At 53.5% G+C, this 138,748-nt stretch overlaps 4 protein-coding genes and 2 long non-coding RNA genes across 8 annotated transcripts; 2 read left to right on the forward strand and 4 right to left on the reverse strand.

Annotated features, from left to right (window-relative positions):
• Positions 1 to 5,249: 5,249 nt before the first annotated feature.
• Positions 5,250 to 6,944, reverse strand: LOC137452380 (uncharacterized). 2 transcript variants are annotated; one of them, XR_010990063.1, is made up of 3 exons: positions 6,614 to 6,882; positions 5,880 to 5,968; positions 5,250 to 5,790 (listed from the first exon to the last, which is right to left on the reverse strand). It is a non-coding gene; the product is annotated as an uncharacterized lncRNA (long non-coding RNA). The 2 variants fall into 2 exon arrangements; XR_010990062.1 differs by having other exon boundaries at positions 5,880 to 6,944.
• Positions 6,945 to 13,836: 6,892 nt separating this feature from the next.
• On the reverse strand, positions 13,837 to 16,088 carry LOC137452381 (uncharacterized). Its single transcript, XR_010990064.1, has 3 exons — positions 15,693 to 16,088; positions 14,562 to 14,670; positions 13,837 to 13,932 (listed from the first exon to the last, which is right to left on the reverse strand). It is a non-coding gene; the product is annotated as an uncharacterized lncRNA (long non-coding RNA).
• A 6,497-nt stretch (positions 16,089 to 22,585) lies between these two features.
• Positions 22,586 to 49,815, reverse strand: LOC137452374 (protein phosphatase 1 regulatory subunit 7-like). The gene is made up of 6 exons (XM_068160741.1): positions 49,660 to 49,815; positions 28,455 to 28,523; positions 27,304 to 27,420; positions 26,741 to 26,845; positions 24,285 to 24,371; positions 22,586 to 22,960 (listed from the first exon to the last, which is right to left on the reverse strand). The coding sequence occupies exons 1-6, from the start codon at positions 49,813 to 49,815 to the stop codon at positions 22,784 to 22,786; spliced, it is 711 nt and encodes a 236-aa protein (XP_068016842.1). The 3' UTR covers positions 22,586 to 22,783.
• Positions 49,746 to 60,668, forward strand: DUSP19 (dual specificity phosphatase 19). The gene is made up of 4 exons (XM_068160750.1): positions 49,746 to 50,033; positions 50,236 to 50,282; positions 51,740 to 51,892; positions 58,894 to 60,668. The coding sequence occupies exons 1-4, from the start codon at positions 49,814 to 49,816 to the stop codon at positions 59,113 to 59,115; spliced, it is 642 nt and encodes a 213-aa protein (XP_068016851.1). The 5' UTR covers positions 49,746 to 49,813; the 3' UTR covers positions 59,116 to 60,668.
• A 6,991-nt stretch (positions 60,669 to 67,659) lies between these two features.
• NUP35 (nucleoporin 35) lies at positions 67,660 to 83,253 on the forward strand. Its single transcript, XM_068160751.1, has 9 exons — positions 67,660 to 67,757; positions 69,201 to 69,371; positions 71,583 to 71,707; positions 74,044 to 74,104; positions 74,696 to 74,837; positions 76,513 to 76,582; positions 76,662 to 76,790; positions 81,516 to 81,683; positions 82,588 to 83,253. The coding sequence occupies exons 1-9, from the start codon at positions 67,739 to 67,741 to the stop codon at positions 82,663 to 82,665; spliced, it is 963 nt and encodes a 320-aa protein (XP_068016852.1). The 5' UTR covers positions 67,660 to 67,738; the 3' UTR covers positions 82,666 to 83,253.
• A 2,586-nt stretch (positions 83,254 to 85,839) lies between these two features.
• Positions 85,840 to 115,796, reverse strand: LANCL1 (LanC like glutathione S-transferase 1). Of its 2 annotated transcripts, XM_068160752.1 has the most exons (9): positions 115,638 to 115,796; positions 115,094 to 115,211; positions 105,492 to 105,699; positions 99,382 to 99,517; positions 98,291 to 98,437; positions 96,274 to 96,456; positions 95,349 to 95,525; positions 93,854 to 93,926; positions 90,730 to 93,024 (listed from the first exon to the last, which is right to left on the reverse strand). In XM_068160752.1, the coding sequence occupies exons 1-9, from the start codon at positions 115,719 to 115,721 to the stop codon at positions 92,948 to 92,950; spliced, it is 1,203 nt and encodes a 400-aa protein (XP_068016853.1). In that variant the 5' UTR covers positions 115,722 to 115,796; the 3' UTR covers positions 90,730 to 92,947. The 2 variants fall into 2 exon arrangements, with proteins under 2 accessions (XP_068016854.1, XP_068016853.1); XM_068160753.1 differs by lacking the exons at positions 90,730 to 93,024; positions 93,854 to 93,926 and adding an exon at positions 85,840 to 86,313.
• Between the last annotated feature and the right edge of the window lie 22,952 nt (positions 115,797 to 138,748).

Raw genomic sequence — 138,748 nt, forward strand, 5'->3', positions numbered from 1 at the left:
CAGCTTGGAAAAGAACTTTGATCATCACCGGGCCCAGCAAGAGGACACAGTCTCAGGCTGCACCAGGGGAGGTTTAGGCTAGAGGTTAGGAAGAGGTTCTGCACAGAGAGAGTGATTGCTTTGTATAGATAGGCAGCATCTGGACCTCTGTCATTATAGACAGATAACTTTTTGTATAAAAGTTTGCCCAAACCTCTCTGAAGACACACAGCTCTTTTGAAATGATCCTACCTGTGTCAGGCGCCAGAATAGAAGCACGATACAAGAGACTTACTGAGTCTCTTGTGTGTCTTTCTCTAAGTCATTATCAACGCTGTTTGCAGCACAAACCCAAACCCAAACCCATCCCGAGACACCCCCAGCTCCAACGGGAGCCTGCAGAGACCTCCCAAAGGGTCCGTCGGAGGTGCCCAGCTGCCTCCCCACGACCCTTGATCCTTTCAGATGACCCCACGAGAACTTTACGTATCCCCAGACCCTTTTAGGTGTCCCCAGACCTCCTCCGTCACCCCCAAAAGCCCTGCCGATGGCCCCAGACCACCTTCAGACGCCGGAAGGAACACACCTGGGAGTCCCGGGCCGGCAGCGACACCGGGACCGGACCCGCTGCGGCGCAGGCGCCGTATCCATAGCGACCACCGGGACGCTGCCCCCCTGGCGCGAGCAGAGCCGGGCTAGGGCGCAGGCGCCGGATCCATAGCGACGCTCGAGTCAAGCTCTCCGCTCTTCTCCTAAGAATTTTCGAGCATTCAGCGCAGTTAGGCTGCAGAAATTAGCTCCCCCGGGGCGGCACACGCCGCGGCACGGCTGCACTGCCGGCCATTACACACAGGGTGGCAGCATTGAGCTCCCACGGGGCGGTATACGCCGCGGCACGGCTGCACTGCCGGCCATTACACACCGGGTGGCAGCATTGAGCTCCCCCGGGGCGGCACACGCCGCGGCACGGCTGCACTGCCGGCCATTACACACCGGGTGGCAGCATTGAGCTCCCACGGGGCCTCTGGGTACGGTTGAGGCAGCAGCCGCCACCCCCGCGGAGCCCCACCGGCCAAGACCGGACACGCCCCTCTCCCCCCAAAAGCCCCGCGCTGCCCCGCCGGTGGCCACCCCCCCCAAGCCCCGCGCAGCTGCAGCGGCTGCTATAGAGAAACCCCCCAAAGCAGCAGAGACTGGCACTGACCTGGGACACAGCAGAAGAGCTCCAACCTCTACCAGCCACAACCCTGCACTGAGCCATTTTAAAGCATCTGGCGCCATGTTGTTGAGGGCGGTGCCATGCTGGGGGGTGGGGTTCAGGCTGGGGGGCGGTGCCACGCTGGGGGGCGGTGCCACGCTGGAGGGGGCGGTGCCACGCTGGAGGGGCGGTGCCACGCTGGGGGGCGGTGCCACGCTGGAGGGGGAGGTGCCACGCTGGATGGGGGCGGTGCCACGCTGGAGCGGGGCGGTGCCACGCTGGAGGGGGGCGGTGCCACGCTGGAGCGGGGCGGTGCCACGCTGGGGGGGCGGTGCCACGCTGGAGCGGGGCGGTGCCACGCTGGGGGGGGCGGTGCCACGCTGGAGCGGGGCGGTGCCACGCTGGGGGGGCGGTGCCACGCTGGAGCGGGGCGGTGCCACGCTGGGGGGGCGGTGCCACGCTGGAGCGGGGCGGTGCCACGCTGGGGGCGCGGTGCCACGCTGGGGGGGGCGGTGCCACGCTGGGGGGCGCGGTGCCTGCGTTGTCACTTCACGCTCAGCTTTCCATGGGTTTTATTCCCCTCCAAGACAACACGTTGAGTTCTGAGCAGCTGAGGAGCCCTGGGGAACACCTGTACAGAAACGTTCCTCCAAGAGCTGTCAGAAAAACGTTCGTTCCCCCAGCAGGCAGCTCTGGCTTCAGAGCAAAAGCCTTCTGTGATCATTCTGTTTAGCTCAGCACCAGCTGCAGCCATCAGTATTACCAAACTACACAGTAATGGCCTCCTCCCGGTGCCCTCCCGGTCCCAACAGTTTCCTCCCACCAAAGGACTGGCAGAGAACTGGAAGCGACTGGGAAGAAACTGGGAGTGACTGGGAGGGCACGAGGTGGAATCTGGGAGGGAAGGAGGAGGAAACTGTCAGAGACTGAAAGAAAACTGGGAGGAAACTGGTAGAGACTGAGAGGTAGTGGAGGCTCAAGTGGGAGGCACTGGGGAGAACTGTGAGAGAGCTCCGAAGGAACTGGAAGGCACTGGGAACAACTGGGAAAAAAGTCCCAAAGAGGATCCTAAATGGGCCCAAATGGCCCCAAAGTAAACAGAGCCCAAACTGGGGTGATCTGGACCAATGGAGCCAGTGGAAGCACTTCCCACCTAAACTGCACTGACCAAAGAGAGCGCAGCTCTGCTTTCCCACTCCGGGAAATCTGCCACGCTGCAAGATGAGAAGGAGACTGGGAGGGATTGAGCTTCTCCAGCACGGAGGCGAGCGTCCTTCTGTCTCGCACTTCAGGCTGTTTACTGCAGTCAGCTCTTCTTTATCATCAGACCGTTCTTCCGTCGTCAGCAGCCTGTTGTTCTTTCCTGTCCTGAAACCTTCCATAGATACTTTCTGCTTTCCTCCAGGCAGAGTCCAAGGGCATGATATTGAACACATCCAAGTGCCAGGTTCTACACATTACCACAACAACCCCAGGCATTGCTACAGGCTGGGGTCAGACTAGCTGGAGAGGAACCAGGCAGAAAGGGACCTGAGGGTGCTGGTTGACACCAGCTGAACATGAGCCAGCAGTGTGCCCAGGTGGCCAAGAAGGCTAAATACATCCTGGCCTGCATCAGGAACAGTGTGGCCAGCAGGAGCAGGGAGGTCATTCTGCCCTGTGCTCAGCACTGGACAGGCCACACCTTGAGTTCTGTGTCCAGTTCCTGGGCCACTCAGTTTAGGAAAGATGTTGAGATGCTGGAAGGTGTCCAGAGAAGGGCAACAAAGCTGGGGAGGGGTCTGGAGCACAGCCCTGTGAGGCAAGGCTGAGGGAGCTGGGGTTGCTTAGCCTGGAGAAGAGGAGGCTCAGGGGAGACCTTCTTGCTCTCTACAACTACCTGAGGGCAGGTTGTAGCCAGGTGGGGTTTGGTCTGTTCACCCAGGCACCCAGTACCAGAACAAGAGGACACAGTCTCAAGCTGTGCCAGGGGAGGTTTAGGCTGGAGGTGAGGACAAAGTTCATCCCAGAAAGAGGAATTGGCCATTGGAATGTGCTGCCCAGGGAGGTGGTGGAGTCCCCATCCCTGGAGGTGTTCCAAAAAAGAACTGGATGTGGCACCTGGAGCCATGGTTTAATTGTGAGGAGGGGATAGGGATGCAGACATAGGAGGGAACTGATGAGATCTGAGGTCTCTTCAAACCTGGTTGATTATGTGAGACTGGGAGGTACTAGGAGGAACTGGGGGTTACTGGGAAGTACTAGAAGGTACTGGGAGGCTGTGGAAGGACTCTGGGGGGGGAGGGTTACTGGGGGGGAGTGAGGGGCACTGGAGAACTATAAGGGTTAACTGGGAGGTACTGGGAAGGGCTCTACATGGCACTGGGAAGAACTCAGAGACTGTGGAAAGACTTTGGGGCGGTCTGGAGGGGCTCAGGGGGGCACTGGGGGTCATGGGGAGATACTCCCAGTGCTCCCCCAGTTCCTCCCAGGGACCCCTAGTGCTCCCAGTTGGGTTCCCACTGCTTCCACTTGTGTCCCAGGGCTCCAGCAATGCCTCCACCTGGCCCAGGTATGTCTCCCAGTGCCTCCTGGTCCCTACTGGTCTCCTCTACTGGGACAGGAGTAGAAGGGATTGGGAGGTACTGGGAGGGACAGGAATAAACAGGGAGGGACTGGGAGGGGACTGGGGAGGGAGTGGGACAGTGTCGGAGGGGACATGGAGGGACAGGGAGGGGACATAGTGGGAATGGACTGGGAGGGACTGGCAGGGACTGGGAGGGCACTTTCACAGCTGGCTCCCAGTTTTGTCCCAGTTGGGTTCCTGCTGCTTCCAGTTGTCTCCCAGGGCTCCAGGTCTGACTCCAGGTGCTGCAGGTATGGCTCCCAGACTCTCCCAGAAACTTCCAGCCCCTACCAGTCTCCTCCCAGACTGGGAAAGGTGTAGGAGAAAATGGGATGGACTGGGAGGCTGTAAAGGGCTGTGGCGAGGAGGGCGCGTGCGCGGGACCGGACCCGCTGCGGCGCAGGCGCCGTATCCATAGCGACCACCGGGACGCTGCCCCCCTGGCGCGAGCAGAGCCGGGCTAGGGCGCAGGCGCTGTGCCCACTGCAGCAGTGTCATTACACAGGCGGGGCGGGATTGAGCACTTCCCTGGGCGCGGGCAGCAGCTCGGCTCGGCCCTGCTCAGAATCTTTTCTATTTACATTACAAACCACAACGCGCACACCCCACTGTTTTGAATTTGCATGACACAGGCTCTGCTTATAGCTCAAGCCCCTCTGTGGCTTCTGTTTTTCAATTCTCTAAGCCTTTAAAAAGGGCAGACAGGGGTCGTTTCCAAAGCTTTCTTACGCACCATCACTCCAACCCCTGCCTCTCCAGCTGCAAACCAGAGGTTTGGCTCCGCCTCGCCTCACCCCAGTGCTTACAGTTTTGAAGATTTCGTGGTCCTCTCTGAGAGTTTTCAGCACTTTAGGGGGGTGCCCCCAGCCCTCGCTCACCTGCTCCTCTGCTGCAGCAGCCCCCTGCCCCACGTGGCAAAACCAGCCCACCCACAATCCCCCCACTCCCTTTGATTCACCCCCAAAAATGTCACAAAATAAAGCAAACTGCCCAGCCAGCACCTTGGTGAGGTCAGAACCGCCTTGGTACCCCCAGTCCCGTTCACATGTCCCCAGACCCCTTTTGTCACAATCTGAAGCCCTGGAGGTGCACCGAGCTTACCTTTAGGTGCAGGGGGAGTCGAAGCTGGGGCCTCCCAGGGCTGCAGGTACACTAAAACCCAGAGTGAGACCTCCCCAGCTCCTGCAAGACCCCAAAACCTGGAACCCCACAGAGATGCCTGACCCTAAACCCCACCACCTCCCCCCAGTCTCCATCAGGACCCTGCAGAGGCCCTCAGAACCATTCAGATACCCCCAAATTCCCTTTTCATACCCCCCAAGGCCCACTTTAGATAACAGCAGACCCCTGTAACAGACTCCCAACACAGCAGGTCTGGGGCAGGTCCTCCACCTCTGCCTGGGGAGCAGCTTTGCTGAGCTCCCTTCCAGGCTTTTTCCATTCCAAGAAAAAACAACACACCACAAGCACACACAAAGTTTTAATTGAGAGAGACACAGTTGATATTTCTATTTCCAGTTCAAACCCTCTGTGGCCTGCTCAGGCTGTGCTTTTCTATTCTGGAAGCATTTCAAGATAACAGAGATCCAGGGGGAGTCAGGTCAAAGCCTTGCTGCATACAAATCACTGTCCTGCAATCTCCTGCTAAACAGCACCGCTTTTCCTCTGCTGGAACACCTCACACTCACACTTTCCCAGGGCTTTCCCTCCCCTCCAAGAACGTTCTGGCATTTCAAACATTCAGGTCTGCAAGCAGCCTTTGTGGGAGACTGCCCCCACCCCTCCCTCACTGCTCCTCTGCTGCACCCTTACCACCCCCACGTGGCATCACAGAAGGAAAGACAGCTGAGCGGCTACGCTCCTCTTCTTTTTATCACCCCGAGCTGGGGACAGCCTTCTGGGTAAGGTTTCCACCTTCAGCAACTGGCTGAGCTTTGCTCTCATCCACTAAACCCTTCGGTGGTTTCAGCTTTCTGAGCCTGTGTTGGCACAAGTCCTCATCAGGGCACTGCAAACAGAGAGAGACAAACCTTTCTTCTGTCCAAGAGATCCAGGAAGAGGATGGCTGAGCAGACACTTCTAAAGAGAGTAACTCACCTAAATCTCACATTTGTCCCAAGTTTGCAACAAAAAAACACTCTGTGAACAACAGAGCGGTGCTCCCACGGTGGTCACCAGCTTGCAAGCTACAGCAGAAATAAAAACCTTTTTATTACAGAAGCACTGGCAAAATTTTACAGACAAATAAGTGCTGTGATTGAGCTAAACTGTTCCCTGAAGAATCCCCCCGGTGTTTAGGAGGGTTAAAAAGTGCAAAGAACGTCCACAACAGATGCTTAAGCCTAGAAACAAGCCAGGATGCCTGCAAGGGAAGGAGCAGTTGCTCCATGTGAAGACATGATGAGAAGCTTTGGAGAGTTTGATTTGAGTCTGCCCTCTCACCTGATTGCCTGGCACGTGGACTAACTGAAAACTGGTCCTTAGTGTCCCTGCTGAATACTGCTTCCATACCACTTAAAATTTCCTTCCAACTCATTAAAAGCACGGAGGCATCACATAAGAGCAACAGAACAAAAATTATTCTCTCCCAAAGAAGAGGATCACTGGGAACACAAATTCACCCTTACACCTGTGGCATGTTCACCCTGAGCACAGAAAAGCTGTCCAGAATCGAAGCAAAATGGACTTCAAACGGACACAGTAAGAGCTGCGTGGTACCTCAACCATTTTGCACTAGTGCAAGTGACAATCCACATGGAAGAAGGATGGGATTCTTGCACAACAGGACTGCAGCTCATTATGCCAGGAGACATAAACAGGCAAAAAATCACCTGAGGCAGGCCTTTGATACAGCTTGTGGCAGCTGAAGGCTAGTCTGAGTGTGCTTTCCACATGAAGAATATCTGAAGGAGCAGGACAAGAAGTGATGATACACAGCAGTGCTACGTTCTGTCTGCCTTGACAAAGATTGCCAAAAGGACAAAAGAAGGCCTCGGTAGTGCCAATTCCTCCCTGCCCGAGGGAAAGAGGGATGCCCCCAGCCGGCCCTCCTGGCTGCAGCACAACACCACCTCTTCAGGAGCCCAGGGACTGACCTCAACCCTCTAAGGGTTTGTTCCTGTTAGCTGCCAAAAGCAGCCTCCCCAGCCCTGCTTACAGGGACCTTGGGCTGCTGCTGGGGACAGAAGGGGACAGAACGGCACAGAAGGCTCCATAACTCGTCACACAGGCCCCGAGTGCGGGGCTGTTAATCTGACAGGGTGCCAAGGGAACAGGCTGCCATGAAGGCAGAGACCCAGGCCCTGAACTACAGGGGGGTCACCTTGCCGCAAGACGACTTAAGCGGCTTCGCTGCGTCCATCCAATCAAAGGAGGGGCAAGCCGAGCTCCCACCCCACTCGAGGCCTCCAAGGAGACTGCCGTGGAACCGCCCAGAGCCCCTCTTTCCCTCCTGGGAAGCCTAAGCTAAGCTACAGCCTTTTCTAAGGGACCTAAAGGACAAGCAGACTCAGGCACACAGAGGCAAGAGGGGCCACACACACAGCCCTTCCCAAGAGAGGGAGCAAGCTCTGGGCAGCCACTGGTGGGGCAGGCATCCTTAACCCCGAGCAGGAGAGCAGAGGGTCAGACCTGGCCCCCCCGGGGATGCATGCAGGTAGAGGGGCCTCAGGATGCCAATCGTTGTGACATGCCCCAAGTACAGGGCGTCACGCTGGCCAGGCCGCCAGCAGCCGAGAAACTGTTTAAAGGGCCCTCCCCTGCTTACAGGGGGGGCTGGGGTCCAGGCAGCTACACTTCCCCCCATACGGGCCGAGACGCCGGCTCGGACCCTCCTTACAGGGTTGCCAGTCTCCGTGCAGCCAAGGAGCTAGGTGGCAAAACGCCTACAAGAGCAAAAGCAAAGACCGAGCCCTGCTTACAGGGAGGTCGCCCAGCACAAAGCCAACCAGGGCACCCTAACGGTGCTGGCAAAGATCTTGTGTTACCACAGCCAAATTGAGAGGGAGGTCTCATTGCCCAGGGCGCCTTTCTCCTGTCCTGCTCTTCAGCCGGACGCCGCTCCTCTTGCCTCGCCGCCTCTTGCCTCCGCCGTATGTTGCCTCGCCGCCTCTTGCCTCCGCCGTATGTTGCCTCGCCGCCTCTTGCCTCCGCCGTATGTTGCCTCGCCGCTCCGCAGCGGGCCTCTTCTTCCTTCTGTGCCAGCCACTGCCAAGGAAGGAGGACAGAGTTAGGCCTCAGTAGTGCCAGTTGCTCCCCGCCCGAGGGAAAGAGGGAAGCCTCCAGCCCCGCAGGCAGCTCCCCATGGGCACCCCCCGGCCAGCTACCCGCCCGCAGACACCCCCAGCTCTGCAAAGTCTTCCCGCTTTCGCTCGACTCACCCAAGCGGCGCACGGCACACTTCCGGTCGGGACCGCAGACGGGCGCCGCAGCAGACGCCCTGGGCAATGGAGCTGGGCATGCAACGCAGCGGCCAGAGCGGCTGCACGACCCTGCTTACAGGGGGCTGGAGCCGCCGCTGGCATTTCAAAGCGCCCGGGATGCCAGGGCACTGACCGGGCCCTGACTTACAGGGCGGCCCTGGTCCCAAAAGGCCCACGGAGGCTCCTTCTCTCCGCTTCAGGGGCATCTTGACCCACACCCCGCTAGCCGGGGGGGGTGCCCCACACAGGCTGCCAGCTGAGCGCAAAGGCACTCGGACCCCGACCCCTCTTACGGGCGGGTCGAAACCCAGGGAGCTGAGAGCTTGGCCTGGCCCCGCAGCTACAGGAAGACAGCAGCCAGGCAGTGGGGCATCACGGCCAAAGGCCGGGGGGCTGTGGCCCCAGCCCCGAAGACGGGGTGGGGCGGGGGGGAACAACACGCTAAGATAAGCCCCACACACTCCCTGGCCCCATGCCTCTGAAAGGCCGGGACCAGATCTACCCGCCCTGATTACAGGGGGGGTCCCTCCTTGAACCTCCCGCCGGACACCGGCAACACACTTCCCTGCCTACAGGGCGGTCGCTCTCGGCCCGGCACTCCCAAAAAGCCCCACGGAGAGCCACGGGCTCTGGCCTGCGCCCACTTACGGGCCGGCCCTCCTGGCTGCAGCACAACACCACCTCTTCAGGAGCCCAGGGACTGACCTCAACCCTCTAAGGGTTTGTTCCTGTTAGCTGCCAAAAGCAGCCTCCCCAGCCCTGCTTACAGGGACCTTGGGCTGCTGCTGGGGACAGAAGGGGACAGAACGGCACAGAAGGCTCCATAACTCGTCACACAGGCCCCGAGTGCGGGGCTGTTAAGCTGACAGGGTGCCAAGGGAACAGGCTGCCATGAAGGCAGAGACCCAGGCCCTGAACTACAGGGGGGTCACCTTGCCGCAAGACGACTTAAGCGGCTTCGCTGTGTCCATCCAATCAAAGGAGGGGCAAGCCGAGCTCCCACCCCACTCGAGGCCTCCAAGGAGACTGCCGTGGAACCGCCCAGAGCCCCTCTTTCCCTCCTGGGAAGCCTAAGCTAAGCTACAGCCTTTTCTAAGGGACCTAAAGGACAAGCAGACTCAGGCACAGAGAGGCAAGAGGGGCCACGCACACAGCCCTTCCCAAGAGAGGGAGCAAGCTCTGGGCAGCCACTGGTGGGGCAGGCATCCTTAACCCCGAGCAGGAGAGCAGAGGGTCAGACCTGGCCCCCCCGGGGATGCATGCAGGTAGAGGGGCCTCAGGATGCCAATCGTTGTGACATGCCCCAAGTACAGGGCGTCACGCTGGCCAGGCCGCCAGCAGCCGAGAAACTGTTTAAAGGGCCCTCCCCTGCTTACAGGGGGGGCTGGGGTCCAGGCAGCTACACTTCCCCCCATACGGGCCGAGACGCCGGCTCGGACCCTCCTTACAGGGTTGCCAGTCTCCGTGCAGCCAAGGAGCTAGGTGGCAAAACGCCTACAAGAGCAAAAGCAAAGACCGAGCCCTGCTTACAGGGAGGTCGCCCAGCACAAAGCCAACCAGGGCACCCTAACGGTGCTGGCAAAGATCTTGTGTTACCACAGCCAAATTGAGAGGGAGGTCTCATTGCCCAGGGCGCCTTTCTCCTGTCCTGCTCTTCAGCCGGACGCCGCTCCTCTTGCCTCGCCGCCTCTTGCCTCCGCCGTATGTTGCCTCGCCGCCTCTTGCCTCCGCCGTATGTTGCCTCCGCCGTATGTTGCCTCGCCGCTCCGCAGCGGGCCTCTTCTTCCTTCTGTGCCAGCCACTGCCAAGGAAGGAGGACAGAGTTAGGCCTCAGTAGTGCCAGTTGCTCCCCGCCCGAGGGAAAGAGGGAAGCCTCCAGCCCCGCAGGCAGCTCCCCATGGGCACCCCCCGGCCAGCTACCCGCCCGCAGACACCCCCAGCTCTGCAAAGTCTTCCCGCTTTCGCTCGACTCACCCAAGCGGCGCACGGCACACTTCCGGTCGGGACCGCAGACGGGCGCCGCAGCAGACGCCCTGGGCAATGGAGCTGGGCATGCAACGCAGCGGCCAGAGCGGCTGCACGACCCTGCTTACAGGGGGCTGGAGCCGCCGCTGGCATTTCAAAGCGCCCGGGATGCCAGGGCACTGACCGGGCCCTGACTTACAGGGCGGCCCTGGTCCCAAAAGGCCCACGGAGGCTCCTTCTCTCCGCTTCAGGGGCATCTTGACCCACACCCCGCTAGCCGGGGGGGGTGCCCCACACAGGCTGCCAGCTGAGCGCAAAGGCACTCGGACCCCGACCCCTCTTACGGGCGGGTCGAAACCCAGGGAGCTGAGAGCTTGGCCTGGCCCCGCAGCTACAGGAAGACAGCAGCCAGGCAGTGGGGCATCACGGCCAAAGGCCGGGGGGCTGTGGCCCCAGCCCCGAAGACGGGGTGGGGCGGGGGGGAACAACACGCTAAGATAAGCCCCACACACTCCCTGGCCCCATGCCTCTGAAAGGCCGGGACCAGATCTACCCGCCCTGATTACAGGGGGGGTCCCTCCTTGAACCTCCCGCCGGACACCGGCAACACACTTCCCTGCCTACAGGGCGGTCGCTCTCGGCCCGGCACTCCCAAAAAGCCCCACGGAGAGCCACGGGCTCTGGCCTGCGCCCACTTACGGGCCGGCCCTCCTGGCTGCAGCACAACACCACCTCTTCAGGAGCCCAGGGACTGACCTCAACCCTCTAAGGGTTTGTTCCTGTTAGCTGCCAAAAGCAGCCTCCCCAGCCCTGCTTACAGGGACCTTGGGCTGCTGCTGGGGACAGAAGGGGACAGAACGGCACAGAAGGCTCCATAACTCGTCACACAGGCCCCGAGTGCGGGGCTGTTAAGCTGACAGGGTGCCAAGGGAACAGGCTGCCATGAAGGCAGAGACCCAGGCCCTGAACTACAGGGGGGTCACCTTGCCGCAAGACGACTTAAGCGGCTTCGCTGTGTCCATCCAATCAAAGGAGGGGCAAGCCGAGCTCCCACCCCACTCGAGGCCTCCAAGGAGACTGCCGTGGAACCGCCCAGAGCCCCTCTTTCCCTCCTGGGAAGCCTAAGCTAAGCTACAGCCTTTTCTAAGGGACCTAAAGGACAAGCAGACTCAGGCACAGAGAGGCAAGAGGGGCCACGCACACAGCCCTTCCCAAGAGAGGGAGCAAGCTCTGGGCAGCCACTGGTGGGGCAGGCATCCTTAACCCCGAGCAGGAGAGCAGAGGGTCAGACCTGGCCCCCCCGGGGATGCATGCAGGTAGAGGGGCCTCAGGATGCCAATCGTTGTGACATGCCCCAAGTACAGGGCATCACGCTGGCCAGGCCGCCAGCAGCCGAGAAACTGTTTAAAGGGCCCTCCCCTGCTTACAGGGGGGGCTGGGGTCCAGGCAGCTACACTTCCCCCCATACGGGCCGAGACGCCGGCTCGGACCCTCCTTACAGGGTTGCCAGTCTCCGTGCAGCCAAGGAGCTAGGTGGCAAAACGCCTACAAGAGCAAAAGCAAAGACCGAGCCCTGCTTACAGGGAGGTCGCCCAGCACAAAGCCAACCAGGGCACCCTAACGGTGCTGGCAAAGATCTTGTGTTACCACAGCCAAATTGAGAGGGAGGTCTCATTGCCCAGGGCGCCTTTCTCCTGTCCTGCTCTTCAGCCGGACGCCGCTCCTCTTGCCTCGCCGCCTCTTGCCTCCGCCGTATGTTGCCTCGCCGCTCCGCAGCGGGCCTCTTCTTCCTTCTGTGCCAGCCACTGCCAAGGAAGGAGGACAGAGTTAGGCCTCAGTAGTGCCAGTTGCTCCCCGCCCGAGGGAAAGAGGGAAGCCTCCAGCCCCGCAGGCAGCTCCCCATGGGCACCCCCCGGCCAGCTACCCGCCCGCAGACACCCCCAGCTCTGCAAAGTCTTCCCGCTTTCGCTCGACTCACCCAAGCGGCGCACGGCACACTTCCGGTCGGGACCGCAGACGGGCGCCGCAGCAGACGCCCTGGGCAATGGAGCTGGGCATGCAACGCAGCGGCCAGAGCGGCTGCACGACCCTGCTTACAGGGGGCTGGAGCCGCCGCTGGCATTTCAAAGCGCCCGGGATGCCAGGGCACTGACCGGGCCCTGACTTACAGGGCGGCCCTGGTCCCAAAAGGCCCACGGAGGCTCCTTCTCTCCGCTTCAGGGGCATCTTGACCCACACCCCGCTAGCCGGGGGGGGTGCCCCACACAGGCTGCCAGCTGAGCGCAAAGGCACTCGGACCCCGACCCCTCTTACGGGCGGGTCGAAACCCAGGGAGCTGAGAGCTTGGCCTGGCCCCGCAGCTACAGGAAGACAGCAGCCAGGCAGTGGGGCATCACGGCCAAAGGCCGGGGGGCTGTGGCCCCAGCCCCGAAGACGGGGTGGGGCGGGGGGGAACAACACGCTAAGATAAGCCCCACACACTCCCTGGCCCCATGCCTCTGAAAGGCCGGGACCAGATCTACCCGCCCTGATTACAGGGGGGGTCCCTCCTTGAACCTCCCGCCGGACACCGGCAACACACTTCCCTGCCTACAGGGCGGTCGCTCTCGGCCCGGCACTCCCAAAAAGCCCCACGGAGAGCCACGGGCTCTGGCCTGCGCCCACTTACGGGCCGGCCCTCCTGGCTGCAGCACAACACCACCTCTTCAGGAGCCCAGGGACTGACCTCAACCCTCTAAGGGTTTGTTCCTGTTAGCTGCCAAAAGCAGCCTCCCCAGCCCTGCTTACAGGGACCTTGGGCTGCTGCTGGGGACAGAAGGGGACAGAACGGCACAGAAGGCTCCATAACTCGTCACACAGGCCCCGAGTGCGGGGCTGTTAAGGCGTCAGGGTGCCAAGGGAACAGGCTGCCATGAAGGGAGAGACCCAGGCCCTGAACTACAGGGGGGTCACCTTGCCGCAAGACGACTTAAGCGGCTTCGCTGCGTCCATCCAATCAAAGGAGGGGCAAGCCGAGCTCCCACCCCACTCGAGGCCTCCAAGGAGACTGCCGTGGAACCGCCCAGAGCCCCTCTTTCCCTCCTGGGAAGCCTAAGCTAAGCTACAGCCTTTTCTAAGGGACCTAAAGGACAAGCAGACTCAGGCACACAGAGGCAAGAGGGGCCACACACACAGCCCTTCCCAAGAGAGGGAGCAAGCTCTGGGCAGCCACTGGTGGGGCAGGCATCCTTAACCCCGAGCAGGAGAGCAGAGGGTCAGACCTGGCCCCCCCGGGGATGCATGCAGGTAGAGGGGCCTCAGGATGCCAATCGTTGTGACATGCCCCAAGTACAGGGCGTCACGCTGGCCAGGCCGCCAGCAGCCGAGAAACTGTTTAAAGGGCCCTCCCCTGCTTACAGGGGGGGCTGGGGTCCAGGCAGCTACACTTCCCCCCATACGGGCCGAGACGCCGGCTCGGACCCTCCTTACAGGGTTGCCAGTCTCCGTGCAGCCAAGGAGCTAGGTGGCAAAACGCCTACAACAGCAAAAGCAAAGACCGAGCCCTGCTTACAGGGAGGTCGCCCAGCACAAAGCCAACCAGGGCACCCTAACGGTGCTGGCAAAGATCTTGTGTTACCACAGCCAAATTGAGAGGGAGGTCTCATTGCCCAGGGCGCCTTGCCCATGTCCAGCTGTTCAGCCCGGTGCTCCTCCTCTTCTCAGCTCCTCTTGCCGCCCCGCACCTTGCCTTGCCGCTCCATAGTGGGGCTCTGTGCCAGCTGCCTCTGAGGAAGGAGGACAGAGTTAGGCCTCAGCAGTGCCAATTCCTCCCCGCCCAAGGGGAAAAGGTATCACTGCTCCTCAATCGCTACAGGCTTTTTCTGTTCAAAATGTCCTTTCTCTCCTTGCATTATCTTAGCTTCTATTTTCAACATTTTCATTCTCTGCCCTACAGATTTCCTTCTCAATTCCAGGCATAATTTCCCTTCCTCCCGTCCAAAATGGCCTCTGTTTCCCTCCCAAACATCCCCTTTCCTCCTTCCACCTTTCCTCAGCTCTTCCCTCCCATGCCTTTCCTCCCCCTCACTCTCCCTCCTAAATAAGCTGTGATTTTCCCTCTCAAATCCTCGTTTTTGTCTCCCATAGGTTAACTTTCCTGTTCATTTCTGTGTCTTGTCTCACAGATATTTGCCTTAAGTCTTCCCTCCAAGCTGCTTCCTGTGTCCCCTCTTCTTTGCTCAGGTTTTCTCAGGACAATTTTCACCTTCTCCCTGTGGGTTGCCTCAGGTTCCCTCCATGCCCGCTCTGCCCCCAGCACATTGCCTCAGCTTTTCCCTCCGAAAGCTTTGGCTTTTATCCTGTATAAACTGCCTCCATGTTTTCCCTCCAGGATGTCACCTCTGCTCTTGCTTACCTCAGGGCTTTCTCTGTTTGCATTTTCTGCCCCACAGATCCTCTCAGTCTCTGTGCCCAAACGTCACTTCTCTGTCCCCGAGTCTGCTCCCTGCAGAGCTTCGTTCTGCCTGAAGGAGCAAACAGCAGAGGCACACTCAGGAGGTGCTGAGCTACAGAGGGAAGTGCCTCAGGTTTTAACGAAACAGAAATTGTCCCCGAGCTGATTCCCCTGCCCCCGGCCGGTCTCACCCTGCGCCCTCACGAACCTGCCCAAGCCCCTGCGCTGCCTGCCCTGCCCTCCGGCATCCGCAGCTCTGCCCCAGGAGCGGATCCTCCCAGACCCCAACCCCAGCGCAGCTGCGGGCTGCGGCCCGGCCCGGCCCTGCCCCGGGCCGCGCCGGCCGCTTCCCGTTCCCGCCCCGGCAGCCCCTGAGGCGCGCGGCGCGCGCCGGCCCCTCTGGCGGGAAGGGCGCACAGGTGAGGCCGGGACCCTCCGGGCGCTCACAGTCCCCACAGCCAGGCGCCTCCCCTTGCCTCAGGCGGCGGCCGCGCGGGAACAGCGCGCGCTGGTGCCTGTGGCGCGGGCAGGGCGGGAAAGCCGCCGCGCGGGAACCCTCAGGGCGCTCACAGCCCCCAACACCCCACAGCCCCCCCCCCGCCGCGGCGCCTTCTGTGGCGCTCACAGACACAGCCCCCCCCAGCCCGGCCACCCTTAATGTCCTTTTATTAAAACCAATACAAACACGTGTATGTTCCGGGCTGGAGATGACAGCACCTCAGACACTGCCTACACAAACTCCTCCCTTCAGCTGCTGCAGCTCTGCCCCAGCCCAGCCCCGTTCCCTCTCACGCACCTCAGCGCTGCCTTCAGCGCTCCGCCACCCCCCGCGCTGCCCCAGCGCTGCCCCTGCGCTTCGGGAGCCGTCCTCGCACCCAGCCCGTCTACCGGCGCCTCGGCTCAGCCTTCCCCGCAGAGCCGGAACTCCCCCAGCCGCTGGAATGCCCTCCGGGCCGCCCTGGCAGCCCCCCCTCGTGTTCATTGCACTGAGGACATCTGCACCGACGGGCGGTTGAAGCTGCACGGCGAGCGCCTCAGGCTCTAAGCTCCCGCAGGTCTCCCCGGGCCAGCCCTCCCTGTCCCCGCTCGCACCTGGGCTCCTGTCCCTCGCGGATCCGCCAAAGCCCCCCTGAGGCGCCTGCCAGGTCTCCATCCGCCGGAGCGCTGCCACAGCTGCCCTCTGAGCGCAACTCCCAAGTCCAGCGGCGCCTCTGGCCGGGGCCGGTCCCGCCCGGGCCGGGCGCCTCTGGCCGCTCGAATTCTCGCGCTGAAGCCCTGGGAGGAGCCCAGGCCCCGCCCCCGGCCCCGCCCCGCGCCTCAGGGCGCTCAGTCTCCTCCGCCGGCGCTGGCGCGCCCCCCAGAGAGCCTTCGGGCACCCCTGCTGCTCCCTCTATGAACTGTATCTCCATCTGTAGTGTTCTGAGCGGCCCAGGAGAGACCTCACAGTTACAGAAGGGAATTTAAAACGTCCCTCTCGGCCGCCCCAGGCCCCCCCTGCTCGAGCCCCCCCCGCTCCCTCTCCCGCACCTGCCCGGGCCCTGCCTCAGGGCGCTCCGCGGTGCTTGCCAGAGCTCAGCGCCGGAGCTCTGCCCCAGCGCCGCCTCCGCACTCCGCGGCCGCAGGCTGGGGTTGAGCTCTGGCGGCAGAGCCGAGCGCCTCTGCCCCTTGCAGGTCTCGCACCGAGCCCGGGCCGGAGGGGCAGCGGCCGGCGCCGAGCGCTGCGGTGCGGCAGAGCGCTGGGGCGGGGAGCCCCGGGGCGCACAGACCCCGGCCCCGGCCCCGCCGCGGTGCTCACAGCGGCCCCGGCTCCGAGCCGCCCCCCCAGCGCTCTTCCCCGTCCCTCAGAGCTCTCGCAGCCGCTCGGCACACCGCAGGGCCGCCCCTGCCTCCCCCGCCCGGCTGTGCCCCCGGCCCCCTGCCGCGCCTGGGGCTGTCCTGCCTTGGAGCTGTCCTGTCCCAGCAGCACCCTGGCCCCCTGCGGCCAAAGGAGGAGGCGGGGAGGCAATAACAATATTAATGATGTATTGATCCAAACGCCGCCGCGCAGGAGACACAGAGCTCCGCATCGCCGAGCAGGGCTCCCAGGGCTGACAGCCCCGAGACCACTTTGCAGTCAGCGCATTTAGCACTGGCAATCACCCATCTCTTCTGTCTGTTGCTCTCCTCACTTAAACCCTTTGATGGTCCCCCCTTCATCTGGTGTCTTCAGTGGAATTGCAGGATCTTAGATTTTGGGGTCTCCCAGCATCGGGGGGGCTCACTCTGGTGTTCATTGTCCCCCCCCCCCCATGTGAGGAAATGGCCTCAAGTTGTATCAGAGGATGTTTAGGTTGCCTGTTAAAGAAGCTTCTTCACTGAAAGCTTCTCAAAAGACTGGAATAGTTTCCCCAGGGAAGTGGTTGAATCCCCATCCCTGCAGATGCTTAAGAGACAAAGAGATTGGGATGAGACTTGGCAGTTTGTGAGCTGTTGGGACTGCGGAATCTGAAAGGCCTTTTCCAACCCAAACGATTCTATTATTCTATAAAACACTCACCTGCAGACAAGCTGATGAGCAACTTCCCTCTGATGAAAAGCTTCTGGAGACCGTGAGAAACGAACTCACTGCTGAAAACTTATAACCAGTTTATTATAAAATAAAGGCAACACAGCACTGGGCGCAGAGCGAGCTTGCTAGAGCCGCACCCCCACAACACGAGGTGAGCTGATAGAGACGGCAAACAGACATATTCATATATTAAAGCGTACATATTCATATATTCCCCAGCACGCTCCCACCCCTCTCCATCAGGACAGACCAAACCTGCACTTTTGACCTGGCCAGTCTTTAGACCTGTTGGCACCTCCCCTTTCTCTCCCAATACCCCACACAATACAGACCATCAGCCCAACGATCCAGCCCCACGCTCCCCAGTAATCCCCCTTGCGAAAGCCAAATATTATAACCAGTTTCTCACAATCCCTCCCCTTCTTTCTACTACATTTGGCTTGAGCCATAATAACCTAACTTGGCAACAATTCTACAACAAGCAAAAGGATTCCCAATTTCAACTTCCTGGTAAAGGGAATGGGATAACAACTGATGTTCCTTGCCTGAAAGTATTTCCTCTTTTACTTTAATAGGTGCCATACACAGTGAGTGGCTATGCTATATATACCAATACCTGGGTGACACCTTTCTCCCTCTGAGTGGTTAATCCTGGGAATTAGGAGTCCGGTTTGACTTGCAAGTCCACTCACGTGGCCTATGGGGTTGCTGCCCACAGCCATGGTTCTAGATCTTCTTTGTGGCAATTACAGAGGTCTACCCGGCCTTGCCTCCTTCAATCCCACCAATGCTCTGCTCGGACCGCGTCTCCTTCCCTTGTCCAGGGAGGTTGTACCAATTTCGAACCCCGACCTGTTTCTAGTTTGTGATATTTTCAGGCAAGGACCATTACCGCTCCTATTCTGATACTGGAACTCATCTTTATGTCCTCCATTTGGGGTACCTCAGTCCATTCAGTGGATGGATCCAGCAGTCCTTTCTGTATTGCAGTCTCTGTGGTCCCACTAGCCGAACACAGTTTTTGGTACTTTAACACAAAGAAGACAGATGAATCCTCTGTCCTAATCACTTCAAATTATAACTACAACAGCATACATTTATAACCACACACACTCTCAGCACATCATTGTAGTGCAGCAGAAAAATTTACCATCACTTTTCTAAATAGCCAGTTTACCATTACACTTTACCCATCCCCAATGACATCAAGTCCCAGGATCTTTTATACACCGAATGAAATCCTTGGTATTTTCTTGCAATGCAGATTCGATGTCACACAATGTCAGATGTTTCAAAAGGTGGGTTTGTCTCGCTAGTTCCAGAGCCTTCAGACCAGAGGTGTTACAGGTGCAAGTCAGCCAGGTTCAGAGGCACATTCCTGAAGTGCTCCTTTTACTCAGGAAGCACGTGTCCACCCTTGTTCTGCAGTACGGACAGCTGGATCTGTTGTTAACAAAACCAAGAAAAGATCCTTCCCAGGGGGAAATTAGTGACTCTCCTTTCCAAGTTGTTATTAACACTTTACCCCCAGCTTCAGTCCCATATACATCAGGAATCCCAAAGGTGGGATCTGAGACCAGAACAAAACAAAAAGCCGCTTTCTGGGCCTCCTCTACTAGTAAAGGTCACTGATAAGCAAATTGGCCCTCACCTACTTACAGAATCTAATAACTTGGAACAATGCCCTACAGGATTTTTAATTCCAGTCCAGTCCTGGGTCAACACCCCATATAGATGTACAAAAAGATCAAATTATTTGTCCATGTCAGGCAAATTTAAAACAGAGCATCAATCAACATTCTTTTATTTATCCAATCACTCATCGTCTTCTGGACTCCATTAATATTACTATTGAGGGCTAATTTATCATATAAGACTTCTACCTTTTTTTCCCTCTCTATCCATAATCCCTTACAGTAGTTACCAACATTCTAGCTTTTGCCTTCTGTTTCTCTACATCCCTCCTTACAAACACCTTCCGAGCTTCACGTAGTAATTCCTCTAAACCTCTGTCGTGCCAATCCTCAATCTTTTCCAATTTCTAATATCTGCCCATGGTTTTGCCACAAACTGCATCCTGAGAAGTATCACCCCAGCTGCAGAGCCGGGATCTATTCCAGAATAGAGCTGCAAACTTCTCTTTAATCCTAGCATCCACCCCATAGGAGGCTTCCTCTGATGCTCACTATAGGCTTTATCAAAATTTCTGGGCACAGCTTCAATTCCTTGTCCCATGTTCTGTCTCCCCTGAAGCTGTTGATGGTCCCACTGAGGATCTTGATTAGGCCACTTCTGATTTCTTGGTGGCCCCCCCACTCTGATTTTACCTCTCCCATATTCTCACACCAGCCTGTCTGCCTTTTCCTTGTCTTTGTCCTTAAATATGGGACCAGGGGTAGGGCGTGAAGCCCTGATCCAAACAGCAGCATATGCAGCTTAAACCATTTTTTTCTTTGATTTTCCTTCTCTCAACTCATCATCCCAATACTATAATATGATCCCCAAGGCGCTCTCTGAGATGGGGATGGGAGGCAGTTCTGATGACTTGCTTTTGTCCCGTTCTCCCGATCACTAATCACTGCCCGGGGGTCAAAACCGAGCGGCGGCAGTTGAAGCGCCGGCTCCGAGCCGCTAGCCGGCTCCCTGCGAACGACCGACCCCCCTCGCTGTGCCGATCCCCTGCAAAGTCCAACCGCAAAGAAACCTCACCCGCCGCAGCCCAGGTCCCTGCCCTCCCTCCTGCGGAGGCCTGAAACCACGGAAAAAAACCTTCCCGAAGCAGGGCCCTCAAACCGAGGTCCCCCCCTAGAAACCGGGACGTCAGACCCGCGAGCGTGACCGCGCCACGGGCCCCCACGGCCCCGGCCCCTCCAGAAACCGGACCGCAGGATACCAGAACCCTGAGACCGGGCTCCTCACCGCCGGGACACCGGGACGCAGCGCCGGTCGCCCAATCCCTGCCCCACGTGGCAGATCCAGCCCACCCACAATCCCCCCACTCCCTTTGAGTCACCCCCAAAAAGGCACAAAATAAAGCAAACTGCCCAGCCAGCACCTCCTGCCTTTCACAGCAAGGACTGAACATTGCAGCTTTGGCCAAGACTATCAGCCCAAAGGAAGGTCTGGCCCCTGAGGAGCTAAATGCAAGTGAACCGTCTGACACCACCACAGTCCTGTGAATGTTGCAAAGCAGTAGTGCATGCAGTATAATAATTCGAAAGTTAAGGGCTGCTCAAGCTTTACACAAAAGTATAAAAGTTCAGAGGGAAAGCCAACTCTTGCATGAGAATAAAAGTAAAAAAAAGAATAGGTTGGAAAAGACCTTTGAGATCAGCAAGTCCAATCTATCACCCAACACCATCTAATCAACTAAACCTGCTGCTGCATATTTTAACAGCAATGAAATTCAGTTACTTGTCATTTAAGAGCCTTTACCTTTTTTGCTACCCACTTAATGACAACTGCTACCCACAATATTTTCCCTGCAGTAAAAAATTCCACCATGGAGATCTTAGCTGAAGCAACACTGCTGATTAGTCTCACTAGGCCAGAGGCTACTCCCCATCTCTGCAAACTTCGTGTAAGAGACTGGTTGCTTGTTTTGGTTCAGTGTTGCTAGAACACAAAGCCAACAACTGACATCACTGCCACAGCCATGCAGCATCAATTGGACCGCAAGACTAGACAGAGGTTTCCTGCTTTCTTCCACACCTGAGTGTGGAGCTGATTCCAATAAATTTGGCCTAACCTCTGCACGTGTGCTCAAACCCATGGCCTGGGAGACAGAACAGTTCAGACAGCCCGAAGACCACCAGAACCCTTCCAGTGACAGTACTGGGCATGCACACCACTGCTGGGTGGAAGCTGTGGGTAAGCAAAACTAATCACAGAACATGCTAAGTGATTCTCAGAAGAGAAATGAATATATAATGTGACCAAATGCAAGAGGAAAGACTGCCAACGTTGGACCCACTGAGGTGGAAGATGAGTTGGCCTTCAGGACGCTGCAGGTCTGTGGTGGTGGCAGCTATCTCAACTGACCCTTTCTTCTTTCTTTCCTTTCTTTTTCTCTCTCCCCCCTTTGCATTTGCAAATTTGCTGTCAGGCAAATAAAAGTTACTTGGTGCTTGACTCCATCTTGAGTCTTAATTCTGTTCTCTGGTCTCTGACTGTGCAGAGAGAGACAGTGTGACATGAAAAGCAGGGGGAGAGGGACTGGAAAAGGAGGGATGCAGGGTGGTGAGAAAGACTCAGCACAGGGGGATGGGGAAAGGAGGAACAGAAGGGGACCTAAAAAGGAGGGGGGAAAAGGGGGCTACAAAAGGTGTGACACAAGGGGAGAGTGGGACAGGAAAAGGTAGGACACAGGAGCAAACCATGCAGTTTTGAACCAGAGCACTTACTCATCTGAATAGCACACAAAGCAAAACACTCCAGGTTATAAGATGAAGAGCCTAGCCCAAATTTCCTTTGTTTTGTGAGGGACTTGCAGAGAGTCGTTGAGGGGGCAGTAGGTATCCCCCTACACCCTGGAGGGTGCCTGCTACAAGAATTTTGGGGTGCCATGTAAGTGTAAAGCACCATGCTTACCTCATACCTGCAGAAGCTTCTGCTGTTTTTTGCAGCCTTGTTTGAAGTCCAGCTCCACCTCCAAGGTGCTGCCCACCAATGGGCAGGCCACCAGGCAGCAGGCCAGAGGACAACATGGGGGTGTGCAGCAGGGATGGCCACTGGAGCAGCCAAGAAGCTGCTACTCTTATAGACCCCAAGGAGTGATCTTGACGCTATGAGGGGGCTCCAAGACCTCCAAAAACACGTACCTGCAGCAGGCTGAGGTGAATCAATCACCCCAGTTCAGGAGCACGGTGGGGTGCAGCTCCCACCATGAAGCCCAGTGTCACCTGACCACCTCCAGCAACTTCTGTGGTATCTTAATTCACAGCAGAGCTGGGCTGGGCATGTAAAAGGAAAACAGCCCACAAATGGAACCTGCAAAATTTTCCACAGGGTCACATTGTCCTGTTTAATGCTACTGATCTCCTGCTGAAGGCAAAGGGATTCATTCCAGGCTTCCAAAGATTCAAATCCACCACAGATCAGAATGAATCAAAGCACCACCAATCAATCACCCTTCCCATTTATTTCTTCTTGTAGTTTTCTATCGTTTGACAGAGGAGAAGGAGCGGATGCAGCTCTGAGGGTGACTTGGATGGGTGTCTCTCTCTGACTCTGCCCCACATGAACGGTGTTCCCCATCTTTTCATCCTTTGACAGACCACCACTGTGACTGGATCTGGCAGTGATGTTTGCAAGGATGTCACTAACCCAAAGCTGTGTCACAGAGCCAAGAGAAGTCAGCAAGTGGCTCCAGGTGACTTCAGTCTGCGGCAATGATGCTGGCCAAACCTCCCCCACCAGCAAGAGGCAGAAACGGAGAGAAGTCTCCATATTAAGATTTAATAATAATAACAACAACATCTCAAAAACAATGAGTGCATCGTACACAGGATCTGGTACTCAGTGCTTTTTCTTGACCATCTGCTCTGTGACAGTGTACTGAAGACTTGGGCTGTGTGGTTAAGTGGATAGAAAACCCAGCTGGGACATTTCTCCAAGGAGGGCAGCAGGAGGAGGTTTAGAATCGAACAAAGGTGGCGTCAATCTGCCGGACAGTGGGGAGGGCCAGCATGATTTTGCGCCGGTGCTGGGGGTCCTTCTGCAAGGGATTTCGCTCCAGGTAGACGGTTTCCAAGTTTTTGGCTCCTTTCAGTTCATCCAGGTCACTCCAGCTCTCCACCAGGTTGTCATTCATCTGCACGGCACATACAGGGGAGGCTCACACCAACAGATACTTGCAAGCTAAGCCTGGTTAGCAGCAGCCTCGCCACAGAGCCACCGCACAGGAGGATTTCTACAAGCCCAAGGCAGTGGCACTGTACAGTCTTCATGCACATGTGAGATGGCCCTGGCTATGTGACCCTTTTCCCCCTGGAGCCTCCCAGCTGTGCTTTCCTGTCAGACATTCCAGGCAGGCCCTCGCTAACCATCCCTACACTGTCCTGGGGTAGTGATCAAAGGCTCCACCCCTCTGAGAGCATATCCAGGCCTCGAGTAACTTGGTCTAGTGGGAGGTGTCCCTGCCCAAGGCAGAGGCCTGGAACTGGATGATCTTTAAGGTCCCTTCCAACCCAACCATTCTGTGATCTATGAATTAGGATAAAACACCCTGCAAGACATTGAGACAGTCTCTTTACAACAGTGTCCCAGTTGATCCACTGCACATTTAAGGGCTAGAAATGTTTACTGCCAAGATCTTCTTACACTGAAATCTTTACTTTCATGATTTCCCAGGAAACATTAAAATTGGTCCCAAACTGATGTGAAAAGTGGCATTTTCCTCCCCCCTCTACATCACTTTCCCACCAAAACTGTTCCTCCACTCCAGAAAGTGCCAAGCTCCCTGATCCAGGGACCAAGCCTAGGAGGTGCCTCATTGCTGGCACTGCAGAGGAATTACAAGGGGATGATGCTCCAACTGCCGGCAACCTGGAGACTTCAGCCATCCTTTGCTTTTGGATGCAGAAGCAGTGACTAAAGCAGTATCACCTTTAAACACTAACAGCAATAACAAAAAATAATCATTAAAAAACCCCAGCAATGGATCAGCTGTGCCCCCATTCAAGAACAACTTCCTCACCTCGGCCAGCCACAGTGAAGTGGAAACTTTGTGCACTGTTTGCTGCCTGGCAGATAATCATAGAGTGGGTTGGTAGGGACCTTAACGACCATCCAGCTCCAAACCCTGCCTTGGGCAGGGACACCTCCCACCAGCCCAGGCTGCTCAAGGCCTCATCCAGCCTGGCCTTGAACACCTCCATCGAGGGGGCATCCCCAGAGACATTCAAGATCAAATTCCTTTTGGGCCTGGGCAGCCTGATCTAGTTGAAGGTGTCCCTGCTGAGTGCAAGGGGGTTGAACAAGATGACCTTTGAGGGTCCCTCCCAACCCAGTGCAATCTGTGAATCTGAGCTTACTCAGAGATATAGATGTACACCACCCTCCCATTGCTCCTCACCAGAAGGTTTTTGTTCACTTGCTGTAGGGACATTCCAGGGACAGTTCCATCCTATGCTTACCCAGAACTCCTGCAGCTCTGTTAAGTGACTGATGTTCTCAATCCTCTTGATTCTGTTGGATGCTATGTCCAGCATTGTGAGTTTGTTCTAGACAAGCAAACACAAAAACATTAGACCAAAATTTCTTCCCATCTTCTCTCTCCCGCTTTTTCAAGCCCAGAGCTGGAAACTGTGGGAAGCAAAGAAAAACTATTGCCAGCTGTTTACATGCAGCACAAGAACTCTCCCTGCTTATGTATGTAGCAAGGACAATTACTTTTAATGAAGCTGGGTTACTGACAGCCCAGAAGCCTTATGACAAAAATTAAAGCAATCACTAGTCTGACAGCAATTCACAGCCAAGGGCTCCTAAAGAGTGAGCCTTTCCTCAGAACACATGAAGCAGAGTGCTCCATTAAAAATCAGATCACAAATGCCCTCTTCAGCAGCAGACCTGAACAAACTTGTTGCAGCAGGGAATTCAAGAGCTCCAGAAAAAGGATTTTTTCTGCCTTACAGAGTCAGCTAAGTTCCAGATTGTCTCTGCTCTCTGACAATATCATCTACTGTTGGGTGAGAATGAAAATGCTACAGGCTTCTTCAAATGGATACTAACACAAAGGAAAGCCACATGCCACAGTTCGTCCCCTCCTACTTCCAGCTCCAGTTGATGTCCTATCAAAAGGAACCGAGAGTTACCTACAAACTGCTGTGTAAAAGGCTGCAGCAGCATTTCCATGGCTGAAGATCACAGAATCATGGAATGGTTTGGGATGGAAGGGACCTTAAATATCATCCAGTTCCAACCCCCGTCAACACCTTCCACCAGCCCAGGTTGCTCAAGGTCTCATCCAACCTGACTATGAACACCGCCAGGGAAGGGGCATCCACAGCCTCCCTGGGCAGCTTGTACCAGTGCCTCCCCACCCACACTGGAAAGAATTTCTTCCTAATCTCCAATCTAAGTCTCCCTTCCTCCAGCTCACAGCCATTCCACTTCCTTTTGTCACTACGAGCCCTTGCCAAAAGTCCCTCACCCCAGAAACCTGCAGGGGAGCAGGAAACCAGGCAGGGGGGCACAGAGGGACTGAGCTGGGGGGGTCTCAGGTGGGCAACCCACATCCTGCTACTTGTTCTTCCCCCATACCAGCCACGGGCTAGGGGTTTCCTATGGCTGGTGCCAAGATCCTTTGTTCAAGCAAACCCCTTAGGTGTTTATTAGCCTTCGTTACAGGGTGCTAGAAGGATTATTAGGGTTACGCTGTTCCTGGAGGAGGGGGCGAGATCAGCAGCAGCTGAATATCCAGGGCAGGCATCACTTAGCCTGCTTTCCTTCTTTCTTTTTCCTCCCCTCTATCTCTTCTCTAGGCAAATTGGGAATGTCATTATCTCCTCTGCAAACTGCTCAGTGCAAGACCTTGTGCGTGGGGGAAAGCAGGCTTGGGGTGCTCGGCTCCTCTGCAGGCAGTGGTTAGGGCATAGGGACACAGAGAATCCTAGAGTGGCTCAGGTTGGAAGGGACCTCAGACATGATCTACTCCAACCTCCCTGCCATGCCCAGGGACACCTCTCAATTAGACTTGGCTGCTCAAGGCCTCATCCAATTTGGCCTTGAACTCCCCCAGGCAGGAGGCATCCACAGTCTCCTGGGCAGCCTGTGCCAGAGTCTCACCACCCTCATACCGAAGAACTTCTTCCTCAGCTCCTCTCTAACCCTGCTCTGCCTCAGCCTCAAACCATTCCCCCATAGCCTGTCTCAGACACCCTCAGCAAAAGTCTCTCTGCAGCCTTCCTGCAGGATCCCTTCAGGTCCTGGCAGGCAGCTCTTTATTAGAATAAACTTTTATTAGAATAAACCAAACCAGGTTGGAAGAGACCTTCAAGATCATCGTGTCCAACCCATCAACCAATCCAACCCACCCAAACAGCTAACCCATGGCACCAAGCACCCCATCAAGTCTCCTTCTGAACACCTTCAATGACGGCGACTCCACCACCTCCCCGGGCAGCACATTCCAATGGGCAATCACTCTTTCTGTATAGAACTTCTTCCTAACATCCAACCTGAACCTCCCCTGAGGCTCTAAGGCCCCCCTGGAGCCTTCTCCAGGCTGCTCAGCCCCAGCTCCCTCAGCCTGTGCTCACAGCAGACCTGCTCCAGCCCTTGGATCACCCTTGTAGCCCTCCTCCGGACTTGCCCAAACACCTCTGTGTCCTGGCATGAGCCAGGCTCCTGCATTAATTGCATCTTGTGCTTCACCTCGCCACAAAACCAATTTACAACACAAGGAGGAGCTCCACTTACACAAGGTACTTTAACACAACAAATACTTGGATCTTTGAGGTCTTTCCAAGGGACTCAGAACCCTACATGTAAGTGGAGAAAGCTGAGGAACAAAACCTTCCTGAAAAGCACAGCTACTGATAAGAGCAGCTCAGGGCAAGAGGTCAGGCACAGCTAGCAAGAGCCTGCTCACATTGTTCTCCAGCCCCTCGATGACTTCGATGCCGTTGTGGCTGAGGTACAGCTCGCGCAGGTTCACCAGGCTCTGCAGCCCCTCGATCTTGGTCAGGCGGTTATTCTGAAAGGGAAGCAGTGCTGTAAGGGCATCCAAACAAACCAAACCCCAAGAGACTCCCTGAAGAAAAGGCTTTTCTCTGAAGTATGGCTGGGAAGGGGAAAGGGTCTGCTCGGGTGCACACTGATCTCATGAGCTCAGTTCCTTTGAGCTTTGTACCACCGATGCGCAACGGAAGGTCCAGGGGTCTAGGGGCCCTAAGTGTGCAAGAATCAGATTCTGACCCTCCCATCGAAAGCTGTAGCCTGAAAGTTGTCTTCTTGGGGTCCTTACAAACAACAGGCTTACATGTTACTGTAACTCATTTCATAGATTCATAGAGTGGTTTGGGTTGGAAGGGACCTTGAAGATCATCCAGGTCCAGCCCCAACTTTCCACCGGAGCAGGTTGCTGAAGGCCTGGAACACCTCCAGGGAGGGGGTGAGGAAGGCTGCTGCAAACAGGACAAAGCAGAGCCCTACCTGCACGCTGAGCACAGTCAGGTTTGTCAGTGCATCCAGGTTCTGCAGTTTGGTGATTTTGTTCTTCCCAAGGAACAGGCTGTCAAGAGTGGCCAAGGTGTCGATGTTCTCAACTGCCTGCAACGTGACAACAGGAGACATTCACTGCTGTGATATACAACTCCAGCTTCTCCCTCTGCCTGGCATTTTGTAGCCTTGGCCCCTGGAGCTGCACTCCTGAGAAACAAGCCTGGGAATCCAACACAAGGTGTGCACGAGGCAGGGCCCCCACCATGACCCAAGAGCGCAGTTAAGTGCAGTGACAGCAAACCTCACCCGTGTGACAGGTGGCTGGTGGCACTTTTTACTGGTGGGTTTAGTGAGGGCGGTATTGCTTTGTCCCAGCTGCTGCCTTCACTGGCCAGGTAGCAAGAGCTGAGAATGAGCAGGCTCAGAGAACAGTGACAGTGACATTCCCTGAGCCATGAGGTGTATCCAGAGCAGCAATTACCAACTTGGCAAGCATGAATCTGTCACTGCTCAGCAGTGATGGCATAGCACAGGCAGAGACAAACTGTTCAGCTTCTCTGCACAACGCTTCTGCATATCCAGTTCTGGTGCCCCCGGCAAAAGAAGGGCACGAGGCTGCAAAGGAGGGTCCAGGAGGGCACCAAGATAATCACAGAGGGCAGGAGAACCTCCCCTGTGGGACCAGGCTGGGAGAGTTGAGGCTGTTCAGCCTGCAGAAGAGAAGGCTCCAGGGAGACTTCAAAGCAGCTTTCCTAGCACATGAGAACAGCCTATCCCACAGAGGGAAAAGGGTTCTAAGAAGGGAGTTGGCAGGTCTCATTGGCAGGGCTCTAAACTAGATTTGAAGGGGGAAGGGGCTGAAATCAGTGCATGTACACTAATGCACACAGCACGGGTAACAAGAGGAGCTGGAAGCCTTTTTCCAGCAGGAAGGTTATGATGTAGCTGCCATCACAGAAATGTGGTGGGATGGCTCACATGACTGGAGTACTGTAATTGATGGCCACAGGCTCTTCAGGAGAGACAGGCCAGGGAGAAAAGGTAGAGGGGTGGCCCTGTACATCAGGAGGGCTCTAGATGCCATGGATGATCAGGTTGAGTGCCTGTGGGTGAGAATTAGAGGGAAGGCCAACAAGGCTGACATCCTGGTTGAAGTCTGTTACAGACCACCCAACCAGGATGGAGAGGTTGATGAGTGACTCTATGGGCAGCTAGAGGGAGACAGTCTAAGAGGTTCTTAGAGTGCATGGAGGACAGCTTCTTATCCCAGGTGCTGTGAGAGCCTACCAGGGGTAAGGCCTTGCTTGACCTTCCTTTGACAAGCAGAGAAGGGCTGGTGGGAGATGTGGTTGGAGGCTGTCTGGGGTGCAGTGACCAGGAGATAATTGAGTGTTCAATATCCAGTCAAGCTAAGAGGGGCAGCAACAAAACCTCCACTCTGGACTGCTGGAGGGCAGACTTCAGATTACTTAAGGAACTAACTCAGAAGGTTCCTTGAGAAACAGCCCTTAAAAATAAAGGGGTCCAGGAGAGCAGGACCTGCTTCAAGACAGAACCCTTGAAGGCTCAGACCAGGCTGCGCCAATGTGCTGGAGATGAGCCCCAGAAGAGAGAGCCTGGATGGGCAACGAGCTTCTGAGTGAATTATGGGAAAAACATCAGGGAAGGAAGGAGAGTTGACCCATGGAATGTTTAAGGATGTTGCTAGGTCAAGTAGGAAAAAAATTAAGAGGCACAAAAGCCCATTTAGATCTTAGCCTCTGCTGTGAAGGACAACAAAAAAGGGCCGGCCCTCCTGGCAGCAGCGCAACACCACCTCTTCAGGAGCCCAGGGACTGACCTCAGCCCCCTAAGGGCCAGGCAAGGTTGGTTCCTGTTAGCTGCCTAAAGCAGCCTCCCCAGCCCTGCTTACAGGGACCTTGGGCTGCTGCTGGGGACAGAAGGGGGATGGAGGGCTCCACAACTCGTCACACAGACCCCGAGCACAGGGCTGTTAAGCTGACAGGGTGCCAAGGGAACAGGCTGCCATGAAGGCACAGACCCAGGCCCTGAACTACAGGGTGGGTCACCTTGCCGCAGCAACACGACCCAGCGGCTTCGCTGCGTCCGACGAATAAAAGGAGGAAGTTCCACAGGAACAGAAGGGAAAACCTTTTCACTGTGTGTGCCAGAGCCCTGGAGCAGGCTGCCCAGAGAGTTAGTGGAGTCTCTGGAGACATTCAAAACCCGCCCCAGGTGATCCTGCACTGGCACAGGGGTTGGACCGGATGCTATTTTGGGGTCCCTTCCAACCCCTAACACTCAGTGATTCTGTGATTAGCTATGCTGGTGACAGAGTCTCACTGAGTGCTCTTTAAAATGTTTTTCTTTTCTTTCAGCCTAGGAGTTTCATATTTAAATAGACCTTCTGCTCTGTCTTCCCCCTTCCTTCTTCCATCTTGCGTCTAAACACTAGGAGAGCTTGATGAGCTGTATCCTGGGCGTCCCAACGTAACACATCTCAACTGCATACATGGATTTTGTAATCTTTTGCCCCATTGCTCGCACAGGGTGGATTAAGTTCATTACTTAGAGCTTGTCAGGACAGCTGTTGAAGTGTCCTGTGCAATGCAGGAGGAGTTGAATCCCATAGGAAACCACATTACTGTGCTTTGTCAGCCTGGTTATGGTCAGAAACCTCCTTCATTTTTTTTTCTCTTGAACAGATATATCACATGAGTCCCCAGAATTAATTTGCCTCTTCTCATAATTATTTCTTTAAAACTGTCTTAGAAGTGTCTCTGTCCTTCCCTCTCCCTCTCTCTAGATACTGGCCTCCTGAGCCCATGGCAGACTTGCACAGAGCTACTGCGAGCACCACTCTGCACGGCCTCTGGGGGGGCTTTCAAGCACAGGCACCCCTGGAGAATCCAAACCTAACCTTGCAGCTGGCCTTAGAGCTCCTCTTTGGAAAACTGTCGCTGCCAGGGCCCACAAACCAACGTCCTCTGTCAGCAACCTGGATGTAAGAGCTGAAAAGTGTCAACAGAAATTGTACTTGGACACCTCAGGAAGATCCTTCAATGAAAGAGCTGGCTCCTCCTGAAGGGCAAGTATGAATGGAGCTCTCAAAGTACCACACTTCAGAGCCTCCTGCTTGCTAGCACTAAGACAATTGTTCATGTAGAACGACTGGCCACTCACTTCAACAAACCCCACAGAACTGGCTCCTATCAACTCTCCAGAAGACACTGCTGCACTAGCTTGGCTGCCTGACCGGCTCAGTTCAGGTGGCTTAGGATCTCACAGAGGGTACCACAAGAACTGAGGGGACTGCAGTCTTTGCAGCTTCAGCTTTCCTTCTCTGCTACTTCTTTTTTCAGATGGATTGTTTTTCAAAGGGACTGCTGGACAGCAGAACAGGATGGATGGCTGGGCCCCAAGAGCGGTGGGGAACAGAGTTAAACCCAGCCGGTGGCCGGCCGGGCACAAGTGGTGTTCCCCAGCACACAGAGGTGAGAGAGTGAGTCCAGAGAAGGGCCACAAAGCTGGTGAGGGGTCTGGATAACAAGCCTTATGAGGAGTGGCTGAAGGAACTGGGACTGTTTAATCTGCAGAAGAGGAAGCTGAGGGAATTATGGCGTGGTCTGGCTTCAGCTCTCAACTACCTCCATGCTGGACAAGGACAGCTTGTACTCACAGAAGGCACTTGGGGGTTTGTGTGTGAGGTTCCTGTAGAGCTCAGGTCTCTGAGACTTCTGAACAGCTGTGCTTAGCCCAAAATCAGACAGTTTCACATCACCCTGGGAAAAAAAAAAATCCAAGAAAAGAATTCAGAAAGATTGTGCTTGAGCAAAAGAAAAGGTTTAACAGCTGCACAGCCTCCTGAGCCCATGGCAGACTTGCAGAGCTACTGTGAGCACCACTCTGCCCGGCCTCTGGGGGGGTTTCAAGCACAGGCACTCCAGGAGACTCCAGGCACTCCATAGAGACTCCAAAACCTCACTGAGAACCCCCCAACTCCTTCAGGACCCCCCCAGATTCCCCAATTAGATGCCCACAAAACCCCTTTGGAGGCACCCAAACCCCCCATCTGATACGCCCAGCTCCGTTTTAGGTACCCCCAGATGCTTCTAATGTCCCCAGACCCGCTGGTGGACCAGCCCAGAACCCCCTGACACTATCCCAGACCCTTTCAGGGGGCTCCACACCCCTTCTAGATGCCCACAAAACCCCTTCACATGCCAAAAGAAACCTTTACCTGCCTCCAAACCCCATTTGGGGGCCACTCAGACCCCGTAGCAGCGGGTGGCAGCAACCAAGTCTGTTGCTCTCACCAATTAAACCTGGATGTTAGGAAGAAGGTCTTCACAGAATAGAATAGAGCAGGATGAAAGAGAGATTGGCCTTTGGAATGTGCTGCCCAGGGAGGTGGTGGAGTCACCATCACTGGAAGTGTTTAGAAAGAGACTGGATGAGGCACTCAGTGCCATGGTTTAGTTGATTAGATGGTGATGGAATGGAATGGAATGGACCAGGTTGGAAGAGACCTTCAAGATCATCGTGTCCAACCTATCATCCAACACCACCTAATCAACTAAACCATGCAACCAAGCACCCTATCCAGTCTCCTCCTGAACACCTCCAAAGATGGTGACTCCACCACCTCCCTGGGCAGCCCATTCCAATGGGCAATCACTCTCTCTGTGCAGAACCTCTTCCTAACCTCTAGCCTAAACCTCCCCTGGCACAGCTTGAGACTGTGTCCTCTTGTTCTGGTGCTGCTTGCCTGGAAGAAGAGACCAACCCCCACCTGGCTACAACCTCCCTTCAGGGAGTCGTAGAAAGCAAGAAGGTCTCCCCTGAGCCTCCTCTTCTCCAGGCTGAGCAACCCCAGCTCCCTCAGCCGCTCCTCACAGGCCTGTGCTCCAAACCCCTCCCCAGCTTTGTTGCCCTTCTCCGGACTCCTTCCAGCAACTCAACGTCTTGCTTAAACGGAGGGGCCCAGAACTGGACACGGGACTCAAGGTGTGCCCTAACCAGTGCCAAGTGCAGGGGCAGAATGACCTCCCTGCTCCTGCTGGCCACACTGTTCCTGATATTGGCCAGGTTGCCAGTGGCCTTCTTGGCCACCCGTGCACGCTGCTGGTCACGACCAGAAGACAGGGATCAGAAGAGTCTTTGGCCAAGCTGTAAACCACTTCCTAACATTCAGCCTAAACCTCCCCTGGCACAGCTTGAGACTGTGTCCTCTTGTTCTGGTGCTGCTTGCCTGGGAGAAGAGACCAACCCCCACCTGGCTACAAGCAGTTGAATTTAACATCCTCAGGGCAGTCAGGAGGAAGTATTCCAAGCTCACGACCCCAGACTTTAGGCGTGCAGATTTTGATGGCTTCAGGGATCTGCTAGCCAAAGTGTCGTGGGACAAAGCCCTGGAGGGAAGAGGGACCCAGGACAGCTGGGCAGTATTCAAGGACCACCTCCTCTGTGTCCAGGAGCTCTGTGTACCAACAAAGAGAAAAGCAGGTAAGAACGCTAGGAGGCCTGCCTGGATGGGCAAGGAGCTACTGGACACACTATTACTTAAAAGGAAACTCTACAGGAAGTGGAGGGAAGGACAGGTAGAACAGGGGGAATACAAGGAAGCTGCCCGAGCAGCAAGAGTCCTGGTTAGGAAAGCCAAAGCAGAGTTTGAGTTGAATCTAGCCAGGGAGATTAAAGGGAACACTAAGAACTTTTACAGGTATATTAATGGGAAGAAGAAGACTAGGGAAGGTGTGGGCCCCCTCAGAAAGGAAACTGGTGACATGGTCACATGTGATGAGGAAAAGGCTGAGGTGCTTAATAACTTCTTTACCTCAGTCTTCACTGCAAGGGCCTCTAGCCACACTCCTGATGTTATGGAAGTCAAAGCCAGGGACGGGGAGGAAGAACTGCCCATTGTAAGTGCAGATCAGGTTCGTGATCACCTGAAGAACCTGAAAGTGTTCAAGTCCATGGGACCCGACGGGTTACACCCACGGGTGCTGAGAGAACTGGCAGAGGAGGTTGCTAAACCCCTCTCTATTATATTTCAAAAGTCATGGCAGTCTGGGGCAGTCCCCACAGACTGGAAAAGGGGAAACATTGCCCCCATCTTCAAAAAGGGCAAGAAGGAGGAACCAGGGAACTACAGGCCAGTCAGTCTCACCTCTGTGCCCGGAAAGATCATGGAGCAGATCCTCCTGGAGTCACTACTCGCTCAAAAGAATAGTGAAGAGGTGATTGGGAACAGTCAGCATGGCTTTGCCAAGGGCAAATCCTGCCTGACCAACCTGGTGGCCTTCTATGAGCAGGTGACAAAATTAATAGATGAGGGGCGAGCAACTGATGTCGTTTACCTGGGCCTGAGCAAAGCCTTCGACACTGTCCCGCACCACAGCCTGGTCTCCAAACTGGTGACACATGGGTGTGATGGGTGACCACTGGATGGATAAGGAACTGGCTTGATGGCCGCAGCCAAAGAGTGGCTGTCAATGGCTCCATGTCCCAGTGGAGGCCAGGGACAAGCGGAGTCCCTCAGGGATCAGTCCTGGGACCTGTCTTGTTCAACATCTTTGTGGGTGCCATGGACAGTGGCATTGAGTGCACCCTCAGCAAGTTTGCTGATGACACCAAGCTGTGTGGTGCAGCAGACACGCTGGAGGGAAGGGAGGCCATCCAGAGGGACCTGGACAGGCTGGAGAGGTGGGCACAAGCCAACCTCATGAAGTTCAATAAGAGCAAGTGCAGGGTCCTGCATCTGGGTCGAGGCAATCCCAGGCACAAATACAGGCTGGGCAGTGACTGGCTGGAGGGTAGCCCTGAAGAGAGAGACTTGGGGGTGCTGGTGGACAAAAAGCTCAACAGGAGCTCTCAGTGTGCACTTGCAGCCCGCAAGGCCAATCAGATCCTGGGCTGCATCAAGAGAAGTGTGGCTAGCAGGTCGAGGGAGGTGATCCTCCCCCTCTACTCAGCCCTGGTGAGACCCCACCTGGAGTACTGTGTCCAGTTCTGGAGCCCCTATGACAAGAGGGATGTGGAGGTGCTGGAACGTGTCCAGAGAAGGGCCACAAAGCTGGTGAGGGGTCTGGATAACAAGCCTTATGAGGAGTGGCTGAAGGAACTGGGACTGTTTAATCTGCAGAAGAGGAAGCTGAGGGAATTATGGTGTGGTCTGGCTTCAGCTCTCAACTAGTTCCACGTTGAACAAGGACAGCTTGTACTCACAGAAGGCACTGGCTGCTTGGGTTCAAGGTTCCTGCAGAGCTCAGGCTATCTCTCTTCATTAGTGAGGTCGTCCTGTCACCTAGGCAGAGAGAAGAAAATGCAGCTATGAAATTAGACCACTGGAATCGTGAGACTCGTTCTGTGTGAGACTCCAGGAGAATCCAAACCTAACCTTGGAGCTGCCCTGAAGAGCTCCTCATAGCTTGAGGAGTACCGGAGCAGGAACAATTCCCCAAAGGTTTTCACTGCATTCCTAGGGCACTTGAAGGATTGCCCTGGCTGTAGTTAATACCTAGAAATTCCTATCAAAATCTTTGCAGCACAGCAAGGAAATTGAGGGATGGGAAGGCAATATGTACTTACACGTTAGGCAAGAATTGGCTTTGCAAACTAATCTCTCTAACTGTTGGATATGCACTGAACTTCCTCGAGGCCAAATGAGGACCCCTTTATTTGGGGAAGCCTCAATGAATTGGACTTGGGGGGCATCAGACTGGGTGACTACATCTGAGAGTAACTTCCACAAGTGTCAGCATGGGAAAGATAGCTCAGAAAGCCTGGGTCCAAAGTTTGCCTTAAGAAAATATAGTATAGGAATATACTGTTGGCTGTGAGAAAGGGGGGAACTGATGAACAGAAAAGTCTCATTAACAGAACCACAGAGTTGATAAGAATTTTCCGCTTGTTAGCTGAAATGCTGGGACGCAGGGAGGGGGAGAGGGGCTGGCAGACAGCCTTTGGATAGAGAAGGAATAACAGGATTTGTCAGTGATTCACTTCTGTTAGTCTTGGACAAGATGCTCTTTTGGATAAGATAAAGGACACCTGCATGATATGTGTACTTCTGCTCTTTTAGATAGATAAGCTTTGTATAGATAGGCAGCATCTGGACCTCTGTCATTATAGACAGATAACTTTTTGTATAAAAGTTTGCCCAAACCTCTCTGAAGACACACAGCTCTTTTGAAATGATCCTACCTGTGTCAGGCGCCAGAATAGAAGCACGATACAAGAGACTTACTGAGTCTCTTGTGTGTCTTTCTCTAAGTCATTATCAACGCTGTTTGCAGCACAAACCCAAACCCAAACCCACCCCGAGACACCCCCAGCTCCCACGGTAGCCTGCAGAGACCTCCCAAAGGGTCCGTCGGAGGTGCCCAGCTGCCTCTCCACGACCCTTGACCCTTTCCGATGGCCCCACGAGAACTTTACGTATCCCCAGACCCTTTTAGGTGTCCCCAAGACCTCCTCCGTCACCCCCAAAAGCCCTGCCGATGGCCCCAGACCACCTTCAGACGCCGGAAGGAACACACCTGGGAGTCCCCGGCCGGCAGCGACACCGGGACCGGACCCGCTGCGGCGCAGGCGCCGTGTCCATAGCGACCACCGGGACGCTGCCCCCCTGGCGCGAGCAGAGCCGGGCTAGGGCGCAGGCGCCGGATCCATAGCGACGCTCGAGTCAAGCTCTCCGCCCTCCGCTCTTCCCCTAAGAATTTTCGAGCATTCAGCGCAGTTAGGCTGCAGAAATTAGCTCACCCAGGGCGGCACACGCCGCGGCACGGCTGCACTGCCGGCCGTTACACACAGGGTGGCAGCATTGAGCTCCCACGGGGCAGCACACGCCGCGGCACGGCTGCACTGCCGGCCGTTACACACCGGGTGGCAGCACTGAGCACCTCCCTGGGCGTGGGCAGCAGCCGGGCCCCCACGTGGCTTTTATTTTCCAATGCTAAAAGCCTTTTAGAAGCAGAGAGGGCAGACAGGGGTCGTTTCCAAAGCTTTCTTACGCACCAGTCACTCCAAGCCCTCCCTCTCCAGCTGCAAACCAGAGGTTTGCCTCCGCCTCGCCTCACCCCAGTACTTACACTTTTAAAGATAGTGTGGTCCCCTCGGAGAATTTTCAGCACTTTAGGGGGGGGCCCCCAGCCCTCGCTCACCTGCTCCTCTGCTGCAGCAGCCCCCTGCCCCACGTGGCAGAACCAGCCCACCCACAATCCCCCCACTCCCTTTGATTCACCCCCAAAAAGGCACAAAATAAAGCAAACTTCCCCAGCCTTCCTGTAGGCCCCATTCAGATACTGGAAGGCCACAATGAGGTCACCTGGGAGCCTTCTCTTCTGCAGACTGAACAGCCCCAACTCCTTCAGTCTGTCCTCATAGGAGAGGTGCTCCAGCCCTCTGAGCATCCTTGTGGCCCTTCTCTGGACACGTTCCAGCACCTCCACATCCCTCTTGTAATAGGGGCTCCAGAACTGGACACAGTACTCCAGGTGGGGTCTCACCAGGGCTGAGCAGAGGGGGAGGATCACCTCCCTCGACCTGCTGGCCACACTTCTCCTGATGCAGCCCAGGATCTGATTGGCCTTGCGGGCTGCAAGTGCACACTGAGAGCTCATGTTGAGCTTTTTGTCCACCAGCACCCCCAAGTCTCTCTCCTCAGGGCTGCTTTCCAGCCAGTCACTGCCCAGCCTGGATTTGTGCCTGGGATTGCCTCCATCCAGCTGCAGGACCCTGCACTTGCCCTTACTGAACTTCATGAGGTTGGCTTGTGCCCACCTCTCCAGCCTGTCCAGGTCCCTCTGGATGGCCTCCCTCAGACTCAGAACTCACTGGAATTTTCCTGTTCACAATTAGTACCACAGAATGGCTTAGGTTGGAAGAGACCTTAGAGTTGTTTGCCTGGAGCTGAGCAAAGCCTTCGACAGTGTCCCGCACCACATCCTGGTCTCCAGGCTGGTGACACATGGGTGTGATGGGTGACCACTAGATGGATAAGGAACTGGCTTGATGGCCGCACCCAAAGGGTGGCTGTCAATGGCTCCATGTCCCAATGGAGGCCAGGGACAAGCAGAGTCCCTCAGGGATCAGTCCTGGGACCAGGCTTGTTCAACATCTTTGTGGGTGACATGGACAGTGGCATTGAGTGCACCCTCAGCAAGTTTGCTGATGACACCAAGCTGTGTGGTGCAGCAGACACGCTGGAGGGAAGGGAGGCCATCCAGAGGGACCTGGACAGGCTGGAGAGGTGGGCACAAGCCAGCCTCAGGAGGTTCAATAAGACCAAGGGCAGGGTCCTGCAGCTGGGTGGAGGCAATCCCAGGCACATATCCAGGCTGGGCAGGGACTGGCTGGAAAGCAGCCCTGAGGAGAGAGACTTGGGGGTGCTGGGGGAGGAGAAGCTCAACAGGAGCTCTCAGTGTGCACTTGCAGCCCACAAAGCCAATCAGATCCTGGGCTGCATCAGGAGAAGTGTGGCCAGCAGGGCAAGGGAGGTGATCCTCCCCCTCTGCTCAGCTCTGCTGAGACCCCACCTGGAGTCCTGCCTCCAGCTCTGGAGCCCCTATTCCAATAGGGATCTGGAGGTGCTGGAAGGTGTCCAGAGAAGGGCCACAAGGATGATCCGAGGGCTGGAGCACCTCTCCTGTGAGGACAGACTGAAGGAGTTGGGGCTGTTCAGTCTGCAGAAGAGAAGGCTCCCAGGTGACCTCATTGTGGCCTTCCAGTATCTGAAGGGGGCTACAGGAAGGCTGGGGAGGGACTGCTCAGGATCTCAGGTAGTGCTAGGACTAGGGGGAATGGAATGAGGCTGGAGGTGGGGAGATTCAGGCTGGAGGTGAGGAGGAAGTTCTTCCCCATGAGAGTGGTGAAGCCCTGGAATGGGTTGTCCAGGGAGGTGGTTGAGGCCCTGTCCCTGGAGGTGTTTAAGCCCAGGCTGGATGAGGCTCTGGCCAGGCTGATCTAGTGTGGGGTGTCCCTGCCCATGGCAGAGGGGTTGGAACTGGATGATCCTTGTGGTCCCTTCCAACCATGACTGATAGTATGATACTATGATCATTTGCTCCTAAGCTAGGGACTAGCTCGAACCACTACAGGGGGGCAGTTTGGGACTCCTCTTAGGCATGCTGAAACTGAGAGGGTGGAGATTTCTGGAAAGCTCTGGAGGGTTTTGGCCTGGTAGGCCCAGAGGAGTGTATTCATTCTATTTGAATACCTTGGGTACATATTTGCAAACAGAATTCCCATTTAAACCTCCAATCCAGTTGTGCAGCCTTTTCTTTTCATTTGTTTTACTCTCCAAAAAGAAGTGAAATGTCTTTTCTGTCCTTTGGTCCTGAGTAGCTCGTGGCTCAAAACCAGGAAAGGTGTGAATGATCCCAAGCCCATGCCCCCAAACTGCTTGCTGCTTCAGAAACAGGGGAGACAGCAGGAGCAGGCATCACAGGATCACAGGATGCTAGGGGTTGGAAGGGACCTCCAGAGATCATCAAGTCCAATGCCCCTGCCAGAGCAGGATCATAGAATCCAGCACAGGTCACACAGGAACACATCCAGACAGGGATGGAAAGGCTCCAGAGAAGGAGACTCCACAACCTCTCTGGGCAGCCTGCTCCAGTGCTCTGTGACCCTCACAGTCAAGAAGTTCTTCCTCATGGTGAGGTGGAACCTCCTGTGCTGCAGTTTATATCCATTGTCCCTTGTCCGATCACAGGGTGCAACTGAGCAGAGCCTGTCCCCTCCCTCTTGACCCCCAGCCCTCAGATATTGATAGACATTGGTCAGATTCCCTCTCAGTCTTCTCCTCTTCACACTAAACAGCCCCAGGGCTCTCAGCCTCTCCTCACCAGGCAGTGCTGCAGTCCCTTCAGCATCCTTGCAACCCTCCCTTGGACTCTCTCCAGCAGATCCCTGTCCCTCCTGAACTGGGGAGCCCAGAACTGGATGCACTATTCCAGGTGAGGTCTCAGCAGGGCAGAGTAGAGGGGGAGGAGAACATCCCAGGGCAGAGCTGGGTCCAGTCCTGTTCAATGTCTTCATCACTGACATTGGTGCACAGACAGGCAGACAGACAGAGTCTGCTCAGCAGGTTTGTGATGATACCAAACTGGGAGGCTAGGCTGTGACACCTGAATGCTGTGAGGCTGTTCAGAGACTTGGGCAGACTAAGAGTTGTGCAGAGAGGAACCTAATAAGGCTCAACAAGGAGAATTGCAGAGCTCTGCACCTGGGAAGGAAGAATAAACTGCAGCAGTCCAGGTTGGGAGGGGATCTGCTGGAGAGCAGCCCTGTGGAGAAGGATCTGGCAGTGCTGGTGGACAGGCTCTGCTCAGTTGCACCCTGTGATAGGACAAGGGGCAATGGATCTAAACTACATCATAGGAGGATCATAAACTACCTCAACAAGTGGAGGAACTTCTTTACTGTGAGGGTCCCAGAGCACTGGAGCAGGCTGCCCAGAGAGGTTGTGGAGTCTCCTCTGGAGCCTTTCCATCCCTGTCTGGATGCATTCCTGTGTGTCCTGTGCTGGATTCTATGGTCCTGCTCTGGCAGGGGGGTTGGACTGGAGGATCTCCAGAGGTCCCATCCATCCCCTAACATCCTCTGATCCTGCTTTGATGAGAGTCTAATGACTATAATGTAATTGAAGGTTCAGCTGTTCTTTGCACTTGTTTGAGGTATTGGTCAATCACCACATTGTACTTCAGAGAGGCTTATTAGAACCCGATACAAGAGTTTTGTTATCCCCCCCCCTTCCCCCCTTCCTCCTTATTTGAAACACCTCCTGGTGCATTGTGTGGTCACATTTGCCTTTCTCATCACCCCACCACGTTCATGATTCACAGCCATCCTGTGACCAGCTGGTGCACAAAGTTATTTTCAACTTCTCAGCTGTTTTCACCTAATAAAGCTACAGTCTCTATTTAGAATAAACCTTTATTTAGAATAAACCAAACCAGGTTGGAAGAGACCTTCAAGATCATCGTGTCCAACCCATCAACCAATCCAACCCACCTAAACAACTAACCCATGGCACCAAGCACCCTATCAAGTCTCCTCCTGAACACCTCCAATGATGGTGACTCCACCACCTCCTTGGGCAGCCCATTCCAATGGGCAATCACTCTCTCTGTATAGAACTTCTTCCTAACATCCAACCTGAACCTCCCCTGGCGCAGCCTGAGACTGTGTCCTCTTGTTCTGGTGCTGGCTGCCTGGGAGAAGAGACCAACCTCTGCCTGTCCACAACCTCCCTTCAGGTAGTTGTAGAGAGCAATAAGGTCACCCCTGAGTCTCCTCCTCTCCAGGCTAAGCAGCCCCAGCTCCCTCAGCCTCTCCTCACAGGGCTGTGTTCCAAGCCCCTCACCAACTTTGTTGCCCTTCTCTGGACACCTTCCAGCAAGTCAACCTCCTTCCTAAACTGAGGGGCCCAGAACTGGACACAGGACTCAAGGTGTGGCCTAACCAGTGCAGTGTACAGGGGCAGAATGACCTCCCTGCTCCTGCTGGCCACACTGTTCCTGATGCAGGCCAGGATGCCATTGGCCTTCGTGGCCACCTGGGCACACTGCAGGCTCATGTTCAGCCTACCATCAACCAGCACCCCCAGGTCTCTCTCTGCCTGGCTGCTCTCAGCCACTCTGACCCCAGCCTGTAGCACTGCCTGGGGTTGCTGTGGCCAATGTGCAGCACCTGGCACTTGGATGTGTTCAATCTCCTGCCCTTGGACTCTGCCCATCTGTCCAGCCTGTCCAGGTCTCTCTGCAGAGCCTCTCTACCCTCCAGCAGATCAACTCCTGCCCCCAGCTTGGTCTGCAGCAGAGGTTTGTAGTACTAGTTAGAGATGAGCTGGTTCTGATCTTTGGCCCATTCCTCTTTAGCCCTCCCAGGTTATTTCAGTTGGGAATGTGATGGAATCAGGGGAATAATTAGGGTTTGCTTCAGATGAAGGACTGACATAAGGCATTCACTCTCAGGTTTTGCTGTGTTTTGCACTCAAGTTCAGCCCTCTAACTCTGAGCATTGCTCAGAGCACCAGGCTGCTTTCTCACAGTCAGCTCTCTGGAATGTGTGGTTATCATATTTTTTAGAATAAACCTTTATTTAGAATAAACCAAACCAAGTTGGAGCAGATTATTCTGGGGGCAATAACTGCACACCTGAAGGATGGCCAAGGGCTCAGGTCCAGCCAGCATGGATTTAGGAAGGGCAGGTCCTGCCTCTCCAACCTGATCTCCTTCTATGATCAGATGACTGCCTGGTGGATGTGGGGCAGGCTGTGGATGTGGTCTGCCTGGACTTCAGCAAGGCCTTTGACACCTTCCCCCACAGCAAACTGCTGGCCAAGCTGTCAGCCCCTGGCTTGGACAGCAGCACTCTGAGCTGGGTTAGGAACTGGCTGGAGGCTGAGCCCAGAGAGTGGTGGTGAATGGTGCCACAGCCAGCTGGCAGTCAGGCACCAGTGGAGTCCCCCAGGGATCAGTGCTGGGCCCTGTGCTCTTTAACATCTTCATTGATGATCTGGATGAAGGGGTAGAGTCAGTCATCAGCAAGTTTGCAGATGACACCAAGTTAGGAGCAGATGTTGGTCAGTTAGAGGGCAGAAGGGCTCTGCAGAGGGACCTCGACCGACTGGACAGATGGGCAGAGTCCAACAGGATGGCATTCAACAAGTCCAAGTGCCAGGTGCTGCACTTTGGCCACAGCAACCCCATGCAGAGCTACAGGCTGGGGTCAGAGTGGCTGAAGAGCTCCCAAACAGAGAGGGACCTGGGGGTGCTGATCAACAGACACCTGAATATGAGCCAGCAGTGTGCCCAGGTGGCCAAGAAGGCCAAGGGCATCCTGGCCTGCATCAGGAATAGTGTGGCCAGCAGGAGCAGGGAGGTCATTGTGCCCTGTACTCTGCATTGGTTAGGCCACACCTTGAGTCCTGTGTCCAGTTCTGGGCCCCTCAGTTTCAGAAGGACATTGAGACACTTGAAGGTGTCCAGAGAAGGGCAACAAGGCTGGGGAGAGGCCTTGAGCACAGCCCTGTGAGGAGAGGCTGAGGGAGCTGGGGTTGCTTAGCCTGGAGAAGAGGAGGCTCAGGGGTGACCTCATTGCCCTCTACAACTACCTGAAGGGTGGTTGTAGCCAGGAAGGGCTACAGCACCAGCACCAGAACAAGGGGACACAGTCTCAAGCTGTGCCAGGGGAGGTTTAGACTTGAGGTGAGGAGAAAGTTCTTCACCGAGCGAGTTATTCGTCATTGAGATGTGCTGCCCAGGGAGGTGGTGGAGTCACCATCCCTGGAGGTGTTCAAGAAGGGATTGGATGTGGCACTTGGTGCCATGGTCTAGTCATGGGGTCTGTGTTGATAGGTTGGACTCAATGATCCTCGAGGTCCTTTCCAACCTAAGTTATACTGTGATACTGTGATACTGTGATACCTTCAAGATCATCGCATCCAACCCATCAACCAATCCAACCCCCCTAACAGAAGGTCTTTTGCATTGTTAAGTTCAGGCATTACCTGGCCCAGAATGAATACTGGGAGGAAACAAATACACCAGAGAGATGATGCATTGTCCTATGAGCTTTTTGAATAGGTACAAGCTGCTGTTGTAATGGTTAGTGCCTATCACACAACACTGAGGGTTGGAAGGGACCTTGAAAGTTCATCCAGTCCAACCCCACTGCCAGAACAGCATCACCTAGTGCAGGTCACACAGAAACACATCCAGGTGGGGTTTGGAATATCTCCAGAGAGGGAGACTCCACAAGCCCCCTGGGCAGCCTGCTCCAGGCCTCTGTCACCCTCACAGGGGAAAAATTTTTCCTCCTGTTTCCATGGCACTTCCTCTGCCTCAGCTTCCACCACTGCCCCTTGTGCTGGCATTGGGCATCCCCCAGCAGAGCCTGGCTCCAGCCTCTGGGCACTCCCCCTGCACAGCTTTAGCAACAGCAATGAGGTCACTTCTCAGGCTCCTCCTCTCCAAGCTCCAGAGCCCTCAGCTCCCTCAGCCTTTCCTCAGCAGGGAGATGTTCCACTGCCACCAGCACCTTTGGGGCTCTGTGCTGGATTCTTTCAAGCACTTCCCTGTGGTTCTTCCTGAACTGAAGGCCCCAGAACTGGACACCATATGCCAGATGTGGCCTCAGCAGGGCAGAGAAGAGAGGGAGAACCTCTCTTGGACCTACTCACCACAGCCCTTCCAATCCACCCCAGGATGCCAGTGGCCTTCTTGGCCACTAGAGCACATTGCTGGCTCATGGTCAACCTCCCATCCACCAGGACGCCCCAGGTCCCTTTCCCCTTCACTGCTCTCCAACAGGGGAGCATAATCTCTCTCAACCTACTAACCAGAGCCCTTCTAATCCATCTCAGCTTCCATACACCCTATGCTTCTTACTTTATACCTACTAGAGCAGGTTCTGCTGAATTTCTTGAGAGGCAAACCAGAACCATGAATGTACAAAGGGCTTTAAACTCTGGCATTTGCATGGGGAGGCAGCTTTTCCAAAACCTGAAGATCCAGCAATACCATAAATGCATTCAACCACTGAAGCTCCTGATACATCTCTAGAGAAGACTTACACCCTCAGCAAGAGGAAGTTTTCATCTGTGAGCTGATTCCCACTTTTAAACACTAATTTCACCACTAATTTCACTCTTCTGCTTTGTAATGGAAAGTGTGAGCAATATGGCAACTGCATGTGAAAAAAGAAAATAAATAGACAGTGTCTATGAGGATTTACAGCATCACAGAAAACATCAGCTTGGAAGAGACCTCCAAGCTCATCCAGTCCAACCTCCCACCCAGCACTGCAGGGTCAACACCAAACCATGTCCCTAAGCACCAGCTCCAAGGCTGCTGGAACACCCCCAGGGATGGTGGCTCCAGCACTGCCCTGGGCAGACCATTCCAATGGCTGAGAGCCCTCTCTGGCAGGAAATATTTCCTAGCTTCCAGACTGAGCCTCCCCTGCTGCAGCTTGGAATTCCTCTGCTCCTCTCCCTTGCCACCAAGGAGCAGAGGCTGTCCCCTCCTCACTCCAACCTCCCTTCAGGGAGCTGTAGAGAGCACTGAAGTCTCCCCTCAGCCTCTCCTCCCTCCAATCTCTCTTTCTGTGAAGAACTTCTTTCTAAGATGAAGCCTAAACTTTCCCTGGTGCATCTTGAGTCTGTGTCCTCTTGTTCTGTTGCTGGTTGCCTGGGAGAAGACCAACCCCCTCCTCATTCCAACCTCCCTTCAGGGAGCTGTAGAGAGCAATGAGGTCTCTCCTTAGCCTCCTCTTCTCCAGCCTGAACACCCCCAGCTCTCTCAGCCCCTCCTCATAGCCCAGGTGCTCCAGGCCCTTCTCCAGCCTCATTGCCCTTCTCTGGACAGGCTCCAGCCCCTCAGTGTCCTTCCTGTAGTGAGGGTCCCAGAGCTGAACACAGCACTCAAGGTGTGGCCTCATCAGTGCTGAGCACAGGTGTCACTTCCCTGTCCCTGCTGCCCACCCTGTTTCTGATCCAAGCCAGGATGCCATTGGCTTTCTTGGCTAGTTGGGCTCTGCTGACTCATGCTTAATAGACTGCCAACCAACACCTCCTGATCTCTGTCTGAGTCACAGCTTTCCAGCTACACATCCCAAAGTCTGCAGCTTACCTTGGTGTTGTTGTGGCCCAGGTAGAGAAGATCTAGACTAGACCTAATGCTTATGATATGGGCACACACTAATTAAATAATGATATAATAATAATTCTGCATGTAAACACCTACAGCCTCTTTGGGTGTGCACTTGCAGCCCAGAAGGCCAATGGCAGCCTGGGCTGCATCCAAAGCAGCATGGCCAGAGATGGAGAGAGGTGATCCTGCCCCTCTGCTCTCCTCTCGTGAGCCCTGACCTGGAGTGCTGTGTAGAGGTCTGGAGCCCCCAATACAAGAAGGACATGCAGCTGATGTAACTGGTCCAGAGGAGGCCATGAAAACAATCAGGGGGTTGGAGCAGCTCTGCTCCAAGGACAGGCTGAGGGAGTTGGGGGTGTTCAGCCTGCAGAAAAGAAGGCTCTGGGGGGACCTAAGAGCAACCTTCCAGGACCTGAAAGGGTCTACAAGAAGGTTCCAGAGAGACTGTTTGCAAAAGCCTGCAGGGACAGGACCAGGGGCAATGGCTTCAAACTAGAGCAGAGGAGATTTAGATTGGATGTTAGGAACAAGTTCTGCACCATGAGGGTGGTGGAACACTGGAAGAGGTTGCCCAGGGAGGCCCCATCCCTGCAGGTATTCAAGGTGAGGCTGGAGAGGGCTGTGGGCAACCTGATCTCGTTGGGGATGTCCCTGCTGACTGCAGAGGGGCTTGGACTGGGTGAGCTTTGGAGGTACCCCTCAACCCAGCCCATTCCATGGCTCCGTGATTTCAGAGCCGGCACACGAGCAAGCATTCTCCGTGCAGTAGTGCCCCCTGGTGTTCACCGCATCTGTAGCAGGGATGAACACTACCAGCAAAACCGACACGGACTGCGGACCCTTCCCCAGAGCTTCAGGAACAACATGCAGCTGTAGGCAGCTTCCAGATCTGTCCCAGCTGAGTCTTGGAAGCGCTTACACAGCATGTCCCATACCTGTGTTGAGCAGGAGTGGGTTACAGAGCACACACATCCTTGCTGTTCTAATGGCAGGCTTCTGGGTCTGGCCTGCAAGCAAATTGTGCTCAGGCCTTCCTTGCCAATTTCCTGACGCAGAAGGCTCTCCACATTCTTGCAAGATCCCCCACTGTTCCTGCTCTCTCACACAGGCAGCTGCAGCAAGCCAAGGAGGCTTGGAAAACAGCCACAAAATGCTACGCAGTTGCTGGCTTCACCCCCAGACCTAAAGCTCTCCCTAGCTTTCCTCTGATCGACTGCATCCAAGGGGTTGATCTGACCTTTACAGAAAAATGAATGATATCACCCCTGTGCTCAGCACTGGTTAGGCCACACCTTGAGTCCTGTGTCCAATTCTTGGCTCCTCAATTTAAGAAGGACATTGAGACTCTTGAACATGTCCAGAGAAGGGCAACGAGGCTGGGGAGAGGCCTTGAGCACAGCCCTGTGAGGAGAGGCTGAGGGAGCTGGGGTTGTTTAGCCTGGAGAAGAGGAGGCTCAGGGGAGACCTCATGGCTCTCTACAGCTACCTGAAGGGAGGTTGCAGCCAGGTGAGGGTTGGTCTCTTCTCCCAGGCAAACAGCACCAGAAAAAGAGGACACAGTCTCAAGTTGTGCCAGGGGAAGTTTAGTCTTGAGGTTAGGATAAAGTTCTTCCCAGAAAGAGTAATTGGCCATTGGGATGTGCTGCCCAGGGAGGTGGTGGAGTCCCCATCCCTGGAGGTGTTCAAAAAAGGCTTGGATGTGGCACTTGGAGCCATGGTTTAGTTGTCAGGAGGTGTTAGGTATTAGGGAACAGGTTGAACTCTGAGGTCTTTTCCAACCTGGTTGATTCTATGATAACTGTTGGTTGGACTACTGTGAACCACAGCCTGCTTTCAGAGAGGCTACTGAATGCACACAGCTACTGCTCAGAAGGTTACATAACCTCCTGCTTGCACTGAACATTTTAATTCCTGCTGCAGAAAGGGATTGCTGAGAATTGTGTTTTGTCCTGGAGCCTTCTGTTTGGCACCTTTGTTACCTTGATCTCTGATCCATCACAGGTTGCCATCCTGCCCTAAATATGGATTTATCTCTTGGCTGAGACATTTGCTTTTCTGGGCAGTGTGTAGGGCATCCTGCTTTTTCCCCCCCCTCTGGTTTTGTTTTTTGCCAGGTGAATTTATGACTAATTCCTGTAAGAATGTTGCCTCTGGCATTCCTAGAAATAACTTAACCCTCTTGCAGCTCCTAAGCCTGCTCTCTGCTTCTTAAACTGGCAAGGCATTAGGAAACCTCTTTACATGGAACCAATTTGCCTGTTTTCTCTCTGCTGCGTTCTATGGAATGATCAGATTGTTGGAGCTGTCACAACCTGCCAGCATAGTGTGAGAACATCAGAGGGGAAGTAGTGTAGCAGTACATCTTTATCCTACAAACAGGAGGATGCAGTACTGCCATTTAACTTCACAAATCACAGCATCAGAGGATGTTAGAAGGCACCCAAACATCATCAAGTCCAATCCCCCCTGCCAGAGCAGGACCATAGAATCCAGCACAGGACACAGAAGAATGTGTCCAGATGAGTCTTGAAAGCCTCCAGAGAAGGAGACTCCACAACCTCTCTGGGCAGCCTGTTCCAGGGCTCTGGGACCCTTACAGTGAAGAAGTTCCTCCTCCTGTTGAGGTGGAGCCTCCTGTGCTGTAGTTTCCATCCAGCGCCCCTTATCCCATCACAGGACACAAGTAGGCAGAGCCTGTCCCTTCCCTCTTGACCCCCAGCCCTCAGATATTGATAGACATTGATCAGATCCCCTCTCAGTCTTCTCCTCTCCACACTAAACAGCCCCAGGGCTCTCAGCCTCTCCTCACCAGGCAGTGCTCCAGTCCCTTCAGCATCCTTGCAGCCCTCCCTTGGACTCTCTCCAGCAGATCCCTGTCCCTCTTGAACTGAGGAGCCCAGAACTGGATGCAGTACTCCAGGTGAGGTCTCAGTAGGTCAGAGTAGAGGGGGAGGAGAGGCTCCTGGATCTGCTGGACACACTCCTCTGAGTGCACCCCAGGATCCCATTGGCCTTCTTGGCCACCCAGGTCCTTCCCCACAGGGCTGCTCTCCAGCAGACCCCTCCCAACCTGTACTGCTGCAGTTTCTTCTTCCTTCCCAGGTGCAGGACTCTGTACTTACCCTTGTTGACCATCATTAGGTTCCTCTCTGCCAAGCTCTCCATACTTGGGATCTCCAGATGTCACATACTTATGTGCCAACTGCATAGCACTCAAAACTCTGTAGAGAGTACACAAAAACACGGACACTCAATGGCTTGGGAACAACCTCACCTTACCTCCTTTTTATTCCTCTTTGGTGAACATAAGAAGCTGATTTCGTTTAACCTTTTGTTACCAGCTCAGTGACTGTGGAGGAGGAAGAAGGCTTTGATTCTGGCAGTTTCTGTTTAACTGGTTACTTCCCCCTGCTTCCCAGGAAGCAAATCCCCAATTATTGTCAGGCAAGGCATCCCTGGGTGATTTGTTTTTCAAAGCAGCAGCACTTACTTCAAACCCCAGCAGCTTTCGAGATGCTTTCATTACACTTGCTATGTTCTTCACTGGCAGACCCACAGCACACAAACAAGAAAGAATAAAAAATATATTAAAATATTGAAGCCCTCAAAGCTTTGGATGACCAGCAAACTCCCTCCTGGGCTTGTAAGCACTAAAGAAAAAGCACTGGCAAATCTCTTGTGAATGCAGCCCAGACCACTCTGGGCTCTCTGGGGCAGACACATCCAGTGCTGCCATTCAGCCAGACCGGGACAGGCTGAGTGCTGCGCAGAGAGAAATGGAATGAAATTCAACAAGAGCAAGGGGAGAGTCTTGCACCTGGGAAAGAACAACCCCATGGAGCAGGAGAGGTTGGGGACTGAGCTGCTGGAGAGCAGTGAAGGGGAAAAGGACCTGGGGATCCTGGTGGATGGGAGGTTGACCATGAGCCAGCAATGTGCTCTGGTGGCCAGGAATGCCAATGGCATCCTATGGTGGATTAAAAGGGCTGTGGAGAGTAGGTCCAGAGAGGTTCTCCTCCCTCTCTTCTCTACCCTGCTGAGGCCACATCTGGCATATGTGTCCAGTTCTCAGCCCCTCAGTTCAGGAAGGACCTCAGGGAAATGCTTGAAAGAGTCCAGCACAGAGCCACAAAGATGCTGAAGGCAGTGGCACATCTTCCTCTCAAGGAGAGCCTGAAGGAGCTGAGGGCTCTTTAGAGAGGAGGAGCCTGAGAGGTGACCTCATTGCTGTTGCTAAAGCTGTGCAGGGGGAGTGCCCAGAGGCTGGAGCCAGGCTCTGCTGGGGGATGCCCAATGCCAGCACAAGGGGCAGTGGTGGAAGCTGAGGCAGAGGAAGTTCTATGTGAACAGGAAGAAAAATTTTTTCCCTGTGGGGGTGACAGAGCCCTGAAGCAGGCTGCCCAGGGGGGTTGTGGAGTATCCTGCTCTGGAGATATTCCAACCCCACCTGGATGTGTTCCTGTGTGACCTGCTGTAGGTGCTGCTGCTCTGGCAGGGGGATGGACTGGATGAGCTTTGGAGGTCCCTTCCAGCCCCTAACATTGATTCTGTGATTCAGAGGGCTCAACAGGGCAGCCTGCAGGGAGAAGCTGCGGTGCTCAGCACCCAGGACGGCCGGGTGGAGTCCGCTTTCCCTCAGCGTATCCGGGGGAAGCAACCCACTGCCTGCCGCCGTATTCGTCCTCACGGATGGCGCCGAGCGCCTGCGCGCCGAGGCTCGGCCCCCGGGGGGCCGGCGGGCAGCGGGCTCGGGTGTGCCGCTGAAGGCGGGGCCGGGGCGGGGGCCGGGCGCTGTGTCGGTGGCGCCGTCGGTGGCGGGGCTGAGCGGCGGTGCCCGGGCCATGCACTCCCTCACCCAGGAGATCCGCAACTTCTCCAGGGCCAACCTGCGGAAGCAGCGCACCCGGGTGACGACGCTGACCGGCCGCAGGGTCATCGAGACCTGGCGCGGCGCCTGCCTGCAGGTGGAGGAGGCGGAGGCGGCGCCCGGCGGCAGCGGCTATGTGCAGGACCTCAGCGCCGACCTCCAGGTCGGCGTCGTGAAGCCTTGGCTGCTTCTGGGTGAGTGGGGCCTGGGGGCGGCCCCGGGGGGTGGCGGCGGGGGCGGGGGGTGCGGGGGGCGCTGCCCGCCGGGCTGCGCTGCGTGCCGCCGGGCAAGCGCTTGCGGGGGGTTTGCCAGAGTCGCTGGCCGGCAGGGCCGAGGGCGCGGAGCTGCCTGGGGGGAGAGGGCTCAGCGTGGCAACCGGCTCCGCTTTCTCGTCAGGGTCGCAGGATGCTGCTCACGACCTGGAGACGATGAAAAAGTACAAGGTAACTTTGCACGGAAATGAAGATGCATCTCGCACAGTGCCTGCTCCTGGATCTCTTCCTTTCCCTCGGCAACTTTAGGCTGCAGGTGGGGAGGAAGTTCTCCCCAGAAAGAGTAATTGGCCATTGGGATGTGCTGCCCAGGGAGGTGGTGGAGTCACCGTCCCTGGAGGGGTTCAAAAAAGGCTTGGATGTGGCACTTGGAGCCATGGTTTAGTTGTCAGGAGGTGTTAGGTATCAGGTAATAGGTTGGATTTGATGATCTCTGAGGTCTTTTCCAACCTGGTTGATTCAGTGCGGCCAGAAGTGGTCTCGTCTGTCAAGTGCAGGTATAATTTACTCTGAAATCCTTAGGACAAGGGGCAATGGATGGAAACTACAGCACAGGAGGTTCCACCTCAACATGAGGAGGAACTTCTTCACTGTGAGGGTCCCAGAGCACTGGAACAGGCTGCCCAGAGAGGTTGTGGAGTCTCCTTCTCTGGAGCCTTTCCATCCCTGTCTGGATGTGTTCCTGTGTGACCTGTGCTGGATTCTATGGTCCTGCTCTGGCAAGGGGGGCTGGACTCAATGATCTTTGGAGGTCCCTTCCAACCCCTAACATCCTGTGTGCTGTGATCCTTCTGCTCTAGTAAATGGCACTGGTGACTCAGTAGAAGGGACAGAGAAGGGCAACGAAGTTGGTAAGGGGTTTGGAACACAGCCCTATGAGGAGAGGCTGAGGGAGCTGGGGCTGCTTAGCCTGGAGAAGAGGAGACTCAGGGGTGACCTCATTGCTCTCTACAACTCCCTGAAGGGAGGTTGTAGACAGGCAGAGGTTGGTCTCTTCTCCCAGGCAGACAGCACCAGAACAAGAGGACACAGTCTCAAGCTGTGCCAGGGGAGGTTTAGGCTGGATGTTAAGAAGAAGTTCTACACAGAGAGAGTGATTGCCCATTGGAATGGGCTGCCCAAGGAGGTGGTGGAGTCACCATCATTGGAGGTGTTCAGGAGGGGTGCTTGGTGCCATGGGTTAGTTGTTTAGGTGGGTTGGATTGGTTGATGGGTTGGACACAATGATCTTGAAGGTCTCTTCCAACCTGGTTTATTCTATTCTATTAAGCTGATGGGTTGATATTTAGGGATTGTTGGGTAGGCTGTGCTATTGTTCCTATTACTCCTCATTTATTTTCCATCAAAACTTCCTTTTCTATTGAAAACCCTTAGTTTGGCCTGTGCTTGCTTGAGCACAGATCTTCTAATATCCTCTTTTAAAAACATAAAGAAAACCCTTGTTTTTTTATCATAATATATTTCAACAGGGCAATAAAACTTTGCTTGAAGGGAAGCATGCCACAGGTAGCCTATGCATGCCATATGAAGTTTTGTGTGTGTATGCCTAAAGAACAAGCCACCTTTGCTTGCTGTCTTCAGAAAATGCCTTTTTATCCCCTCCCCCTTTTGTTTGTTTGTTGGCTTAGGTTACTCATGTTCTAAATGTTGCCTATGGAGTCCAAAATGCCTTCCTCGATGACTTCATATATAAGACCATTTCAATCCTGGACCTTCCAGAAACAGACATTACCTCCTATTTCCCAGAGTGCTTTGAATTTATTGAGAAAGCCAAGATCCAGGTACAGTATATCAATAATTAATGCCACTGGTTATCCTGCTTGGATTATTTATTACCCTGTTTAAAGCAGCCTCTTTTTTTAATCAAAGGGAGATGTGGTACCAGAGAGGTTGGTTTTGCCTTTAACCCTTTGAATTTTGAAACAACTTCTGAGCATTCCTGGAGATGTGGCACTGCTGTTGACCTCAGCTCCCTCTGGTACAGTTGTGGTTGTTTTTCTTTAGAATGACTCTCTTGTCTTAGAGAAATGTTTCATTAATACAGCTGGACCTGTGGTTGACTTTCCATACAGAAGTCCCATCACCACGTCACCATGCCTGATGGAAGGATGCTACTTTACTTTCTCTAATTTATCTCCATCAGGGGTGTTGTTTTGAATTATTGTTATCATTGGAGGTGTTCAGGAGGAGACTTGATGGGGTGCTTGGTGCCATGGGTTAGTTGTTTAGGTGGTGCTGGATGATAGGTTGGATGTGATGATCTTGAAGGTCTCTTCCAACCTGGTTTATTCTTTGTAATTCTATGTAATTAGCAGAAAGCCAAACAGGGCTTTTACAAACCTGTGAGGTTTATCAGCAGCTGTCCAACATTCTTGAGTCCTGTGTCCAGTTCTGGGCTCCTCAGTTTAAGAAGGATATTGAGACACTTGATGGTGTCCAGAGAAGGGCAACGAGGCTGGGGAGAGGCCTTGAGCACAGCCCTGTGAGGAGAGGCTGAGGGAGCTGGGGTTGCTTAGGCTGGAGAAGAGGAGGCTCAGGGGAGACCTTCTTGCTCTCTACAACTACCTGAAGGGAGGTTGCAGCCAGGTGAGGGTTGGTCTGTTCTCCCAGGCAACCAGTACCAGAACAAGAGGACACAGTCTCAAGCTGCGCCAGGGGAAGTTTAGGCTGGAGGTGAGGAGAAAGTTCTTCACAGAGAGAGTTGTTAGCCATTGGAATGTGCTGCCCAGGGAGGTGGTGGAGTCCCCATCCCTGGAGGTGTTCAAGAGGGGATTGGACGTGGCACTTGGTGCCATGGTCTGGTCCTGAGGTCTGTGGTGACAGGTTGGACTTGATGATCTTTGTGGTCTCTTCCAACCTTGGTGATTCTGTGATTCTAGTGCCAAAGAGGGGTCATGAGGATGATCAGAGAGTTGGAGCACCTCTCCTATGAGGACAGACTGAGAGAGTTGGGGTGGTTCAGTCTGGAGAAGAAGGCTTGAGGCAAACCTCAGTCGTCCACTGAAGATGCAGGACTTTGAGCTGTGAAGCTGCATGCAGTTATGTACCAAGGCTGTCAGAGCATGCAGTGATAGTTGTGGAGCCAAAGAGTGAATTTAACTTCTCACAAAACCCAGGAAAAGAATTAACTTGGCAAACAGGGGGTGGGGTTTCTTGAAAGCCCTGCTTGTAACCCAAGACCATTCCTGACTCCTGCTTGTTTAATTCCGGCTTCATGTGTGGTTTTTGACAGCCATTGCTTTAGTAGCAACCCTATGACTTGACAACCAAATCTAATTGCACCTTACTCCACCATAGAATCATAGAATTGGCAGGGTTGGAAAGGACATCAAAGATAATCTAGTTCCAAGCCCCTGCTTTGGCCAGGGACACCTCACACTAGAGCAGCTTGCTCACAGCCACATCCAGCCTGGCCTGAAAAACCAAAAACCAAAACCAAAAACCAAAACCTCCCTGGACAGCCTGTGCCAGTGTCTCACCACCCTCATGGGGAACAACTTCTTCCTAACATCCAATTTCAGTCTATCCATTGCTAGTTTTGCTCCATTTCCCCCAGTCCTATCACTCCCTCACACCCTCAAAAGTCCCTCCCCAGCTTTCTTGTAGCCCCCTTCAGATACTGGAAGGCCACAATTAGGTCTCCTCGGAGCCTTCTCTTCTCCACACTGAACAACCCCAACTCTCTCAGTCTGTCTCCACAGCAGAGCAGCTCCAGCCCTCTGCTCATCCTCATGGCCCTTCTCTGGACACGTTCCAGCACCTCCAGATCCTTCCTGGAATAGAGGCTCCAGAACTGGACCCAGTGCTCCAGGTGGGGTCTCAGCAGAGTGGAGTTGAGGGAAGGAGAATCACCTGCTGGCCACACTTCTCTTGCTGCAGCCTGTATCTACCATATTCATTATTTATGTTGATGGGGACAAAAGAAGATAATCTTGCCCTGTCTTTCTTTATGTCACACTGTTCTTTCCTTCTCTCATTTATCATTTAGGAGCTATATGATACACATTGTCAGTTAATGACCTTTTCAAGGTTTCTAGTTACAGTTTCCACTTCATTTCTAGATGAGACTTGCCCTTCATAACTGCCTAGTGTTGCTTTCTGCCTCTGGTGTTTTATGTTCCAGTTACTGTGTTCTAAGCTAAGGAGTTTTCTTGAGAACCTTTTCAGCAATGTTAGTAGTTTTCTAAGGGGAGAGGAGTGTGAAAGAGCAGGTGATTGGTAGAATAGATGTTCTCCAGGATCAGCTCATGAAGTGTGTGATGTTCGTATGTGAGGACAGATGGTTTGAATGACTTCATTTGCTTTGTCCAAATAGTGTTAAAAGAACTGGGGATAAATTGTATTTAAGAAGCCAATTGTATCCTGGGCTGCAGCAAGAGAAGTGTGGCCAGCAGGGCCAGGGAGGGGATTCTGCCCCTCTGCTCCACTCTGCTGAGACCCCACCTGGAGCACTGTGTCCAGTTCTGGAGCCTCTATTCCAGGAAGGATCTGGAGGTGCTGGAAGGTGTCCAGAGAAGGGCCATGAGGATGAGCAGAGGGCTGGAGCTGCTCTGCTGTGGAGACAGACTGAGAGAGTTGGGGTTGTGCAATCTGGAGAGGAGAAGGCTCTGATGAGACCTTCTTGTGGCCTTCCAGTATCTGAATGGGGCTACAAGAAAGCTGGGGAGGGACTTTTGAGGGTGTGAGGGAGTGATAGGACTGGGGGGAATGGAGCAAAACTAGAGGTGGGTAGAGCAAGATTGGGGGGGTGGGGGGGTGGGGTTGGAGCAAAACTAGAAGTAGGGAGATTGAGATTGGATGTTAGGAAGAAGTTGTTCCCCATGAGGGTGGTGAGAGACTGGCAGAGGTTGCCCAGGGCGGTGGTGGAAGCCTCACCCCTGGAGGTTTTTCAGGCCAGGCTGGATGTGGCTGTGAGCAACCTGCTCTAGAGTGAGGTGTCCCTGCCCATGGCAGGGGCTTGGACCTGGATGATCTTTGAGGTCTCTTCCAACCCTTTCAGTTTTATGATTCTGTGATTCTAAGTGCTGTCCTGTTTAAGCAACCACAAAGAGATGCTACTGTTTCATCTCCTGGCGTGGAGGTCCCTGGTGAGAAAGCAAGACAGATGAAAAGTTATTGTTACAACCTGCTTAACTTAATGACAGAATATGAGAGTCCTTGAGTTTGAGAGCCCAAGTAGAGTCTTCACTCTTGGGGACACCACTGCCAGCTGGTGCTTGCTACATTTCTAAAACTTTAACTGCTTAAGTCTGTAGTCACCATGGTACAAATTCTGATACTGATCAGAGCTCACCATTTCTGCTGGGCTCCAAACTGGCAGGCAGGTTTTCCATGACATGCCAAGTGACCCCTCTCACACCACAGTACTGTGAATTAGGGATTTATTTTCCTGCTGATCTTTCTGTTTAATATCCAATTATAAAACATCTAAAATCTTAATCTTTCCAGGGAGGAATTCTTAGCTCCCCAGCTTTCCTGCAGCCCCCTTCAGACACTGGAAGGCCACAAGAAGGTCTCCTCAGAGCCTTCTCTTCTCCAGATGGAACAACCCCAACTCTCAGTCTGGAGTGGTGCTCCAATTATAACTGCCAAATCTGTAACCTAAGATATCAAGGTACTGGAGAGGAGTCTGGGTGATTATAAGAGAGGAAATGGTCTGAAATTGCACCAAGGGAGGTTTAGGTTGAATGTTAGGAAAAGTTTCTTTACTGAAAGTGTGATCAGGCATTGGAACAGGCTGCCCAGTGAGTTGGGGGAGGCACCATGCCTGAGGTGTTCAATACAATGTGTGGACATGGCACTTTAGGATGTGGTCTAATCACCATTTAGGGTCTTAGGTTGATGATTGGCCTCAATGATGTTGGAGGTCTTTTCCAAGCAAAACAATCCTTTGACTCCAAGGTATTTTTTTTCCTCTTGGTAAAGTTCCCATTGAATAATTTGTGCCTGTTAAGGGCAGACAGAGCAGGGTGTTTGTGTCTGGAATGTATTGGTTTGGCCTCAAGCACCTGAGCACACTGTGTTGTGTTTCAGCATCTTTATTCAGGATGTGGAGATGCCAAAGTTTGGTTGGTTGGTTTTGTTTGGGTTTTGTGTGTGTGGAAGTGGCATTTGGCAGACAGTTTGGACCAGGTTGGTCCAATTCTCATCCTGGGCTGCCTCCAAAGCAGAGTTGCCAGCAGAGCCAGAGAGATCATTCTGCCACTTTGCTCTGCTCTGCTGAGACCTCACCTGCAGTGCTGTGTGCAGGTCTGGAGCCCTCAGTGCAGGAAGGACATGGACCTGATGGAGAGGGTCCAGAGGAGGCCATGAGAATGATCAGGGGGTTGGAGCAGCTCTGCTCCAAGGACAGGCTGAGGGAGCTGGGGGTGTTCAGCCTGGAGAATAGGAGGCTCCAGGGAGACCTAAGAGCAACCTGCCAGGACCTGAAGGGGGCTACAAGAAGGCTGCAGAGAGACTGTTTGCAAAGGCCTGCAGGGACAGGACCAGGGGCAATGGCTTCAAAGTAGAGCAGAGCAGATTTAGATTGGATGTTAGGAAGAAGTTCTTCCCCATGAGGGTGGTGGAACACTGGAACAGGTTGCCCAGGGAGGTGGTTGAGGCTCCATCCCTGGAGATATTCAAGGTGAGGCTTGATGAGGCCCTGGGCAAACCTGATCTAGTTGAGGATGTCCCTGCTGACTGCAGAGGGGGTTGGAGTAGATGACCTTTGGAGGTCCTTTCCAACCCAGACCATTCTGTGATTCTATGATTATATGACCAAGCCTTTTCCAGGGCAATGTCCTGAGGGCTGGGCCTTACAAATGATGCTGAAGCCCCACCAGATTGTCCTTTGGTTTAACTTGTGCCTGTTCTTTCTTAATGAAATCTGCTATGTCTTCTGAAAGAGTCATGCACTTGTCTCAAAGATTGTGTAGGAAATGTTTCATAGAGCATGAGTTTAAACCCTGAGAGAGATAGTTGTGAATGTTTGGGAGGTTCAGTAGCTTTGGGGTTTGCACCATAGCTCCCAGTTAAATAACCTTAGTGGTAGCCACCCTGCCAGCTGCTACAGTTGTACCAGCAGTGTGATCGGGAGGTGGAGATTTGTTGCAAACCACACAGTGTCATTTCTGATTTCCCTGTTCCTCTGCATGATCCTGCTTCCCCAGAATCTTCACTGAGGCCACTGAAACTGCAAAGTGTTCCAAAACCTACCCCTCTGTGCCTAGCTGTGTGCTGCCTTGCTATGTCTTTACAGAATCACAGAACCATTCAGGTTGGAAAAGAGCCTCAGCATCACCAAGTCCAACCCAGAGCCCTACTCTACAAGGTCACCCCTAAACCACAGCCCCAAGCACCACAGCCAAACCTCCTTGAAACACATCCAGCCTTGGGGACTCCACCACCTCCCTGGGCAGCACATTCCAAGCCCTGACCACTCTTGATGGGGAAAAAAATTCTTCCTCCTGTCCAGTCTGAGCCTGCCCTGCTGCAGCTTGAGGCTCTTCCCTCTTCTTCTATGGCTAATCACCTGTGAGAAGAGACCAGCACCAACCTCTCCACAACCTCCTTTCAGGGAGCTGTAGAGAGCCAGGAGGTCTCCCCTCAGCCTCCTCTGCTTCACACTAACCATCCCCAGCTCCTTCAGTTGCTCTCCAACAGATTTCTTCTCCAGGCCCTTCCCAGCTTCCTTGCCCTCCTCTGCCCTGGCTCCAGCACCTCCACATCTCTCTTGTCTTGAGGTGCCCAAAACTGGACACAACCCTCGAGGTGTGGCCTCCCCAGAGCTGAGTGCCAGGGGACAATCCCCTCCCTGCTGCTGCTGGACACAGCATTGCTGATCCCAGCCAGGATGCCTTTGGCTTTCTTGGCCAGCTGGGCACACTGCTGGCTGCTCTTCAGCTGCTTGTCCCTTAGCACCCCCAGGTCCCTTTCTGCCAGGCAGCTTTCCAGGCACATTAACCTGGTAACAGCAGTCAAGTTTCTTTCCATATTGCAAATAAAATCTATTTAAGAATTAGCACCCACTTAGATCAGATATCTTAGTATCCCATACCTCTGGGATTTGTTTTTTGCCTGAGGAGGCTGCTTCCAAGCTCTTGGGGGAAGGGACAGACGATGTCCCTGCTGACTGCAGTGAGGTCAGACTGGATGACCTTTGGAGCTCCCTTCCAGCCTGGACCATTCTATGATTCTGTGATTCTATGAATGATTTTTAGGGCCACGAGGATGAGCAGAGGGCTGGAGCACCTCTGCTATGAGGACAGACTGAAGGAGTTGGGGCTGTTCAGTCTGGAGAAGAAAAGGCTCCCAGGTGACCTCATTGTGGCCTTCCAGTATCTGAAGGGGGCTACAAGAAGGCTGGGGAAGGACTTCTCAGGATCTAAGGGAGCGATAGGACTAAGGGGAATGGAATGAAGCTGGAGGTGGGGAGATTCAGGCTGGAGGTGAGGAGGAAGTTCTTCCCCATGAGAGTGGTGAAGCCCTGGAATGGGTTGTCCAGGGAGGTGGTTGAGGCCCCATCCCTGGAGGTGTTTAAGCCCAGGCTGGCTGAGGCTGTGGCCAGCCTGATGTAGTGTGGGGTGTCCCTGCCCATGGCAGGGGGGTTGGGACTAGATGATCCTTGTGGTCCGTTCCAACCCCGACTGATTCTATGATCCTATGTAAGTGCTTGCTTGGTGCTCAGCAAGGAGCTTCCAGTAAGTCTTAATAGATTTGTTTATTTTTATATCAGGTTTCTAATACCTGTTGCTGTCTACTTCATGAATACCTCAACTGATTCCCTCTTTGTTTCTTGAAGGGTGGAGTGGTGCTGGTCCACTGCAACGCAGGGGTCTCCCGTGCAGCAGCAGTGGTCATTGGCTTTCTAATGCATTCCGAAGGACTGAATTTCGCCAGAGCCTTTTCCTTGGTGAAAACCGCCAGGCCTGCGGCGTGCCCCAATCCTGGCTTCATGGAGCAGCTGCACCAGTACCAGGAACGGAATATAAAGGCAAATGGAAGCATAAATGATCATGACTGAGCCAGAGGGAGGAGTGAAACAATCAGCTTTGACTCTGCAAGAACAGATGTCGGATGTGCTTCAGTCGGTCGTTTTGCTGCCCCCTTTCCCAGGTGCATTTTGAAGTCTGTTGTGTATTTATTTGTTCCTTCCCCTCCCTTTCTCCTTCCCTCCCTTCCTCCCTTTCTCCTTCCCTCCCTTCCTCCCTTTCTCCTTCCCTCCCTTCCTCCCTTTCTCCTTCCCTCCCTTCCTCCCTTTCTCCTTCCCTCCCTTCCTTTCTCCTTCCCTCCCTTCCTCCTTCCCTCCCTTCCTCCCTTTCTCCTTCCCTCCCTTCCTCCCTTTCTCCTTCCCTCCCTTCCTCCCTTTCTCCTTCCCTCCCTTCCTCCCTTTCTCCTTCCCTCCCTTCCTCCCTTTCTCCTTCCCTCCCTTCCTCCCTTTCTCCTTCCCTCCCTTCCTCCCTTTCTCCTTCCCTCCCTTCCTCCCTTTCTCCTTCCCTCCCTTCCTCCCTTTCTCCTTCCCTCCCTTCCTCCCTTTCTCCTTCCCTCCCTTCCTCCCTTTCTCCTTCCCTCCCTTCCTCCCTTTCTCCTTCCCTCCCTTCCTCCCTTTCTCCTTCCCTCCCTTCCTCCCTTTCTCCTTCCCTCCTTTCCTCCCTTTCTCCTTCCCTCCTTTCCTCCCTTTCTCCTTCCCTCCTTTCCTCCCTTTCTCCTTCCCTCCCTTCCTCCCTTTCTCCTTCCCTTTCAGCCTGTAGTCTCAAGGCCAAATGCTCCACCTACTTAGGAGAGGCTTTTGCCCCAAGAACAAGCTCCTCCTAGAGTGCTAAGATGAAATTCGACTTTCCTTGGAATAAGAGGAAAAAAAACTCACCCCCAAATGATGGTTTGTTTGTTTTTTTTGTTTGTTTGTTTTAATGAACCATCAGAAAATGCAGGCAGGAGAGAAAGGAAATCCAACAACTTAGGTGGCCCTGTTTAATGCTACACCAAATCTCTGCACTCTAGCTGGTTGTAAAATCCAGGCAATAAAAGAAGCTCATCTAATAAAATACACCTTGGTATTGGATTTTAAATTCATCCTGCATCCAAAGAGGGTTTTATTGAACCCTGTGGGCCAGCCAGCCATTAAACATTGTTGGAAATGAAACCAGGAGGCTCAAAATGAGAGGATATTTCAATGCTTCATGTCTTTCTAGGGTTTCTCATCCAGCAGTGCCTCTGAAGTGCACTAACATGTTTTCAGAGGGCTGGAACCCAGGCTGTTGGTTTGGGTTGTTTCTTTTTTTGTAGATCAGAGTAGCTCTAACTCACTGCCTTTTCTTTGCATTCAGTCCTTGGTTCATATAGTCACAGAACTGTTTTGGATGGAAGAGACCTTTAATATCAAGTCCAACTCTTAACGCAGCACTGCCAGGTTACCGCTAATCCATGTGCCTCAGCACTGCATCTGCACCCCTTCCCCCCGGGGAGAGTGACTCCACCACCTTCTTGGGCAGCCTATTCCAGTGATTAACAGTCCTTTCAATTAAGAAATTCTTCCTGCTGATCAAACTAAAGCTCTCATGGCACAACTTGAGACCATTTCCTCTTGTCCTATCGTTATTTGATGTCATAGAACCATAGAATGGCCTGGGCCAGAAGGGACTTCCAAAGGTCATCCAGTCTGACCTCCCCACAGTCAGCAGGGACATCCCCAACTAGATCAGGTTGCCCACAGCCCTCTCCAGCCTCACCTTGAATATCTCCAGGGAAGGGTCTCCAACCACGTCCCTGGGCAACCTCTTCCAGTGTTCCACCACCCTCATGGTGCAGAACTTCTTCCTCACATCCAATCAATCTGCTCTGCTCTAATCTGAAGCCATTGCCCCTGGTCCTGTCCCTGACAGCCTTTGCAAACAGTCTCTCTGCAGCCACCTTGTAGCCTCCTTCAGGTACTGGAAGGTTGCTCTTAGGTCTGCCTGGAGTCTTCTCCAGGCTGAACACCCCCAGCTCCCTCAGCCTGTCCTCTTAGCAGAGCTGCTCCAACCCCCTGATCATTTTCATGGCCCTCCTCTGGACCCTCTCCATCAGGTCCATGTCCTTCCTGTGTTGAGGGCTCCAGACCTGCACACAGCACTGCAGGTGAGGTCTCAGCAGAGCAGAGCAAAGTGGCAGAATCACCTCTCTGGCTCTGCTGGCAATGCTGCTTTGGATGCAGCCCAGGCTGCCCTTGGCCTTCTGTGCTGCAAGCTCACACTGCCTGCTCCTGTCCAGCTTCTCCCCCACCAGCACCCCAAACTCCATTCCACATCAGGTATAAAGAAGAAGCATCAGAGGATAGGTAACTTTGATCTTGACAGATTTCAGGATGGAATTATTGTGCTAAGGTGGCATGTTTTAAAGAATAAATAAAATCCATAGAACATTTTAATAGTGATTTTTTTTTTTGTGTGGCCTTCATGCCAATTCCCAAGGGTTTGATACATGAATATGCAATGAAATAAAAAAGAACACTGTGTTTGATCAAATATTGTGCTGAAGTGATTTGAAAGGTTTGCTTTCAGGAACCAATGGAGTATTTTCTCCTTGCCCCACGAATTTGAACTGCCCCATGGTACAGTGTGTGAACCACACTGAGCCAGCATGTGCCCAGGTGGCCAAAAAGCACACCAGCATCCTGGCAATAGTGTGACCAGCAGAACCAGGAAAGTGATCATGGAATCAGAGAATTGTCAGGCTTGGAAGGGACCTCAAGGATCATCCAGCTCCAACCCCCCTGCCATGGCCAGGGACACCTCACACTACAGCAGCTTGCTCACAGCCACATCCAGCCTGGCCTTAAAACACCTCCACGGATGAGGCTTCCACCACCTCCCTGGGCAACCTCTGCCAGTCTCTCACCACCCTCCTGGGGAAGAACTTCTTCCTAACATCCAATTTCAGTCTACCTATTGCTAGTTTTGTTCTATCTCCATCAGTCCTATCACTCCATGACACCCTAATAAGTCCCTCCCCAGCTTTCCTGTAGCCCCCTTCAGATACTGGAAGGCTACAAGAAGGTCTCCTCAAAGCCTTCTCCAGACTGAACAACCCCAACTCTTTCGGACTATCTCCATAGCAGCGGAGCTCCAGCCCTCTGCTCATCCTTGTGGCCCTTCTCTGGACACCTTCCAGCACCTCCAGATCCTTCCTGGAATAGAGGCTCCAGAACTGGCCCCAGTGCTCCAGGTGGGGTCCCAGCAGAGTGAGCAGAGGGGGAGAATCCTCTCCCTGGCCCTGCTGGCCACACTTCTCTTGCTGCAGCCTGGGATGTGATGTGATGAATATGTCTCTCTAATCAGCACTGTTGAGGCTGAACCTTGATTACTGGATTCAGTTTCAGGCTTATAACTGCAAGGGGGACATTGACTTGTTGGAGTGTGTCCAGAGAAGGGTAATGAAGATAGTGAAGGGTCTGCAGAGCAGGTCTTATTGAGGAGGGGCTGAGGAAACTGAGGTTGTTTAGTCTGTAAGAGGCTGAGGAAAGACCTTGCTCTCTAGGGTTCCCTAAAAAGGGGTCAGAGGGAGGTGGGTATTGATTTCTTCTCCCGGACAACTAGCAATGAGAGGATATGGCACCCAGCTGCACCAGGTGACATTTGTGTATTAGGAAAAAATGCTTTTACTGGTCAGGCCCTGGAGCAGGCTGCCCAGTGAGTTAGTGGAGTCACAGTCCCTGAGGTGTTCAATAAAATGTGTGGACGTGGCACTTTAGGATGTGGTCTAATGGCCTTTAGAGTCTTAGGTAGATGATTGGACTCAATGATGTTGGAGGTCTTTTCCAAGCAAAACAATCCTTTGACTCCAAGGTATTTATTTTTCCTCTTGGTAAAGTCCCTGTTATAAATGACAAAGCCAATTAAAATTGGATTAAAAACCATTGCATTTTGAAAAGAGCAATTTAAGGCAGTAAGAGGCAAGCAAACAGCTCAGGGTGTGTGGAAGGAGAGGCTGAGGGAGCTGGGATTGATTAGCCTGGAGAAGAGGAGGCTCAGGGGAAACATCACTGCTCTCTACAACTACCTGAAGGGTGGTTGTAGCCAGGAGGGAGTTGGTCTCTTCTCTCTAACAACCAGCACCAGAACAAGAGGACACAGTCTCAAGCTGTGCCAGGGGAAGTTTAGGCTGGAGGTGAGGAGAAAGTTCTTCACTGAGAGAGTTGTTAGCCATTGGAATGTGCTGCCCAGGGAGGTGGTGGAGTCACCATCCCTGGAGGTGTTCAAGAGGGGATTGGATGTGGCACTTGGTGCCATGGTCTAGTCATGGGGTCTGTGGTGACAGGTTGGACTTGATGATCTTTGAGGCCTCTTCCAACCTTGGTGATTCTGTGACTGTGTGAAATCACTATTGTACCAACGTGCACACTAAGCATGAGTTCCTCTTTAAATATTCTATTCCTAATACATATTCATACAAAAAGGTGTGTCTAATCAAATAGAATAGGCATCCTGGTGGTCATTCTAGTGATGTAATCCTTTAGTTGATCAACAGCACATCTCACACTGGCTAGTTACACACAAGGTTCTTGTGATTGCTACTGTATTAGCTCTATTGTTGCAAGCATTACTCCCAGCTCCTGTGTCACAGTATCACAGTATCACCAAGGTTGGAAGAGACCTCGAGGATCATCGAGTCCAACCTGTCACCACAGACCTCATGACTAGACCATGGCACCAAGTGCCACGTCCAATCCCCTCTTGAACACCACGAGGGGTGGTGACTCCACCACCTCCCTGGGCAGCACATTCCAATGGCTAACAACCCTCTCAGTGAAGAACTTTCTCCTCACCTCCAGCCTAAACTTCCCCTGGTGAACCTTGAGACTGTGTCCTCTCATTCTGGTGCGGGGTGCCTGGGAGAAGAGACCAACCCCTGTTCCCACATTTCTTGCCAACAATCGACTCTTCTCCTTGCACATCCTTGAGCAACTTATTATTGTTACATGGGGTATTTCTTCACACAAGCTGTTAGCTTCCCTAATATTTCACTCTACTCTTCAGGCTTCTACATAGACACAATAAAGCAAACAAAATATATAAACAATAACAGCAAAGGCAAATAATATAATAAAGAACATTTTGTACTAAAAGAAAACATCCCTGTCTCACTTTCTAGATCCATATTCTTCTGCTTCAGAGTTTCTGCTTTAGAGTTTATCTTAATCAAAATCATCTGATTGACACGAAGTATTACTCCACTCATCACAGTCCCCATTGAATGTGCCTGTTAAGGGCAGACAGAGCAGGGTGTTTGTGTCTGGAATGTATTTGTTTGGCCTCAAGCACCTGAGCACACTGTGTTGTGTTTCAGCATCTTTATTTAGGATGTGGAGATGCTAAAGTTTGGTTGGTTGGTTTAGTTTGGGGTTTTTTGTGTGTGTGTGTGGAAGTGGCATTTGGCAGACAGTTTGGACCAGGTTGGTCCAATTCTCATCCTGGACTGCATCAAAAGCAGCACTGCCAGCAGAACCAGGGAGTTGATTCTGACACTGTGCTCTGCTCTGCTGAGACCTCACCTGCAGTGCTGTGTGCAGGTCTGGAGCCCTCAGTGCAGGAAGGACATGGACCTGATGGAGAGGGTCCAGAGGAGGCCATGAGAATGATCAGGGGGTTGGAGCAGCTCTGCTCCAAGGACAGGCTGAGGGAGCTGGGGGTGTTCAGCCTGGAGAAGAGGAGGCTCCAGGCAGACCTAAGAGCAACCTGCCAGGACCTGAAGGGGGCTACAAGAAGGCTGCAGAGAGACTGTTTGCAAAGGCCTGCAGGGACAGGACCAGGGGCAATGGCTTCAAAGTAGAGCAGAGCAGATTGAGATTGGATGTGAGGAAGAAGTTCTTCCCCATGAGGGTGGTGGAACACTGGAAGAAGTTGCCCAAGGAGGTGGTTGAGGCTCCATCCCTGGAGATATTCAAGGTGAGTGTGGAGAGGGCTGTGGGCAGCCTGATCTAGCTGGGGATGTCATAGTTTCATAGTTTCATTCAGGGTTGGAAGGGACCACAAGGATCATCCAGTTCCAACCCCCCTGCCATGGGCAGGGACACCCCACACTAGATCAGGCTGGACAGAGCCTCAGCCAGCCTGCTCTTAAACACCCCCAGGGACGGGGCCTCGACCACCTCCCTGGACAACCCATTCCAGGGCTTCACCACTCTCATGGGGAAGAACTTCCTCCTCACATCTAGCCTGAATCTCCCCACCTCCAGCCTCATTCCATTCCCCCTAGTCCTGTCACTACCTGAGATCTGGAGAAGTCCTTCCCCAGCCTTCCTGTAGGCCCCCTTCAGATACTGGAAGGCCACAATGAGGTCACCTCGGAGCCCTCTCTTCTGCAGACTGTACAGCCCCAACTCCTTCAGTCTGTCCTCATAGGAGAGGTGCTCCAGCCCTCTGCTCATCCTCGTGGCCCTTCTCTGGACACCTTCCAGCACCTCCACATCCCTCTTGTAATAGGGGCTCCAGAACTGGACACAGTACTCCAGGTGGGGTCTCACCAGGGCTGAGTAGAGGGGGAGGATCACCTCCCTCGACCTGCTGGCCACACTTCTCCTGATGCAGCCCAGGATCTGGTTGGCTTTCTGGGCTGCAAGTGCACATTGAGAGCTCCTGTTGAGCTTCTCCTCCACCAGCACCCCCAAGTCTCTCTCCTCAGGGCTGCTTTCCAGCCAGTCCCTGCCCAGCCTGGATTTGTGCCTGGGATTGCCTCGACCCGGATGCAGGACCCTGCACTTGCTCTTATTGAACTTCATGAGGTTGGCTTGTGCCCACCTCTCCAGCCTGTCCAGGTCCCTCTGGATGGATCCCTTCCCTCCAGCGTGTCTGCTGCACCACACAGCTTGGTGTCATCAGCAAACTTGCTGAGGGTGCACTCAATGCCACTGTCCATGTCACTGACAAAGATGTTGAACAAGACAGGTCCCAGGACTGATCCCTGAGGGACTCCGCTTGTCCCTGGCCTCCACTGGGACATGGAGCCATTGCCAGCCACTCTTTGGGTGCAGCCATCAAGCCAGTTCCTTATCCATCCAGTGGTCACCCATCACACCCATGTGTCACCAGCCTGGAGACCAGGATGTGGTGCAGGACAGTGTCGAAGGCTTTGCTCAGGTCCAGGTAAACGACATCAGTTGCTCGCCCCTCAGCTATTAATTTTGTCACCTGCTCATAGAAGGCCACCAGGTTGGTCAGGCAGGATTTGCCCTTGGCAAAGCCATGCTGACTGTTCCCAATCACCTCTTCACTATTCCTTTGAGCGAGTAGTGACTCCAGGAGGATCTGCTCCATGATCTTTCCAGGCACAGAGGTGAGACTGACTGGCCTGTAGTTCCCTGGTTCCTCCTTCTTACCCTGTTTGAAGATGGGGGCAATGTTTCCCCTTTTCCAGTCTGTGGGGACTGCCCCAGACTGCCAGGACTTTTGAAATATAATAGAGAGGGGTTCAGCAACCTCCTCTGCCAGTTCTCTCAGCACCCGTGGGTGTATCCCGTCGGGTCCCATGGACTTGAACACTTTCAGGTTCTTCAGATGATCACGAACCTGATCTGCACTTACAATGGGCAGTTCTTCCTCCCCGTCCCTGGCTTTGACTTCCATAACATCAGGAGTGTGGCTAGAGGCCCTTGCAGTGAAGACTGAGGTAAAGAAGTTATTAAGCACCTCAGCCTTTTCCTCATCACTTGTGACCATGTCACCAGTTTCCTTTCTGAGGGGGCCCACACCTTCCCTAGGCTTCTTCTTCCCATTCATATACCTGTAGAAGTTCTTAGTGTTCCCTTTAATCTCCCTGGCTAGATTCAACTCAAACTCTGCTTTGGCTTTCCTGACCAGGACTCTTGCTGCTCGGGCAGCTTCCTTGTATTCCCCCTGTTCTACCTGTCCTTCCCTCCACTTCCTGTAGAGTTTCCTTTTAAGTAATAGTGTGTCCAGTAGCTCCTTGCCCATCCAGGCAGGCCTCCTAGCATTCTTACCTGCTTTTCTCTTTGTTGGTACACAGAGCTCCTGGACTCAGAGGAGGAGGTCCTTGAATACTGACCAGCTGTCCTGGGTCCCTCTTCCCTCCAGGGCTTTGTCCCACGACACTTTGGCTAGCAGATCCCTGAAGCCATCAAAGTCTGCACGCCTAAAGTCTAGGGTCGTGAGCTTGGAATACTTCCTCCTGACTGCCCTGAGGATGTTAAATTCAACTGCTTCATGGTCACTGCAGCCAAGGCCGTCTATGAGCCTCACATTGCTTACCAGCCCTTCCCTGTTGGTGAGAACAAGGCCCAGCATAGCACCATTTCTTGTTGGCTCCTCCACCATCTGGAGGAGTCCCTGCTGACTGGATGAGTTTTGCAGGTCCCTCCCAACCCAGGCCGTTCTGTGATTCCATGACGTTTGCATTCCACACGCGGGTTCCAGCGCTCGCTGCTAGGCAATGCCGGACGGCCGGGCCCGGAGCCGCCCCGGCCCGGAGCCGCCCCCGTCTGAGGTCACACCCCCTGGCCAGCCGCCCTGCGCGGAATGTGCGGGGCGGGGCGGGGCGGCTCGGAAGTGACGGCAGGAGGATGTTCCGTCCCGTTTGAAAGCGCCCGGCGGAGGCACCCGTGGTGTTTTCCCGCCGCCCGGGCCGGCTTAGCCGCCTTCTTCACCGCCTTCGCCATGGAGCCGCCGCCCGCAGGTGAGCTGTGCCGCGGCGCCGGCCCTGCCCTGGCCGCCCCGGCGCCGCCCCGGCGCTGCCGCCTGCCGCCCGGCCCCGCGCGCCCGGCGGGTCGCGTGCGGGCCCCCGCGCGGGCCCCCGCGCAGCCTGCGGCGGAGCCTGAGGGGTAGCTGCTGGGCGGCCAAGGCTGCGCCGCGCTGCTGCCCGCCGGCTCTGCCCGCGCGCCCCTGCGCGGCCGGGCGGCACGAGGACGGGTCTTGCCCACCCCCGTGCCCACCTGGTACCGGCGGGGCGACGCGGGGGGAAAGTCCGGAGGGTGCTGGCCTGAAATGGGTCATGGGAGGGACTGTGCCGTAATGAGGGACTTCCCCCGGGGGAAAGCGAAAGGCCGAGAGGCTCCCGCTCGGGGGTTGTGTAATAGAAGAGCCGTAGAGGAAGCGCTCGGAAGCTTGGAGTGGGGACGAGGCTGCCGGGGTGCCGCGGCGCTCAGGCGTGAGCGGGAACCGTGAGCGGAACCGGGGCACAGCCTGGCCGCCGTGCGAGGGCTTTCGGGTCAGGAAGAGCCTTCAGTGCTAGCCTCAAGACTCGACATCCAGCCGTGATGCCAGTGGTGTATTTTAAGAACCAAGTCTCAGCGTGACAGCTCCTGTAGCTGCAAAAAAAAACCCTCTGCTGGTTGTGATAAACTTTGCTTACTCAGAAAACATGCTGGCCACGGGCCAAGGCCAGAGCTTACAGCATCAGGGGATTTGGGCTTGGAAGGGACCTCTGGAGATCTTCCAGGCCACCCCCCCTGCCAGAGCAGGACCACAGAATCCAGCACAGGTCACACAGCAACACATCCAGACAGGGATGGAAAGGCTCCAGAGAAGGAGACTCCACAACCTCTCTGGGCAGCCTGCTCCAGGGCTCTGGGACCCTTACAGTGAAGAAGTTCCTCCTCATGTTGAGGTGGAACCTCCTGTGCTGTAGTTTCCATCCAGTGCCCCTTGTCCTGTCACAGGGTGCAACTGAGCAGAGCCTGTCCCTGTCCCTTCCTTCCTGACCCCCAGCCCTCAGATATTGATAGGCATTGATCAGATCCCCTCTCAATCTTCTCCTCTCCACACTAAACAGCCCCAGATCCCTCAGCCTCTCCTCACCAGGCAGGGCTCCAGTCCCTTCAGCATCCTTGGAGCCCTCCCTTGGACTCTCTCCAGCAGATCCCTGTCCCTCCTGAACTGGGGAGCCCAGAACTGGATGCAATATTCCAGGTGTGGTCTCATCAGGGCAGCGTTGAGGGGGAGGTGAACCTCCCTGGGTCTTCTGGCCCCACTCCTACAGCTTGGGTTTGTATAGTTTTTGACTAAGAACTTTGTAACTTAGTATGTGTTATGCTATGCTTGTTTAACAGAGCTGTTGTTTAAGAAATGAAAAGGCCTTGGTGACTTCCATGTTGTTACAACTTTGTGCCCATTCATACAGGAGCAGAGCCGATGACCCTCGGCTCCCCGACGTCTCCCAAACCAGGAGCTAGTGCTCAGTTCCTTCCTGGATTCCTGATGGGTGATTTACCTGCCCCCATGACTCCTCAGTCCCGTGGCATCAGTGGCCCTTCAGCTAGTGTTATGGAAATGAGATCTCCACTGCTTGCAGGTCAGAACTCTTTAAATGCTGAAAAATTGTCCTCAAAAAGTATAAATGAGGTTTTTCTTCTTGCTCCATGTTGCTCCACTTGAATTCTTGGGGTTTTATTGCTTTTGATAAATGAATGCAACTCATGAAATGGATGATGAACTCAAGTGTAGAGTTTGGCTGGGTTAAAGAACTGGCTGCCTGGCCAGTCCCAGAGAGTGGTGGTGAATGGTGCCACGTCCAGCTGGCAGCCACTCGCCAGTGGTGTCCCCCAGGGATCAGTGCTGGGCCCCATCCTGTTCAATGTCTTTATTGATGATCTGGATGAGGGGATTGAGTCCATCATCAGTAAGTTTGCAGATCACACCAAGTTGGGAGCAAGAGCTGATCTGTTAGAGGGGAGGAGGGCTCTGCAGAGGGACCTTGACAGGCTGGACAGATGGGCAGAGTCCAAGGGCAGGAGGTTTAGCATGTCTGAGTGCTGGGTTCTACACGTTGGCCACAACAACCCCATGCAGTGCTACAGGCTGGGGACAGAGTGGCTGGAGGGCAGCCAGGCAGAGAGGGACCTGGGGGTACTGGTGGAGAGCAGCTGAACATGAGCCAGCAGTGTGCCCAGGTAGCCAAGAAGGCCAATGGCATCCTGGCCTGGGTCAGGAATAGTGTGGCCAGCAGGAGCAGGGAGGTCATTCTGCCCTGTGCTCAGCACTGGTTAGGCCACACCTTGAGTCCTGTGTCCAGTTCTGGGCCCCTCAGTTTAAGAAAGATGTTGAGATGCTGGAAAGTGTCCAGAGAAGGGCAACAAAGCTGGGAAGGGGTCTCCCTGAAGGGAGGTTGTAGCCAGGTGGGGGTTGGTCTCTTTTCCCAGGCAACCAGTGGCAGAAGGAGAGGACACTGTCTCAAGCTTTATCAGGGGAGGTTTGTTCTAGATATGAGGAAGAAGTTCTTCCCAGAAAGAGAGATTGGCCATTGGGATGTGCTGCCCAGGGAGGTGGTGGAGTCACCATCACTGGAAGTGTTTAAAACCAGCCTGGATGAGGCACTCAGTGCCATGGGTGAGTTGATTGGATGGTGTTGGGTGATAGGTTGGACCTGATGATCTCAAAGGTCTTTTCCAGCCTGGTTAATTCTGTATTCTGTAAACTTATCCTCACAAAGCATCCAGAGATCTGTCAAGATCTTGCAGTCAGTTCAGTTCTCCTGCTGGAATCCTCAAGGCATTTATGGAATGGGAGAGCATCTGGTCTAACTTCACCTTGTCTAAATGCAAGCTAGTCCCTGCTCTCCAGAGCTTACATTGTTACTTAATATGAAATTGCCTAGGAAGGGAGGGAATTTGGAGAGGGGGAGCTCGACAGCATGTGCAGTTTCTGTGTGGGTTTTTAGGTCTGGGTCTTTGGCATGTGAATGTCAAGTCTTAAAAGCTTGGCTTCTGCATCTCTGCCATGGGGAATTTAGCTTCTGAAACAACAAATACACTACTGACCTGTCTTAAAAGTAGGAAGGGGTGGCTGTGCTCAGCACAGGTGTGAACACAACTGGGCTGATAAGAGGTATAACAGTTTTAGGTGATGCGTGTGCATGAAGGTGGTTTCTGACACACATGATTTTCAAAGGTAGAATGCTGAAACCTGAACCAGTTTGGCAGGCCAGGTGGTTTTGCAAACCCTCAGTGCAACAGCTGAACTACAGTGCTGGAAGGTGCCCAGAGAAGGGCCATGAGGATGATCAGAGGGCTGCAGCCCCTCTGCTCTGGAGACAGACTGAGAGAGCTGGGGTTGTTCAGTCTGGAGAAGAGAAGGCTCTGAGGTGACCTCCTTGTGGCCTTCCAGTGTCTGAAGGGGGCTACAAGAAAGCTGGGGAGGGACTTTTGAGGGTGTCAGGGAGTGATAGGACTGGGGGGAATGGAGCAAAACTAGAAATGGGTAGATTGAGATTGGATGTTAGGAAGTAGTTCTTCCCCATGAGGGTGGTGAGAGACTGGCACAGGTTGCCCAGGGAGGTGGTGAGAGCCTCATGCCTGGAGGTTTTTGAGGCCAGTCTGGCTGTGGCTGTGAGCAAGCTGCTGTAGTGTGAGGTGTCCCTGCCCGTGCTTGGAACTGGATGATCCTTGAGGTCTCTTCTAACCCTGACAATTCTGTGACTTCACTGTTGAACATTCAAGAACAAGTAGCAATGGAGTAAAATTAACAAGTGTTTCTCATGCTCCTCATGTGTTCCTTTTAACTGCAGGAGGATCTCCCCCACAGCCAGTAGTCCCTACGCACAAAGACAAAGGCGGTGCTCCCCCGGTTAGAAGCATATATGATGAATTGTCCAGCCCTGGCCTTGGGTCACCTCTAACCTCAAGAAGACCAGTAAGTGGCTTAGATACTCTCCTGTTCTTAACAGGTGTGAGGAAGCTTAGAGCTTCAGTGAGTTCTTTAACTCAGTTGTATAAACTGCTGAGGCCAAATGACAGCTGAGTGTTGATGTCTCACTGCTCCTTAAGCTGGGTGGTTGGTGTGCCTGTTCCTCTGTAGTTGAAAGGACAGCAGGTCTAGGGAGGCTGTCTGGCCCCTATGCTCTGCCCTGCTGAGGCCTCACCTGGAATATTGTCTCGGTCCGGAGACACAGTTCTTTTAAACATTCCCGTGTTGTGAAATGAGAGGCACAAACGAGGCCAAAGTATCAGCAGCTAGGCTCCACATAAATAAAGTGGACATAAGAAGGGGAGAGGGAGAAAACAGAGAGAGAGAGAAGAGGAAAGGAATTATATTACCACACCCCTCATCCCCCCAAGACAGTTTGAGTCTGTGGAGGAAAGGTGCTGCAGGAGATGTTGGGTTGGTACAGGAACGGTGCTGAGGCTCTGGCTGGAGAAGAGCTGTGGTCCTCTGGGCAGCCTGGGTCTGTAGAGAAAGGGTGCTGAGGCTTTGGCTGGAGAAGAGCCTCTGGGCAGCCTGGGTCTGTAGAGAAAGGGTGCTGAGGCTTTGGCTGGAGAAGAGCCTCTGGGCAGCCTGGGTCTGTAGAGAAAGGGTGCTGAGGCTTTGGCTGGAGAAGAGCCTCTGGGCAGCCTGGGTCTGTAGAGAAAGGGTGCTGAGGCTTTGGCTGGAGAAGAGCCTCTGGGCAGCCTGGGTCTGTAGAGAAAGGGTGCTGAGGCTTTGGCTGGAGAAGAGCCTCTGGGCAGCCTGGGTCTGTAGAGAAAGGGTGCTGAGGCTTTGGCTGGAGAAGAGCCTCTGGGCAGCCTCTTTTCTCCGGAGCAGCACTGTCCTGGGCTTTCCCTTCTCAGCGGCATGGTCCGTCTCCTGTGTTTTCCTTCATCTCCATTTTTCTTCCACGTTTTTCTCCAAAGCAGCCAGTGGTTGCTCCAGTCTTTTATACAGTTTTTAGTCCTTAGGTATGTATCCAAGTATTGTCCCTCAGGAATTCCAGGGGCAGGAAATCATCCTTAGGTAAATGTCCAGGTATCGTTTCCCCGGAGATCTTTCTGTGCATTTCTGTGTGTTTGGGCAAGAGATCTGGATGGGGGGTGGAGGGGGGCCCTCCACCTCCTCCTTCTCCTCATCCAGACAAGCCCCCACACTCATTACACATCAGGAAACAGGTGGTGCACCCTTCTCAGGGTACTTGATGGGTGGAGATTATTTTGCCCTAAAGGCGTAAATGGCTGGGTCATTGTTGTAGGCCAGCTGTGGCCCAGTGAGCAATGTTATCTTTGCACCTTCCAAGAGTCGTTCCAGTGGCTCTGCCCAACACATATTATCTGGGCAAACAGCAAGTGACTTTATCTTTGTTGAGTCACAAAAAGAGAGACAAACTTTTAGTCTCTCACAAATATTGCATCCAGTTCTGGGCTCCCCAGGTCAGGAGGGACAGGGATCTGCTGGAGAGAGTCCAAGGGAGGGCTGCAAGGATACTGAAGGGACTGGAGCCCTGCCTGGTGAGGAGAGGCTGAGAGCCCTGGGGCTGTTTAATTTGGAGAGGAGAAGGCTGAGAGGGGATCTGACCAATGTCTATCAATACCTGAGAGCTGGGGGTCAGGAAGGAAGGGACAGGGACAGGCTCTGCTCATTTGCACCCTGGGATAGGACAAGGGGCAATGGATGGAAACTCTAGCACAGGAAGTTCCACCTCAACATGAGGAGGAACTTCTTCACTGTGAGGGTGACAGAGGACTGGAAGAGGCTGCCCAGAGAGGTTGTGGAGTCTCCTTCTCTGGAGCCATTCCATCCCTGTCTGGATGTGTTCCTGTGTGATCTGTGCTGGATACTATGGTCCTGCTCTGGCAGGGGGCTTGGATTGGAAGATCTCCAGAGATCCCTTCCAACCCCTAACATCCTGTGATCCCATGCTGTCTCCAATGCTTGTATTTAAACTGTCATCAGGCAAGCTAGCTGCTTTCTCTTCTAAGGCTTACAGCTGGAAATTCCATAATGTGATAGTTGAGGCCTCCTGGATGTCCAGGCTATCTGCTAGGCTGCATGCTGGAATGTGAAAGTGTTGCCAAAAAACCTTTTCCTGAGGCACTTTTAATAATCTTGTATTAAGTGTGCATGTAAATGCCTTTAACTCCTCTTAAAAGGTAGGAGCCACTTAAGGCAAACAGTTAATATTCTTTGCCTGATGCTGAAGTCACCTGAAAATGATCTCTTCTGATCCAAGAAGTGTGTCCCTGCAAGTGTAATTTGTTGCCTGTTGTGTTTTACTCCAGGCCAGCTTTTCTCTAACCCAGAGCCCATTGGTTGGAACTCTGCCATCGACCCCTGGAGCAGGTAGATGTCCTTGTCAAAATGTGTCATCTGCTTTCTTACTGCTTTCCTTCACACAGAAAAATCCTCAGCCACTGGGCAAGCTGCATCAGCTCCTTGCTTGTTTGTGCAGGGGCTACATCTTCATTGGCTAGCTTTTCCAGAAGCATGTGGATGTGAGTAGGAAATGCTTGTCCACTTGGGCTGAATTTCATTCAGCTTGTTAGTTAGCACAGGGGTGGCTGTACTTGGGTGAAGCAGCTGAGGTTGGTGGGTTGCCTTCCACCTTCATTCAGTTTCTGTTCTTATATGTGAATCTGTGGCTTCTGGCTAAGCTTAATTCTGCTGCACTGTTCCTGTTTGGCTTCTGTGTTAAGCTGCTGTTGTTCAGAGGTGAAGGAGAAAGCTTAGGTCGCTCAGCCATGAAAACTGAGTGGCTTACTTGCAGATGTGACTCTTGTCTTGCCAAACTTCTTGTCTGCAAAGAAATCTCCACCAAACTCTCCCATCTGCATGTGAAGTGCATGACAGTAAAATGAGGCTTTTACTGTAGCCTCTTAGGCTCATCTGTCCTGCAAAAGCAATTTGTTCACCAATGCCTTTTCACTTTAACAGCTTCAGGTGTCTTTAGTCCTGCAAGTATTGGACAGCCTAGGAAGACTGCACTGTCTCCTGCTCAGTTAGATCCTTTTTATACTCAAGGTGATTCCCTGACCTCAGAAGATCAGCTTGATGACACATGGGTAACAGTCTTTGGGTACGTGGATTTCCCAAGTATTTGGAACAACACAGAATCACAGAACTGTCAGGGTTGGAAGGGACCTCAAGGATCAGCCAGGTCCAACCCCCCTGCCATGGGCAGGGACACCTCACACCACAGCAGGTTGCTCACAGCCACATCCAGCCTGGCCTGAAAAACCTCCAGGGATGAGGCTTCCACCACCTCCCTGGGCAACCTCTGCCAGTCTCTCACCACCCTCAGGGGGAACAACTTCTTCCTAACATCCAATCTCAATCTAACCATTTCTAGTTTTGCTCCATCCCCCCCAGTCCTATCACTCCCTCACACCCTCAAAAGTCCCTCCCCAGCTTTCCTGTAGCCCCCTTCAGGTACTGGAAGGCCACAAGAAGGTCTCCCTGGAGCCTTCTCCTCTCCAGATTGCACAACCCCAACTCTCTCAGTCTGTCTCCAGAGCAGAGCAGCTCCAGCCCTCTGCTCATCCTCATGGCCCTTCTCTGGACACCTTCCAGCACCTCCAGATCCTTCCTGGAACAGAGGCTCCAGAACTGGACACAGTGCTCCAGGTGGGGTCTCAGCAGAGTGGAGCAGAGGGGGAGAATCCCCTCCCTGGCCCTGCTGGCCACACTTCTCTTGCTGCAGCCCAGGCTCTGCTTGGCTCTCTGGGCTGCAAGTGCTCACTGCTGGCTCCTGTTGAGCTTCTCATCCCCCAGCACCCCCAAGGCCTTTTCTTCAGGGCTGCTGTGAAGCCAGTCCCTGCCCAGCCTGTATCAGTGCTTGGGATAGCCCCAACCCAGATGGCCAAGTCTTTGCACTGTATGGAGAGAAGTACTTGGATGTTGCTGTTGCCTGGCATTCCTAAGGGTCAGCAGGAAACACAACTGTGGTTAAAGCCACAAAATACATGGATTTTAGTGAAGCAGTTTAACTTAAGCTACATGTTAACTTTTTTTTTTCCAAGTTAGAGAGGTAGCACTCTGTTATTGAGGTGTGTAGTAAAGTAAAGATGCCTAGAGGACCATATTCTCCTCCCCTTCTACTCTGCCCTGCTGAGACCTCACCTGGAATATTGCGTCCAGCTCTAGGCTCCCCAGTTCAGGAGGGACAGGGGTCTGCTGGAGGGAGTCCAAGGGAGGGCTGCAAGGATGCTGAAGGGACTGGAGCCCTGCCTGGTGAGGAGAGGCTGAGAGCCCTGGGGCTGTTTAGTGTGGAGAGGAGAAGACTGAGAGGGGATTTGATCAATGCCTATCAATAGCTGAGGGCTGGGGGTCAAGAGGGAAGGGACAGGCTCTGCTCATTTGCACCCTGGGATAGGACAAGGGGCGCTGGATGGAAACTCCAGCACAGGAGGTTCCACCTCAAGACGATGAAGATCTTCACTGTGAGGGTGCCAGAGCCCTTGAAGAGGCTGCCCAGGGAGGTTGTGGAGTCTCCTTCTGTGAAGACTCTCCAGCCCTGTCTGGATGCAGTTCTGTGCCACATGCACTAGGTTCTATGGTTCTGCTCTCTCGGGGCATGGACTCAAAGATCTCCCGAGGTCCAGGTCCCTTCCAACCCTTAACACCCTGTGATACTCCTTAAATCATGCTTCTAATGTGGCATTAGCAGGCTGGGCTCTGGGATCTCTCAAAACCCTCCTTAGGGTTGTGTTTTAGCCCCAGACTTCCTAAGCCGCTTGTTTTCTGTCTTCCAGGTTTCCTCAGGCATCAGCTTCATACATTCTTCTGCAGTTTGCTCAGTATGGAAACATACTAAAGCATGTGGTAGGTCATGGTCTGAGGCATCCTTCTGGCTCAGGCTTTCAGGGGCTGAATTTCACCCTTGTCCCTTGCTCTGCTGCAGATGTCCAACACGGGGAACTGGATGCACATTCGGTACCAGTCGAAGCTGCAAGCCCGCAAGGCCTTAAGCAAAGATGGGAAGATTTTTGGTGAATCTATCATGATTGGGGTCAAGCCATGCATAGAGAAAGTAAGTTAACAGCTGCTCTCTCTTTAACTCTAAGGCACTCTGCTTTGGGGCTTCCTCTGTTGTTCTTTTCCCTTTGAAATTGTCAGGGTTGGAAGGGACCTCAAGGCTCAGCCAGTTCCAACCCCTTGCCATGGCCAGGGACACCTCACACTACAGCAGGTTGCTCACAGCCACATCCAGCCTGGCCTGAAAAAACTCTTTAATTCTTGTTTTTCTTTTATGAAATGCAAAACATGGGTACTTCAGTTGTATAAGTGTCATCTAATACACTTTAGGTTATTTGAGTAGTTGACACAATTCTCTGCTGAGAAGGGATCATGGTTAGAAATCTCTGCACCCCTTGGAAGTTTCAAGGCATGAGAGCAATGGAGAGAGGTGATTCTGCCATTTTGCTCTGGTGATACTTCATCTGAAGTACTGCTTCTAGCTCTGCAGCCCTCAACACAGGAAGGACATGGAGCTGATGGAGTAGATCAGGGGATTGGAACACCTACTATGAGGACAGACAGGGGGAGCTGGGGTTGTTCAGCCTGCAGAAGAGAAGGCAGCAGGAAGATCTAATAGCAATCATCCAGGACCTGAATAGGGCTACAAGAAGGCTGCAGACAGACTGTTTACAAAGGCCTGCAAGGACAGGACCAGGGACAATGGCTTCAAAGTAGAGCAGAGCAGATTTAGATTGGATGTGAGGAAGAAGTTCTTCCCCATGAGGGTGGTGGAACACTGGAACAGGTTGCTCAGGGAGGTGGTTGAGGCCCCATCCCTGGAGATATTCAAGGTGATGCTGGAGAGGGCTGTGGGCAACCTGATCTAGTTGGGGATGTCCCTGCTGAGTGCAGAGGAGGTTGGACTGGATGACCTTAGAGGTCTATTCCAAACCAGACCATTCTATGAATTGTATTGATGTCCAAGTGATGAAGTGAAACCATAACACGAGGAGGATTAAGAGAAAAGAAGGTCCCTGACTGGAATTTGTGGCACTTAAGTGCTACAACACGTGATGGCAGAGCAAGACTGTCAGTGCTCTTAACTGTCCCTCTTTCTTTATGTGACTAGTTACTTGCTCCTGGCTTTATCTCAGCACACCATACTAAAAATCTGTTAGCAAGAGTCCAATGCTGTGCTCTAACCTGCCCCCACAGAAGCATGTCCCTGTCTTGGAAGTAGAATAGAATACAGAATTAACCAGGTTGGAAAAGACCTTCAAGATCATCCAGTCCAACCTATCACCCAACACCACCTCATCAACTAAACCATGGCACTGAGTGCCTCCTCCAGTCTCTTTTTAAACACTTCCAGGGATGGTGACTTCATCCCTGGGCAGCACATTCCAATGGCCAACCTCTTTCTGTGAAGGTTTTCTTCCCTACCATCCAGCCTAAACCTCCCCTGGTGCAGCTTGAGATTGTGTCCTCCTGTTCTGCTGCTGGCTGCCTGGGAGAAGAGACCAACCCCCACCTGGCTACAACCTCCCTTCAGGTAGTTGTAGAGACCAATTAAGGTCTCCCCTGAGCCTAGTGGCTGGGGTAGGCATGGCTGTGTTTCAGTCTGCTGTTTTCAGGAGCTGTTAGCTTCCAGGCATTGACAATGCCCTGATCATTAAATTCTTGCAGCACTTTGCCTTGAGCACTGTCTGTTAGCACAGGCAAGTGTCAGTCATTCTAGAGTTCACAGATTTATTACTTTCAGGTCCTCTAAGGATAATCACAGAATTGTCAGGGTTGGAAGGGACCTCAAGGATCAGCCAGTTGCAACTCCCCTGCCATGGGCAGGGACATCTCACTCTAGAGCAGGTTACTCACAGCCACATCCAGTCTGGCCTTCAAAACATCCAGGGAAGAGGCTTCCACCACCTCCCTGGGCAACCTCTGCCAGTGTCTCACCACCCTCAAGAGAGGGTGATGCTAGAGTAAGGAAAGCTTTCAAATGTGAACTGTTCTGAGGGGGCAGCCCTGAGAAGCTGAACTTCCTATTGCTTCAGCTCTTACCAGTTGGATGATTTTCTTGCAATGATTAAAACTCAGAAGCAAAGCTACTTCAGTGCCTCTTTGTGGGCTTCTGATGGGAGGGCTTCCAGTCTCCCCTTCTTTTCTCTACTCTTTTGGTGCCCAGTCTGTATCAGTTACTGAATTGCCAACAAGCTGAGTCTCTGGAGGCAATGATCTGAGATGTTTTCATTGCCAGCTGTCTGATCTTCATTGCTTTTGAATTCTTGTGATGGAGAGTGTCCACTTTCAGACAGGTATAAGATAAACCCCTGGTTGCTCACCTGTGGGTTTGGAGGTGAGAGAGATTTCTGGAGGCTAATCCTCTGAGGGTTTGGCATGAGCCTGTAAAACTTCTTCCTTGCAATGGCAAAAACAGATGTGATGCATTATTGCTGCCAGTACTTGAGCTTCAGATTTCAAGCTAGCTGTTAGTTAGCTGGCTTCCCCTCCTGCTGAGCAGTGAGTCAGCTGCCACCCACACTGCATGCCAGTCCTAGCCTGTGTTTTGGAGAGCTGCCCTCTTGCCAGATCACCTTCTGTATTTCTGCTCTGTTCAGGCTGCTTAAATGCTGTGCTCCACTGAGTCTGCATGCAGCAGATCTGAGGCCCCCAGGCTGGTGGTGCTTGTTTCCCACCCTGTTTCCTCTGGGTTCTCATGGACCTTGGGGTTCCCACCGAGTCCCTTGCATTCACTCTTCCATTTTGCATGCACTCTTTTCTAAGCTTACAAAATGCAGCCTGAGACTCCTGGCATTTGCTGCTGAAGAGGGCTGACTGCAACTCTGTGGCAAGCTGAATCTGAGCTAAAAGCCACAAGTTGGTGTCGCTGTTTAGAGCAGGACAGATTGCTCTGATTCCCCTGGGGTAACAGCAGGCTGCCTCACACACAGGAAGGGAGGATTGGGAAGTTGAAATGGCAAATCTACTCACAAGCTACAATGGTAACAATGTATGGTGGTGAGCATAGCAAAGCATGTGAAATACAAAGGAATGCATGGTCTGGGGTTAACACAGAAGCTCAATAAGCCACAAACCTTCACCCAAACCTTCCTCCAATTCAGACCCAAAGCCCAGTACTCCCTTTCTCCCCACCTGGGGTTCAACATCTGCCCCAGGGGTCTTTCTTCCTCCCCTTTGCTAGGCTGGATTCAGGCTGGCCAGGTCTGAGACTGCCTTCCCTTAGTCCCTGGCATTAGACCTAAACAGGCCAGGATTACACAGGGAAAATTAGTCAGGCCTTGAAGGCTGTAGATAGCCCTGGAGCCATCCTCCTCCCACAGTATTATCTGTGATTACAACAACCCTGGGAGCTCACTGCATCCAGGGAGGAGAAAGGGAAGAAAGAGCCAATAACTTTGCAGTCAGATTTACAGAGGTGCAGAATTTAGGGGAGGAAGTACAAAGATTGCTCTTCCAGTGCCACCTCCTGGACACCATACCTTCTGGAGGTCTGCTTTGTGGTCCCTTTTGGAAGGCATCCAGCTCAAACTAGGACAGTTGGTAAAGGCTTATCCTGTATCAGAGAATCCAAACAGGTTGGAAGGGACCTCCAAGATCATCAAGTCCAGGAGCAGGTCAAGTATTTGAGATGTATTTAGAGAAAAAGGAAGTATTTACCAAACTCTTTATGCTGCTTAGTTCAGCTGGGCCTGGCAAAAGTTACTACTTGCAGGTGTTCCAATTCATTCCCTCCTTGCTGTTTGAGATCTGGCTGAAATTTAGTACATGGAGTGAAGAGACTAAAAGCTTCCCCTGCTCTGCTGTGCCATAAGCCAACTTCAAAATTATTGCAGTGAGGAAAAATCCAAGTGCCAGGTTCTGCACATTGGCCACAGCAATCCCAGGCAGTGCTGGGGTCAGAGTGGCTGAGAGCAGCCAGGCAGAGAGGGACCTGGGGGTGCTGGTTGATGGTAGGCTGAACATGAGCCTGCAGTGTGCCCAGGCAGCCAGGAGGGCCAGTGGCATCCTGGCCTGCATCAGGAAGAGTGTGGCCAGCAGGAGCAGGGAAGTCATTCTGCCCCTGTACACTGCACTGGTTAGGCCACACCTTGAGTCCTGTGTCCAGTTCTGGGCTCCTCAGTTTAGGAAAGATGTTGAGATGCTGGAAGGTGTCCAGAGAAGGGCAATGAGGTTGGGGAGAGGCCTTGAGCACAGCCCTGTGAGGAGAGGCTGAGGGAGCTGGGGTTGCTTAGCCTGGAGAGGAGGTGGCTAAAGGGAGACTTTATTGCTCTCTACAACTACCTGAAGGGAGGTTGTAGACAGGCAGAGGTTGGTCTCTTCTCCCAGGCAGCCAGTACCAGAGCAAGAGGACAAGTCTCAGACTGTGCCAGGGGAGGTTTAGGTTGGATGTTAGGAAGAGGTTCTACACAGAGAGAGTGATTGGCCATTGGGATGTGCTGCCTAAGGAGGTGGTGGAGTCACCATCATTGGAGGTGTTCAGGAGGAGACTTGATGGGGTGCTTGGTGCCATGGGTTAGCTGTTTGGGTGGGTTGGATTGGTTGATGGGTTGGACAGGATGATCTTGAAGGTCTCTTCCAACCTGGTTTAGTATTATAAAATCCATGCTGGTGCTGTGTGCTTGTGTGCCCTGTGCTGACAGGCAACTTACCTGTGGCCTTGGCTCACTGTGAGCTGTGGACATGCTGCACCAAAGAGCTTTAGGCACTAGGTAATTCACCAGAGGTGGAAAGACTGCCCTTTGAGCTTGGCTGATGTGATGTTCACCCTGTTTTTAAGAGTGTGATGGAAAACTCTGAGAGGAGCTCCACACCTTCAGCATCCACAGTTTTCACCCCACCTCCCAAGGCCCTTGGCACACCAGTGCTGGCTGCAAACAGCACACCCAGGATTTCTACCATGAGACCTCTTGCAACAGCATACAAAGCTTCCACCAGTGACTACCAGGTATGTGGACAGGAACAAGTGTGTGGGTTTTGGGCTGTCTCCCCTTAGCTGTATGAGGCTTGTGGTGGGTTGAAATTACCCTTTCCCCCTCCCCCCCCCCCACCTAATTTGGAGAGCTACCCCCAAAACAAATTGCTCAGACCAGCTCAGTTTGGGATGGAAGCTAAAGGAAGCTCTGTTTACAAACAAACTGAAGTCTGGAAAGATGAAGTGCAATGGATGTGTACAAAACATGCAGCATATGTACAATATGGGTATAGGCACAATTGATAAACAACACAGGTGGATCCAGGGGGACTGTTCACCTCCTCCCCCACTCCTTCCCTCCTTCCCCTTACCTCACACAGCAGTCAAAACAGAGATCCCCTGGCAAAGCCATGGGGGGGAGAGAGAGAAGTTGCAAGCAGAAGTGGGAGAAGAAAAGAGAGCAAGAGCTGTTTGTGCTTCTGCTCTATAGCCCCTTAGCAAGCCCATGAATTCTGTAGACCTTAGCATTCTTTTCCTCCTGCATCCAAGGGTGGTTTATTTTGCTTTCAGTCTTTGCAGTCAGGGACCAGGCTAAAGCTCCCCCTGTAGAAAAGCTGTACCTAGACTGAGTTCAGTGTGACTTTAGCCTATGTCTGTGTTACCCTGTCAGGCCTTTCCAATGTGATTCAAGTACCAACTCAGTCTGTTCAGTCTCTGAAAGGAGACTGGAAAGACAAAAAGAAGAGGAGGTGTTACGAATGACTCTTCACTCTTCCAGAGGTTGAGGGCTGGCTTTGAACAATCTTCCCAAAACACCTCGTCAGAATGCAGCAGCACTTAGGAGCAGAGCAGAAACTGCCTGGTAGACAATGAATTAACTTTGTTAACTCATTCTCTTTTCTCTCTTTTTTCCCCCCCTCCCCCCTCTGCCTTCTAGGTGGTTTCTGACAGACAGACTCCTAGGAAAGATGAAAGCATTGTATCCAAAGCAATGGACTATGTGTTTGGCTGGTAATGAACCGAGAAGTAGTGGCACACTGAGCTGGGCAGGGCTTGAAATGCACTACTGGCATCTGTGGTTAGTTGTATAACTACTGGTGTGGCAGCATTTTAACTGATCTCTCACCTATTATGCCTTCAGTTAATTCAGCAGACATGTAGCTTGCACTTTAAGTGGTGGCCATGTACAGGTGGTTTTAAAAGCTGAGTAAGTCTCAATCCAAGATGTTTTGGGGTTTGTTTTGGTGTCCCCCTTCTCCCCTCCCCCCACTTGTGTTCCGTTTGCATGCTTGCAGGGACACTCTGTACTTCCTTTCAGTGAGCTGCTTCCCAGTGAGCTGGAAATGTTTGAGCTACCAGCTTGCCTGACTGATGCCTTCAATCTCATTGTGTAGGTTGTTTTTCTGGGAAGAGGATGGGCTGCTTGCAGGAGGAACACTAAATGCAGTTTGCCCTCGGGGACTGCTCTTCCTCTATGTGACTCTCCTTTTATTCATAGCATCCCTTGTCCTTTCCCCCATTGCTTTCTCTGGTGTCTTCTAGACGTTGTAGGAACCCTTTTAACTCTGTCAATAAAGCTGAAGTAAAGTTTGGTTTTTTCATACTTTGCCTGGTTTTTTTTCTTGGTTTGGGTTTTGTTAACTGTTTGGAACTCTCTTAGGAGAACCCATTGGCAGTGCTCTTCACTGGCAGCCACGATGCTCCCTAATGCTTTAGTAAAGAGCTAGCAGCAGAGCAAATGCTGCTGATTTTTCACTGAGGTAAGTGCCAGCCAGCTAATGAAATGTCATCTCCATGGGTGTTTTGTCACAGGGTGCACTTAGCAGCTCAGAATGCTGCAGTTTGTTGCCTGCTCAGTGTTGAGTTGCCATAGCTGAACAGAAAAATGCAGTCTCGGTGCCCAGAGCTGCCTTCACTTCAAGGCTCTCTAAGACATTTTTTTCCCTAAGGTATTGGCTAACTTATGATTGTGTAATAACAAATTGGACTCCCCAGCCTCTTCTTGGTGTTTTAACTGTTGGTGAGATTCTCAGGGGTGTCATTGAGATAGTCATGGGGGAAGAAATGAGTCTTGGTTACAGACTCCTAAAGGTTTGCACAGGTTCAGAAAGTGAGGGACATAGAAAAGTAGATTCACAGATTGGATGGGGATGGAAGGGACCCTCAAAGTGAGCAGGGACACTTCCCATGAGATGAGGCTGCCCAGGGCCACATTGTTTCTGCCAAACAGAGAGGGACCTGGGGGTGCTGATTGACAGCTGCCTAAACATGAGACAGCAGTGTGCCCAGGCGGCCAGGAGGGCCAGTGGCATCCTGGCCTGCATCAGGAAGAGTGTGGCCAGCAGGAGCAGGGAGGTCATTCTGCCCCTGTACACTGCACTGGTTAGGCCACACCTTGAGTCCTGTGTCCAGTTCTGGGCCCCTCAGTTTAGGAAAGATGTTGAGATGCTGGAAGGTGTCCAGAGAAGGGCAATGAGGTTGGGGAGAGGCCTTGAGCACAGCCCTGTGAGGAGAGGCTGAGGGAGCTGACGTTGCTTAGCGTGCAGAAGAGGAGGCTCAGGGGTGACCTCATTGCTGTCTACAACTCCCTGAAGGGAGGTTGTAGCCAGGTGGGGGCTGGTCTCTTCTCTCTAGCAACCAGCACCAGAACAAGAGGACACAGTCTGAAGCTGTGCCAGGGGAAGGTTTAGGCTGGAGGTGAGGAGAAAGTTCTTCCCTGAGAGAGTTGTTAGCCATTGGGATGTGCTGCCCAGGGAGGTGGTGGAGTCCCCATCCCTGGAGGTGTTCAAGAGGGGATTGGATGTGGCACTTGGTGCCATGGTTTAGTCATGAGGTCTGTGGTGACAGGTTGGACTTGATGATCTTTGTGGTCTCTTCCAACCTTGGTGATACTGTGATACTGAATCTCATCTCGACTGTCTCCAGGGCCTCAACCACATACCTGGGCAATCTGTTCCAGTGTTTCTCCCCTCATAGTAAAGAACTTCCTCCTTACATCCAACCTAAAGCCACCCTCTTCCAGTTTCAAACCACTGTCCCTCATCCTACTGTGATGAAGGCACATTATGCCCCAATACTGAATCTTGTCCCAGCATGTGGGCAAGTTCCCCCTCCTCCAGGAGGAAGACAAAAGCCAAGGCATTAGCCAGGCTCGCACGCACCCAGCGCATGCAGCGCTTGTGCTTACACCAAGTATGGGCATAATTCTAGCTTCACGCTTTCTATAGGCTGAAGCCAGTTGCTTATGAGAGTGCCCATTGCTCAAGCCCAGCCTCGAGGAATCTATAAGTATCACCCCAGTTGGTGAACACGTTGCCCCCTCATTTACTTTGTCTCTGTGCTTGCTCGAGAGAGTAACTCTCGAGCTGCAGCTTTGCCATTGAGCTTATTGTTGTTAGCTTCTGTTATACATGCACGCATACTGGAAGCCTCTGCATCGTTGAAGAAGCCCAGAGGGAGGACCTTCGCTGAGCCTGAGGAGCTCAGCATTGCTACAACCAGTCATGCCGATCGGGAGAGCCCATCGTGCCGCCGGAGGACTGGACCAACCCCCGCGGGTAAGATCTGCCCAGTTACCGGGAAGAAGGGACTTGATCAATACCGAGTCCACGTATGCCTAGCCCTGCCGTAGCGGGAGAGATGCTGCCGAGTGCCGCTCTGAGCCCTGTGGATCCCAGGGAAAACCAAAGCATTGTTCGTGCTTATACTGCACCGGACCCGGGACCACTACGAGAGTCCTGTTGCTCCTTTAACCTCATTAAAGAGAATCCGCCGCCTAACGCAGCCGCATTCTCTCCCTGAGGCTGTTTGCATCAGCCCCGAGAACCGCCGTGGTTGGGCCGACCCCCGTAGCTTCGCCTGCTTCCGTCGTTCGAGCCCACCTACCGGCCACCGTCGTCCCGCCCTGCCGTGCGAGCCGACTTCTGAGGGCCGGTCCCACGGACCGACCCCGACCAGGACCGATCCCTGTCGTCTGAAGGGGATTGAATATTGTCCACGTGCTTTCCACCCACTAGCACTCAGTTCAAAGTATCCGCGTCTAGCAGAGTAAGCGCTGACGCATGGAAAGATTGTAATAGTGCTGTGTATAGCCAGGAGCCGCCCGCGTCCCGCCGAGTCGCCATCTAGTGGCCAAGCGGCGGAACTACACCCTTCGTTATATAAATACAGAAAGGGTTTGTAGATAGTTCAATTACGTTATAATCATAACACTAAGCCAGTTGTGGAATGTATTTCACGAACGTGCACTAGAACATGTATACAAGTTGGTGATTCATCGGTTATTAATAGTTTGATAATTAATAAAATATTTTTCATAATTCATATTTCATATTCATAAATTTAATAACCTCTTCACCCCACCTACCACCACAGGTCCTTCTAAAGAGGCCTTCCCCAGCCTTCCACTAGGACCTCTTCAGACACTGAATGCTTGGGAAACTACATGTACCTGAATTTGTTTTGTTGCTGTCTTGGTGAGTCAGCATTTCAGTATGAGCCAGTAGTGTGTTGGTCAGGTGAGTATCTGGGATGCCTTACCCATTTCCATGCAGAGCTTCACACTGCAGTATGGTCTCAGAGTCCTTACTGGAAGATAAGTCCCAGGAACATGTCTCATGTCCTTTAGGTGCTACCAGTACACAGGATTAAGCTGGAGATAGTTCTGAGGGAAATCATCAAAATGCTTAGTGAAAATTCAGGTTTCTCTCAGGGCCCTTGGTGCTTTGTTGTATGATTTTCAGAAGTGACCTGCATGGGGACAGATTGCTCTGCTCTGGTGAAACCTCCCCTGGAGTGCAGGTCTGGAGACCTCAACACAGGAAGGACATGGACCTGATGGAGAGGGACCAGAGGAGGCCATGAGACTGATCAGGGGGTTGGAGCAGATCTGCTCTGAGGAGAGGCTGAGGGAGCTGGGGGTGTTCAGCCTGCAGAAGAGAAGACTCTAGGGGGACCTAAGAGCAACCTGCCAGGACCTGAAGGGGGCTACAAGAAGGCTGCAGAGAGACTGTTTGCAAAGGTCTGCAGGGACAGGAGCAGGGACAATGGCTTCAAAGTAGAGCAAAGCAGATTGAGATTGGATGTGAGGAAGAAGTTCTGCACCATGAGGGTGGTGGAACACTGGAACTGGTTGCCCAGGGAGGTGGTTGAGGCCCCATCCCTGGAGATATTCAAGGGGAGGCTGGAGAGGGTTGTGAACAACCTGATCTAGTTGGGGATGTCCCTGCAGAGGGGGTTGGACTAGTGATAGGACTGGGAGGAATGGAGCAAAACTATAAATGGGTACATTCAGATTGGATGTTAGGAAGAAGTTGTTTGCCAGGAGGGTGGTGAGAGACTGGAAGAGGTTGCTCACCCATGGCACTGCCTCATCCAGTTTCTTTTTAAATGCTTCCAGGGCTGGTGACTCCATCCCTGGGCAGCACCTTCCAATGGCAAACCTCTTTCTGTGAAGATTTTCTTCCTCACATCCACTCTAAACCTTCCCTGGCACAGCTTGAGACTGTGTCCTCTTGTTCTGGTGCTGGTTGCCTGGGAGAAGAGACCAACCTCCACCTGGCTACAACCTCCCTTCAGGTAGTTGTAGGGAGCTGTAAGGTCTCCCCTGAGCCTCCTCTTCTCCATGTTGAACAATCCCATTCCAACCCCCTGCCATGGGCAGGGGCACCTCACACATCCATCCTGGCCCTAAGAACCTCCAAGGATGAGGCCTCTAGCACCTCCCACTGAGAGAGACACCAGGCAGGCTTTGGCTGGATATGTTAAGAAGCTTGTTTGCTAGCACTGACCTATTGTACGCTCTGCTTAAGAGCATGTCAGTAGAAATGTACCCAACGGGAGTGTGACAAGCACTGCATTAGGAAAAGCACGTCGGGTTACTGTGTAACGCCAGAAGCGACTTGGCAAGAAAGGTCTGGGCCTGGAAACATCTGGCCGTGGATTTGTATAGCTGCCACCCTCTGGTCACTTCTCAGCACTGCAACTCATGAGAGAGATGCTGCCCCTCGCTGCTCAGTGCTGCCACTCTGTGGTTACTTGTCTTCACTGCAAGTCAAGGGAGAGATGCTGCCCCTCGCTGCTCAGTGCTGCCCCTGTGGTTACTTGTCTTCACTGCAAGTCATGAGAGAGATGCTGCCCCTCGCTGCTCAGTACTGCCACCGTGTGGTTACTTGTCTTCACTGCAAGTCATGAGAGAGAGGCTGCCCCTCGCTGCTCAGTGCTCTCGCCCTGTGGTTAGTTGTCAGCACTGCAATTCATAAGGCATAGACTGCCCCCTCGCTGCTCAGTGCTGCCACCCTGTGGTTACTTGTCAGCACTGCAAGTCATGAGAGAGATGCTGCCCCTCACTGCTCAGTGCTGCCACCCTGTGGTTACATGTCAGCACAGCAGCTCCATGGGAACGTGGGCTGCGCCCTCGCTCCTCAGTGCTACCACCCTATGGTTGCTTGTGAGCACTGCAGTTCTGTAGGGACGTGTGCTTCCCCCCCTCACTTCTCAGAGCGGCCACCCTGTGGTTACTTGTCAGAACTGCAGTTCTTTAGTGATGCATAACGCCCCCATATGCTGCCACCCTGTGGTTACTTCTCAGCACTGCAGATCTCTAGGCATGTGTGCCATCCTTTCATTGCTCAGTGCTGCCGTCCTGTGGTTACTTGTCAGCACTGCAGTGCTCTAGGGACGCGCTGCACCCTTACTGCTCAGAGATGCCTCCTTGTGCTTACTTGTTAGTCCTGTAGTTCTCTAGGGACGTGTGCCTCTCTCTCAGGTGCTGTCTCCCTGTGGTTACTTATCAACATTGCAGTTCCATGGGAACATGTGCTGCCCCCCTCATTGCTCCGTGCTGCCACCCTGTGGTTGTTTGACAACACTGCAATTCTTTATGCAGTGCTGTCATGCTGTGGTTTCTTGTCAGCACAGTAGCGCTCGAGCATTGTGTGCTGTCTGCTCAGTGCAGCCACACTGTGGTTGGTTGTCAGCACTGCAGTTCTACAGGGACGTGTGCTGTCCCCTCACTGCTCAGTGCTGCCACACTATGGTTGTCAACAATGCAGTTCTATAGGGGCCTGGGCCGTGCCCTTACTGCTCAGTGCTGCCACACTGTGGTTACTTGTCAGTACCGCAGTGCTCTAGGGATGCGTGCAGCCCCAACAGTGCTGCTCCCTGGGTGGTTACTTTTCAGAGTGCAGTTCTATAAGGGTGTGTGCTGACACAGAGTTCTCTAGGGATGTGTGCTGAACCCACATTGCTCAGTGCTGCCACCCTGTGGTTAATTGTCCGCACTACAGTTCTATAGGCACATGTGCCAGCCCCACACTGCTCAGTGCTGCCGCCCCATGGTTCCTTATCAGCACTGTAGTTCTCTAGGGACATGTGCCGCCCCTCACTGTGCTGACACCCTGTGGTTGTCACTACTGCAGTTCTACAGGGACATCTGCCATCCCCTCATTGCTCAGTGCTGCCACCCTGTGGTTACTTTTCAGCACTGCAGTTCTATGGGGATGTGTGCTGCCCCCTAATTACTCAGTCCTGCCCCTCCTGTGGTTATCAGCACTGCAGTTCTATAAGGATATGAGCCAACACCACACTGCTCAGTGCTGCTACCCTGTGGTTACCTGTCAGCACTGCACTGCTCTAGAGACGTGTTCCACCCCCACAGTGCTGCCACCCTGTGAGTACTTGTCAGCACTTCAGTTCCATGGAGACGTGTGACATCCCCTCACTGCTCAGTGCTGCTGCCACATGAGCCTGCAGTGTGCCCAGGCAGCCAGAAGGGCCAATGGCATCCTGGCCTGCATCAGGAACAGTGTGGCCAGCAGGAGCAGGGAGGTCATTCTGCCCCTGTACACTGCACTGGTTAGGCCACACCTCGAGTCCTGTGTCCAGTTCTGGGCCCCTCAGTTTAGGAAGGAGGTTGACTTGCTGGAATGTGTCCAGAAGAGCAACAAAGTTGGTGAGGGGTTTGGAGCACAGCCCTGTGAGGAGAGGCTGAGGGAGCTGGGATTGCTCAGCCTGGAAAAGAGGAGACTCAGGGGTGACCTTATTGCTCTCTACAACTACCTGAAGGGAGGTTGTGGACAGGCAGAGGTTGGTCTCTTCTCCCAGGCAGCCAGCACCAGAACAAGAGGACACAGTCTCAGGCTGTGCCAGGGGAGGTTCAGGTTGGATGTTAGGAAGAAGTTCTACACAGAGAGAGTGATTGCCCATTGGAATGGGCTGCCTGGGGAGGTGGTGGAGTCACCATCATTGGAAGTGTTCAGAAGGAGACTTGCTGGGGTGCTTGGTGCCATGGGTTAGCTGTTTGGGTGGGTTGGATTGGTTGATGGGTTGGACACGATGATCCTGAAGATCTCTTCCAACCTGGTTTGGTTTATTCTAAATAAAGGTTTTTTTATTCTACTTCAGTTGCCTGGGGAAGTGTACCTCACCTCCTCATTACTGCTCAGTACTGACAATCTGTGCTTTCCTGTCAGCACTGCAGTTCTTTAGGGACATGTGCTGCCTCCTTGTGGCTCAGTGCTGCCCCCCTGTGGGTATTTGCAATGCAGCTCTATAGAGAAGTGTGCTGAACCCTCACTGCTAAGTGCTGCCTGTCATTACTTGTCAGCACTACAGTTCTCTAGGTACATGCTGCTCCCTCCCTGCTCAGTGCTACCACCCTGTGGTTGCTTGCCAGCACTGCAGTTCTCTAGGGACATGTGCTGCCCCCTCACTGCTCCGTGCTGCCACCCTGTGGTTACTTGTCAGCATTGCTCAGAATTAACTAAGTTTTTGGGTCTGGTTAAGTCTTTGGTGTGGTTAAGATTAACCTGCAGGATTGTGGTCTTCAATGGAAGCCAAAGCAGGAAGGATGAAGCCTCGGATGGAGACAAGGGATGTCATGGGGAAAAAGCATGGCCAGTGAGGCAAATCACAGGCCTGAAGCCAGGTAACAACTGTGACACGCTCTTAAGGCTCTTGTTGGGAGTGGGAGGCTACTGAGCCTCCAGGAGCCACCAGTGCAGCCACTGTGGCATTCCTTGATCTCTTCAGAGGTGAGCCCTGGTCACAAAGCAGGGGGTAAAAACAACCCAAAGCTTGCTTATCTCAGCATTTTTATTAAACAGTGCAGTTCTACACCAGGCTCTGGTGATCCCCTGAGCAGTCTAAGGATCCTGGGATGCGATGCTGCTGTGCCACCAGGCTGCACCAACCCTTGCCCTTGCAGAAGCAGTGACCAGGAGAAGCACAGCATCCCCCTCCTGCCATCATCCCAGCCAAGCTGGGAGGTAACCAAGAGCAGGCCTCAGGTATTACAGGATCCTACCCCCAGACTGATCAGCAAAGCCCTGCTCTCAAGGCTGTGCCCCTTCCTTCCATGTGTTGTTCAGGCCCCATGAGTGATGGGGGATGACCACTGATGAGTCTGCACCAGCGTGAGGCTTCTGACAGGGTTGAAGCTGAGCTCCTCTCTGCCTCAGGCTGTCTTCTGCTGAGCTTCCAGGAACAGGATGGCAGCAGGAGGCTGGGCTCTGAGGGTACAGGCACCCTCCTAGGAGTGGAGCAGCCCTTCCACAAGGTGCTTAAGGGAATGTGCCACTGTGGCCAAGCTGCTTGTGTTCAGGCACATGTGAGCCAGCCCTGCTCCTCCTGCCTTGCTACCACTGATGAAGGAGTGTGCTGGCTGGGAGGTCACCTGCTCCTGGGTGGCCCGAGACACTGAGAGGGCCTTTCAAAGAGCATAACACAGCCTGAGGAGCTGCCCTCAAACAGTGCAAAGCAGCAGGGCTGCACCAGGGCCTGCCCTTGTGATCAGTGCTCACACTCAGCACTGAGGAAGGGTCTTAGGGGGTCAGCTCCCTAAGGGCTGCAAACCAGCACAGCATCACCTGAGGGTGGCCAAACTAATTCCCCCCTTGCAGGCAGCTGGTCTGCTTGTTGAACCTGGGGCAGCTTTTGCAGTTGTGTGGATGGGTGGTTGCACACCAAACTACAACAACCAGGAGCAAGGCAAGCAAGTGACTCAAATGATCCAGGCTGAGGAAAGCTTCTAAACCAAAGCCTGTAAACAACATCGACACAGGTAAGAGGTGAACCACTCACACAGCTCAGTGCAGTGCAGTTCTTTCCCCATGCTGCTGCTGGTGGCCTGGCACCACCTCACACCTCTCATGTTCAAACAGCACTTTAAACAGAGCTGGCAACAAAATGACCTTGGGAAGCTGAACAGAAGAGCCCACAGCAGCAAGCATGCTCAGCTCACTTCCAGACTGGAGTACTCCATGAGATATCAATGGCCTTTTGCAGGCTTTAACATGAGACAGCAAATAAGCACCAAAGCCAGTGGGTTATTTCTCTGTCACTGGGGTGGGAAGGCAGGGAAGAGCTCTAGTTAAGCCTTTGCCTTGCAAGCAGACAGGTGGAAATTCAGGAGGAGGCTTTGAGGTGGCAACTCCAGCTGTGCCACTTGCAGTGTGTCACCAAAAGAACACAACAGGGCTGCACAATCACCACCTCCACCCCACGGGGACCAGCTCAGCTACTGAACTGCCTTATATGCAACACTTACAAGCAACCTGCAGGGCAACAGGATCAGGTTTTCATCTTTTGTTTGACCAAAGACATCTAAATTCAGGCTTGTCTCCGTTGCACCCTGGGACAGGACAAGGGGTAGTGGATATAAACTACAGCACAGGAGCCTCCCCCTCAACATGGGAGGAACTTCTTCACTGTGAGGCTCACAGAGCACTGGAAGAGGCTGCCCAGAGAGGTTGTGGAGTCTCCTTCTCTGGAGCCTTTCCATCCCTGTTTGGATGTGTTGCTGTGTGACCTGTGCTGGATTCTGTGGTCCTGCTCTGGCAGGGGGGTTGGGCTCGATGATCTATGGAGGTCCCTTCCAACCCCTAACATCCTGTGTGATCCTGTGAAACTCCTGCAACTGTTTTGCCAGCACACAAACCAAAACAAACAGCAGCAAAAGTAAATGGCTCAAGGGAAAACTCTCTCCCAGGAAATGGGGCACAGGAAATAGCAACATTCTACAGCCACCACCAAAATACTGAACCCTTCCTCCGTGCCCCCACCTGCAGCCCTGTGTTAAGAGACACCAGCAACACCTGCATGCTGTCTTGTGAGCTGAAAGGATGCAATGAAAGGCCTAGAAATGTTAAGAGAACTCAGCATGCCCTCGTGGTGGGGGGGGAGGGGTTGGGTTTATGTTCAGTTAGGTGAACAACAAAGGGGGTTGGTTGGAAGAAGGAGAAAGCAGCTCTGAGGCTCTTTTCCAAGCATGGAAGGAAAAGGGCAGGAAACTGCCAGACTCAGAGTTCAAAAGCAGGGAACTTTGCCTTGGTTGGTACCAGCAGGTCAGCAAGGAAGTAAATTGTTCCAGCCATTCCTGGGGAGAGGAAAACACAGAGTGGTTCAGACAGAATCCCTTTGGGCACTCCTGTTTCATCGCTTGCCCTGGGGGGTTAATGAGCCAGCAAGACACACGACAGGAAAATGTTTCCTGGGGAATCTAGTTAACTTCCAAGGTCTCCCAGGCACTGTAGGTGCTTCAGTGGGATAAAAGCATCCTGAAGCTCATTAAGTGTTGAAATCATAAGGGAAACCTCAGGGTGGCCCTTCCCCACTCCAGCTCCCTCCTTTGCTCTTCCCCTGGGGATATGCTGAACAAAGCCTGGGCCCCTGTGTCGCTGCTGCCTCAGACCCTCCTTGAGGGGACTGCCCTTGCTCCTTGGCCTACAGCAAAGCCAAGGAAGAACACCAGCTGAGGAAGTGGCTCCTTCAGCAACACCTGCTGCTGGCCACAGAGTGCCACAGGGGCTACCAAGGCCTACAAAAGCAGCTCCACATGCTGCTCCTTGCTCACCTTTGGAATGGAACTGGAAAGCCCATGAAGGGCTTCAGTCCTTACAAACCCACAGGCAAGAGACAGATGACCTGAGAAGCCAGGCTACAGATTAGCAAAAGGCAGGCTTTGGCCTGCAGCCATTAAGGAATTCCCCTGGAGACCTGTGTGCAGGAGGTCCAAGAGGATGAGAGGCTCCAGCTACGGCACCAGCCTGTGCTGTGAGAATGAGTAACCAACAGCGAATCCAATTTTCTTCCCATCCTCTCCACTGAGCTTTGCAAAGGCTTCGGTGGAGCAGCTATTTGCTCTCCCATGGGGCTGGGCTGGCTCAGATCCAGGGGCAAAACACAAGCCTAGAGATGGAGGTTACCTTCAAAGAGAGAGAAGGGAGTGTCTGGAGTCCGGCACCCGTGCTGGCCGTAGCTTAAACACCACTCTGCAAACTGAGGAAAGAGAGCATGACAAGTGTCCTGGGTGTGTTAAAGGCAGACCTCAGAAGCACCCCAACCACTTTCATAGTATCACAGTACCAGTCAGGGCTGGAAGGGACCACAAGGATCATCCAGTTCCAACCCCCCTGCCATGGGCAGGGACACCCCACAATACACCAGGCTGGCCACAGCCTCATCCAGCCTGGGCTTAAACACCTCCAGGGACAGGGCCCCAACCACCTCCCTGGACAACCCATTCCAGGGCTTCACCACTCTCATGGGGAAGAACTTCCTCCTCACCTCCAGCCTCAATCTCCCCATCTCCAGCTTCATTCCATTCCCCCTAGTCCTAGCACTACCTGAGATCCTGAGCAGTCCCTCCCCAGCCTTCCTGTAGCCCCCTTCAGATACTGGAAGGCGACAATGAGGTCACCTGGGAGCCTTCTCTTCTCCAGCCTGAACAGCCCCAACTCCTTCAGTCTGTCTCCAGAGCAGAGCAGCTCCAGCCCTCTGATCATCCTCGTGGTCCTTTTCTGGACACCTTCCAGCACCTCCACATCCCTCTTGCCATAGGGGCTCCAGAACTGGAGGCAGTACTCCAGGTGGGGTCTCAGCAGAACTGAGCAGAGGGGGAGGATCACCTCCCTTGCCCTGCTGGCCACACTTCTCCTGATGCAGCCCAGGAGCTGATTGGCTTTGTGGGCTGCAAGTGCACACTGAGAGCTCCTATTGAGCTTCTCCTCCACCAGCACCCCCAAGTCTCTCTCCTCAGGGCTGCTTTCCAGCCAGTCCCTGCCCAGCCTGGATTTGTGCCTGGGATTGCCCGACTCAGATGCATTATCCCTGGCAGAGCAATGCTTCTGCAGGCTAGTCCTGCTCTGCAGGCTGTCAAACAAGTTCTGCACCAGGAGGGTGGTGGAACATTGGAACAGGTTGCTCAGGGAAGTGGTGGAGGCCCTGTCCCTGGAGATGGCTTGACCTGGAGGGGGCTACAGGAAGGCTGCAGAGAGACTGTTTGCAAAGGCCTGCAGGGACAAGACCAGGGGCAATGGCTTCAAAGTAGAGCAGAGCAGATTTAGATTGGATGTGAGGAAGAAGTTCTGCACCATGAGGGTGGTGGAACACTGGAACAGGTTGCCCAGGGAGGTGGTTGAGGCCCCATCCCTGGAGATATTCAAGGTGAGGCTGGAGAGGGCTCTGGGCAGCCTAATCTAGTTGGGGATGTCCCTGCTGACTGCACTGGGACTGGATGAGCTTTGGAGGTCCCTTCCATCCCAGCCCATTAAAGAGCAACTGCTGAAGGACTGTTCTGGTGGAGACAGTCAGTTCTAGCTGCAGCTGAGCCACATTAGCAATTGACTTTCAAAGTCAAGGGCGGTGACATACAAGGCAGAAGTGAATCATGCCCACTGCCTTCCTCATGCAGGCTCTTACCTTGCAGGCCCTGTAGAGGTACTTCATGTTCTGAGTCAGGTTGTAGAGCACTAGGAAGCCATAAGCATTGCCTGCTGTCCCATGGCACAGCCCATAGCCTTTCTTCAGTAAGCCATGCTGCCAGATGACTTCTGCACACTGCAGGGCATCATTCAGGTACTGTGGCTCCCCAAAGACCTGCAGAGACACCAAGTATGGCCCCTTGCTGAGGGGATTTCCTCTGCACAAAGGGCATCCCTGTGTGAATGGGGAGGCTTGGCATCATTAGCTTGTGTCCTGCTGAAATCTTACTGCTGTGACTTTGCTGTCCAGTTTGAAGGAGGATCAGAGGATGTTAGAGGTTGGAAGGGACCTCCAAAGATCCTCAGGTCCTGCCAGAGCAGGACCATGGAATCCAGCACAGGTCACACAGGAACACATCCAGACAGGGATGGAAAGGCTCCAGAGAAGGAGACTCTGCAACCTTTCTGGGCAGCCTGCTCCAGTGCTCTGTGAGCCTCACAGTGAAAGTTCCTCCTCCTGTTGAGGTGGAACCTCCTGTGCTGTAGTTTCCATCCACTGCCCCTTGTCCTATCCCAGGGTGCAACTGAGCAGAGGCTGTCCCTGTCCCTTCGCTCCTGACCCCCAGCCCTCAGATATTGACAGCTATTGATCAGATCCCCTCTCAGCCTTCTCCTCTCCAGACTAAACAGCCCCAGGGCTCCCAGGATGGGTTTGATGTGCTGAATGGAGCTGCCAGCCCAAGGCTTTGCCCACAGCCAGCTGCCACCACCACTCAGCTGCAATTTCCCTATCAGGCAGCGGTGCCTCCGGCTTGCTTTGACTGCACTGAGCCACCCTACTCTCTCAAGTGTGTGGGGGTGGGGGGCAACAGAATCTTCTTCATTTTGGGGTCCCCAAAGAGCCTTTGCAAGATTTGTGGTACCTTGTAGGCCTGGACAAGCATGTAGACAACACCAGGTGCCCCATGGCACCAGTGGACGAGCAGGTCCCTGGTGTCGCCAAGGCAGGGCGGGAAGTTGCCGGAGGGGAACTTGAGGCTGCAGACGTAGTCCACGCTGGCTTTGACTGTGTTGTGCAGCTTCACTTGGCTCACTCCAAGGCCAGGCTAGGAGAGAGAAGGCATTAAAAGCAGGGAGAATTCCCATTCTATCTGGCCCTCACAGGCCCAAGAGCTGCCTGAAAGGAAGAAACAAAGCCAGCTGTGGCTGCCTTCCCTCCCGCTCCGTGCGAATGAAGTGATTTCTTCTTGTCACATCACAAACACCTACTTGGGCCCCCAGGCTTCACTGCCCTTTGCCAGGGACTTCACAGGCTCACAGGATGTTAATGGCTGGGGGGAACCTCTGGAGATCATCAAGTCCAACCCTAAACCATAGCCCCAAGCACCACATCCAAACCTCCTTCAAACACATCCAGCCTTGGGGACTCCACCACCTCCCTGGGCAGCACATTCCAAGCCCTGACCATTCCTGAGGGGAAAAAATTCTTCCTGCTGTCCAGTCTGAAGCTGCCCTGCTGCAGCTTGAGGCTCTTCCCTCTTCTTCTATGGCTAATGAGCTGTGAGAAGAGACCAGCACCAACCAACCTCTCTACAATGCCCTTTCATTTACTTATAGATAGCAATGAGGTCTCCCCTCAGCCTCCTCTGCTTCACACTAACCATCCCCAGCTCCTTCAGTTGCTCTCCATCAGATTTCTTCTCCAGGCCCTTCCCAGCTTCCTTGCCCTCCTCTGCCCTGGCTCCAGCACCTCCACATCTCTCATCTTGAGGTGCCCAAACTGGACCCAGCACTCGAGGTGTGGCCTCCCCAGAGCTGAGTACAATGATCCCAGATTGCTCCAAGTAACCACCTCAGAAAACACAGGAAGCCCACAGACACCACCCACTGGGGATTACTTTGTGAGCAGTTAAAACAAGAAGGAGGAGCTCAGGCCCAGCTGACCTACAGGCCTCCAGGATGTGAAGCTGCTGGTGTAACACAGGTCACACTGCTCTACAGAGCTCCTGAGAGATGGGAAATTCACACTCAGACTTGGAGAAAGCTTTTAGAAGTGGGGATGCATGATGCACTGCCAAAAGCAAGCCCATCAGGCAGGGGATCTTGCCAGGCCTGATATCATAGAATTGTCAGGGCTGGAAGGGACCTCAGGGATCAGCCAGTTCCAACCCCCCTGCCATGGCCAGGGACACCTCACACTACAGCAGCTTGCTCACAGCCACATCCAGCCTGGCCTGAAAAACCTCCAGGCATGAGGCTTCCACCACCTCCCTGGGCAACCTCTGCCAGGCTCTCACCACCCTCATGGGGAACAACTTCCTAACATCCAATCTCAATCTACCCTCTTCTAGTTTTGCTCCATTTCTCCCAGTCCTATCACTCCCTGACACCCTCAAGAGTCCCTCCCCAGCTTTCCTGTAGTCCCCTGCAGATACTGGAAGGCCACAATTAGGTCTCCTCAGAGCCTTCTCCTCTCCAGACTGAACCCCAACTCTCTCAGTCTGTCTCCACAGCAGAGCAGCTCCAGCCCTCTGCTCATCCTCATGGCCCTTCTCTGGACACCTTCCAGCACCTCCAGATCCTTCCTGCAATAGAGGCTCCAGAACTGGACACAGAGCTCCAGCTGTGGTCTCAGCAGAGTGGAGCAGAGGGGGAGAATCCCCTCCCTGGCCCTGCTGGCCACACTTCTCTTGCTGCAGCCCAGGCTCTGCTTGGCTCTCTGGGCTGCAAGTGCTCACTGCTGGCTCCTGTTGAGCTTCTCCTCCCCCAGCACCCCCAAGGCCTTTTCTTCAGGGCTGCTCTCAAGCCAGACCCTGCCCAGCCTCTATTGGTGCCTGGGATTGCCCCAACCCAGGATGCAGGACCAGATGCATCACCAAGAGCCAATTCAAAGCAGTAAGAAACAGCTGCTGAAGACAGCCCATCTCCAGTGCCCCTTACCTGCATCAGGTAGTAGTAAATCCCAGCCAAGCCATGGGCTGCCCCTACATAGTACTCCTGGTACCACTCATACATCAGAGGGCTTTTCCCTGTGAAGTTCCTCCTTTTGGCCAAGCTCTCTCCTGAGGCCACAACTGCTTCACACACCTGTGGACAGGAATAAATGCAAGTCAGGGAAATGTTTCTCTCTTGGACACAGAACAAGAGTTGTTTCTCTGCCCAAGCAGGAGTAGAGAGTGAAAAAAATGGCAGCTCAGGACAGCCTGTGGATTTACATGGATGGGGTGGTGCTCTGTCCCTGTGCAAGAAGGGCAGCAGGGAGGCCAGGATGCTGTTTCTCTTGTTGCCAGGGCTCTCTACATCTGGCTTTGATTTTCACAGAATCTCAGAACCACTCAGGTTGGAAAAGAGCCTCAGCATCACCAAGTCCAACCCAGAGCCCTACTCTACAAGGATCACCCCTAAACCACAGCCCCAAGCACCACATCCAAAACACCTTCAAACACATCCAGCCTTGGGGGCTCCACCGCCCCCCTGGGCAGCACATTCCAAGCCCTGACCACTCTTGGTGGGAAAAAATTCTTCCTCTTGTCCAGTCTGAGCCTGCCCTGCTGCAGCTTGAGGCTCTTCCCTCTTCTTCTATGGCTAATGACCTGTGAGAAGAGACCAGCACCAAGCTCTCCACAACCTCCTTTCAGGGAGCTGTAGAGAGCCAGGAGGTCTCCCCTCAGCCTCCTCTGCTTCACACTAACCATCCCCAGCTCCTTCAGTTGCTCTTCATCAGATTTCTTCTCCAGGCCCTTCCCAGCTTCCTTGCCCTCCTCTGCCCTGGCTCCAGCACCTCCACATCTCTCTTGCATTGAGGTGCCCAAAACTGGACACAGCACTCGAGGTGTGGCCTCCCCAGAGCTGAGTGCCAGGGGACAATCCCCTCCCTGCTGCTGCTGGACACAGCATTGCTGATCCCAGCCAGGATGCCTTTGGCTTTCTTGGCCACCTGGGCACACTGCTGGCTCCTACTCAGTTGCTACCTGCCCAACGATGAGCTGCATGGGCAGAGACAGCTAGGGAAGCAGCAGAAGCCACAGTACCTGCTGAATGTGACTCTGAGGGATCTTCTCCTCTCCAAAGTGCCTGTTGACAAAGGTCAGAGCGTAGAGGTAGCCGACGCGCCCGTACAGCAGCTCGTCCGGCACCCGAGGGTCCAGCTTGTGCAGGTGGAGCAAGCTACCAAGACAAAAGCACAGCAGGCAGATCAGAGAACACTCCAGGCCTTTGCAACCAAGCAGTCAGGCTGGAGCTCAAACACCCTGATTTGTTCCTTCTTCTTGCCTGTGCCATGGGAGATGTTAGGCCAGCCTCAGGGTCACAGGATCAGAGGATGTTAGGGGTTGGAAGGCACCTCTGGAGATCTTCCAGTCCAACCCCCTGCCAGAGCAGGACCAGAGAATCCAGCACAGGTCACACAGCAACACATCCAGACAGGGCTCCAGGCTCTGGGACCCTCACAGTGAGGAAGTTCCTCCTCATGTTGAGCTGGAACCTCCTGTGCTGTAGTTGTCCTATCCCAGGGTGCAACTGAGCAGAGCCTGTCCCCTCCCTCTTGACCCCCAGCCCTCAGCTATTGATAGACATTGATCAGCTCCCCTCTCAGTCTTCTCCTCTCCACACTAAACAGCCCCAGGGCTCTCAGCCTCTCCTCACCAGGGAGGGCTCCAGTCCCTTCAGCATCCTTGCAGCCCTCCCTTGGACTCTCTCCAGCAGATCCCTGTCCCTCCTGAACTGGGGAGCCCAGAACTGGATGCAATATTCCAGGGGAGGTCTCAGCAGGGCAGAGTAGAGGTGGAGGAGAACCTCCCTGGATCTGCTGGACACACTCCTCTCAATGCACCCCAGGATCCCATTGGCCTTCTTGGCCACCAGGGCACATTGCTGTCCCCTGCACAACTTGCTGTCCACCAGCACTCCCAGGTCCTTCTCCACAGGGCTGCTCTCCAGCAGATCCCCTCCATGCCTGCACTGCTGCAGTTTATTCTTCCTTCCCAGCTGCAGGACTCTGGCAGCAGGCTTCAGCCCAGAAGCGCCGAGCGAGAGGGCTGCTGGAGTTAGGCATTTTCTTTGCCATCTTTCTGTTATCCTGTTGCAAGGTTAGTGACATTCCTGTAGTGTCACCAGAGGCTGGCAGCTCTTCATGCTGGGGCTTTGCAGCTCAATGCATTCTGCATCCATTTCTCTCCTTTACTTTGCTACCTGTCACACCTCCCACAAGGCTGCGCGACCTCCCCCGGCAGAGCAGCAGGCAGGGGTGGGACTGCTTCTGGCTTTATTCCTCTCTTCACTCCTGAGACAGCACTCAGAAAGATGCCATCACTTTCACAATACCAAGGTGAGTGGCTTCAAGGCTGCCCCCTCAGTTGTTTCCTGCTGCAGGTGCAACAGGGAGAGGGCTAAGAAACCAGCCAGGAGAGCTGTGTGTGTGCAGGGCTTCCCTGTCACCGTGGCGTGAGCAGCAGTGCCCCGGCAGCCTTTGCTCCTGGGCAGAACGATGCTGCAAAGGGGAGAAGCAACCAAATGTCTACAGCACCCTTGGAGGAGCCAGAGGATGCTGGCCTGTGACTCACCACAGCACAAAATCTTCCCTTGGCACTGGACTCAAAGCATGCAGGGATACTGAAGGAGAAAGGAGAGAGCAGCGGCTCTCCTGCGGGCAGCCTAATGAAGTGGAGCCTTGACATAAGCCTCCCCTTAATGTGAAAGGTAAACAGCCCCAAGGGAGAAAAGAGCTATGCAGACAAGACAATGTGGGGGCCACTGTGAGCTCTGGGAAAAGAGAAAAGAAAGTATGAAAAGCCATGGCTTGTGCTGAATAAAGGTTGCTGATGCAAAAGCTCCGAGGTGTCTCTGTGTGTTTTCTCTCTGGGCCAGCCTGGTACCCAACAGCATGGCCAGGGTAACTGCTGAGGGAATTGGTGGCAGAGGACGGACAGGAGGCAGCTTCCTTTGAGAACCTATGCTCAGGTGACTGCCTGGTGGGTGTGGGGCAGGCTGTGGATGTGGTCTCCCTGGAATTTAGCAAGGCCTTTGACACCATCCCCCACAGCAAACTGCTGGCCAAGCTGTCAGCCCCTGGCTTGGATAGCAGCACTCTGAGCTGGGCTAGGAACTGGCTGGAGGCTGAGCCCAGAGAGTGGTGGTGAATGGTGCCACAGCCAGCTGGCAGCCAGGCACCAGTGGTGTGCCCCAGGGATCAGTGCTGGGCCCTGTGCTCTTTAACATCTTCATTGATGATCTGGATGAGGGCATTGAGTCAGTTATCAGCAAGTTTGCAGATGACACCAAGCTGGGGGCAGGAGTTGATCTGTCAGAGGGTAGGAGAGCTCTGCAGAGGGACCTCGACAGGCTGGACAGAGGGGCAGAGTCCAACAGGATGGCATTCAACAAGTCCAAGTGCTGCCCTTTGGCCACACCAACCCCATGCAAAGCTACAGGCTGGGGTCAGAGTGGCTGAGAGCAGCCAGGCAGAGAGGGACCTGGGGGTGCTGGTGGATGGCAGCTGAACATGAGCCAGCAGTGTGCCCAGGGGGCCAAGAAGGCCAATGGCATCCTGGCCTGGATCAAGAATAGCACTGGTTAGGCCACACCTTGAGTTCTGTGTCCAGTTCTGGGCCCCTCAATTTAAGAAGGACATTGAGACACTTGAGAAGGGCAACAAAGCTGGGGAGGGGTCTGGAGCACAGCCCTGTGAGGAGAGGCTGAGGGAGCTGGGGCTGTTTAGCATGGAGAAGAGGAGGCTCAGGGGAGACCTCATTGCTCTCTACAACTCCCTGAAGGGAGGTTGTAGACAGGCAGAGGTTGGTCTCTTCTCCCAGGCACCCAGCACCAGAACAAGAGGACACAGTCTCAAGCTGCACCAGGGGAGGTTTAGGCTGGATGTTAGGAAGAAATTCTTCCCAGAAAGAGAGCTTGGCCATTGGGATGTGCTGCCCAGGGAGGTGGTGGAGTCACCATCCCTGGATGGGTTTAAGAGGAGACTGGATGGGGTGCTTTGTGCCATGGTTTAGTAGTCACGAGGTGTTGGGTGACAGGTTGGACTCGATGATCTTTGAGGCCTCTTCCAACCTTATTGATTCTATGAATCTATGGTGTTTCTTTCTGCCTCCTCTCAGAGGCACAGAGAAACCAACCTGCAAGGCTCTGCCCCTGTGGTGCCATTAGATGGCAGTGCAGAATTAAGCATCAGTGCCCATCCTTGCTGGAGGCTGCAGGCAGGAGAGGAGGGATGTGGGGAGGGGAAAGCTGCTGCAAGAGAACATCGGCTCAGGATTTTTCACAACTAGGAGCTTTTGCATCTGCAGCTGGCCAGTACTTATGGACAGATTTAGTTCCCTTTCTGTCAGCAAAGACAGTGAGATTCACCAATTTGACACAGGATTAAGCAAAACCCAAACCACTGATGAATCTTTCAAGAATAAAGAGTTCTGTTTTCAGATTGACCATAGCATAGGGGAAGGCTGGAGCACCTCCCCTGTGAGGACAGGCTGAGAGAGTTGGGGCTGTTCACACAGGAGAAGAGAAGGCTCTGGAGAGACCTTAGAGCAGCCTTCCAGTACTTGAAGGGAGCTACAGGAGAGCTAGGGAGGGACTTTTCACAGGGAGCTTGACAGGACATGGGGAAATGGCTTTATGCTGGAAGAAGGAAGATTTAGGCTGGATATGACAAAAAAATTCAAGGCAGTGAGGATGGTGAGACTCTGGCAGAGGTTGCCCAGGGAGGCTGTGGCTGCCCCCTCCCTGGAGGTGTTGAAGGCCAGGCTGGATGGGGCCTAGAGCAACCTGGGCTGGTGGAAGGTTGTCCCTGCCCACAGCAGTGGAGCTGGAAATAGATATCTTTAAGGTCCTCTCTAACATAAACCACACGGTGGGCAGGGACTGGCTTGAGAGCAGCCCTGGAGAAAAGGCCTTGGGGGTGCTGGGGGAGGAGAAGCTCAACAGGAGCCAGCAGGGAGCACTTGCAGCCCAGAGAGCCAAGCAGAGCCTGGGCTGCAGCAAGAGAAGTGTGGCCAGCAGGGCCAGGGAGGGGATTCTCCCCCTCTGCTCCACTCTGCTGAGACCACAGCTGCAGCTCTGGGGCCAGTTCTGGAGCCTCTATTCCAGGAAGGATCTGGAGGTGCTGGAAGGTGTCCAGAGAAGGGCCATGAGGATGAGCAGAGGGCTGGAGCTGCTCTGCTCTGGAGACAGACTGAGAGAGTTGGGGTTGTCCAGTCTGGAGAAGAGAAGGCTCCAAGGAGACCTTCTTGTGGCCTTCCAGCATCTGAAGGGGGCTACAGGAAAGCTGGGGAGGGACTTTTGAGGGTGTCAGGGAGTGAGAGAACAGGGGGTGGGGGGAATGGAGCAAAACTAGAAATGGTTAGATTGAGATTGGATGTTAGGCAGAAGTTGTTCCCCATGAGGGTGGTGAGAGACTGGCAGAGGTTGCCCAGGGAGGTGGTGGAAGCCTCATCCCTGGAGGTTTTTCAGGCCAGGCTGGATGTGGCTGTGAGCAAGCTGCTGTAGTGTGAGGTGTCCCTGCCCATGGCAGGGGGTTGGAACTGGCTGACCCTTGAGGTCCCTTCCAACCCTGACAGTTCTGTGACTCTATGATTCTGAGCTAACCACACAAACCAGCTGCCACTGTCAGTTAAGGGAGCAGGACCTTGGCATCCAAACCCTGCAGGCACCTCTGATTCCCACACCTCAGGCTTTTTTAATTGGTATTATGTATCACTTGCTGATGGCTCTTTGAGGACACTCAGTGCTATTCTGAAGTGTCAGGCTTTTTGTCCTGGCTTTGTGCTGACCACACATAAAGGGAATAAATCTTTGCAGGGCTGTTTTTCCCTCACCTTCTCAAAGCTGCTCTCCCTCAAGCCTGCAAATGCAGCTCCTCTAGGTTTTTTATTCCTTCCCCTTCCCCTGCTGCACAGTGACCTGACTGCAGGACACTTTGTTTGTCCTCTCTTTTTCTTGAGCACCCAACAAAAATACATTTTGCAAACAGCTGAGGAAAAGGCAGGAAATAGAAGTAAATGAATCAGAACCAGCTGCATTCAGCAGCTGAAAAGGATGCTGCCAATCCTAGCTCCAACAAATAGCAAGTGGAAAGGAGTGACAGAATTAACCTAATAATTCCAACCCCATTTCTGCTCTTCAGCAACATGGCTTCAGAGCTAAAATTAAGGGTTTGGGGAAAAAAAATACCACCAAAAAAAGATGGGAAAAAAAAATTACCACAACTCAGCTTCTGTGGTTCTTAAACATTTACACAATCACAGAATGCTCTGGCTTGGAAAGGACCTCCAAAGGTCATCCACTCTAACCCCTCTGCAGTCAGCAGGGACATCCCCAACTAGATCAGGCTGCCCACAGCCCTCTCCAGCCTCACCTTGAATATCTCCAGGGATGGAGCCTCAACCACCTCCCTGGGCAACCTGTTCCAGTGTTCCACCACCCTCATGGTGCAGAACTTCTTCCTCACATCCAATCTCAATCTGCTCTGCTCTACTTGAAGCCATTGCCCCTGGTCCTGTCCCTGCAGGCCTTTGCAAACAGTCTCTCTGCAGCCTTCTTGTAGCCCCCTTCAGGTCCTGGCAGGTTGCTCTTAGGTCTCCCTGGAGCCTTCTCTTCTGCAGGCTGAACACCCCCAGCTCCCTCAGCCTGTCCTCACTGCAGAGCTGCTCCAACCCCCTGAGCATTCTCATGGCCTCATCTGGACCTGCTCCATCAGGTCCATGTCCTTGCTGTGTTGAGGGCTCCAGAGCTGGATGCAGTACTCCAGCTGAGGTCTCAACAGAGCAGAGCAGAGTGGCAGAATCACCTCTCTCCATCTCTGACCACACTGCTTTGGATGCAGCCCAGGCAGCCCTTGGCCCTCTGTGCTGCAAGCTCACACTGGCAGTTTTAACTCCCTGTGCTTACCAGCACTATGTTAAAGCCTGCCAGCTGACCACTATCCTTGCTCCCCAACCTGCAGGCTGTTAGGCACTTGTCCTCAACCTGTATCTTTCCCCAGGGCACAAGAGGTTTGTGCTGCCTTGCTGAACTCTCTCTCATGCAAGGCTGCAAGAAACCATGTTCAGTCTTGGTGGAGAGCAGATGGTGCAAGCCCAGGGCAGCTCTGTGAGCAAGAGGAAGGTTAGGGCAAAGACACAAGCAAGGGGTTTACCGAGTGATGCAGTCCTCTGCCTGCTTGTGGCTCTGCAGCTTGTGGTAGACAACAGCAGCCACTGCCAGGGGCCCAGCATCTCCACACAAGAAGGTGATGGATCGTCTTGTCAGGCAGCTCAGGCTCTTCTTCACGTACTCGTGGGCCACCTGAAGGTAGGATGGGTCTCCATACACATCATGCAGGTGCAAATACAGCAAAGCAATGCCTGCAAAAGGAACACACAGCTTGCACCCAGCAGGAAAAGTTCACCCTGCCCACCACGTGCCCTGCCTCTTTGAGTGGGCCTCAAAGCCTGGCCCTCAGCACATGGGGGAGCTGGGGGAGAGAAGCTCAGCAGGAGCCAGCAGTGAGCACTTGCAGCCCACAGAGCCAAGCAGAGCCTGGGCTGCAGCAAGAGAAGTGTGGCCAGCAGGGCCAGGGAGGGGAATCTCCCCCTCTGCTCCACTCTGCTGAGACCACACCCGGAGCACTGTGTCCAGTTCTGGAGCCTCTGTTCCAGGAAGGATCTGGAGGTGCTGGAAGGTGTCCAGAGAAGGGCCATGAGGATGAGCAGAGGGCTGGAGCTGCTCTGCTGTGGAGACAGACTGAGAGTGTTGGGGTTGTTCAGTCTGGAGAGGAGAAGGCTCCAGGAAGACCTTTTTGTGGCCTTCCAGCATCTGAAGGGGGCTACAGGAAAGCTGGGGAGGGACTTTTGAGGGTGTCAGGGAGTGATAGGACTGGGGGGAATGGATCCAAGGTAGAGCTGGGTAGATTGGACATTAGGAAGAAGTTCTTCCCCATGAGGGTGGTGAGAGACTGGCAGAGGTTGCCCAGGGAGGTGGTGGAAGCCTCATCCCTGGAGGTTTTTCAGGCCAGGCTGGATGTGGCTGTGAGCAAGCTGCTGTAGTGTGAGGTGTCCCTGCCCATGGCAGGGGGCTTGGGACTGGCTGATCCTTGAGGTCCCTTCCAGCCCTGACACTTCTGTGATTCTCTGAGTCTACTGCTTGGGATGGAGCAGATCACATCTGGACTGTACCTAATTTAATAAACCTAAGTGTCCTTCTCCAAAAACCTGACAATTCTGTGATTCTATGTGTCTGAAAAGTGCCACTTTTAAGCACCCCTTTGATCTCAAAGGCATCCTCAGACATGCACTGAAGCAAGCTATGGGCCTGCATCACTCTGAGGAAAGCTCATTTCTCCCCTTACCAGTAACCATTTAAAGAGGACTCAGGTCCTACATTTAAGCCTATTTTAACTGGGCCAACCTCTGCAGATTTTGATGTGGTAAGGTGAAAAGGGGGGGGGGGGGGCAGCAAGCTGCAAAACTCCTTCTCATGGCACTGAGGACAGTTTTACATGGAGGCTGTTTTCTCATTCTGCCTGGGCAATCTGCACAGCTCTGTGCTACAGACACTTCAATTCCACATGTAGAGAGTGAGGGCAGATTGCCATTTCCTTCTCAGGCTATTAGCTCTCAGCTCAGTGTCAGGATTTCCAGAGGGAGCTCAGCTGCAGAGCGCCATCACTCAAGGCTGGAAGGCTGTGGATATGAAGCCCATCTTTAAAGGGGAGCCCTCTTCCAACTGGCAAATGTCAAGTGGCTCTCCTTGATTTATTCAGCACCTAGCACAGCTCCCAGGCTTTAATAGGCCTGAGAGCTGGCTGAGCACAACTTGCCCTCTTGATTTATCAGCTTTAATATACAACTTTCTGCTTTTATAAGTAGCTTCTATTCCCACTGCCATCATACCACCCTAATTGGGTGCACAACTACCCTGCTAAGATGAAAGCTAGGGATGAATTCTTAGAAAGCCAATGTCTCAGCCTTCTTTTCCTCTGACTTCCTTGCCTCTTCTCCTTTAAATCATTTCTCACCTCCTTGCCTCCCAGCCCCAAGCACCTCTGGAGAAGACTCCAAACCACCACTGCCCTGTAGTAAAGGATGGAAGGGGTGAGCTGCATCCCTAAATCATTTGGTTTTCTTCATTCTTTAAAACAGAGTATAAAGCAGATTTTCTCAACTCCTTCCTCAAGGAATTCATCCTCCCAAGCATTCCCCTCCCAGCCCACTGCATGCTCTGTTGCTATTTGTGAGCCCAAAGAGAAGGAAGGGCAGCGCAGGAGGGCAGGTCCATGTACAACATTTACAGATGTAAATAGAGTGATACCAAGCAGAGTTATCTGGGTAGGGGAATGAGGGCACTATCAGCAGGGTGCAGATGACACCAAGCTGAGTGGTGCTGTCAATGCCCCAGAGGGACAGGATGGCATCCAGAGGGACCTGGACAGGCTGCAGAGGTGGTGCCCAGGGGAACCTCATGAGGCTCAACAAGAGCAAGTGCAGGGTTCTGCACCTGGGCTGGAACAATCCTCACTGTCAATGCAGGCTGGGGGAGGAGGGGATAGAAAGCAGCCCTGAGGAGAAGGACTTGGGGGTGCTGGTGGGGGAGAAGCTGGACAGGAGCAGGCAGGGTGAGCTTGCAGCACAGAAGGCCAAGGGCAGCCTGGGCTGCATCCAAAGCAGCATTGGCAGCAGAGCCAGAGAGGTGATCCTGACACTTTGCTCTGCTCTGCTGAGACCTCACCTGCAGTGCCGTGTGCAGGTCTGGAGCCCTCAACACAGGAAGGACATGGACCTGAGGGAGAGGGTCCAGAGGAGGCCATGAAAATGCTCAGGGGGGTGGAGCAGCTCTGCTCTGCCCCAGGCTGAGGGAGCTGGGGGTGTTCAGTCTGCAGAAGAGAAGGCTCCAGGCAGACCTAAGAGCAACCTGCCAGGACCTGAAGGGGGCTACAAGAAGGCTGCAGAGAGACTGTTTGCAAAGGCCTGCAGGGACAGGACCAGGGGCAATGGCTTCAAGTAGAGCAGAGCAGATTGAGATTGGATGTGAGGAAGAAGTTCTGCACCATGAGGGTGGTGGAACACTGGAACAGGTTGCCCAGGGAGGTGGTTGAGGCTCCATCCCTGGAGATATTCAAGGTGAGGCTGGAGAGGGCTGTGGGCAGCCTGATCTAGTTGGGGATGTCCCTGCTGACTGCAGAGGGGTTGGACTGGATGACCTCTGGAGCTCCCTGCAAACCCAGACCATGCTGTGAGTCTACAATATCCTACACTGAGCTGTGTGCCAAGCTCCAGGCAGTGCAGGCTGGAGAGAAGAGTTTGCACTGGATGAGGCTGGCTCAGCTGGGCGGTTTTGCTGTGCAGAAGCTATGCCACAGCTCCAGCTCACTCTCTCTCCACCAATACCTTCCTAAGCCCACCTGACTGGGTGGGGTTTGCTGACTGGCAGGGGCTTTGCTTGGCAGGCTTGAGGTGCTATAAACACATAGCACCATCAGGCAAAGGGGGCTGGGGAAGCAGTGGAGCTGCTCCACTTCTGAGTGCCCTGAAGCTCTGTGTGCATGGTCCCAGCTGGAAATGTGACCTATTTTTGTGACCTCTGAGTGAGACTCTCAGTTTTGTTTCCAGCACAACTGCCAGGCAGTGGCTGCCTGTGGCCTGCTACTCCAATAGATGGCTTTGGTCTGGTTACTATTGGACCTTCCTCTGTTACTTCAAGACTTCAATTTTTCACTCAATAGAATCACAGAATTGTCAGGGTTGGAAGGGACCTCAAGGATCAGCCAGTTCCAAACCTCCCTGCCATGGCCAGGGACACCTCACACTACAGCAGCTTGCTCACAGCCACATCCAGCCTGGCCTGAAAAACCTCCAGGCATGAGGCTTCCACCACCTCCCTGGGCAACCTCTGCCAGTGTCTCACCACCCTTGTGGGGAAGAACTTCTTCCTAACATCCAATCTGAATCTGTCCATTGCTAGTTTTGCTCCATTCCCCCCCATTCCTATCACTCCCTGACACCCTCAAAAGTCCCTCCCCAGCTTTCCTGCAGCCCCCTTCAGATACTGGAAGGCCACAAGAAGGTCTCTTTGGAGCCTTCTCTTCTCCACACTGAAAAGCCCCAACTCCCTCAGTCTGTCTTCATAGGAGACATGCTGCAGCACTTACCCTCTGCAGTGTAAGACCTGCTACAGAGCCACAATGGAGAATGCATCAGACACCACTTGATGGTCCAGAGCTGCAGAGACCACGTGCTGCTGACAGCACAGCCTTGAGCAGGGCTCTTGTGACTGAAACTGCCATCTCCAGTGTGCAGGGCACCAGTACCCTGGAGTGTTCATGCCCAAGGTGCTTGCTCACTGCAGGGAATCCGGAGGGAAAAATCGTTTCTGCATGTCCCTCCTGCAGCCTGGTTAACATCTTCAGTAGGACAGCAAACACCACCCCCTCCTTTCACTGGCCTGTAGGTGCAGAGGGGCCTTTGCAGTAGAGATTTCTTTTGAGCAGGGCAGAGGAGGAGACTTGAATGGACACAGACTGGACATGGAATTGTTTGCACCAGTTGGCTAGTGATGACTTCCCAGCACATTAGGGGTTGGAAGGGATCTCTGGAGATCTTCCAGTCCAACCCCCCTGCCAGAGCAGGACCATAGAATCCAGCACAGGTCACACAGGAACACATCCAGACAGGGATGGAAAGGCTTCAGAGAAGGAGACTCCACAACCTCTCTGGGCAGCCTGCTCCAGGGCTCTGTCAGCCTCACAGTGAAGAAGTTCCTCCTCATGTTGAGCTGGAACCTCCTGTGCTGTAGTTTCCATTCATTGTCCCTTGTCCTGTCCCAGGGCACAAGTGAGCAGAGCCTGTCCCTGTCCCTTCCTTCCTGACCCCCAGTCCTCAGATATTGATAGACATTGATCAGATCCCCTCTCAGTCTTTTCCTCTCCACACTAAACAGCCCCAGGGCTCTCAGCCTCTCCTCACCAGGCAGGGCTCCAGTCCCTTCAGCACCCTTGGGAACCCTCCCTTGGACTCTCTCCAGCAGATCCCTGTCCCTCCTGAACTGGGGAGCCCAGAACTGGATGCAATATTCCAGGTGAGGTCTCAGCAGGGCAGAGTAGAGGTGGAGGAGAACCTCCCTGGATCTGCTGGACACACTCCTCTCAATGCACCCCAGGATCCCATTGGCCCCCAGGGCACATCGCTGTCCCATGCAGAACTTGCTGCCCACCAGCACTGCCAGGTCCTTCTCCCCAGGGCTGCTCTCCAGCAGATCCCCTCCCAACCTGGACTGCTGCAGTTTATTCTTCCTCCCCAGCTGCAGGACTCTGCACTTCTCCTTGTTGAACCTCATTAGGTTCCTGTGTGCCCAGCTCTCAGTCTGTCCCAGTCTCTGAATGGCCTCACAGCCTTCAGGTCTCTCAGCCAAGCCTCCCAGTTTGGTGTCATCACAAACCTGCTGAGCAGACTCAGTCTGTCTGTCCCCTCATCAATGTCATTGATGAAGCTGTTGAACAGGACAGGACCCAGTGCTGGGGCACTCCACTGGTTACAGCTCTCCAGCTGGACTTGGCACCATTGTCCACCACTGACTTCAGCAACCACTGCTTTCAACAGAGCTTTGATCAGTGGAGGTCCTGCTGAAGAGCTAAAGCACTGCACCAGGCTGTAAGAATAGCTCATCCACAGGAACATTCTGCTGATCAAAGACACCTAAGTAATGCTGAGCCTCAACTTCCCTGCAGGTTCAGACTTGTCCTGTGTGTTGGATTGCATTACCATTGCAAACAGTCCTGCTGGTGGAAGGACAGGAGCCCTGAGACAAAGCTTCCCTTTCATGCTGAATGGAGGATAAAAGGGAGAGGTGTTAGCTCCACCACAGGGATGCTTATTAGATGGCTCTGCACAGGCCTCCTTGTCCATCAGGAGCTAAGCTGCCACGAGGTCCTTTCAGAAAGGACACTGGGTTGCCACAAGAGATTTCTTGACCTAACTGGGAGCAGTTCCAAACCTGCCATCCACAGTAAGAAAGAGCTCAGAGATCTTGGGTTGAACAAAGTCATAGAATATAAAAGCACAGAATTGTCAGGGTTGGAACAGAGCCCAGTGATCCAGCTCCAACCTCCCTGCCATGGGCAGGGACACCTCACACCAGAATAGATTGCTGAGAGCCACATCCAGCCTGGCCTTAAAAACCTCTACTCTCCCACCATATGCTATCACTCCCTGACACCCTCAAAAGTCCCTCCCCAGCTTTCCTGTAGCCCCCAACAGATACTGGAAGGCCACAAGAAGGTCTCCTTATTGCCTTCTCTTCTCCAGACTGAACAACCCCAACTCTCTCAGTCTGTCTCCAGAGCAGAGCAGCTCCAGCCCTCTGCTCATCCTCATGGCCCTTCTCTGGACACCTTCCAGCACCTCCAGATCCTTCCTGGAATAGAGGCTCCAGAACTGGACCCAGTGCTCCAGGTGGGGTCTCAGCAGAGTGGAGCAGAGGGGGAGAATCCCCTCCCTGGCCCTGCTGGCCACACTTCTCTTGCTGCAGCCCAGGCTGTGGTTGGCTCTCTGGGCTGCAAGTGCTCACTGCTGGCTCCTGCTGAGCTTTTCATCCCCCAGCACCCCCAAGGCCTTTTCTTCAGGGCTGCTCTCAAGCCAGTCCCTGCCCAGCCTATATCGGTGCCTGGGATTGCCCTGACCCAGCTGCAGGACCTTGCTCTTGGTCTTGTTGAACCTCATGAGGTTGTCATGGGCCCTGCTCTGCAGACTGTCCAGGTCCCTCTGGATGGATCCCTTCCCTCCTGCTGTCAGCCACACCACACAGCTTGGTGCTGAGGGTGCCTCAGTGCCACTGTCCACGTTGCCAAGGCTTCCTTGGCACAAACACAGGCCGGGGAGACAGGGCTCTGTCAAGTGTGTTGGGAAAGAATCTGGCCCCCAAGTAAAGCAGCAGCAGCATCTGCTGTGTGCTCCTGGGTGTGATGTAGGACGCTCAAGGATGCTCCATTTCACTCAGGGCTTGTGCTCAGAGAGCCCCATTTCCAACCTCTCCTATTAGCAGCCACAAGAGTGCAGGCTGCTTCCAGACTGCTGGGCAATGATTTACATGAGGAGGTACTCAACAAGGCTTTTCTACATAAGCAATTACAGGAAAAAGCTGCTGTCTTGGCCCAATTAATTGTGTCTCTGGAAACCAGCACTGAATAAATTAATGCAGCCAGGATGAGAAAAGCTGGCAGGGTGACAAAGTGCAGCCTAACATCTGCAAACTTCACTCTGCTGCCTGTGACCCGCAGGTAGCATGTCCATGCTTTCTTCTAATCTTAATAACCAAGATGAGAATGTTGTGTGCCCAATAAATCACAGCATCATAGAATGGCCTGGGTTGGAAGGGACCTCCAAAGGCCACCCAGTCCAACCCCCCCTTGCAGTAAGCAGGGACATCCTCCACTAAATCAGGCTGCCCAGAGCCTTCTCCATCCCGGCCTTGACTATCTCCCTGCGCTGGGGCCTCGACTACCTCCTTAGGGAACCTGTTGCTGTGTTCCACCACCTTCATGGTAAAGGACTTGTTCCTGACACCCAATCTAAATCTGCTCTGCTCTCCTTTCAAACCAATCTACATCTGCTCTGCTCTCATTTCAAACCACTGTCCCTTGTCCTGTCACTGCAGCAGCCTTTGCAAGCAGCCCCTCTGCAGCCTTCATGTAGCCCCCTTCAGGGTCTTTAAGGCTGCTGTTATGAAGACTGATCCCTGGGAAGACAAGAGCCTCTCTTGAGAAGCTCCCTACCAAACAAAACCAAGCTGAAATCCTGCTACAGCCCTCAACAGCACAGACACTTGACAACACAAAGCTCCCTGAGGCCACCCTAAGGAAGGGCACATGGGCTCTGGGCCAAGGTGGTTCCCACCTCCCTGCAGACTTACGGGGCACTCCTACCACCACCTAACTGTCCTCCTGCTTTAGCTCCTGCATTAATTCTGGCCAGAGGTAGGTTCTCTGCCATCATGACAAGCAGCACCCTCATGACTGCAGATCATCTTTATGGAGAGTGCTTTCCATCTTAGGGGACCTTAGAGCAGGGGCACAGAGGCTTTGGAAGACTGAAGCAGCCTCCCAAGGTGCAATCAGCCAACGCTGAACGGAAAGGCATTCATTTGCAGGCAGCAGCAGTGTGCTGCCAGGCAGCAAGTGATGAAATCAATGCTCTCCCACGCTGGAATTTAATACAGGCATCCTAGAGTTTCTCATGAGCTGCTCTGGAGGGCTCTCTGTCTACCTTAGGGAAAAAAAAAACCCATGTTTTAAGCAGGCTTTTCTGGCAGGGCTGTCATCAAGCTGCAGCGCTGATTTAGCACCGACACAATGAACGCCAGCAAACTGTGGGCAGCACGTTCCACAGCATCCGAGCACAAGCCAGCCACACCCATCTCACAAGTGTACAAAGATGCCATTTGGGATGGCAGTCTGTTGCTAAAAACCTCCAAAAAGCAGCAAAAAAAAAGCCCAAAACCCAAACCCCTGCAATAAGCATGAGATTATTGAGATTAAGAGGCTGAGGGAGCTGGGGTTGCTTAGCCTGGAGAAGAGGAGGCTCAGGGGAGACCTTCTTGCTGTCTACAACTCCCTGAAGGGAGGTTGTAGCCAGGTGGGGGTTGGTCTCTTCTCCCAGGCAACCAGTACAGAACAAAAGGAAACAGTCTCATGCTGCACCAGGGGAAGTTTAGGCTTGAGATGAGGAGAAGTTCTTCCCAGAAAGAGTAATTGGCCATTGGAATGTGCTGCCCAGGGAGGTGGTGGAGTCCCCATCCCTGGAGGGGTTCAAAAAAGGCTTGGATGTGGCACTTGGAGCCATGGTTTAATTGTCAGGAGGTGTTAGGTATCAGGTAATAGGTTGGACTTGATGATCTCTGAGGTCTTTTCCAACCTGGTTGATTCTCTAATTAATTGCAGCTACTGAAGGGCTGGGAGGGACCCTAGGGCCTGGCACAGTGGAGAAAGCTGACAAAGCACACAGCAGTAGCCAAGGATGAGGTGGTGGAGAAAGGTGTGTCCTCCCTGGCTCCAGGGGGTAGGAACAGGGAGGGGAAGGCATGGCATGCTCCCAAGGGAGGGAAACCAGGCTGAAAACGCAGAGCAGGAGAAACACAAGCTCCTGGAAGCTTTGCACACACAAGTTAGTGTGAGGAAGGTTTCAATCCTTCATTATACTCACATTTGCATTTCTGCTCCTTCCAGCAGGTACTGGAGCAGAACTAGCCCTGGCTAAGTGGAGGGGCACTACCTGGGGAACAGGAATGGAACCACCTGCCAATCAGACAATGTCACAAGATAAAACTCAGCCCCCACAGAAAAGATAGGAGGTTACCCTCAGGCCGTAAGCTCACCACTGCCACATGCAAGGACTCCTTGCAGGTTAGTGACCTACCATGCACATCTGCCTACTTCAGGGAGCACTGTTTACTTGCCACCGTCCCCACCAGGGCCAGATTTGGAGCCAGTCCCTTCGAAGGCTGCCATGCTTGCTCTCAAGCAGGTGCTGGCTTTCTCTGCTGCCCACATTCAGCACTCTTAACCAAGAGAAGCCCGAAGTCCTGCCAGTCTTCCCTCTGCCTCTCAAAACCAGCTGAAGACAGCCCCTTTAATGGTTTGAAGCGTGTCAAAGCGGCACCATCCTTGACATGGGTCTAGGGGAATCGTTCAAGTGGCCCAAACCCCACCACGGTCTGCCTTGGCCTGACCTGGAGAGCTCCTGCCCAGTCCGACGGCGTGGTCTGCCCTACCTGCCCAACCCGTGTACGTGGTGCAGTCCTGAGGGTCAGCAGACTTCAGGCCCCTCTCCATCTGCTGCAGCAGCTCCCTGATTTTGTTATTCAGCCGCTGTGTGAATTCGGGGGTCAGCTGTCGGAGGGGAGAAACACAAACAAACAAACCAAGCCCATACGTGAAAGGGAAGAGCGGCAAGGCGGACGGGAGTCTTGGTAAGCCGGGCATCCCCGGCGGGTGCGCGGCCAGGCGGCTTTTAAGCAGGCAGGTCTCTGCCAGAGCCTCGGGTACCCGAAGGGGCAGGCTGGGTGCACGGGTACCCGAAGGGGCAGGCTGGGTGCACGGGTACCCGAAGGGGCAGGCTGGGTGCACGGGTACCCGAAGGGGCAGGCTGGGTGCACGGGTACCCGAAGGGGCAGGCGGGGCTCCCGGGTGCCTGCCTTGGCGTGGCGGCCGGGGCGGGAGCTGGTCCTTGCCCGCCCTGAAGCGCGGTGTCCACCGCGCTTCAGGGCGGGCAAGCACCAGCTCCCGCCCCGGCCGCCTTACCCGGGTCCCACTCACCCTCCCGGCGACATCGAAGTAGCCGGTGGCCAAGGACTTGTCGTAGTCCGCGTAGGGGTTAGGCAGCGCCCGCTGCGCCATCATGGTGCCGCCGTCCGCGCTCCGCTGCGCTCCGCCTGCCGTCCGTCCCCCAGCCCTGCTCTGCTCCGCTCCGCTCCGCCCCGGAAGGCAGCGGCTGCCGGTACGATTCCCTCCGCCGCTTCCCGTGCCCTGGGCTCAGCGGGCCGGGCGGCTGCAGAGGGCTGTGTGGGGCCGAGGGAGCTCCCTCTCTCCCCCTTCTCTCCCCCTTCTCTCCCCCTTCTCTCCCCCTTCTCTCCCCCTTCTCTCCCCCTTCTCTCCCCCTTCTCTCCCCCTTCTCTCCCCCTTCTCTCCCCCTTCTCTCCCCCTTCTCTCCCCCTTCTCTCCCCCTTCTCTTTCCCCTCTCCCCCCCTTCTCTTTCCCCTCTCCCCCCCTTCTCTTTTCCCTCTCCCCCCCCTTCTCTTTTCCCTCTCCCCCCCCTTCTCTTTTCCCTCTCCCCCCCCTTCTCTTTCCCCTCTCCCCCCCCTTCTCTTTTCCCTCTCCCCCCCCTTCTCTTTTCCCTCTCCCCCCCCTTCTCTTTTCCCTCTCCCCCCCCTTCTCTTTTCCCTCTCCCCCCCCTTCTCTTTTCCCTCTCCCCCCCCTTCTCTTTTCCCTCTCCCCCCCCTTCTCTTTTCCCTCTCCCCCCCCTTCTCTTTCCCCTCTCCCCCCCCTTCTCTTTCCCCTCTCCCCCCCCTTCTCTTTCCCCTCTCCCCCACCTTCTCTTTTCCCTCTCCCCCCCTTCTCTTTTCCCTCTCCCCCCCTTCTCTTTCCCCTCTCCCCCACCTTCTCTTTCCCCTCTCCCCCCCTTCTCTTTTCCCTCTCCCCCCCCTTCTCTTTCCCCTCTCCCCCCCCTTCTCTTTCCCCTCTCCCCCCCTTCTCTTTTCCCTCTCCCCCCCCTTCTCTTTTCCCTCCCTCCCTTTTATTCTCCCCCTCTTTCACTCCCCTCCTTGGGGAGATGCAAATCAAGGTTGTGGCTGAGCTTGAAGCTCTTGGTGGGTTGTAGAGGTCTAAGCGTAGTGGCCTTGCCCCTTGTAGGAGCAGAATTCATCTGGGTGTGTTTAAAGGAAACAGCTACTCTAAGAATATGCCTTTTTGTGGTGACTGAGAACACCCAAGGACAGGAAGGACATGGGCCTGATGGAGCTGCTCCAGAAGAGGGCCATGAAAATGATCAGGGGGTTGAAGCAGCTCTGCTATGAGGACAGGCTGAGGGAGCTGGGGCTGTCCAGACTGCAGAAAAGAAGGCTCCAGGGACACCTAACAGCAACCTGCCAGAACCAGAAGGGGGCTACAAGAAGGCTGCAGAGAGACTGTTTGCAAAGGCCTGCAGGGACAGGAGCAGGGACAATGGCTTCAAAGTAGAGCAGAGCAGATTTAGATTGGATGTGAGGAACAAGTTCTGCACCATGAGGGTGGTGGAACACTGGAACTGGTTGCCCAGGGAGGTGGTTGAGACCCCAAACCTGGAGATGTTCAAGGTGAGGCTGGAGAGGGCTGTGGGCAACCTGATCTAGTTGGGGATGTCCCTGCTGACTGCAGAGGGGTTGGACTGGATGAGCTTTGGAGGCCCCTTCCAACCCAGACCATTCTGTGATTCTATGATTATGCCACTGCATTCATGCTAGGGACAACTCTATTATCATAGTATCATAGTATCATTCAGGGTTGGAAGGGACCACAAGGATCATCTAGTTCCAACCCCCCTGCCATGGGCAGGGACACCCCACACTACATCAGGCTGGCCAGAGCCTCATCCAGCCTGGGCTTAAGCACCTCCAGGGACGGGGCCTCAACCACCTGCTGTTCTGTCCACATCTCCATTCTTCATTACAATTGCTAAAATCAGAGCTCAAAGAAAAGGGGAAAAAATGTTGCAGGAGATGGTGAGAAACAAACAGGAATGAGGGGACTCTGAATTCTGTTTGTTTTCAGTTCCTTCTTCACTCAGCTCCTTGCTTATTGAATTTCACTCAGGGACTGTGCAGCTTTAGTATTCAGAAAGGCAGCCCCAGCAGCAGCAAAAAGAGCTGGGCTCTTCTGCTTACTGCCAAATCCACAGCCCTCTGTTATGGTCTTCCTTTCCAGCTGCAGGGCAAAACAAGCTGCCCCTCAGGCACAGTTTACAGGCTCATAGATTCACAGAAGGGGTTGGGTTGGAAGGGACCATAAAGATCATCCAGTTCCAACACCCCTGCCATGGGCAGGGACACCTTCCACCAGCCCAGGCTGCTCAAGGCCTCATCCAGCCTGGCCTTGAACACCTCCCTGGAGGGGGCATCCACAGCCTTCCTGGGCAATCTCTGCCAGTGTCTCCCCACCCTCCCTGCCAAGAATTTCTTCCTCATTTCCAGTCTCAGTCTCCCCTCTTCCCGCTCAAAGCTATTGTTCCTCATCCTGTCACTCCAAGCCCTTGTCAGAAGTCCTTCCCCAGCAATCCTGCTGAGGTGGAACCTCCTGTGCCATAGTTTATATCCATTGCCCCTTGTGCAGTTCTCCCTGAAGAAACCCTCAAGATGCCTGTGTGTCTGCCCCCTCCTCGTTACAGTGCTGCCAAGCCCCTGCCAGATGTTACAGCTGCCTCCAGACTACTTGGCATCCTTCCTGAGGACTATCTGAAATGCCTCCTCCCTAAGAGGAGATGCCTCCTCCTGGAGTCATTGTCCTTCCCCAGCTGTGGCCATCCATCAATGCTGTAGTCTCACCTACTGCTGGTCTGTGGTCAGCAGGGCCCCAAGCTGGGCAGTGCAGATGTGGGCTTGGGAGAGGCCTTTCCAAAGTGATGCTTCGGCATCTACCTCTCCCCATAGCCTCCTCTCAGGGTCAGATCAACCTCAGGCAGTGGCCTGCATGCTGTGGACCAGATGGGCTTGGCATGACAATCCTGCAATAGTAAATGTGAGCATTGCTTGTTCTGCCTTTGCATCTGTGTGCTGCCTGTGAGGGAGTGCAGCAAGCAAGGGTAAGATGTCCTTCATAGCCTTGTCAGACAGAGAAGAGGGTCTGGGAGGCTGTACCAGTGTTCCCCAGAAGAGAGTCATCCTCACTGTGTGTGAGAATGTCCTAAAAGCTCTACAGGCCAAGCACTTGGGTGGTGGGAGAGGTTTCACCTGCTGAAAAAGCACTTCAGGGATGTCTCAGTGTATTGCCAGAACTGCTGCAGCACGAAACGTGGCAGGCACTTAAGAGATGGAATCTGAGCTGTCACTTTTATCTCCCCATCCCTGCTTTGCTTTGTTTCTTCTGGAGCACCTCTCCTATGAGGACAGACTGAGAGAATTGGGGCTGTTCAGTCTGGAGAAGAGAAGGCTCTGAGGAGACCTTCTTGTGGCCTTCCAGTATCTGAAGGGGGCTACAGGAAAGCTGGGGAGGGACTTTTGAGGGTGTCAGGGAGTGATAGGACTGGGGGGAATGGAGCAAAACTAGAAATGGGTAGATTGAGACTGGATGCTAGGAAGAAATTCTTCCCCATGAGGGTGGTGAGAGACTGGCAGAGGTTGCCCAGGGAGGTGGTGGAAGCCTCATCCCTGGAGGTTTTTCAGGCCAGGCTGGATGTGGCTGTGAGCAAGCTGCTGTAGTGTGAGGTGTCCCTGGCCATGGCAGGGGGCTTGGAACTGGCTGATCCTTGAGGTCCCTTCCAGCCCTGACAACTCTGTGATTCTGAGATTCTCTTTTTTTTGGTGTGTTCAAGATTCAGACCACACAGAGTAAAAGTGAGAAGCTTGCCAGCTGGTTTTGTTAGCACCCCTGCCACAGCATTCCAGCATTCATTCAGCAGCAGCATGATTAAAGATGTTACATACTTAGCAAAGATTCCAAAGTGCCCTAAGACATAGAAAAGATCAAAGTCAAGGATGTCCTTTTCTCTTTTAAAACCATAGGTTTGAATATTGGATGTTTTCTCAGCTGTGATGCTCTGTACCAACCAGTGAGCTTCAACAAGGCCAAGTGCCAGGGCCTATACTTGGGGCACAACCATCCCAAGCAGTGCTCCAGGCTTGGGGCAGTGTGGCTGGAAAGCTGCTGGCAGAAAGGGACCTGGGGGTGCTAAGGGACAAGCAGCTGAAGAGGAGCCAGCAGTGTGCCCAGCTGGCCAAGAAAGCCAAAGGCATCCTGGCTGGGATCAGCAATGCTGTGTCCAGCAGCAGCAGGGAGGGGATTGTCCCCTGGCACTCAGCTCTGGGGAGGCCACACCTCCAGTGCTGTGTCCAGTTTTGGGCACCTCAAGACAGGAGAGATGTGGAGGTGCTGGAGCCAGGGCAGAGGAGGGCAAGGAAGCTGGGAAGGGCCTGGAGAAGAAATCTGCTGAAGAGCAACTGAAGGAGCTGGGGATGGTTAGTGTGAAGCAGAGGAGGCTGAGGGGAGACCTCCTGGCTCTCTACAGCTCCCTGAAAGGAGGTTGTGGAGAGGTTGGTGCTGGTCTCTTCTCACAGGTCATTAGCCATGGAAGAAGAGGGAAGAGCCTGAAGCTGCAGCAGGGCAGGTTCAGACTGGACAGGAGGAAGAATTTTTTCCCATCCAGAGTGGTCAGGGCTTGGAATGTGCTGCCCAGGGAGGTGGTGGAGTCCTCAAGGCTGGATGTGTTTGAAGGTGGTTTGGCTGTGGTGCCTGGTGCTGTGGTTTAGGGGTGATCCTTGTAGAGTAGGGCTCTGGGTTGGACTCAGTGATGCTGAGGCTCTTTTCCAACATGAATGCTTCTGTGATTCTGTGAATTCTAGAAACTTTGCTATTCCTGACTATCAAATCCCCAGCTCACTGTGCTTGATCTCAGTGAAAACTCAGAGCTATATTCAGAGACTGAAGAGCTGAGTGCCATTCTGAAGCTAAGCATTGTTGTTTTGGGAAGGTAGAGCAGGCCTTATCACTGTAACATTGTTCATTTTAGAAGGCTATCCAGAAGTGGGAAAAAAAAAACATTATTTATTGAGAAAAAAAATCTTATTGGGGAAGATGATGGGGTGCTTGGTGCCATGGCTTAGCTGATTAGGTGGGCTGGATTGGTTGATAGGTTGGACATGATGATCTTGAAGGTCTCTTCCAACCTGGTCTATTCTATTCTATTCTATTCTATTCTATTCTATTCTATTCTATTCTATTCTATTCTATTCTATTCTATTCTATTCTATTCTATTCTTAAAAAAAGGTCTTATTTTACTGGATTCTCTTTTGCCAATTCACAGTAAGCATGACTGCAGATGGCATTGACTGTTCTTAAGCTGCCTCTATGAAGAGATCAAAGCCTGAGTACTGATCACAGTTTTTATATCACAGAATCACAGAACATTAGGGTTTGGGAGGGTCCTGCTGGAAGGAAGCTCACCAGGGCACAGTACAGGGGGAGGAGAACCTCTCTCCACCTGCTAACCACAGGCTTTGTAGTCCACCCCAGGATGCCATTGGCCTTCTTGGCCACCAGAGCACATTGCTGGCTCATGGTCAACCTCCCATCCACCAGGACCCCCAGGTCCCTTTCCCCTTCACTGCTCTCCAGCAGCTCAGTCCCCAACCTCTCCTGCTCCATGAGGTTGTTCTTTCCCAGGTGCAAGACTCTCCCCTTGTCCTTGATGAATTTCCTTCACCACTCCCTGCCCAGCTCTCAGCCTGTCCAGGTCTGGCTGAAGTGCAGCACAACCCTCCTGTGTCAGCCACTCCTCCCAGCTTGGTGTCCTCAGCAAACTTGCTGGCAGTGCCCTCTGTGCCCTCCTCAGGTCATTCATTAATATATTGAATAACTCTGGTCCCAGTACTGTCCCCTGAGGGACTCCACTAGACACACTCCAACTAGACTCTGTCCCATTGACCACAGCTCTCTGACCTCTTCCCTTCAACCAGTTCCCATCCACCTCACTCCCTGATCACCCAGACCACACTGCCTCATTCTGGCTGCGAGGATGCTGTGGGAGACAGTGTCAAATGCTGTACTGAAATACAGATAAACCACAGCCATTGCTCTACCATTATCCATCCACCTGGTTATGTCCTCATAAAATAGTATTGAAACAGAATATAATAAAATGGGGAAACTATCTAATCTGATATGATCTAATAACACCATACCATACCATACCATACTATACCATGCCATGCCATGCCATACCATACCATACACGTGCTGGGTTCTACCCTTTGGCCACAACAACGTCATGCAGTGCTACAGGCTGGGGTCAGAGTGGCTGGAGAGCAGCCAGATAGAAAGGGGACTGTGGGTACTGGTGGGCAGTAGGCTGGTGTTGAGCTTTGAGACAGCTGAAGTTGTTCCCCATGAGGGTGGTGAGACACTGGTACAGGTTGCCCAGGGAGGTGGTGGAAGGCTCATCCCTGGAGGTTTTTCAGGCCAGGCTGGATGTGGCTGATGAGCAAGCTGCTCTGGTGTGAGGTGTCCCTGGCCATGGCAGTGGGGTTGGAACTGGATGGGTCTTGAGGTCCCTTCCACCCCTGACAATTCCATGACAATACCGGCAGTGTGAGCGCAGGCTGCGCTGCTGCGGCTTCCCCTGCTGTTTCCGGGCTCTGCCACTAGGGGGCTGTGTTGCACCGGCGAGGAGCCGGCGGTGCGGGGCTGGGCTCGGCGCTGCTCAGCGCAGCCTCTGCGGCTACCTTCCGCTGCGAGCCCCGAGCAGAGCGGGTTGCTTCCGTGTATCGGGACACGACTCTGTCGCAGTCCTCCGTGACGTTTCGGCTTTTCTTCTCTTTGTGGCCCGTAAGATATCACCCCCTCCCCGCCAGGACAATGAGAACCTACCCTTTGTTAGCAAATTACTGAGGTTGGAGAGCAGGCTCAGGATCACAGAGTGAACCAAGACCTCCAAGATCATCAAGTCCAGCTGATCACCCTAACTAATCAACCAGACCATGACACTAAGTGCCTCATTCAGGCTTTGCCTAAACACCTCCAGGGACGCTGACCCTACCCCATCCCTGGGCAGCACATCTCAATGGCCAATCCCTCGTCCTGGGAAGAACTGCTTGAGGAGATGACTGAAGGCTATGTGTGGGCAGAGGCAAAGAAAACCAGGTAGGAAAGTGCTGAGAGGTGGGCAAAGTGCTCTGTTTTGGTGATGAGGTCATCTGGAAGACTACAGTAGGTTTTGCTGAAGCTTTGATACACTTTGATCCCTGGACAGGACTGCCACCAAGTCAGATCTCTTTTACTTTGCTTCAGTGACTAAATCAGTTCAGTGAATCATAGAATGTTAGGGCCTGGAAGGGACCTGGAAATCTCATCCAGTCCAAGCCCCTGCCAGAGCAGGAGCACCTACAGCAGGTCACACAGGAACACATCCAGGTGGGGTTTGAAGATCTCCAGAGAGGGAGACTCCACAACCCCCCTGGGCAGCCTGCTCCAGGCCTCTGTCACCCTCACAGGGAAAAAAAGTCTTCCTCCTGTTTCCATGGAACCTCCTCTGCCTCAGCTTCCACCACTGCCCCTTGTGCTGGCATTGGGCATCCCCCAGCAGAGCCTGGCTCCAGCCTCTGGGCACTCCCCCTGCACAGCTTTAGCAACAGCAATGAGGTCACCTCTCAGGCTCCTCCTCTCCAAGCTCCAGAGCCCTCAGCTGCCTCAGGCTCTCCTCATGAGGAAGGTGTTCCACTGCCTTCATCACCTTTGTGGCTCTGTGCTGGACTTTTTCAAGCAGGATCTGCAGAGGACACTTGCATCCCCAATGCTTTCTTTAAAGTTTGTCATGGTGGCCAGTGAAAAACATGATGTGGGTATGGCTGATTCATCCCCCTGCCTCTGCACTCACCCTGACATACCTGCAAGATGAGCAGTGGCACAAGCATGACTGATGATGTATTTGATTAGCTGTATGAACAGTTCAGAGTGGCAGTGACCAGGGTGGTTTTGACACTTTACAGGTGATCTTAGGACTCTGAGGGCCACTGAAGGACTCTGCTCTTTCATCTGGCACCTCTTACCCTTTTCTTAAAATGGACTTTGCTGTTGCACAGAATGCCCAAGTGGGGTTGTTTTGGGAACTCTTGGGTGCTGTGTTTTCAAAGAACCCTCAGTCTCCAGTGTCTGTACCATTGGGACCTGGGACATTGCAAGGTCTATTGTTGGATGATAGGTTGGACGTGATGTTCTTGAAGGCCTCTTCCAACCTGGTCTATTCTATTCTATTCTATTCTATTCTATTCTATTCTATTCTATTCTATTCTATTCTATTCTATTCTATTCTATTCTATTCTATCCTATCCTATCCTATCCTATCCTATCCTATCCTATCCTATCCTATCCTATCCTATCCTAACAATGCTTTGGCATTTGAGATTGAGAGCCCTGGGGCTGTTTAGTCTGGAGAAGAGAAGGCTGAGAGGGGATCTGTTCAATGTCTATCAAGAGCTGAGGGCTGGGGGTCAAGTGGAGGGGGCCAAGCTCTTTTGGGTGCTGCACAGCAATAAGACAAGAAAGAACAGGTTCAAGCTTGAATATAGATTTCAGCTCAGCATGAGGAGAAACTTCTTTGCAGTGAGGGTGACAGAGGCCTGGAGCAGGCTGCCCAGAGAGGTTGTGGAGTCTCCTTCTCTGGAGCCTTTCCAACCCCACCTGGCTGCATTCCTGTGCAGCCTACCCTGGGTGATGCTGCTCTGGCAGGGGCGTTGGACTGGATGATCTCTGGAGGTCCCTTCCAACCTCTGATCTGTGACAATATCCTGACCCTCATTTTCTACATCCACCTTTTCATGGGATTAGATTTGCCTAGCTTTGTGCTGGTCAGTAAAGATGTGCTGTCACCTCCCAGCTTTACTGTACTGGTAGGTTTCAGGTATCTGCTGCTTCTCAGAGCACCTGCCACTCTCTGCAGCTCTCTGAAGATCACCCCTCCATTCCCCATCAGGATCACTTACCTTGATTGCTCTCCCCTGCCCTTACTAGGCTTGCTGCTGACTGCTGTGTTTCTGTGGCCCTTCCCCTCACTGGAGAGGGAGGTGGTGGCTGGCCCTGAGGAGGGACTTCTTCACATCTTCTCCTCTCCTTCAGGGAAGCTGAGTAATCAGTCCATTTCCTGAGTGCTGTGGTCAGCATTTGGAGACTTCAGCTCCAAAGGGGAAGGCAGTTGGTTGGTGGGGAAGGAGCAATTCCAATTCTGATGCAAAGCAAGGCAGAGCAGGTAGTGCACAGCCAGTGTCTTACTCAGAATGCTCTGTGATACAATCTGTGGCTCAATTTCAGCCCAAAATATGTCCTTGAAACCAATGTCCTAGAAGACTTCCTGTAGCTTGGACCCTCTTACCACCACTTTTCCCTCCTGCAGGTAGAGTCAGTGAGTCACTCAGCTACAAGAGGCAGATATTCATTGTTGTTAGATAGCTGTAATTAATTTAATTAACTGTGTCAGTGCCCCAAAACCCCGAGACAGCCTCTCCATTAACTGCCCACTATAAATGTCTAATGCCACACCATCAGCCTAATCTCTTATAGATTTCTGTCTCCTGTTGAATACCCCAGAGGCTAACATGCTGTGAACTGCTGCTGAACTCTTTCCATCACGTTTCAGACGTTCAGAATGGCTCTTTGCAAAGACTTTCACTGTCTGGTGTGGTCTGAATGCAGCTGGGTGCTTTTTGGGGTGCAGCTGAGATTGGAGGTGCCTTGAGTGCAGAGAATCAGCCATAGAATAGTCCAGGCCAGAAAGGACCTCCAAAAGTCTTCCAGTCCAACCCCTCTGCAGTCAGCAGGGACATCCCCAACTAGATCAGGCTGCCCAGAGCCCTCTCCAGCCTCACCTTGAACATCTCCAGGCATAAGGCCTCAAACACCTCCCTGGGCAACCTGTTCCAGTGTTCCACCACCCTCATGGTGCAGAACTTGTTCCTCACATCCAATCTCAATCTGCTCTGCTCTAGTTTGAAGCCATTGCCCCTGGTCCTGTCCCTGCAGGCCTTTGCAAACAGTCTCTCTGCAGCCTCCTTGTAGCCCCCTTCAGGTACTGGCAGGTTGCTCTTAGGTCTCCCTGCAGCCTTCTCTTCTCCAGGCTGAACACCCCCAGCTCCCTCAGCCTGTCCTTGGAGCAGAGCTGCTCCAACCCCCTGATCATTTTCATGCCCTCCTCTGGACCCTCTCCATCAGGTCCATGTCCTTCCTGTGTTGAGGGCTTCAGTCCTGGATACAGTACTCCAGGTGAGGTCTCAGCAGAGCAAAGTGTCAGAATCACAATGCTGCTTTGGATGCAGCCCAGGCTGCCCTTGGCCTTCTGTGCTGCAAGCTCACACTGCCTGCTCATGTGGTCAGCCCAACCTTCATTATGTTGGCAGCTTTACAGTCCTCAGGAACTGGAGGGTTAGCCAGTCATTGACAGAGACATGCTGGAGATGGTGGTGAAGGATCTTTGTAGCTGATGGGTATCTCAAGGGAAGGTGTGGTGAAGGTGCCCTTCCTCAGCTGTGATGCTTGGTGCTGCTGTGTGTGCACAGGAAGGAAAGAGATCAGCAGGGTGACCCTCACAGAGCTCTGCTGAGGCTGTACCTCAGTGTTCCCTGCCTGAAACCCTGCAGGATTGCAGGCTTGTCTCTGCACCTGACCTGAGAGACCTCTGTTCCACCCCTTGCATGTGTCTGCAGCCCTCCAGCACTGCTTTGTTTCTCCCAAGCTGCTGCACTGAGGCTTTCAGAAGGAGGACTCATCCCAGCTGGCACAGAGCAGCACAGCTGCCTGTCACTCAACAACAGTGCCAGGAGACAGCACCATGCTGCCTTCTCCTGTGACTGACATCTCTTGATGGGTCACTTGCCTGCAGCACAGAAACAGAGCTGGCTGTGTGCAGGGGAACTTCTTGCTCTCCTTTTGTATGTTGTGCCCTGGTTTTGTTTTCAGAAGGGCTTTACAAAGACTAGCTGTCAAGGATGGAAATGACTTTGCCGAATCAGAATGTTGCTCAAAGTGACATTCTCAGCCTGGTGTCTTCCCACCTTGCAAGAATGCTTCATCTCAGTTTGCTTCTCTTATGAGGTAGGTGAAAAGAAATAAATTGCTCAGAGTGCAGGTCTGCAGGTTGTACTGAAGATATTCCTCCTCTAGGAATCCACTGGTTTATAATTTCACAGAATCACAGAATGTTAGGGGCTGGAAGGGACCTGGAAATCTCATCCAGTCCAACCTCCCTGCCAGAGCAGCATCACCTACAGCAGGTCACACAGGAACGCATCCAGGTGGGGTTTGAAGATCTCCAGAGAGGGAGACTCCACAACCCCCCTGGGCAGCCTGCTCCAGGCCTCTGTCACCCTCACAGGGAAGAAATTCTTCCTCCTGTTTCCATGGCACTTCCTCTGCCTCAGCTTCCACCACTGCCCCTTGTGCTGGCATTGGGCATCCCCCAGCAGAGCCTGGCTCCAGCCTCTGGGCACTCACCCTGCACAGCTTTAGCAACAGCAATGAGGTCACCTCTCAGGCTCCTCCTCTCCAAGCTCCAGAGCCCTCAGCTGCCTCAGGCTCTCCTCAAGTGGAAGATGTTCCACTGCCTTCAGCATCTTTGTGGCTCTGTTCTGGACTCTCTCAAGCAGTTCCCTGAGGTCCTTGCAGGAGGCTCTATGCAAGAGGCAGAAGAAAATAAAAACAGGTGTGGAACCAGAAACTCCTTCACCTGATCTGTAGCAGCAGTGCTGTGCTAAAAGAATGTAGTTCATGAGCTTCTGCTCTGGGATTGTGTGGTGCTGGATGGTTTATGAATGCAGGCAAAGCAGCCACAGGTTTGGAGGTGAAGCACTGTGTGGCTTAGGCTAAATGTCACAGATGTGGCTTTAGTGCCTTTTATATTCTTCAGCCTTGGAGCAATCACAGAATCTCAGAGGTTGGAGGGGACCTCTAGAGATCATCCAGTCCACCCCCCTGCCAGAGCAGCATCACCCAGGGGAGTCTGCACAGGAATGCATCCAGGTGGGGTTGGAAAGGCTCCAGAGAAGGAGACTCCACAACCTCTCTGGGCAGCCTGCTCCAGGCCTCTGTCACCCTCACACCAAAGAAGTTTCTCCTCATGCTGAGCTGAAACCTTCTCTCTTCGAGTTTGTCTCCATTGGTCCTTGGCTTATTGCTGTGCACCACCCACAAGAGCTTGGCCCCCTCCACTTGACCCCAGCCCTCAGCTCTTGATAGACATTGATCAGATCCCCTCTCAGCCTTCTCTTCTCCAGACTAAACAGCCCCAGGGCTCTCAGTCTCTCTTCACAGGGGAGATGCTCAAGTCCCCTAAGCATCCTCCTGGCTCTCCCTTGGACTCTCTCCAGCAGGTCTCTGTCTCTCTTGACCTGGGGAGCCCAGAACTGGACACAGGATTGCAGGTGTGGTCTCAGCAGGGCAGAGCAGAGGGGGAGCAGAACCTCCCTGGCCCTGCTGGCCACACTTTCTTGCTGCCCCCCAGGATCCCCTTGGCTCTCTTGGCCACCAGGGCACATTGCTGTCCCATGCAGAACTTGCTGCCCACCAGCACTCCAAGGTCTTTCTCCATGGAGCTGCTCTCCAGCAGGGCATTCCCTAACCTGTCCTGGTGCCTGCTGTTATTCCTCCCCAGATCAGGACCCTGCTCTTGTCCTTCTTGAACTCCCTGAGGTTTGGCTGCAGCCAGCTCTCAGCCTGCCCAGCTCTGGTTGGATGGCAGCACAGCCTGGCAGGTGTCAGCCACCCCCCAGTTCTGTATCTTCAGGAACTTGCTGAGGGTGCACCCAATGCCCTCAGCCAGGTCATTGATAAAGGTATTGAACAAAACTGGGCCCAGTACTGATCCCTGGGGAACACCACTGGCCACAGGTCTCCAGGTGGACTCTGTGCCACTGCAACATGATGGAAGTGTCCCATATGTATTATTTTAGGCATGGTGGAGGGTGCATGACAAAGGGCAAGCATGACACTACAGCATTTCCAGTGTGGTGAGAGTGAAAGGCAATGGCTGTCATAACATACAGAAGTTCTCATTCCTTACTTTGCTTGGATGGTTGCATCATTGCTTTTCCAGGGGGAAGCAAGCAATGAGAGGATTACATTTGTCTTAGTTCCCCTTGTGATGATGTGCACATTTGGAGAGGGTATGCATTAGGTGGCTGGCAGGGTGGCTGGAAATGCTGTTAGGGAACTGTACTAGAGAGTGCTGTGGCTAATGTTATCAAACATTGGATGTGGTGTAGCTTGGTTTCAGTAAAGCATTTGACACTGGCTCCCATAGCATCCTGACAGCTAAACTGAGGCAGTGTGGTCTGGGTGATCAGAGAGTGAGGTGGATGGGAACTGGTTGAAGGGAAGAAGTCAGAGAGTTGTGGTCAATGGGATGGAGTCTAGCTGGAGGCCTGTGTCTAGTGGAGTCCCTCAGGGGTCAGTACTGTGACTAGAGGTGTTCAATATGTCCATCAATGACCTGGAGGAGGGCACAGAGGGCACTGCCAGCAAGTTTGCTGAGGACACCAAGCTGGGAGGAGTGGCTGACACAGGAGGGTTGTGCTGCACTTCAGCCAGACCTGGACAGGCTGAGAGCTGGGCAGGGAGTGGTGAAGGAAATTCATCAAGGACAAGGGGAGAGTCTTGCACCTGGGAAAGAACAACCTCATGGAGCAGGAGAGGTTGGGGACTGAGCTGCTGGAGAGCAGTGAAGGGGAAAGGGACCTGGGGGTCCTGGTGGATGGGAGGTTGACCATGAGCCAGCAATGTGCTCTGGTGGCCAAATGGCATCCTGGGGTGGGTTAGAAGGGCTGTGGTTAGTAGATTGAGAGAGGTTCTCCTCCCCCTGTACTCTGCCCTGGTGAGGCCACATCTGGAATATTGTGTCCAGTTCTGGGCCCCTCAGCTCAGGAAGGACCTCAGGGAAATGCTTGAAAGAGTCCAGCACAGAGCCACAAAGATGATTCAGGGAGTGGAACATCTTCCTCACAAGGAGAGCCTGAGGGAGCTGAGGGCTCTGGAGCTTGGAGAGAGGAGCCTGAGAGGTGACCTCATTGCTGTTGCTAAAGCTGTGCAGGGTGAGTGCCCAGAGGCTGGAGCCAGGCTCTGCTGGGGGATGCCCAATGCCAGCACAAGGGGCAGTGGTGGAAGCTGAGGCAGAGGAAGTTCCATGGAAACAGGAGGAAGAATTTTTCCCCTGTGAGGGTGACAGAGGCCTGGAGCAGGCTGCCCAGGGGGGTTGTGGAGTCTCCCTCTCTGGAGATCATCAAACCCCACCTGGATGTGTTCCTGTGTGACCTGCTCTAGGTGATGCTGCTCTGGCAGGGGGCTTGGACTGGATGAGCTTTGGAGGTGCCTTCCAGCTCCTAACACTCTGTGATTCTGTGACTGTGTGAAGATGTCAGCTTTCCATGGATGCCAACAGCCAGGAATCTCGAATGCCTCTCTGTGTGGATACCTGCTGCTGTAGTGCTCCCAGTTCTGAGGGTCTGTGTTTAGTATCACAGTATCAGTCAGGGCTGGAAGGGACCACAAGGATCATCCAGTTCCAACCCCCCTGCCATGGGCAGGGACACCCCACACTACATCAGCCTGGCCACAGCCTCATCCAGCCTGGGCTTAAACACCTCCAGGGACAGGGCCTCAACCACCTCCCTGGACAACCCATTCCAGGGCTTCACCACTCTCATGGGGAAGAACTTCCTCCTCACCTCCAGCCTCAATCTCCCCACCTCCAGCTTCATTCCATTCCCCCTAGTCCTAGCACTCCCTGAGATCCTGAGCAGTCCCTCCCCAGCCTTCCTGTAGCCCCCTTTAGATACTGGAAGGCCACAATTAGGTCACTTCGGAGCCTTCTCTTCTGCAGACTGAACAGCCCCAACTCCTTCAGTCTGTCCTCACAGGAGAGGTGCTCCAGCCTTCTGATCATCCTTGTGGCCCTTCTCTGGACACCTTCCAGCACCTCCAGATCCCTCTTGTAATAGGGGCTCCAGAACTGGAGGCAGTACTCCAGGTGGGGTCTCAGCAGAGCTGAGCAGAGGGGGAGAATCACCTCCCTTGCCCTGCTGGCCACACTTCTCCTGCTGCAGCCCAGGATCTGATTGGCTTTGTGGGCTGCAAGTGCACACTGAGAGCTCCTGGTGAGCTTCTCCTCCCCCAGCACCCCCAAGTTTTTAAGGACTTGTTTCCTCCCTCCAGTCAGAAAGGACAAACCGAAGCTCTTCCTGCCCATGTGGCCCACGGAAGCCACCTGCTGGTGCTTGCTGAGCCCTGCAAAGCGCAGCCTGTTCCTGTGGTCGGGAATGAAATGACAGCTTCCCAGTGCTGGATGTTTTTATCAGGTTAGTGCAATTTCATTGCACTGAGTGTGGTGCTTTATGATTGCTTTTTTTCCCCCCTCTCTCTCTTTAGAATGGATTGTAGCATGATGGGTTCCATATGAAGTGGAAATGAAGGAAGGGAATTGATTTTGGTTTATTTATGGCAGTGGGTACAGAGGGAAAACTGAGTGCTTAAATGACTGTAATCAGTACAGGAAAGTGAAGAGGCTACCTTTGTACTGCTCTCCTTTACAGCTTGATTGCTCATTTGACTAGAATCTGAACCCTGGTAATCAGATCTGTTCATGAAGTTACCTATCTGAACACTGAACCCTGTGTTTAAAGCTTATAATTGAATTAGGCATGAAGCCTCCCACGTTTATTTGATATATTCAGGACCCAGCTAGCACTCTTGTGGGGCTAAGCCAAGCAAATCCACAGGTGTGGGTGGTTTAGGTTTTTCTGACAGTGCTGTGCCATGTATGGTGACATTGTCTTGAGTGTGGCTGTGCAAGGGACTCAGTACAGGGCACTCAGAATGCTGTCAGAGGGTCATGAGGCAAGATTGGCTGTGTGGTGTCCCCAGTTCTAGTGGGGGGAAGGAGGTGAGGTCTTTATGCCTAGAATCACAGAAGCATTGTGGCTGGAAAAGAGCCTCAGCAAAACCAAGTCCAACCCTACTCTACAAGGCTTATCCCTAAATCATAGCCCCAAGCACCACAGCCAAAACACCTTCAAACACATCCAGCCTTGAGGACTCCACCACCTCCCTGGGCAGCACATTCCAAGCCCTGACCACTCTGGATGGGAAAAAATTCTTCCTACTCTCCACTCTGAAGCTGCCCTGCTGCAGCTTGAAGCTCTTCCCTCTTGTTCTGTGGCTTAATGACCTGTGAGAAGAGACCAGCACCAAGCTCTCCACAACCTCCTTTCAGGGAGCTGTAGAGAGCCAGGAGGTCTTCCCTCAGCCTTTTCTTCCTCAAGCTAAGCAGCCCCAGCTCCTTCAGTTGCTCTTTGTCAGTTTTATTCTCCAGGCCAAAATGTGTCTTGTGTTACTTTGGCCTTATCAGTATGCTTTGTCTTTCCTGAAGCTGAACAAGACAAAGAGGTTCAGTATTTGAGATCACAGAATCAAAGGATCACAGAACATTAGAGATTGGAAGGGACCTCCAGGGATCATCCAGTTCAACCCCCCTGCCAGAGCAGCATCACCCAGGGTAGGCTGCACAGGAATGCATCCAGCTGGGGGTTGAAAGGCTCTAGAGAAGGAGACTCCACAACCTCTCTGGGCAGCCTGCTCCAGGCCTCTGTCACCCTCACACCAAAGAAGTCTCTCCTCATGCTGAGCTGAAGCCTTCCCTCTTCAAGTTTGTCTCCATTGGTCCTTGGCTCATTGCTGTGCAGCACCCAAAAGAGCTTGGCCCCCTCCACTTGACCCCCAGCCCTCAGCTCTTGATAGACATTGATCAGATCCCCTCTCAGCCTTCTCTTCTCCAGACTAAACAGCCCCAGGGCTCTCAGTCTCTCTTCACAGGGGAGATGCTCAAGTCCCCTGAGCATCCTCCTGGCTCTCCCTTGGACTCTCTGCAGCAGGTCTCTGTCTCTCTTGAACTGTGGAGCCCCAAACTGTACACAGGATTGCAGGTGTGCAGAGCAGTGTCAGGAGAATGGAGCCAGGCTCTTCTCAGAGATGCCCAATGACTGGACAGGAGGCACTGGGTGCAAGCTGGAGCATAGAAGGTTCCATGTGAATATAAAGAAAAACTTCTTCCCAGAGAGGGTCACAAAACACTGGAGCAGGCTGCCCAGGGGGGTCGTGGAGTGTACCTCTCTGAAGATATTCAACCCCCACCTGTATGTATTCCTGTGTAAGCTGCTCTAGGTGACCCTGCTCTGGCAGGGGTTTGGACTGGATGAGCCTTTGAGGCCCCTTCCAAGCCCTAATGTTCAGTGATTCTGTAAGAGCTGTGTCTGAGCTGTGCTCTCAGTCGTGGCCTTGGGCGCAGGCTGCCCTTTGGCTGGGCTTTATTGCCCCTCGTGCGCTGCTCTTCTGGCCGTGCTGGTTCAGCTAGCTCAGGGCTGTCTCAAGCTGGCCCTTTTGGAGCCCTGTCAGCCTGTTTCACATACTGCAAGGCTTTTCTCTATTTCCCCTAAGTCAGCTGATCTCAGGGGAGCTGCTAATCCCCGTGGCAATGGAATTTGACCCCTTTTCAAAACATCTGAAGATAAGCTCCTGATCTTTATCCTGTTGGGGTGAAGCACAGGCTCCCATGCCCAGACCACAGAGTGGGGGGACCCTGGCTTGCTCAAAGCCTTAAAGAAAAGTTTCATCTCCTTGAAAGTGACTTTTCTCTAACCTGGGAACAGATACATAATAATCTTATTGCCCAAATGTGGAGAATGGAATGGAATGGAATGGAATGGAATGGAATGGAATGGAATGGAATGGAATGGAATAGAATAGAATAGAATAGAATAGAATAGAATAGAATAGAATAGACCAGGTTGTAAAAGACCTTTGAGATCATCAAGTCCAACCTATCACCCAACACCATCTAATCAACTAAACCATGGCACCAAGCACCCCATCCAGTCTCCTCTTAAACCCATCCAGTGATGGTGACTCCACCACATCCCTGGGCAGCACATCCCAATGGGCAATCTCTCTTTTGGGGAAGAATTTCTTCCTAACATCCAGCCTAAACCTCCCCTGACACAGCTTGAGACTATGTCCTCTTGTTCTGGTGCTGGTTGCCTGGGAGAGGAGACCAACCTCTGCCTCTGCCTGTCTACGACCTCCCTTCAGGTAGTTGTAGACAGCAATAAGGTCACCCCTGAGCCTCCTCTTCTCCAGGCTAAGCAGCCCCAGCTCCCTCAGCCTCTCCTCACAGGGCTGTGTTCCAAACCCCTCACCAACTTCGTTGCCCTTCTCTGGACACCTTCCAACAACTCAACCTCCTTCCTAAACTGAGGAGCCCAGAACTGGACACAGGACTCAAGGTGTGGCCTAACCAGTGCAGTGTACAGGGGCAGAATGACCTCCCTGGTCCTGCTGGCCACACTGCTCCTGATGCAGGCCAGGATGCCATTGGCCCTCTTGGCCCCCTGGGCACACTGCAGGCTCATGTTCAGCCTACCATCAACCAGTACCCCCAGGTCCCTCTCTGCCTGGCTGCTCTCAGCCACTCTGACCCCAGCCTGCAGCTCTGCCTGGGGTTGCTGTGGCCAATGTGCAGAACCTGGCACTTGGATGTGTTCAATCTCCTGCCCTTGGACTCTGCCCATCTGCCCAGCCTGTCGAGGTCCCTCTGCAGAGCCTCTCTACCCTCCAGCAGATCAACTCCTGCCCCCAGCTTGGTGTCATCTGCAAACTTACTGATGATGGACTCAATGCCCTCATCCAGATCATCAATAAAGATGTTAAAGAGCACAGGGCCCAGCACTGCTCCCTGGGGCACACCACTGGTGCCTGGCTGCCAGCTGGATGTGGCACCATTCACCACCACTCTCTGGGCTCGGCCAGTTTCTGTCTGCAAAAAGGCAGCATCTGACAAGGCTTCAATTTGCTGTCATTTGATATGTAACTGTTCAAAGATTATCTTCTGTGCTGAGGTCAGAACCAGGTCTTAAATGTTTTTTATCCACATCTAGAAACATTTTTTTGCTTCCTACCTGAAGGCTGAACTCTAATAATGAACTGCTGATGTCTGTGAGGAGTTCAGGAAGAAGAGGATATGTCAGGATTCACAATCATGTGAATTAGAAAGGATGAATCGAAGCACAGGACCTGAATCTGAAGGTACTCTTCTGTTCTGCTATGGAATTCTCCCATTAAAAGTTAAAAAATCCTTTTTTACCCCAGATCTGCTTTGAAATAGAACAAACTGTGTGGAAAAAAGTAAAGACTGTGGTTTAAATCAGGAGAGTTTGCACTGCTTGTGCTCTTATGAAGAGCAACTGAAGGAGCAAAGGAAGCCAAAGGCCTCCTGGCTGGGATCAGCAATGCTGTGTCCAGTAGGAGCAGCGAGGGGATTGTCCCCTGGCACTCAGCTCTGGGGAGGCCACACCTGGAGTGCTGTGTCCAGTTTTGGGCACCTCAAGACAAGAGAGATGTGGAGGTGCTGGAGCAGGGCAGAGGAGGGCAAGGAAGCTGGGAAGGGCCTGGAGAAGAAATCTGATGAAGAGCAACTGAAGGAGCTGGGGATGGTTAGTGTGAAGCAGAGGAGGCTGAGGGGAGACCTCCTGGCTCTCTACAGCTCCCTGAAAGGAGGTTGTGGAGAGCTTGGTGCTGGTCTCTTCTCACAGGTCATTAACCATAGAAGAAGAGGGAAGAGCCTCAAGCTGCAGCAGGGCAGGTTCAGACTGGACAGGAGGAAGAATTTTTTCCCATCCAGAGTGGTCAGGGCTTGGAATGTGCTGCCCAGGGAGGTGGTGGAGTCCCCAAGGCTGGATGTGTTTGAAGGTGGTTTGGCTGTGGTGCTTGGGGCTGTGGTTTAGGGGTGATCCTTGTAGAGTAGGGTTCTGGGTTGGACTCAGTGATGCTGAGGCTCTTTCCCAACCTGAATGTTTCTGTGATTCTGTACTGGCCTTTGACAGAGTTGTTAGCAGTGTGCTTGGAAATAAATCCCATCTAGCTCAAAGTTACTGCTGTATGCACTGCAGTGATCTTGCTTGGTAAACTAACTCCTGGTTAGGAAAGGTTTGGTGACTCTTCCTGTTTCTCATGTGCTTTCAACACTCTTGCTTTAAGCTCCTTGGGAAGCAAGTGGAGCTTGCTTCAAACAGAAGGCAGAGTGTCCAAATCCCTCTGGGGGCTTTCTTGGTGGCTGTAGGTATGGGGAAGAGTATTGTCTCGTTCCCTGTGGCAGCAGAGAGTTTCAGCTTTGCTGGCACCTTCAACTCTTCTGCTTATCCACTCAGTATTTTTGATTTATTATCTTTTTTTAAGCTAGCCAAGACAGAGTGGTCAGAAATCAGACACAGCCTGACAGAGATGCAGGAAAGATCTGAAGACCCTTGGGGAAAAAATCCTCTCCTTTGATCTCAGCTACAAGAAGAGTGCAAACAGTGCACATGGGCTGCTGGTTGCACTGATCCCAATCCAGGGGAGCCTTATGGCACTGGAGCTCCACTGAGCTGGAGGCAGTTACCTGGGCCTTGCATTGATGTGAGTTGGGGCCAATGTGTGTCACAGCCCAAGCAGTGGGCTTGTGATGGTTCATGAGTGTGATCTCAAAGTGCAAAAACTCAGGCAAGCACTTCAGGGGGTTCACTTTAATTGACAGCAAAACTCATACTTTGCTCGTAAGATGGCATGCAACAGGTAGGGAAAAGTGAGAGGAGTAAGGGGGAAAGTAAAATAGAGTCAAGTGAAGAGAAAGAGGTCTATAGCTACCACAACTGGAACAGGTTGCCCAGGAAGGAAGCCTCATCCCTGGAAGCTTTTCAGGCCAGGCTGGATGTGGCTGAGAGCAACCTGATGTAGTGTGAATGTCCCTGCACATGACAGGGGGTTGGAACTGGATGATCCTTGAGGTCCCTTCCAACCCTGAGAATTCTTCCCATTTCTTTCAGTACAAGTATGCTTGTAGCAGTCACAGACCATCCCAGTAGCCAATGCATGGGCCCCAGATCACATAGTGGAGAGCACTCAAAGGCACACTATGGACAGACTCCTAATTTGCCTGGACCCAGCAGCTTCTACACTTTGGTTCTACACTTTGGCCACAATAACCTCATGCAGGCTACAGACTGGGGGTGAGTGGCTGGAGAGCAGCCTGGCAGAGAGGGACCTGGCAGAGCTGGGGGACAGCAGCTGGACAGGAGCCAGCAGTGTGCCCAGGGGGCAGGGAAGGCCAAGGGCATCCTGGCCTGGATCAGGAGCAGTGTGGGCAGCAGGAGCAGGGATGGAATTGTGCCCTGCACTGGGCACTGGTGAGGTCTCACCTCCAGCACTGTCTGCAGCTCTGGGCCCTCACTGCAAGAGAGATGCTGAGGTGCTGGAGCAGGTCCAGAGGAGAGCAACCAGACTGGGGAAGGGACTGGAGGGAAAGGTTGCTGAGGAGGGGCTGAGGGAGCTGGGGGTGCTCAGCCTGGAGAAGAGGAGACTCAGGGGGGACCTTATCACTCTCTGCAACTACCTGAAGGGAAGCTGTAGTTAGTTGGGGGTCAGGCTCTGCTCCCAGGCAGCTTGTGACAGGACAAGAGGGCATGGCCTGAAGCTGTGCCAGGGGAGGGTTAGGTTGGAGGTTAGGAAGCACAGAAAGAGCAATCAGACCCTGGGATGGACTGCCCAGGGAGGTGGTGGAGTCGCCATCCCTGAAGGTGTTTAAGGCAAGATTGGATGTGGCACCCAGTGCCATGCTCTGGTTGGTGTGGTGGGGCTGGGTCACAGGCTGGGCTGAATGATCTCAGAGGTCTATTCCAGCCTCAACCATTCTGTGATGCTGTGGTTTCTCTAGCAGGTTTTGCTCTCTCCCAGCAGTCAGAGCCTAGTGTCCGGCCTGTGATGCAACCCCTGCAACAGTGCTCAGAGACCCACCTGAGGAGAGGTGTCAGAAGGGTTGTCTCAGCAAGCAGCCCTCCAAGGAGGGGTGGGAGGAGGTGGGGCTGCCCCTGAGACTTTGACTGGCAGAATAAAGTGGGAAGGTGTGGGGCAGTGCTGTACACTCCAGCACACAGTGGCCGTGGCTCTGCCAGACAGCTGTCGGCAGCAAATCCTGGGGGAAGCCACCCAAGCAGAGTGTAGGTTTGCCTTGGTTGCTTAAAACTCGAGCTCCCCAGCTGCAGCTTTTGGAGATGACAAGGATTTTGGCAGCTTGCAAAGTGCTGAAGGCTTTGAAAGGCAGATTGGAGTTCTGCAATGTGCCTGCTGATGGCTGGAGTTCCTCAAGGGCTGGGACCAGGCTGCTGAGCATCAAGGTAACTGAGCTGCTTTGGTTTAATAAGAAGAGGAGGCTCAGGGGAGACCTTATTGCCATCTACAACTGCCTGAAGGGTGGTTGTAGCCAGGTGGAGGTTGTCCTCTTCTCCCAGGCAACAAGCAACAGAACAAGAGGACACAGCCTCAATTTGTGTCAGGGGAGGTTCAGGCTGGATGTGAGGAAGAAATTCTTCCCAGATAGAGAGATTGGCCATTGGGATGTGCTGCCCAGGGAGGTGGTGGAGTCACCGTCCCTGGAGGTGTTTAAAAAGAGACTGGATGAGGCATTCACTCCCTTGGTTTAGTTGGTTAGATGGTGTTGGGTGATAGGTTGGACTTGATGATCTCGAAGGTCTTTTCCAACCTGGTTAATTCTGTATTCTGTAAGAGGTGTTTGGCATGCTGAGAGATAGCTTGCTGCAGATAACAGGGCTCACCTGGGCACAGGAAACTGGACCTAGGAGACCTGTCTGAACCTTAAGCCAGCAGTTGCTTGGCTCAGTGGCTTTATTAGCTAAGCAAATACACTCTTTGTCTGGTCTGGGATGGAAGTCATAAGGTAAATTGCACCAAAAAGGTGGAAGTTCAGGGTTTGTGTTAATTATTACGTGGTATTTTCTTTGGGAGCAGCCCTTCCTTCTGCAGGTCTGGTGGCTAACAGCAGGGCTTTAAGTCCACACAAACAGGGGCTGCCTGGGTGTTTAAAGCACAGGATGGGTCCTGCTGGAGCTCCAAAGGATCCATTTTCAACCTGTTGGAAACCATGGTGGCTCTGAGAGCAATGGAAGGGGTGGACAGCTCTTTGGGAATGCATCAGAGCCTCAGCTCTTGATCTGCTGAGGCAGGAACACCCTACCTCATTCCCCCAACTTCCTTCTGCTCTGTTTGACAGGAGCTGCACCTGAGCAGCACTGCTAAGGGAGCTCAGGCAGGGAAGGGAGGGTGCAGA

The sequence above is a fragment of the Melanerpes formicivorus genome, unplaced genomic scaffold, assembly GCF_026170545.1.
Source record: "Melanerpes formicivorus ecotype bairdi unplaced genomic scaffold, bMelFor1.0.p_v2 SCAF_52, whole genome shotgun sequence".
NCBI classification, from domain to species: Eukaryota; Metazoa; Chordata; class Aves; order Piciformes; family Picidae; genus Melanerpes; species Melanerpes formicivorus.

Bases quoted from the DNA above. Each gene is read 5' to 3' on its own strand.
- DUSP19 (XM_068160750.1), top strand. From the start codon at position 49,814: ATGCACTCCCTCACCCAGGAGATCCGCAACTTCTCCAGGGCCAACCTG. The intron at 50,034-50,235 runs GTGAGTGGGGCC...CTTTCTCGTCAG, and splicing joins GAAGCCTTGGCTGCTTCTGG to GGTCGCAGGATGCTGCTCAC. The intron at 51,893-58,893 runs GTACAGTATATC...TGTTTCTTGAAG, and splicing joins TTGAGAAAGCCAAGATCCAG to GGTGGAGTGGTGCTGGTCCA.
- NUP35 (XM_068160751.1), top strand. The intron at 74,105-74,695 runs GTAGATGTCCTT...TCACTTTAACAG, and splicing joins GCCATCGACCCCTGGAGCAG to CTTCAGGTGTCTTTAGTCCT. The intron at 81,684-82,587 runs GTATGTGGACAG...TCTGCCTTCTAG, and splicing joins CTTCCACCAGTGACTACCAG to GTGGTTTCTGACAGACAGAC.
- LOC137452374 (XM_068160741.1), bottom strand. From the start codon at position 49,815: ATGGCCCGGGCACCGCCGCTCAGCCCCGCCACCGACGGCGCCACCGAC. The intron at 24,372-26,740 runs GTGAGCAGGCTC...TTGCTTGTCTAG, and splicing joins TCGAGGGGCTGGAGAACAAT to AACAAACTCACAATGCTGGA. The intron at 22,961-24,284 runs GTAAGCATAGGA...TGTGCCGTGCAG, and splicing joins CAGAGCTGCAGGAGTTCTGG to ATGAATGACAACCTGGTGGA.
- LANCL1 (XM_068160752.1), bottom strand. From the start codon at position 115,721: ATGATGGCGCAGCGGGCGCTGCCTAACCCCTACGCGGACTACGACAAG. The intron at 105,700-115,093 runs GTAGGGCAGACC...TTCCTTTTGCAG, and splicing joins CACGTACACGGGTTGGGCAG to GCATTGCTTTGCTGTATTTG. The intron at 93,025-93,853 runs GTAACCTCCATC...TCCTCTCCCCAG, and splicing joins TCCCTTCTCTCTCTTTGAAG to GAATGGCTGGAACAATTTAC.